The sequence below is a fragment of the Lissotriton helveticus genome, chromosome 10 (assembly GCF_964261635.1).
Source record: "Lissotriton helveticus chromosome 10, aLisHel1.1, whole genome shotgun sequence".
Taxonomy (NCBI): Eukaryota; Metazoa; Chordata; class Amphibia; order Caudata; family Salamandridae; genus Lissotriton; species Lissotriton helveticus.
In genome coordinates this window covers 460,049,013-460,193,191 of record NC_136071.1, presented here as the reverse complement: position 1 = coordinate 460,193,191, position 144,179 = coordinate 460,049,013, and positions in this window count along the sequence as shown.

The following is a 144,179-nucleotide window of genomic DNA, read 5'->3' as shown; positions in this document are numbered from 1 at the left end:
GAAATGATGTTAAGGTTGTGTTGACGCGCGATGGAAGCGAGTGGACTCATGTAAACGTTGAAGAGGGTGGGACTGAGTGAAGATCCTTGTGGTACACCGCAGATGACTTCTGTGGCTTCTGATTTGAATGGGGAAAGTCAGACTTTCTGAGTTCATCCAGCTAGGAACGAGATGATCCAGTCCAAGGCTTTCCCTTTTATGCCGATGTTGCTGAGGCGTTGTATGAGGGTGTTGTGACAGACAGTGTCGAAGGCGGCGGAGAGGTCGAGTAGAATGAGGGCCACTGTTTCTCCGTTGTCCAGTAGTGTTCGGATGTCGTCTGTAGCTGCGATGAGGGCCGTTTCGGTGCTGTGTTTGGCTCGAAATCCGGACTGTGAGGGATCGAGGGAGTTGTTGGATTCGAGGAAAGCGGCGAGTTGTCTATTGACGGCTTTCTCAATAACTTTGGCCGGGAAAGGGAGGAGGGATATGGGGCGGTAGTTTTTAAGTTCAGAGGGGTCTGCTGTGGGTTTCTTCAGGAGGGCGCTGACTTCGGCATGTTTCCAGCTTTCTGGGAAGGTAGCAGAGATGAAGGAGCCGTTGATGACATCACGGAGATGAGTTGCGATGATGGAGTCTGCTTTGTTGAAGATGTGGTGAGGACATGGGTCGGTTGGTGAGCCAGAATGGATGGAATTCATTAGGCGGATGGTGTCTTCAGTGGTGATTGGGTTCCAGGCGCTGAGGTTGTTAGAGGGCGGTTTAGGTTCTGAGGGGGGTGGAGAGGATTGTTCGTTGGAGCTGTTTTCGAAGCTGTTATGTATGTCGGCAATTTTGTTGTAGAAGAAGGAGGATAACGAATCGCAGAGGTCTTGGGAGGGAGTAATGTCGTTTGAGGCTGCGGTGGGGTTGGTGAATTCTTTGACGATGTTGAATAGTTCCTTGCTGGTATGGGCGTTGTTGTCGAGTCGAGTCTTGAATGCTGATTTCTTGGTGAATCGGATCAGCTGGTGGTGTTTGCAGGTGGCTGCCTTGAAGGTGGTCATGTTGTCGGTGGTTGGGTTTTTTCTCCATGTTTTCTCGAGAGTACGGCATAGCTTTTTGGATTTCTTAAGGTCATCGTTGAACCAGGGGGCCTTTTTGCTGTCTTGTTTGGTGTGATGGTTTTTCAAGGGTGCTAATTCGTCGGCGCTGTGAGTGATCCATTGTTTGAATTTGATGGCAGCTTGGTTTGGGTCCGATGAGAGGGCGGGTGGGTTTTGGTTGAGCGATGAGAGGAGTTGGTCGGTGGTGATTTTGTTCCATTTTCTTCGGGGGATAGGTTGTGGGGGGTTGTAGGTCGAGTTTGTTTTGTAGCTGAAGTGAACACAACTGTGGTCCGTCCAATGGAGAGCTGTGGTGCGATCGAAGGAGATGTGTTTGCTGGAGGTGAAGATAGGGTCGAGCGTGTGTCTGGCAGCATGGGTGGGGGTGTCAACAAGTTGTTTGAGCCCGAGATTGGCTAGGTTGTCAAGAAGGGTGGTGGTGTTGCAGTTGTTTTTCTTTTCCAGGTGGAAGTTGAGGTCTCCTAGTAGCATGTAGTTTTCGGAGGCGAGGGCATGTGGGCTGATGAAGTCAGTGATGGCTTCGCTGAATTGTTTACGGGTTCCTGGAGGCCTGTAGATGAGGGTGCCTCTGAGTGTGGTCCTAGGGTCGGTGTGGATCTGGAAGTGGAGGTGTTCAGCGGTTGTAAGGTTATCGTTGGAGTTGGTCGTGATTTTGATGGTGTTCTTATGGACGATGGCGATGCCTCCACCTGTTTGGACGGTGCGGTCTTTTCGGATGATCTTGTAATTGTCCGGGATGGCTATGGCAATGTCGGGTGTTGAAGAAGCGTTCATCTATGTTTCAGTTAGGAAGGCGATGTCCGGTGATGTAGTGTTGAGTAGATCCCAGAGTTCGGTGGCGTGTCTGTGGATCGAGCGGGTGTTCAGCAGGATGCACTTCAGGTGGTTGGAGTCGGAGCTGTGTTTGGGGTTAGTGATAGTGGAATGGGTCTTGATGCTGGTAAATTTGCAGGATTGGCAGGCGAAAGGACCGTGGGAACGTCCCGGGGCAGCTTCGTAGCATTGAGGTGTGCGTCCGGGGATAAGGGCTAGGAGGGTGGCGGCGTCATACGTTATGCTGGAGGAGTGCGGTTTGCGGGGGCCAGGGGGTATGACGCTGGGCGCGGTCCTGGCGCGGACGGGCATAGACGGGCTTACCTTTGGCGCACCTTCGGCGCGCATGGGGCGCGTCCGCTGCGCGTCAACGCTGCGCGCAAAAGCATCTGTCATAAATGGATAGTGGGGGGGAGGGGCGAGGGAGGGTCAGCTGGGAGGCGGGTGCGTGGTGGAGGGGACGGGCTCCGAGGCACAATAACACCAAATGGCTAAAGAAGCGAAACCGGAACCGGTTGGGGCCAACAAGAGTGGAAGCTTCATGAGCAGAGGCACAATAACAGTAATATAATCAAATAATGTTACAACTACACAATTCTGGCAAGCGTTATGCGAGGCTACTAATTTTAAACTGTAATGAGGCAATGCAGGCGCTACTGATTGAGAACAATGCTAGCACGAGCAGCGCGCTCCAAAATGCAGGCAGCAGTACGATACCAAATGCAGCAGCGCGCTTCGATATGCAGGCAGCAATCCGATTCCAAAATGCAGTCAGCGGTGAGAGGAGCAAACTTGGGTAATGGCGCTCTGTGGTCAGCAAAGTGATCGTAGCAAGGGCCAGTGGCTGCGGGGAGCGACCGCTTCTGACGGCGTCAGGACGGTCACCATAAATCAAGGCTAACTTCAATGTTGTCCGTAGTGTAGATGCAAATCTGAATTCAAGTTGTGAACCCTGCTGTCCTCAGTGTAGATCAAAGGTAGTAGTCAATACAGACATAAGTCTGCTGAGCTGTGGTGCTGAGTTCGCAATGGGCCTGTACCGAGGAGGCATGTGGTCATGGCGGCAGCCACGTGGCAGGGTGAGGACCTTCGCTGTGGCAGAGTCTCTTTTCTTTGCAGAATTGAACCACATCCAAGGTGTAGGCTAAATATTTATAGTCTTACGCTGACGTTGTGCATGTTGGACCAGCCTACTCCGCTTCTGCTTCAAGGGAGGAAGACAACACAGCTACATGACCAAAATATTCCCCAGTGTCTAAGATAATATGGTTGCGTCTACTATGCAGTACACTTCACATATCAATAGTATATCGACACACGGTACATTTTTACTTTGTGTAGTGAGTTGTGTATAGCATATCACCGGTAGTGTTAGCATTGTGTACATTATTGTTGATGTGCTACTTCCTTCCCTTACACATAGTTGGTTGCCACATCTCTGAACATTGAGCTAGTGTGCTGTTGAGGGGATATATTATTTTGGGAAGCTCCATTGTCCTGTTTTGCGCTGCCTCTGAGATAGTAGAGGGGGAGGGTTCAGGAGGGGTGGTTGTACCGGTGGTGGCGCTGGGTATTGTGAATTTGTTGGGTGTCGGAAGTGTATAATTAGTACGTCTATCACATATTCCTCTTTAAATATGGGTGTGAGTTGGATGTAATTCACGCAGTACATAGTCGACGTCCTTACAATAGTTAAAAAATGTTAATTTGTTAGTGGTAAGTGGAACTATTGCCTTTTTTTAAGAAGCATTGCAGATTTGGCATCTTGGTGAAAATTTGGGGAAGTGGTGAACATTATAATTAGGAATTGTCATTTAAAAAACCTTTGAAATTCACTGAAAAAAACATAAGTTTCAGGCAAGTTATAGTTAGGAATTATCATTTAAAAAACCTTTGAAATTCACTGAAAAAACCATTGGTTTCAAGCAGGTTAGAGTTAGGAATTATCCTTTAAAAAATCTTAGGAATTCATTGAAAAACTCATAGGATTCAGGGGCGTTATAGTTAGTTAGACATTTCACTCATACAAAATCATTGAAATTCCTCAGTTATAATTAGTAGTACTAACTGTAACTCTCGCGCATACATTCCACTGGTGATGATGTCACATATTACATCATTCATGACATGGTCAGTGACATATGTTTTTTTCAGTGAATACATATAGATATATAACCTACTGGCGGTCGCCTGTAGGTAGTTATAGTTAGGACCTAGTTATCATAGGAAAATGGCAACATTCTATTTCCTTTAACTTTAGCGACTATTGACGAATCTTCACAAAATTTTCAAAACTAATTCTTTGTTGAGATCAGCTCCTGTGTTGAAAGTTTGGGGGTGATTCGTCAAAGGGGGCAGAGAAAAAAGGGGGTCCCAAAAAAACTTGCCGTCTCCATGTTAATTTCCATAGGAAACTTTAGACAAGGCTACAGGTCATACCGGTGAACGGAATTACTCCAAATTTGGCAGGGAGAAGGGTCTTGGTCTAGAAAGCACTCTTTTGTTTATTTGGTGTATATTCGTGCAGTAGTCTTTGAGAAATATCAGAATTTTACAGATATCGATATTTGGGAATTCTGCCATCTGATTGGCTGAGGCATTACGAGCATGAGCTTGTTGCTGATTGGCTGCGAGCGGTTGCAACTAGGAACTGTTGGCCGCAACTTTGTGATTCTGTTGAAGCGAGTAAGGTGAAAAAAGGGGGTAAAAAGGGGAAAAAAGGGGGAAATAGGAGGGTAGGGGCAATGTCACCTCTGTGAGCTGGTGTGGGACTCTGGGATTAAAGCGTGAGACCAAATTGTGTGTCTTATGCTGTGAAGTCATGTGCTGTGGCCGCTGCACCACAGTTGTAGAAATAGTGTCCGGATGTGTTTATAACTACCAGGACGAACTACTGACCCGTACTGGTATGAAAGTCCTGGGGTACAGAATATATGTGAGGTCTTGTCTAGAGTCTTATGCTGCTAAGCTGAGCTGCTGCTGGAGTTGGGGATTAAAGCGTGAGCCCAAACTGTATGTCTTATGCTGTGAAGTCGTGTGCTCTGGCCATTGTACCACATCTGTGCAAGTAGTGTCAGCATGTAGTTATAGCTACTTGGATGAACTTTTGTTTAGAACATTGTAGCTTTTGTATGGTGCTTAGGTGGTGTTGTATAGTGAGCGCAAAGGTAATTCAATATGGTATTTTTAAAGCGCAAACTACTCACCCCTATGGGTGAGTAGAGCTGGGGATCAAAGCGAGATGTCTGTGCTGCAAAGTGAGATGGTCTGGTCACTGCACCACAGCTGTGAGAAGTGACTCAGGGATTAAACCGTCAGCCTAAATTGTGAGCTCATTGCTGTAAAGTGATGTGTTCTAGGCGCTGTAGCATACCTGTGGAAGAAGTGATAGTTTACGTTTATACAATATAGGGAGTGGGAATCGAAAGACTTACCCCTACCACTCTCAAGACTCGGGGATGAAACCATGAGATCATTGCTGTATAGACATGTGCTCTGTGTAGTATTCCATTGTTTGTCATAGAAGAATGTTAGTATGTAATTCTACTATAATCTAAGGGGCAAATTATCAAGGAACGGTGTTAACATTATCGCTGCTGTAGCGGCAGTAAACTGCCGCTAAAACAGCAATAAGGGGCTTGATAATATGCCGTAGAGAATTCCAATAGAAGCCCATGTTAACACCAGAACACGGGCTTCTATTGGAATTCTCTACGGCATGTTATCAAGCACATTATCGCAGTTTCAGCAGCAGTTTCCTGCCGCTAAAGCGGCAATAATTTTCCTGGATAATATGGCCCTCAGTATGTAATTTTAGAATGTAGGGCCGTCATGAGGGGAACCTTGCGGAGTTTGTGCACGGTGCTGGATTAGACGGTTGCTTTGCTGTCTGCTCCTGTTGGTGGTTGTTTCAGGTGTCTTGTTTTCTTGTAATAAATCTACTTATTGGATTCACTGCCGTCTGCCTCTTTACTACATAAATTTGGCGACGAGCGGGAGAAGGCAAAAAGAAGGCACCACTCACCAATATTTCAAAATTGCTTGCGTTGTCCTAAAGACCCGTTTTGTTCATGTAGCTGTTTCTACTCATGCCAGGGTCGTCGGCTCATTGAATTATGTCATCCGATTTCTGGTAGGATTTATATTTTTAGATTTTGCGCTTCTTCTGCTTCTTCACTACATTCTGGTTACTGTACTACACATGTGTAAGTAGTGTTAGTATGCGTTTATACAAACAAATGCATCATGGCGACCTCTCAGGCGCAGCTCATACAATGTCCCAGGGTGTGCATTCGCTGGACATTTGTGTTTGCTATTAGAGGGTGGTGCATGGTTTCCACCCTGTGATAGCAAATACTTGTTCGACTACTCGAAGCTAGAGGAGGAAAACATTGTATCGCTGTAAGAGAGGGAATGCAGATGGTAAAAATTGAGAGAAAAGGACAAAACAAACAAATGAAGTGGGGTCTCACCCGTTCTGTTAAATGAGGCCCCTGGTGGGTAATGTTCCGTCGCCAATCCAATTATTATATTGCGGGTCTCTGTAGGACTGGGGATCTTAATGTCACATGTAAATTTGGCGTGGAAGGGCACAGAGATGTTTTGCAGCCTAGGCGAGCGCCACCTTCCCGGCTATTGTTTGCTAATTGTTCAGGGGGGTCAAGGCCAACTGGAGTCCGGGGATTGCCACACTCCGGGTCTTTATTCAAATATGCAGGGTGGGCCTCGGCAGCCCCTGAAGCCTCGGTGGTCTTAGGCAGTGCCTTATTTGTTCAGTAATCACACGGGCAGTACTTATAGTGTTATAAAGTGATACACTCATAGAACAGCTGTACAATTACCCTGGCTTCATTTGTCTAATAGTCAGTTAGATTATTTTTGGGAGATGCACTCTAATATTAAATAATGTTGTCCTTAAAATCTCCTATAAACAGATGATTTTAACAATATATAATAGACTAATGTTCTCAGAAAAAAAAGACCTGTATACGCATTTATTTATTTGAAAAAAGTAACCTTTATTAAAACAGAAATAAATAGAAATGTTACCTTCATAGATCAGTATTATAAAAAACAATGTGGGTTGGAATCCAGTTGAAGCAACGTAGGAAACCTGCAAGACAAAAATTAAACATAAATATGTATGCTATGTGGAAGAGATAAGGAAAGGTGTTCCGAATGAAAGGACCATAGTGAGAATGGAAGGGAGTGGGAGTGGGTGGAAGAGAGAAGGGGAGGGCCAGTCAAAAAAAGAGAGGGAGGAGAAGACAGAGCGTCGGCCTATTGCACCCAGCCCTTAGTGTTTACCATTTGTCACATAGTAAAATGCTTGTCAATATGATCGAGTTGTGTCTTACCAATAATATATTTATGTTTCAGGATGTTATGTACCAACAATTGAGGGGTGTGGCCATGTGGGCGAGCTTCTCCTCCAGCTTCGCGTGTTTACACATGGGCTGGTGGGAGGAGCAGGTCCTCATGGCAAAACACTCCGACACACTTACCAGGCATGTGAAAAGTTGGTGGATGTACATAGACAACCTTTTCTTGATCTGGCATGGCAGTGAATGCGAGGCAGATGAGTTTATTGCCTCATTGAACCAAAATAACTTAAATCTGAATTTCACTGCCACTATAAGTTGTACCACAGTTACATTCTTGGATGTTGAGATTTACATAGACCAAGGAAGGTTGGAAACTAAATTGCATCGTAAGCCTACGGCAGGTAATGCTATTCTGCACGTCGGTAGTGCCCACCTAACCCACCTCGTACAAAGCATTCCCTACGGCAAGCTTTTGCGCATAAAAAAATTCTGTAGTAATAATGAGATACAAAAGCTCAATGCAAAAATGCAAAAAGCTCAAAGTGATTGTATTTCAAGGTTCAGGGAAAGAGGTTACAGTAACCTCACTAAATGTTACCTGGTTGTTAGGGATATGCTTGTCTCAGTCCAAAAGGTCTCTAGCACCAGAAACGAAACCTCTAACATGTTTAGATTTATATTGGATTACAACAAAGAACATCTAGCCGTGAGAAGGATTATCAAAAGGAATTGGCACTTCATCAAGCAGGACCCCATTATTGGCAAGACAGTTCCAAAAAATCCAATGATAACATACAGAATGGGGGCATCTATGAAAGATGTTTTCATGGATAGTGACCCGTGTGGAACGCAAGCCAAGAGCTCTTGGCTTGCGCAAAGGAAGGTGTTTTACAAGTGTAAAGAGTGTAAAACCTGCCAACATGGAGTAAATGTTACATAATACTCTAAGCCATTTGGGGGACCCAATAGAGTAATCACCAAATCGTAATTGTAAAACGGATCATGTGGTATATGTATTGGAGTGCCAGTGTGGACTGAGATATATAGGTAGGACCCTCCTACCAGGACACAAAAGGGTACTCCAACACATTAGAGCCATCAAAAACCACGATCAGGCATATCCCGTTGCCAGGCATTTCCATGAGCAGCATGATGGCAACCCTAAGGACCTCACTTACGGTCACCCAGGCACTCGTCACCAGCCGACTGGACTACGGAAACACCCTCTACGCCGGAACCACAGCCAAGCTACAGAAAAGACTCCAACGCATCCAGAACGCCTCCGCCCGACTCATCCTGGACATCCCCCGACGCAGCCACATCTCCGGCCACCTGAGGGACCTGCACTGGCTCCCCGTCAGCAAGAGGATCACGTTCAGGCTCCTTACCCACGCACACAAGTCTCTCCACGACCTGGGCCCCAGGTACCTCAACGACTGCCTGACCTTCTACACGCCCACCCGCCAGCTACATTCTACAAGCCTCGCCCAAGCCGCCGTTCCACGCATCCGAAGAGCCACCGCCGGAGGAAGATCTTTCTCCTACCTGGCAGCCAAGACATGGAACTCCCTCCCCATCCATCTTCGGCTGACCCAGGACCATCTCGCCTTCAGGAGACAACTCAAGACCTTGCTGTTCGAGCAGTAGCGGACCCCTTCCCCCAAGCGCCTTGAGACCCGCCCGGGTGAGTAGCGCGCTATACAAATGTTATGATTGATTGATTGATTGACTTATTTTCTTATTGACTCTGTCCTCAGGAAAACGAGGAGGTGACAGGGAGAGGAGCCTTAGATTGTTAGAGATGCACTAAATTTTAAGTCTTGACAGTAAGCATCCCAATGGCCTCAACAGTTCAGAGGAACTCCATGCTAGCTTATAATTACTGGGGCTCACAGTCCAATCAATATAGGATGGGTAAAATATGATCTTAACCACTTGACAGATTGGATTTGTATTTAATACTAGGCTCTGTGGGTTGTTTTGACACACCCCTTTGATTGAATTGTAAATTCAGGAATTTATTTCTGCTCTTAAAAATTGTTCTGATTAATTTTTATCCTTACACTTCCTGCTGATTCCCTTTATTCTTTTAACCATCTTAGCCCTTTTATAAGACAAATTGAGCACTTTTTATATTTCTTGCATTTTTTAATAAAAAAATCTTAAAAATATCTAAAAAATTACTATTTGCACATTCCCCTTTTTTTGCACAGATATATCCAGTCTTTACAAACAGCCATTAGGCAATATGTTTGTGTATCATAATTTACTATTTTAGGACCAGATTATGTATAGTAGGGATTTTTCCCTTTCTTCCTTATCTTTAGTCCTTTGTTCGATGTTCAGTATTTGAGGAAGAATTAGCCAATGAAATGTATTGTTACTGAGTGACAGGAAATACATGCAATATTATACACAATACTAGTAGGTATTGTGCTGGAACTGGACAGATGTCGGTTGTTACATGGAATATATATATATACAGATATTCACTGATTTTAACAGTATGAATTCTAAATATGTGTGGTCTGAGATGCTCACTATTTAATGTATGTATATTTATTTATCTATTTATTCCATGAGGATTTATACCTTATATGTTTTAAAGTATTGTGTATATCTATGTGGTTATGCATTTATGTATCTATTTATTTATTTAGATATTTAAAATCTATTTATTCATATTTATACAGGTGGATTGACTTATGACCAGCCAGCACAATATTAAAATTTATCTGTAACAAAGGATAGAACAGTGCATTAATGCTAATTCTATTGGAAATGATTGTGTTTCTTGCTGCTAAAAAATCCTTTTCACAAGTTTAGGTAAACTGGACAAATGTGTGTATCATAATTGTGAGAATGTAACAATCTGATCAGGTTTTCCTCCCACTTGATAGTTACAAAGTTACTGGATAAAACTGAGCACTATTTTTTGCACTCTATACCATGTGGTAGGTTCACAACAAATGAAAACACCTGTCTTTAAAATGCAAAAAAGACAAAAGTGTGTAACTGTTAAAAAAGGAATGCCATTGGTAGTTTGGGGTCATGTGATCAAGTCCCCAGGTAGGGATGAAATGCGTCATGGCTGCCTACACTGTTTGTACGTTGTAAAGAATAAAACAGAAGGTATTTCAAGATTCATGCGGTCCGTGCTATTCATTTGCACCCTGCGAAGGAATTGTGGAGACGAAGAGTATTCTTCGATATATACATATATATATATATATTCACTGAAAAAACCATAGGTTATAGACCATATATAGTTAGGAATTAGCATTTACAAAACCTTGAAAATTCACTGAAAAACCCATAGGTTATAGACCATATATAGTTAGGAATTAGCATTTAAAAAACCTTATTTTACTCACACAAAACCATTGAAATTCCATATATAGTTAGTTGTACTAACTATATATCGCGCACCCGCAATCCACTGCTGATCATGTCACATATTACATCATTCATGACATGGTCAGTGACATCACTGATGACATCACTGATGACATCTCAAATGACATCACTGATGACATCACTGATGACATCTCAAATGACATCACTGATGACATCACTGATGACATCATCCAGTGACTGTGTGTTTCTGTAAAGTTTAAATATGTTTTACATATTGAAGAATGAGTAGATGTAGAAGTGTCTGGATGAAGGATTTAGTAGGTGCGTGACTGACTGTATGAGTGAGTGATTAAATGTGTCTCACTGAATGCATGGGTTAGTGACTAAACTGTCTTAATTTGTGCATCATTATGTCTGTTGTTCTGTAAACTGCTGCATGTGTTGATCAGTAGCTATATGAGTAACTATATGGGTTATTGATTGGTTGCCCAAGCATTTGTATGGGAGACTGAGTGTGTGTGTGGGTGGCTGGGAGGTGTATGACTCTGTGCATATATGTGTGAGCAGTTGATTCACTAGATGTATGGGTTCAAAAGTGCATGTGGAAACAGCTGTATGGGCGGTTGACTGTGTGCATGAGTGTATTGGTGAGTGAATGGATATCTCAGTGCTACATGTCAAAGTAAGTACATATGTAAAATACAGTACATGTGAGAGTTGACATATATAAATAACTGTGCATAGGAGCCAGTGAAAGTGTGAGTGGCTGTATGCATCATTGTGTACTTGTATCCAGGATTGTATAAGAGAGTAAATATGTTTTAGTATATGTTTGAATAAGTAAGGTGTGTATAACTGTATAGTTGAGAAAATGGAGGTGTGATTGATTCTTTGCATGACTGACTAGGTGTCTGAGTAACTCCATGGATGAGTGACAGTCTGTGAGTGTATGTTTACACTGAGTGTATCTAAGGTTATATTAGAGTCTGAAGAGGTTCATTGTATTATCACATGAATGATGTCATCAGTGATGTGATCAGTAATGTCAAATGAGATGTCATCAGTGATGTCATCAGTGATGTCATTTGAGATGTCATCAGTGATGTCATCAGTGATGTCATTTGAGATGTCATCAGTGATGTCATCAGTGATGTCATTTGAGATGTCATCAGTGATGTCATCAGTGATGTCACTGACCATGTCATGAATGATGTAATATGTGACATGATCAGTACAACTAACTATATATGGAATTTCAATGGTTTTGTGTGAGTAAAATAAGGTTTTTTAAATGCTAATTCCTAACTATATATGGTCTATAACCTATGGTTTTTTCAGTGAATTTTCAAGGTTTTGTAAATGCTAATTCCTAACTATATATGGTCTATAACCTATGGTTTTTTCAGTGAATTTCATTGGTTTTTTAAAAGCTAATATCTATAGCTGTAAAATGTATTCTTCTTTAAATCCAAAAATATATTTTATATGTTTATTAATAATTTTTTTTTAAAATATTTTTTTGTTTCGCTCCCGGTTCGCGAACCGGGAAGCTTTCCGTTAGCTCAATTTGATGCCGCGACCCGGTCCGCTAACCGGTAAACGTTCCGTTAGCGCAACTGCCGCGTTAGAAATCAACATCGTGACGCGTCGCGGAAGCGCGACGTATCACGTTGTCGCGTAATGCGTCTTATGACGCGCTGCGTTAGCGCACCCGGAAGTGCTCCGGTACGCGAACTGAGACGCGAAGCGCAGCTCCCCGGAAGCGATCCGCGGCGCTTCGCGAAAGCGCGACGTATCGCGTTGCCGCGTAATGCGTGTTATGACGCGCCGCGTTAGCGCACCCGGAAGTGCTCCGGAGCGCGAACCGAGGCGCGAAGCGCAGCGACCCGGAAGCGATCCGGGGCGCGTTCCGCAGCGCGTAACATAAGCGTGAGAGGTCATGTGACTTGTTAATAAAACTTTTCATTGGTTCATTTAACTTTTGGTTTCATAATCATGTACGGCTAGGTCAGGTGACCTAAAAATAACACTTTTCATTGGTTTAGAACTATTGTTTTTCCCAAATGATGAAAACCTCTCCTTCTTTCCTCACTCTGACTTTCATCATTGTGAGAGGAAGACCTTCATTCATAGTAGAGCAATGGCTTCAGTAGTTGCTTCAGCTGGTGCACCCCCACCACCACCTCCACCTCCTCATGGGAAGAGAGGACCACCTCCCCAGGTCATCACCAACACAGAGGAGGAAGAGGAAGAACTAGAGAAAGAGGAGAGAGAAGGACCACAGTTCTTGGAAGAGGTGCCCCGGGTTTCCCATAGGAAAGCCAGTTTCATTTGGCAGTTTTTTTCAATCCCTCCAGGGCAGAAGAAAGTAAATGCGAGGTATGTCACCTGCCTCATTTGCAAAGAGAAATTATCAAGAGGGACTGATAAAAAGTATAGCTATGGGAACTATACAATGCATCGGCACATGAACAGGTGGCATCCACTGAATTACAGCCGGGCGGAAATACGTGACATGGAACAAAACCCAACAGCAACTCCTGTGGCCAGGTCAACATCGTTAATATCATTGACAGCAGCAGAGGCACGGGAAACCGTGCCAAACATCCAGGAGAATTTTGGGCATATGAAATATACTTGTCTGCACTGCGGTGCATTGATATCATGTGGTAACATGAGAATTAATTCAATCAATCTAGCTTATAACAATCATAATTGCCCTAACCGCCCCAGACAGTAATTTTTTTTTTGCTCCTGTTGAGCCCTTTTCAATGCCTGTTTTTTGTTGTTTCCCCCCCAAAAAACCCCCAAAAAAATATAAAATTGTTCAAAAAATACAAAAAAAACAAAAAATAAAAAAAAATAAAAAAAAATATAAAACAACAAAAGCATAAAAAAAAAGTTCTTTTCAGAACTACCTCCCCTTTCAAAAAAAATTGCTAGAATGTTTAGCACTCTGGCAAGCTCTTTCTTTTAGTTCGCTTCCCAGTTCGCTTCCCGGTTCGCGAACCAAAAAATTCAAAAAAAAAAAAAAAAGAAGAGTAAGTATAAGGAAAGTAAACAGAGAGTGATGTTAAAAGAAAGACAGCTATAGGGAGTAAACCAGAGATACTGTTTAATAGATCTATTTACCGAAGAAAAGACGGAAGAGGGTATAATTGTGGAAAACAAAATAGATAAGGAAGTGAAAGAAAAAAAAGAGAGTAGAACAATAACAAAGAAGAGTTTCTTGGAGAATGTGAGTGAATGTTCAAGATAAGATTAAAACATGGGGAATAACAGAGAGAAAAAATAGAAAACAGAAAACAAAAAATAACAGAAAAAGATTAATTGAAACAGCAAAGAAATGTAAATAACATAGAGCCATATCATCAACATAGGCAATAAAAGTTTTGCAGCTTTTATCGGCAGAAATATGTCACCAAAGCCGCTTTTGCGGCAGAAAACTGCCGCTAAAACCACTTTTGCACCAGTTTTATGCCAATAAAAACAGCAATAATTTTATTGGCTGTGTTCATAATATGCCCCTTAGTGTGCTTCAACTACACAGAGAAAGCATTATGAACAAGTAGTGAAAAAGTGATCAGTCAAAGACACTAAGAGTAATAGAGACCGAGTGAGTGAACAAGAGTGAGGAACTATGAGAAGAGAGGGACTGAGAAAAAGAGTGGAAGGAGTTGAGTAAGTAGGTAATAGAGAAAGGAATGAGGAAAGTAGCAAAGGCAGGAAACTGAGGGTTAAAGAAATGAAGCTGTGGAACTAATAGTAGGTGAATGTGATAGAAATGTAACGAAAAGAATACAAAACATTAACCTTATAATTGTCGTTAAATTACTCACTTTTTGTTTTTATACTTTCAATCTGTGAAAGAGAGAACAAACATTTGAAAAATATTAAAACATGTATTTAAAAATTACAAAAGACAAGGGAAAAGATTGAAGGACAAACAGTTTTTCAACAACTTTGACACTGACAGAAGCTTCTGCTTCTCCAGGCCCCCTACACAGTCCTAAATATATACATTTTAAACTAACAGTATCTTGATGCAGATGAAGTGAGGCCTATCCTAAAACATGGTGCATCTTTTGCACTGCTGTTGTCTCAGAAAAGTGTCGCAAGACACTAACATTTTAAATGATTGCTTCAGGATGCCAATAAGATGTGTCCTATCCAGAGGTTTGTTTGAGGTGAGACCTACTCAGGGTTCCAAATGAAATTTCGAGTTGTTTGAAGAGAACAGAGGACATAATACATGTGAAGGCCTACCAATGAAGTAAGTCATGTCCACTTCACTCTTGAACAAAGGCCAGACCTCTTCTGTGTCCGTGGACAGACCTAAACTTCATCTGCACAATGTCATTCATAAACTTAGGAAACACAGGTGATGTAATTGAAAAATGTGGAGTTTCTTTTCCACATTTCACAATCACATCACCTGTGTTGCCTTTGCTTAGGTATCTCATAGTGCAGATGTAGTCCAGCATATTAAACAGTACCTAGAAGTGCAGCACTGCATGCAATAACTTTGACACTTATAAAAGCTTTTGCTTCTGCATGCCCCCTACACAATGCTAATTATATACATTTTAAACTGATGGTATCTTGCTGGAGATGAACTGAAACCTATCTTGCAACATGGTGCATCTTTTACACAAAAGTGACCCACAATGGAGCAAAAGAGGCGCACGGCCACCATAAATCTGACCCTAACATTTTAAATGATTGTTTCAAGATGCCAATAAGGTGTAACCTATCCACAGATTTGTTTCAGGTAAGTCCTACTCAGGGTTGCAGATGGAATTTAGGTTTGTTGAAGAATACAGAGAAGATAATACATGTGGAGGCCTACCAACGAAGTGAGTAATGTCCACTGCACTCTTGAACAAATGTCAGACCTCCTCTGTCTCCAGGAACAGGCCTAAACCTCATCTACACAATGTGGTGTGTAATGTTAGGAAACACAGGTAATATAATTGAAAAACATGCACATTTTTTTGCTCATTCCACAATCATATGACCTGTGTTTCCTTTGCTTAGGTATCTCATTGTGGAAATGTAGTCTATCATATGAAAGACTACGTAGAATATGAGCACTGTATGCAAGAACTTTGACACTTACAGAAGCCTCTCCTTCTCCATGCCTCCTACACAGTTCTAAATGTACATCATAAATGGAAACAGTACAGAATTAATTATACATGTTAAATGGTTTATTTTTGCTGTTCTCAGAATGTATCAAATTTCACTAAAAACAGTGACTTGAAGGTATTCATCATATAACAGCGGGGGAAAAAAAACACAATCAAAATGATTGTGTTTAAAAAACCCATACAACATAACAAATCAGAATTCAGAACTCCTTAAAGTTAACTTACTTTCCATGACGTCAAAGGATGTCCTATGAACAGCTTACACTCTGTTGTGCTGTTATTACTTTCAGCCCGCCACTTTCTGAAAAAAAACCTCCATCGTTTTGAAAAACATGTTACATACAATAAATGACTTCTTGCTCTCTACCACAAGTTTCCACAAGGCCAAATCTTGTCAGAGCCATTTATAACTCTTGGATTTCTTGTAAGCCAATCCCGTCATTTGGCATTTCCGCAACTTTCAGAATTAAAATGTTGAAGATCATTTTCACAATCCTGGACTAGTAATATCTTCCCCTTCTTCCTCAGTCATGTTCTACATTTCCTATGACACTGATACTGCTTACTATGAAGCAGACTTACACTACCTCTATGACTACTACAAATATTTAATTCTCTACATCACTTTTAATCACAAAGCAATGTAAAACAGTAGACAGCATTGCAGACTTACATTCCCTCTACTCTATGTTTTGATTGGCTGCTTCAATTAGCTTATAAAAAGAAATAGTTTTTCTGAACTCATTCAAAGTGCACTTATTTCTCCATGACGTCCAGTCTTATGGTTAGAAGTTATGTCTCTGAACTACACTTATCCTCAAGGCCAAATCGTGTAGGAGCCATTAGAACTTCTTGAAATTCCTCAGAGCACATCCCGAGATTCTTTCCCTAAAATTTTGGTTTTAAAAACACCAGGTAAGAGTTTTTAAGGTCATACGGCAATTTTTTTGTGAAAATTAAAACAGAATCATTGCAGAATGACCAGCCATTTCTAGACTTTAAATAAGCTGTGTAATGTCCTGATGTTGTTGAAGGACCGTCATGATATATAATTGCTGCAGTTACAAAAGTCCTTCCTGATATTGACAACTGCGAAGCCACAACATTTTTAATTAAAGTTGTCAATTTTGTTCCATCAGGCCTACATCGTTGGAACATTAAAATGACATACTGGCCATATGTTCGTATAAATAATGTGGACATCATTTCAGATTTACATTGGCTACACTCCATGTTGTGATCAGCTGCTTTTATTAGCTTATTAAAGGAGACTGATTTACAGTCTGGCAAAGTTAAATATATAAATCTTTCTGAGTCTACACTAGTAGTACTTGATACCCTACAGTTCTCGCAGTCATGCTGCCATTGATAAGAATATTTACAACAAGGGGTGGTGATGGACAGAGTCTCTGAATTAAGCAGAATACTCTCACCCAGTCAAGAGATCAGGGCTAGATCCAACACCGTTTTTTAGCTCATTGCACCATCCCAGTTTCAGAACCTGGCTGTATGCAAATTAGTCTGTCCCTGGCCCAGTGCATCATGGGAACAGGGCAGACCAGACTACAAAAGCCAATTCTTACACTGGGAAGGAAACAAGCTTCCGGGGACCGGTTTCTGGCATTTCAGCCGTCTTCGGCCCGGCTTGCTTGAATCCTGATGGTGCAATGAGCAAGGGACTCACATCTGAGTATACCCTTCCACGCTTAGGGTGGACAAAAAATATTTACAACAAGGGGTGGTGATGGACAGAGTCTCTGAATTAAGCAGAATACTCTCACCCAGTCAAGAGATCAGGGCTAGATCCAACACCGTTTTTTAGCTCATTGCACCATCCCAGTTTCAGAACCTGGCTGTATGCAAATTAGTCTGTCCCTGGCCCAGTGCATCATGGGAACAGGGCAGACCAGACTACAAAAGCCAATTCTTACACTGGGAAGGAAACAAGCTTCCGGGGACCGGTTTCTGCCATTTCAGGCGTCTTCGGCCCGGCTTGCTTGAATCCTGATTGGAATTGGCTTGGTAGTTTGGTTTGCCCTGTTCCCATCATGCACTGGGACAGGAACAGACTAATTTGCATACAGCCAGGTTCTGAAACTGGGATGGTGCAATGAGCTAAAAAACGGTGTTGGATCTAGCCCTGATCTCTTGACTGGGTGAGAGTATTCTGCTTAATTCAGAGACTCTGTCCCTCACCACCCTTTGTTGTAAATAAAGCCATTGATAAGAAAGCCCAAACAGCTGATCTACATCTACACCTTCAGCATGCAATACATCAAGCATATACATTAAAAACTCCAAACAATCTTGCTGAATATTTTGAGAGAATTGTGTTTGGCCTGAACATCTGTCTAACAGATTTCGAATTTCAGACACACTTTCTATGTTTGTTCCGTCAGTGCTACATTTTTCTAAGACAGAATTTAACAAACTGCAAAATCTTTGATCAGAATTGACCACAATCTCTTCTTTTACATTTTCTAGAGAAAACAAAACATTAACCACTACATTAGCATAGCAGTTGACACCAGAACTGTTTTCAAATTGAAAACCAACAACATCTTCAACAGAATCCTTTTTGTTTCTGCTTATAATTTCAGGTTCATCGACTTTTCGTCTTTTTGCTACAACCTCCCCAGTATTGGTCACATTTCTTCGTTTCCGGCCTACCACACGTTTCTCAAACAAAGGATATTGAGGCAAATGTGGCGCATACTCTCTTCTTAACCTATTGTATTCCTTAACACAATCTAGATCCGCACAAATGCTTGTGACATCACACTCAATCAAGTACAATCCCGATAAAGTTCTAACTCGTGACAATGCCACATATGCCATACCCTCCTTGAACACAGAACTGCCAATATTCACCAATGCACTGTCTACACTTAAACCTTGCGATTTATGGATTGTCACCGCATATGCCAAGCAAACAGGAAACTGCTTACGGCGAACATATAAGTCTTTTACAAGCAAAAATCTAGCAGAACAACGACCAATTAGCTGTACTTCCTCAATGCCATCAAATTTAATTTTTAAAAATTCAATTCCATCTCTATTTCTGTATTTTACAAAATCAACAACATTACCCATTGATCCATTTACCAGACCTCTTTCAACATGTAAATTCCTTCTTAAAATTATACGGCAGTTCAAGCACACATTCAGAGTCTTTTCAAAACCTGCAGTTTTAGATATACTCTTCTCTAATGAATCCAATTTTGTTTTCAGATTCTCAGACAAAATAATTGTTGATCCCATATGCTCTACTCTGTCAATAGCTTCCAGTTTCACAATCTCTTGCTTTTCTAAATGCAACATTTCGTTGTTGAATTTGGCACATTCTGCAAGAGTTGGCATCAAACATATTCCAGATTTCTTCTCAGTAATTTTCTGAAAAATATTCTCAGGCACAACATCTTGTTCTGGATATAAATTTGACAGTAATCGTGCATGTAAAGCTTCTTTCCCATGCTCGGTCACTTTTCCAATTCTAACATCTTGTAGAATAGTCTTTTAAACTTCATCCTTCGCCTGACGCATATTTTCATGCAGTTCAGCATAATTGAAGTTTAACCATATATTGACGTTGCCAATGCTGCCTAGGCACTTCCTGGTATCTTCATGCGTGAGCATTTTGAACACAGGTTGCCCTTTCACTGGTGTCAGCTGCAGAAGATCTCCGAAAACAATGATGTGTTTGCCACCAAATAACACATCATACTCTGTTTTGAGAACTTCTTGCATTCTCAAATGCACAAAGGCAAGCATGACATTGGAAACCATGCTTACTTCGTCAATGATAAGAACTTTCATTTTCCTCAAGATTCTTGAAACTTCAAAACAAGCATCTCCAGATAGCTTGTGATATTGTAATTTGTTGTCATGCTCCACTGGCAGCATCAGTAAACGATGTAAAGTAATCCCTTTAATGTTATGTGCTGCCAGTCCAGTTGGAGCGGTGACAACACAAGACAGCGATGACTCTGTCCTTTCCTGCAAATAACATGAAATTGCTTTAATAAGGAAACTTTTTCCAGTTCCCGCTTCTCCACTCACGTACAGTCGGACAGGCTTCAACGACGTACATGAGCACTCTTTCTTGTCATGACTTAATCCATGATCAATTTGCATGGTAACTTCGTCATATATTTTCCTCTGCTCAACGTTGAGTTGTCTTTCCAACTCTTCTAAGTTAACCGCATCCTCCTGAGCATGTGCCATGGCTCTTTCCACTTCATTCATAGCAGTGGCAGCTTCATTTTCGATAACAGGTCCTCCTAGTGGATCCTGACTCAATGAAGCAGAACTCTGACTGTCCTGAGAACTGTCTCTGGCAATCTCGGCTGCAATCATTGCTTCCTGCTCAATTTCCGCATTCAACATTTCTACATATTTGGGAAAAGCAGGACATTCTATGGTCTCCTTGGCGGCATTGAAAGAGTCTTCGTAACAGAGAAAATCTCCAAGCAGTTCCTCTTCTGCACGCCAAGGCTTGAAAAGTTGCAAAAGTGCTAAATAGAAAAACTCCTTTTTTTCAGGAGATTCGCCACTCAATTTTCGATGGATTACCAAGTGGCATTTTCTTTGCTTGACCAGACATCCCTCACTTCCTATTACAGCATACACTCCTTTCTCAGTATCTTCTTTAATGTTCCTCTTGAATATGTAATTTTGAAGAACCTCATACAGACAAACATTCTCGAGGTGAATGCTTCGATTTGGATAATATGTATCCAACATGTTGGTCTTCAAAATGTCGGTACTGTTTGGCTCCTTTTCCGCCAAATACTCAATTTCCCGCACAGGTTTGAGAACTCGATTACGCGTTGCAGCAAGACCAAGACTCGCCCAAACGATACTCCTGGACTTGGCATAGAGACTTGCTGAAGACAACCGGTCAGAACATTCGTACGCTCCAATTTCTCGATGCGACAACATCTTCAGACTGAAACTGTACAACTTCTTGCTGAGGCTCTTTTCATGGGAAATGTCCTCCCACATATCCTTCAATTCTGTCTTCTCTTTTTTGGTGATGTAAGACGTCACATACCGAGCCACAGCCATACAGTTATCAGCCACAAACTGTATATCCATGTTAGCATTCCACATGGACAAAATCACCGGGTTGTAGTCGTTGATGTACTTGGACTCTTTGTTCCTCTTCAAATTGTATGTGTTTTTAGGTGATTTCTTCATCACATTATGTCGCAGCGAAGACATCAAACTGTTTACTCTTCCTTTAGAAATCACCGGTCGTGGAAAGCCGAAACGACATTTGGTGTAGAACTTGTCCTTGTTTCGGAATTTACGACGACAGTACTTTCCACATCGATGGCTTTGGAAACGCAGAACTTTTTCATTTAGGCTTTTCTTCTCCTTTGCGTTTGGAACAGCACACGTAGAATACTGTTGTATAAAACTCATCACTGAGTCTTCAGGATCCGTTCCAAATTTAGGTGCATCCTTGATCCACAGCAACATATGTATATGAGGAGCACCTCTTGCTTGGTACTCCTTTCTCCAGAAGAAATCCAACACCTCTCCAAGAGGTGGATTCTTCTTATTCATGATGAAAGACATCATAGCTTCAAATCTATGATTGAAGTACCTACATACATTCACTGGATCCAAAGAGCACAGTTCTCCGGGTGTCTTGAATTCGATGTTTTCTACGTTAGCATTTGCCTCTCGTAGAAATTCAAGTAAGTCTTCCCAGCCATACTCGGCACAGCTCAGAGTGAGGAACCATGTGGGAGTTCCTAAGTACCTCAGCATACATTTTAAATCACCATGACGACGGTACCAGTACTCATTAGTACCACGCTGACACGCCATGAGATTAATCAGGTGAGAATCCAAAATACTGTCTTGGACATTGACTTTATCCATAAAGTCACTTGCCGAGATGTTTTGCATGTGTATACCACTTTTCAAGATGTGGTTCACTGCATATGACAGTCCAGACAGATCGCTTTCAAACAGGAGATGAAACAAATAAGGAATGCATTGTCGAAACCTAGCATCTCCTGCATACAATCGCAAAGTCCGGTATTCAGAAGCAGGAATTTGATGAGGTCGCTCATCATATCTTCCTCCCTGACCTGTTGGAAAAAGCTGTGGGAAACACCGAGCTTCCAAACTTTCCTCCCAAAACACTAATGGGACTCCCTTTGGCTTGTTTCATTTGAAACAACTCAATAGCATTCCCCATGACTTCCTTGGAATGCAAAGGATGAACACTATAATGTTCATATATTTCTTCACTAGTAGAGGGTTCTACTTTCTCAATTTGACCAGCACACAAATCGCTATCCTCTTCCTCACTTACTTCCTCTTCTGCAACATATACATTCTTATAGTATTTATTATTTTTTTTCAAATACAATGTTGCCTTTTTAACTTTCCTAACATCCACTAAATCTTGCCATATTTTCTTATTCTTTGTCGGAACCCCATTAACTAAGATAACCAGAGGTTCCTCTTCCACTTTTTCTACTCCAATTGTGTTAATGTTTTTCTTCAAATCTAGAGGCAAATAAACAACTCTTCCCTTTAATCCTCTCTGTAAATCTGATGGAGGCAATTTCCCTGTCTTTGGCTCCATTCTTACCATAGCCTGAAAGGGATGGATACTTTGAATCAAAATAGATTCATAAGTATTTAAATCCTTCAATTCAGAAGGAATCTCAACCAATTCCAGATTATTATTAACTGCTCTAGCAGGCATCTGGTTTTGATTTAACCCCTTTAGTGCTTCTGTCGGCCAATGGCCGTCAGAAGCACTACCTCCCTGGTGCTGCGCACGTCCATTGGACGTCACCAGGGAGGGTTGTAATTAATTATTTCCTGCCTCGCACCTGTTTTTTTTTTTATCATTTCTTTCCGTGGGGGAGACGTGGAAGGCTTTTAGCTTCATCGCCCGCCCCCCCTCCCGCCCATCTGTGACGTCAGCGCGCCACGAGGCGCTCTGACGTCACTGAGTTCCCCACCGGAGCCGAGGACAGCAGCAGGTAAGGCCGCGCTCGACTCCGAGGGGGAGATCTTTGTGAAAACAGCCTCCCCAGCTTTCAGGGAGGCCTCGTTTGAAAGGGGAGAATCTCCCCTTTCAAACGAGGCCTTCCTGAGAGGGTTTCCTGGCCGTGGATCGCAGCAGCGCTGCGATACACGACCAGGAAACCCCACTAGACACCAGGGATGTCTTTGGGGGGGTCGGCCTTTGTGGTGACGGGTCGTCCCCCCCCCTGGGGGCACATTTTTTAATTATTTGTCTTTGCTTTCCCTGGGGGGGTGCGATCGACCCCCCAAAATGTTGATAATACGCAGTAAATAAAAAAAAAAAAATGGCGGCGATATTTACAGGGGGTCGGTCCTTTTGATCAGTGGCCGACCCCCTCTGGGGGACATTTATTTTTTGTATGTATATTTATGAAGCCCAGACTTTACCCAAAGGTCTCTGAGCGCCTGACATTACATTACATGAGGCAAACGTGCCAATTGTGAGCAAACAAATACAAGAGGTAGCACACAGTACATTGCAGGAGGAAAAGGTGATGTGTGTGCAGGTTACAGAAGCATACAAAGTACAAGTTGAGTATCTGCCATTGCAGTGTTATACCTGTAACTCAAGATCAAACGTTACGTAGGCAATGGTGGCACTTGTGCAAGTATCAAAAGCAATCAAAATGTAAGATTTGAAAAAAAATGACGTGTGCATGTTACAAAAGTCAAGAGCGCTTCGCAATAGGATCAGTACTGATACATGATGTGAAAATTGTAACTGATCAATTTACAAAACATTAGGGTACATGAGGCATAAGTGACAATTGTGAGCAAACACATGCAAGAGGTAGCAAACAGTTTATTACAGGATGGAAAAGGTGATATGTGTGCAGGTTACAGAAGCATACAAAGTACAAGTAGAGGTATAATACTGCAATAAATGGCAGATTTTCAAACACAAGATCAAACGTTACGTAGGCCATGGTGGCACTTGTGTAAGTATCTAAAGCAAACAAAATGTAAGAGTAGAAAACTGTGTAATAGAAAAGTGACGTGTGCATGTTACAAAAGAGTACCAAAGACAAGTAGAAGGATAATCCTGCAATAAATGGCAGACACTCAAACCACAAGAATACACAGGAGGCACTTACATAGTCATGGAGAATAGAATTTTCTATAATGCAAGGGGTTCCTTCAGATAAAAGAGAGGGCGTGAATTGAATTTGGAAGTGTCTTTGAAGGAGGAGAATTTTGAGGTCAGATTTGAGTGCCTGGGAGGAGGTGGTGGTCTGGCGCTGAGGCGGAAGTGACTTCCCGATTCTCAATTTTTTTTGAAAGTAAATGAAAAATGGTACTGATATTGACAGGGGGTTGGTCCTTCTGATCAGTGGCCGACCCCCTGTGGGGGACTGCAATCAAGTATGGGGGCATACTTGATCATTTATGTGCCTGGATTTAACTGGGGGCGAGATCGCCCTTCAAATATTGAAAGAAAAATGTAATGAAAAATGGTAGTGATATTGGCAGGGGGTTGGTCCTTCTGCTCAGTGGCTGACCCCCTGTGGGGGCAATGCTGAAAATCTATATATATCGGAAAATATTGGAATTTCTGTTGGGTTCACCATTGGCTTCCAGGAGAGCCATAGGCATGCACATAGCAAAGTGCATATGTGAAGAGGTTAGTGGGTTACTGCTTTTGTGCCCTTTTGTTTTTCGTGCTTTCCCAGTATAAGGACTCAAACTATATTGCCTACCAGTATAGATGGCATGTTACTGCTAGACTACATCATGTCCTGTATGATGTAGCATTTCCTATAAAGTGATGTGCAAATGTCTCTGTGCAATGTGTGTGTTGTAAAGTGCTCTGACACGGTACACTGGTGTGAGTGTTATTATAAAAGTGAAAGAATCTGAGACACAGTTGTTATTGAAATTTGAGGGGCACTATGGAGCTTGTGAGGGAATCCATGGCAGAGGTGGTCATTGGTGGGCTTCCTTTGAGTTATAATATAGCTTGATTTTCATTTGGAATAGTAAAGCGGTGATATTGCAACAAAACACTGGTCCACCTGGAAGGGCGCCTTTTCTTGTAATTATTTATGTGGATATATATATATAGGTATATATAAATTCAGAAACACAAAGGATGCTGCACTCCAGAGATTGGTTTCTGCGTTGTTTTATTTTCACCACAACAGGTGGTGGTGAAAATAAAGCAACTATGAAACCTGTAGTGCGGCATCCTTTGTGTTTCAGAATTTCAATCTTGGGTAAGGTTTCTACCCGTTGCTGCCTGCACCAGGTATTGAGCATGCTGACATTTTGAATTGTTATATTTATATATATATATATTTACTGAGATATTTCTTAGTGCTGAAGATCTGTATTATGTAGTCAGGTAGGTGGATTAGTAAAGCCACACAGTAGAAACACTTTGTAACAGATTAAGTGTATGTGAGAGAGGGGCTATGGAGAGATGAGGGGCACGTTTGCAAGAATGGTAGTGGGCGCATCAAAGGTGGTCATAATGTGCAATTGTAAAGCACACGTTCCTCCGTAGGCATCTTGGTGCCAAAATGATGGTCGCACTGGCTCCCACCAGCGCTAAAAGGCTGCGATGATGGGTATGTGGCAAGGTAAAGTAATACTGCGTTTTTGTTTCTTTCTTTCTTAGTCTTTTTGGAGAGCGTACTGATTTTGCAAAGGTAAGGTGACTTCGTCATTATTGATTGAAACACTTTACTCTCGCACACACCCACTTACACTTTAAAACCAACAATCTATCTGCCTTCTACATAGGTTAGTGTTTTAAAAGGATAGTTTAGGCACTAAAAGAGATGGCCCATCGTTGGATGAATGCCACCCAGGCCCTAAATCTGGTTCTGGAGTCCAGCTCTGAGGCAGGATCAGAGACTGAAACAGCAGATACTGAAACAGCATCTGAGGGAGAGGACAACGGAGCCGAATCTGGGAGTGAATTTTCAGTCGGCGCAGTTCAATCCGATGACTCATCGTCCAGCGATTCTGAAGGAGACGATGTCAGTGGTGCTGTCCCTTTGCCAGCACAGTCTGTGCAGCAGGACACCCGTAACCGGTTACCTCAACCCAGAGTGCAGGCACGTGCGGCTGCACGCACAGACGGTGTGCTGTCTTGGCAGCCTCCCAATTTAGTTCAGCCCCAAATTCCGCCTTTCACTGGCGATGCTGGATGTAAAGTTGATACTGCAAATTTTTTGCCAATCGACTACTTCCTTCTCTTTTTTGTGGTTGACTTTCTAGACAAAATTGTGGAGCAAACAAATTTGCGTGCCGAACAATTTCTGAGGGAGCAAGGAGGCACTCTAGGGCCTCATTCTAGGGTGCGCAAGTGGACTCCCACTTCTGTGGAGGAGTTGAAGATATTTTTAGGCCTCACGCTTAAAATGGGGATAGTGCATAAACCAACCTTGGTATCCTACTGGTCTACTCGCACGGTTTGGTTAACCCCCATCTTCGCTGCATACATGAGCAGAGATCGTTTTTTGCTTTTGCAGCGCATGCTGCATTTCAATGACAATTCTGCTGCATTGCCCCGGAACCATCCAGACCATGACAGGTTGTTCAAAATTCGGCCTGTTGTGGATCATTTGTCTGCCAGGTTTCCAGAGGTTTGTACTCCTGGAAAGAATATAGCCATCGATGAGTCCTTGATCTTGTATAAAGGGCGGCTGCTGTTTAGGCAGTACATTCCGAGCAAACGTGCTCGCTATGGCATCAAGCTGTACATGCTGTGTGAGAGCACGACTGGCTATGTGTATAGCTTGAGAGTGTATACAGGGAAGGACACATCTCTTAACCCTGTAGGTTGCCCTCCTATGCTAGGGGTCACAGGAAAGATCGTATGGGAGCTTGTCCAGCCACTCCTTCACAAAGGTTATAACCTTTATGTGGACAATTTCTATACAGGAGTAGAGCTGTTCAGTGAGCTCTACAAAGCTGGCACCGTGGCTTGCGGTACAGTTCGTTGTCACCGCAAAGGATTTCCGCAGGAGCTTGTTTGCAAGAAGCTCCAGAAATGCCAGAGCCTTGCGTTGCGTTCCAAAGAACTGCTCGCAGTCAAGTTCTCAGATAGGCGTGACGTGTATCTGCTCACTACAATTCATGATGAGAGCACTTCCCCTGTCACGGTTTGGGGTCAAATGGCCGAAGTCCACAAGCCCACCTGTATACTTGATTACAACAAGTACATGGGCGGAGTGGACAAGAACGACCAGGTTCTTCAGCCATACAATGCGAGTCGTAAAACTCGCACTTGGTATAAGAAACTGTTTACGCACCTGATGCAGATGTCAACATACAATGCGTATGTTGTTTATCGTCAGACCACCGCAGGAATTCTCATGTCTTTCCTTGACTTTCAGTTGTCCGTGATTGAAAGTCTTACTGCAACAGAAGCAGAGGCCTCTACTTCATGTGTTCTGGAGGACGTGGCAAGGCTGCAGGAGCGACACTTTGCCGATAAACTTCCTGCAACAGCCAAAAAGGAGCGACCATGTCGTCGTTGTAAAGTGTGCTCAATGCAGGGAAAAAGGCAGGAGAGTCGTGTTTACTGTCCTCAGTGCCCAAGTACGCCCAGCTTATGTTTTCCTACTTGCTTTATGTTGTATCACACTAAAGCAAAATACTGGGAAATTGACTGAGGTGGAGCTGACAATAGGTTAACCGTTCAGTTGGTGTGAATGGATACCTACTGTCTGTGGGCCACACCTTTATCTGTTTTCAAAACTTGGTAGTTGTTCTGTTCGCCAATTGACAAGTGCATTATAGTTCCCATGCTGCTCATACTGGTGGACAGAACATATGCCACGTTGTCATGGAGTTTCCCATTCCACCGTTCATCGTAGTTTATGATGTTCTCTTTAGGAAGTTTTTGAAAATTCCAGCATGTTTGTCTTAGTTTCAAAGGTAGATATGCTTGTTCAGCTCGAGATATGGCCTTGCGGCATACTCGGGCACCCCCCAACTTGCATCCACACACTGGAAGGAGTTGGATAGAGCATTGTGAGAGCATTGATTGCTCGTGGCAGAAATGATCACTCAAGCTTCAAGTTGCTAGTGATTGAAGGCATTAGTATAGAGGTTCTTAACAATTTGATAGGGTTAGTGTGGACTCTGAGGACAGACACACAAACGGGTTAGAACACCTTACGGTATGTATGCTTTCCAATGGATATTGCAACGGTAGAAGGCAGATAGTAAAGGTAGTATAGATACACGTTCTGTCTTTTTTCTTCCCCATGGATTGAAATCCATTGCTGCCACATTCACACTGAATTTCCTGTAGCACTTATGGGTCAATGCTGCTTGCCATGTTCATCCTCCGTTAGAACTTAGTAGATGGTCAGTTTGCTGTATGATAAGTGCATTACAGTCACTGCACATAACGGTTTATTGCACATATGCTACGTTGTCACGGACTACCCTTGGTTCACATTACTCCGTTCATAGTTTATATCGTTATTTTTTGAACATTTCCAGCATGTTTGTCTTAGTTTCAAAGGTAGATATGCTTGCTCAGCTCGAGATATGGCCTTGCGGAATACTCGAGCACCCCCCAACTTGCAACCACACACTGGAAGGAGTTGGATTTAGCATAGTGAGTGCACTAACGGTGCATGAAAGACATGTCTTCCTGAGCCTCATGTGGCTGTCATGGAAGCCATTAGTATAGGTTCACTGGGCATGCGTTTGGTAACGTTCTGGAAGGTGGGGGTAGAGACTTGACAGGTTGGTAAAAAGTCATTATGTCTTGTGGCATATGACTTATGATATGTTTTGAACATTTTCAGCATGTTTGCCTTAGTTTCAAAGGTAGATATGCTTGCTCAGCTCGAGATATGTCCTTGCGGAATACTCGAGCGCCCCCAACTTGCATCCACAAACTGGAAGGAGTTGGATTTAGCATAGTGAGTGCACTAAAGGTGCATGAAAGTCATGTCTTCCTGAGCCTTGTGTGGCTGTCATGAAAGCCATTAGTATCGGTTCACTGGGCATGTGTTTGGGAACATTTCTGTAGAAGGACGTTGAGACTTAACAGGTTTGTAAAATACAGTCAAAGTCATTATGTCTTGTGGCATATGAATGTGATGGGCCCTTGCATGGCGGCAGTATTTTTCTGTGAGTGCAAGTGAAATGGTTGTTTGGGCCCGTGGCTGGCGGTATGGAAGTCTTGTGTGTGGTGTGTGAATGGCGTGTGAATGGACCATAAAGTGGTTGGTGCCGTGACGTGGCTTTATGGCTCCCCTTCAGAAGGCTTGGCTTTAATATTTTAATATTTTACGTATTTGTCCTTTGAAGCCATCGTTTCTGGAGGTGCTAAAACCAATCTGTGTAAGTGGTGGATTTGCTTTATCAAATTAGTGTTAGATTTATATTTGTGTTGGTTTAATGGTCTTTTGTGAGTTTTTTTTTTTTTGTTAAAATGGGTAGCAGGGGACTTTCCGCCCCACCTCAATCCTCACATAGGCAAACTTTTACATTTTTGAGTAGTAGGAAAACCATTGTCAAAACCACCAGCTTTTGCAAGAGGGGTTACCTGGGTTTTTGGCCCCGTGCTAGACGGCCATCTAGGGAAACCTAGCAAACCCACACATTTCTGAAAAGTAGACACCCGGGGGCTTCCAAGGAGGTATGGCTTACGTGGATCCTCCAACGTTCCTTTACCCAGAATCCCTTGCAAACCTCATTTTTTGCATGCAAAAAATCAGTTTTTTCACACGTTTTAGTGTGGGAAAGCGTGGCATCACTGGGCTCACACAAATTACCTCCCACCCAGCGTTCCCCAAGGTCTCCCGATAAAAATGGTACCTCACTTGCGTGGGTAGGCATAGCGGCTGCTTTAGGAAAAGGCCCAATTCATACTGTGGAGACGAAAACATTACCTTTAGCCAAATAATCTTATTTTTTGAGGGGGTCACCTGAGCTTTTGGCCCGGGGCTTGGCAGGCATCTTTGGAAACTACCAAACCCAAACAGTTCTGAGAACTAGACACCCGGGGGAGTCCAGGGTGGTATGGCATGCGTGGGTCCCCAATGTTTTCCTACCCAGAAACCCCTGCAAACCTGAAATTTTGGTCAAAAAACCCACTTTTCCATACTTTTTTGGGTGGGATCTCGCTGCCGGAACAAATGTCCTACCACCCAGCGTTTCCCTTGTTCTCCCGAGTAAAATGATACCTCACTTGTGTCGGTGGGCCAAAGGCATGTGACTTAGGCTGGGGTGCTTAATTTGTAAAACGTGAATATGAGTAAAAACTACTTTTTTCAAAATTCATTTTTGGCGTGTTCTGCTTTGGGGCACCCACACAAGTGAGGTATCCTTTTACTCGGGAGAACAAGGGGAATGCAGGGTGGTACGACTTTTTTGCCGGCACGGCGATCCCACGCCAAAAAGTTTGGAAAAGTGCAATTTTTACCTAATTTTAAGGTTTGCAGGGAGTTCTGGGTAGGAAAACATTGGGGGACCCATGCATGCCATACCTCCCTGGACTCCCCCGGGTGTCTAGTTTTCAGAACTGTTTGGGTTTGCTACTTTGCAAAGAATACCACCGAGCCCCGGGCCACAAATTCAGTTGCCCCCCCCCAAAATCAAGGTAGTTTTGCAATAAGGTAATGTAAATTCACCACCGTACGATTTGAACCGTTTCCTGTTGCAGCCACTATGTCTACCCACGCAAGTGAGGTACCGTTTTTATCGGGAGACCTGGGGGAATGCTGGGTGGGAGGTAATTTGTGTGAGCCCAGTGATGCCACGCTTTCCCAGACTAGAACGTGTGAAAAAATTGATTTTTTTCTGCTAAAATTGAGGTTTGCAAGGGATTCTGGGTAAAGGAACGTTGGCGGATCCACGCAAGCCATACCTCCTTGGAAGCCCCCGGGTGTCTACTTTTCAGAAATGTGTGGGTTTGGTAGGTTTCCATAGATGGCTGTCTCGCACGGGGCCAGAAACCCAGGTAACCCCTCTTGCAAAAGCTGGTGAATGTAACAATGGTGAAAATCTTAAGTCCACCAGGTTTTGCAAGAGGGGTTACCTGGGTTTTTGGCCCCGTGCGAGACAGCCATCTAGGGAAACCTACCAATCCCACACATTTCTGAAAAGTAGACACCCGGGGGCTTCTAAGGAGGTATGGCTTGCGTGGATCCTCCAACGTTCCTTTACCCAGAATCCCTTGCAAACCTCATTTTTTGCATGCAAAAAAATCAGTTTTTTCACATGTTTTAGTGTGGGAAAGCGTGGCATCACTGGGCTCACACAAATTACCTCCCACCCAGCGTTCCCCAAGGTCTCCTGATAAAAATGGTACCTCACTTGCGTGGGTAGGCATAGCGGCTGCTTTAGGAAAAGGCCCAATTCATACTGTGGAGACGAAAACATTACCTTTAGCCAAATAATCTTATTTTTTGAGGGGGTCACCTGAGCTTTTGGCCCGGGGCTTGGCAGGCATCTTTGGAAACTACCAAACCCAAACAGTTCTGAGAACTAGACACCCGGGGGAGTCCAGGGTGGTATGGCATGCGTGGGTCCCCCAATGTTTTCCTACCCAGAAACCCCTGCAAACCTGAAATTTTGGTCAAAAAACCCACTTTTCCATACTTTTTTGGGTGGGATCTCGCTGCCGGAACAAATGTCCTACCACCCAGCGTTTCCCTTGTTCTCCCGAGTAAAATGATACCTCACTTGTGTCGGTGGGCCAAAGGCATGTGACTTAGGCTGGGGTGCTTAATTTGTAAAACGTGAATATGAGTAAAAACTACTTTTTTCAAAATTCATTTTTGGCGTGTTCTGCTTTGGGGCACCCACACAAGTGAGGTATCCTTTTACTCGGGAGAACAAGGGGAATGCAGGGTGGTACGACTTTTTTGCCGGCACGGCGATCCCACGCCAAAAAGTTTGGAAAAGTGCAATTTTTACCTAATTTTAAGGTTTGCAGGGAGTTCTGGGTAGGAAAACATTGGGGGACCCATGCATGCCATACCTCCCTGGACTCCCCCGGGTGTCTAGTTTTCAGAACTGTTTGGGTTTGCTACTTTGCAAAGAATACCACCGAGCCCCGGGCCACAAATTCAGATGCCCCCCCCCAAAATCAAGGTAGGTTTGCAATAAGGTAATGTAAATTCACCACCGTACGATTTGAACCGTTTCCTGTTGCAGCCACTATGTCTACCCACGCAAGTGAGGTACCGTTTTTATCGGGAGACCTGGGGGAACGCTGGGTGGGAGGTAATTTGTGTGAGCCCAGTGATGCCACGCTTTCCCAGACTAGAACGTGTGAAAAAATTGATTTTTGTCTGCTAAAATTGAGGTTTGCAAGGGATTCTGGGTAAAGGAACGTTGGCGGATCCACGCAAGCCATACCTCCTTGGAAGCCCCCGGGTGTCTACTTTTCAGAAATGTGTGGGTTTGGTAGGTTTCCATAGATGGCTGTCTCGCACGGGGCCAGAAACCCAGGTAACCCCTCTTGCAAAAGCTGGTGAATGTAACAATGGTGAAAATCTTAAGTCCACCAGGTTTTGCAAGAGGGGTTACCTGGGTTTTTGGCCCCGTGCGAGACAGCCATCTAGGGAAACCTACCAATCCCACACATTTCTGAAAAGTAGACACCCGGGGGCTTCTAAGGAGGTATGGCTTGCGTGGATCCTCCAACGTTCCTTTACCCAGAATCCCTTGCAAACCTCATTTTTTGCATGCAAAAAATCAGTTTTTTCACACGTTTTAGTGTGGGAAAGCGTGGCATCACTGGGCTCACACAAATTACCTCCCACCCAGCGTTCCCCAAGGTCTCCCGATAAAAATGGTACCTCACTTGCGTGGGTAGGCATAGCGGCTGCTTTAGGAAAAGGCCCAATTCATACTGTGGAGACGAAAACATTACCTTTAGCCAAATAATCTTATTTTTTGAGGGGGTCACCTGAGCTTTTGGCCCGGGGCTTGGCAGGCATCTTTGGAAACTACCAAACCCAAACAGTTCTGAGAACTAGACACCCGGGGGAGTCCAGGGTGGTATGGCATGCGTGGGTCCCCCAATGTTTTCCTACCCAGAAACCCCTGCAAACCTGAAATTTTGGTCAAAAAACCCACTTTTCCATACTTTTTTGGGTGGGATCTCGCTGCCGGAACAAATGTCCTACCACCCAGCGTTTCCCTTGTTCTCCCGAGTAAAATGATACCTCACTTGTGTCGGTGGGCCAAAGGCATGTGACTTAGGCTGGGGTGCTTAATTTGTAAAACGTGAATATGAGTAAAAACTACTTTTTTCAAAATTCATTTTTGGCGTGTTCTGCTTTGGGGCACCCACACAAGTGAGGTATCCTTTTACTCGGGAGAACAAGGGGAATGCAGGGTGGTACGACTTTTTTGCCGGCACGGCGATCCCACGCCAAAAAGTTTGGAAAAGTGCAATTTTTACCTAATTTTAAGGTTTGCAGGGAGTTCTGGGTAGGAAAACATTGGGGGACCCATGCATGCCATACCTCCCTGGACTCCCCCGGGTGTCTAGTTTTCAGAACTGTTTGGGTTTGCTACTTTGCAAAGAATACCACCGAGCCCCGGGCCACAAATTCAGATGCCCCCCCCCAAAATCAAGGTAGGTTTGCAATAAGGTAATGTAAATTCACCACCGTACGATTTGAACCGTTTCCTGTTGCAGCCACTATGTCTACCCACGCAAGTGAGGTACCGTTTTTATCGGGAGACCTGGGGGAACGCTGGGTGGGAGGTAATTTGTGTGAGCCCAGTGATGCCACGCTTTCCCAGACTAGAACGTGTGAAAAAATTTATTTTTGTCTGCTAAAATTGAGGTTTGCAAGGGATTCTGGGTAAAGGAACGTTGGCGGATCCACGCAAGCCATACCTCCTTGGAAGCCCCCGGGTGTCTACTTTTCAGAAATGTGTGGGTTTGGTAGGTTTCCATAGATGGCTGTCTCGCACGGGGCCAGAAACCCAGGTAACCCCTCTTGCAAAAGCTGGTGAATGTAACAATGGTGAAAATCTTAAGTCCACCAGGTTTTGCAAGAGGGGTTACCTGGGTTTTTGGCCCCGTGCGAGACAGCCATCTAGGGAAACCTACCAATCCCACACATTTCTGAAAAGTAGACACCCGGGGGCTTCTAAGGAGGTATGGCTTGCGTGGATCCTCCAACGTTCCTTTACCCAGAATCCCTTGCAAACCTCATTTTTTGCATGCAAAAAATCAGTTTTTCCACAAGTTTTAGTGTGGGAAAGCGTGGCATCACTGGGCTCACACAAATTACCTCCCACCCAGCGTTCCCCAAGGTCTCCCAATAAAAATGGTACCTCACTTGCGTGGGTAGGCATAGCGGCTGCTTTAGGAAAAGGCCCAATTCATACTGTGGAGACGAAAACATTACCTTTAGCCAAATAATCTTATTTTTTGAGGGGGTCACCTGAGCTTTTGGCCCGGGGCTTGGCAGGCATCTTTGGAAACTACCAAACCCAAACAGTTCTGAGAACTAGACACCCGGGGGAGTCCAGGGTGGTATGGCATGCGTGGGTCCCCCAATGTTTTCCTACCCAGAAACCCCTGCAAACCTGAAATTTTGGTCAAAAAACCCACTTTTCCATACTTTTTTGGGTGGGATCTCGCTGCCGGAACAAATGTCCTACCACCCAGCGTTTCCCTTGTTCTCCCGAGTAAAATGATACCTCACTTGTGTCGGTGGGCCAAAGGCATGTGACTTAGGCTGGGGTGCTTAATTTGTAAAACGTGAATATGAGTAAAAACTACTTTTTTCAAAATTCATTTTTGGCGTGTTCTGCTTTGGGGCACCCACACAAGTGAGGTATCCTTTTACTCGGGAGAACAAGGGGAATGCAGGGTGGTACGACTTTTTTGCCGGCACGGCGATCCCACGCCAAAAAGTTTGGAAAAGTGCAATTTTTACCTAATTTTAAGGTTTGCAGGGAGTTCTGGGTAGGAAAACATTGGGGGACCCATGCATGCCATACCTCCCTGGACTCCCCCGGGTGTCTAGTTTTCAGAACTGTTTGGGTTTGCTACTTTGCAAAGAATACCACCGAGCCCCGGGCCACAAATTCAGATGCCCCCCCCCAAAATCAAGGTAGGTTTGCAATAAGGTAATGTAAATTCACCACCGTACGATTTGAACCGTTTCCTGTTGCAGCCACTATGTCTACCCACGCAAGTGAGGTACCGTTTTTATCGGGAGACCTGGGGGAACGCTGGGTGGGAGGTAATTTGTGTGAGCCCAGTGATGCCACGCTTTCCCAGACTAGAACGTGTGAAAAAATTGATTTTTTTCTGCTAAAATTGAGGTTTGCAAGGGATTCTGGGTAAAGAAACGTTGGCGGATCCACGCAAGCCATACCTCCTTGGAAGCCCCCGGGTGTCTACTTTTCAGAAATGTGTGGGTTTGGTAGGTTTCCATAGATGGCTGTCTCGCACGGGGCCAGAAACCCAGGTAACCCCTCTTGCAAAAGCTGGTGAATGTAACAATGGTGAAAATCTTAAGTCCACCAGGTTTTGCAAGAGGGGTTACCTGGGTTTTTGGCCCCGTGCGAGACAGCCATCTAGGGAAACCTACCAATCCCACACATTTCTGAAAAGTAGACACCCGGGGGCTTCTAAGGAGGTATGGCTTGCGTGGATCCTCCAACGTTCCTTTACCCAGAATCCCTTGTAAACCTCATTTTTTGCATGCAAAAAATCAGTTTTTTCACACGTTTTAGTGTGGGAAAGCGTGGCATCACTGGGCTCACACAAATTACCTCCCACCCAGCGTTCCCCAAGGTCTCCCGATAAAAATGGTACCTCACTTGCGTGGGTAGGCATAGCGGCTGCTTTAGGAAAAGGCCCAATTCATACTGTGGAGACGAAAACATTACCTTTAGCCAAATAATCTTATTTTTTGAGGGGGTCACCTGAGCTTTTGGCCCGGGGCTTGGCAGGCATCTTTGGAAACTACCAAACCCAAACAGTTCTGAGAACTAGACACCCGGGGGAGTCCAGGGTGGTATGGCATGCGTGGGTCCCCCAATGTTTTCCTACCCAGAAACCCCTGCAAACCTGAAATTTTGGTCAAAAAACCCACTTTTCCATACTTTTTTGGGTGGGATCTCGCTGCCGGAACAAATGTCCTACCACCCAGCGTTTCCCTTGTTCTCCCGAGTAAAATGATACCTCACTTGTGTCGGTGGGCCAAAGGCATGTGACTTAGGCTGGGGTGCTTAATTTGTAAAACGTGAATATGAGTAAAAACTACTTTTTTCAAAATTCATTTTTGGCGTGTTCTGCTTTGGGGCACCCACACAAGTGAGGTATCCTTTTACTCGGGAGAACAAGGGGAATGCAGGGTGGTACGACTTTTTTGCCGGCACGGCGATCCCACGCCAAAAAGTTTGGAAAAGTGCAATTTTTACCTAATTTTAAGGTTTGCAGGGAGTTCTGGGTAGGAAAACATTGGGGGACCCATGCATGCCATACCTCCCTGGACTCCCCCGGGTGTCTAGTTTTCAGAACTGTTTGGGTTTGCTACTTTGCAAAGAATACCACCGAGCCCCGGGCCACAAATTCAGATGCCCCCCCCCCCCCAAAATCAAGGTAGTTTTGCAATAAGGTAATGTAAATTCACCACCGTACGATTTGAACCGTTTCCTGTTGCAGCCACTATGTCTACCCACGCAAGTGAGGTACCGTTTTTATCGGGAGACCTGGGGGCACGCTGGGTGAGTGGAAATTTGTTGATCCACGCAGATTCCAGAACTTTCCACCACAGAAATGTGAGGAAAATGTGTTTTTTTTGGTCACATTTTTATGTTTTCAAGGGATTCTGGGTAACAAAACCTGGGGGTAGGCAGGCGAGTCACCCCATCCTGAATTGCCCTGGGTGTCTAGTTTTCACAAATGTATAGGTTTGCTAGGTTTCCCTAGGTGCTGGCAGAGCTACGGCGCAAAAACAAAAGGTAGTCTTTTTGTCCGAATCGTGCTAAATTTCACTGGGAAATTGAGGTGCGACCATGCTGCGTTTTGCGCTGTTTCATGTCGCAGCCACTATGCCTACCCACGCAAGTGAGGTACCATTTTTTTCGGGAGACCTGGGGGCACGCTGGGTGAGTGGAAATTTGTTGATCCACGCAGATTCCAGAACTTTCCACCACAGAAATGTGAGGAAAATGTGTTTTTTTGGTCAAATTTTTATGTTTTCAAGGGATTCTGGGTAACAAAACCTGAGGGTAGGCAGGCAAGTCACCCCATCCTGAATTGCCCTGGGTGTCTAGTTTTCAAAAATGTATAGGTTTGCTAGGTTTCCCTAGGTGCTGGCAGAGCTACGGCGCAAAAACAAAAGGTAGTCTTTTTGTCCGAATCGTGCTAAATTTCACTGGGAAATTGAGGTGCGACCATGCTGCGTTTTGCGCTGTTTCATGTCGCAGCCACTATGCCTACCCACGCAAGTGAGGTACCATTTTTTTCGGGAGACCTGGGGGCACGCTGGGTGAGTGGAAATTTGTTGATCCACGCAGATTCCAGAACTTTCCACCACAGAAATGTGAGGAAAATGTGTTTTTTTGGTCAAATTTTTATGTTTTCAAGGGATTCTGGGTAACAAAACCTGGGGGTAGGCAGGCAAGTCACCCCATCCTGAATTGCCCTGGGTGTCTAGTTTTCAAAAATGTATAGGTTTGCTAGGTTTCCCTAGGTGCTGGCAGAGCTACGGCGCAAAAACAAAAGGTAGTCTTTTTGTCCGAATCGTGCTAAATTTCACTGGGAAATTGAGGTGCGACCATGCTGCGTTTTGCGCTGTTTCATGTCGCAGCCACTATGCCTACCCACGCAAGTGAGGTACCATTTTTTTCGGGAGACCTGGGGGCACGCTGGGTGAGTGGAAATTTGTTGATCCACGCAGATTCCAGAACTTTCCACCACAGAAATGTGAGGAAAATGTGTTTTTTTGGTTAAATTTTTATGTTTTCAAGGGATTCTGGGTAACAAAACCTGGGGGTAGGCAGGCGAGTCACCCCATCCTGAATTGCCCTGGGTGTCTAGTTTTCAAAAATGTATAGGTTTGCTAGGTTTCCCTAGATTCTGGCAGAGCTACGGCGCAAAAACAAAAGGTAGTCTTTTTGTCCGAATCGTGCTAAATTTCACTGGGAAATTGAGGTGCGACCATGCTGCGTTTTGCGCTGTTTCATGTCGCAGCCACTATGCCTACCCACGCAAGTGAGGTACCATTTTTTTCGGGAGACCTGGGGGCACGCTGGGTGAGTGGAAATTTGTTGATCCACGCAAATTCCAGAACTTTCCACCACAGAAATGTGAGGAAAATGTGTTTTTTTGGTCAAATGTTTATGTTTTCAAGGGATTCTGGGTAACAAAACCTGGGGGTAGGCAGGCGAGTCACCCCATCCTGAATTGCCCTGGGTGTCTAGTTTTCAAAAATGTATAGGTTTGCTAGGTTTCCCTAGGTGCTGGCAGAGCTACGGCGCAAAAACAAAAGGTAGTCTTTTTGTCCGAATCGTGCTAAATTTCACTGGGAAATTGAGGTGCGACCATGCTGCGTTTTGCGCTGTTTCATGTCGCAGCCACTATGCCTACCCACGCAAGTGAGGTACCATTTTTTTCGGGAGACCTGGGGGCACGCTGGGTGAGTGGAAATTTGTTGATCCACGCAGATTCCAGAACTTTCCACCACAGAAATGTGAGGAAAATGTGTTTTTTTGGTCAAATTTTTATGTTTTCAAGGGATTCTGGGTAACAAAACCTGGGGGTAGGCAGGCAAGTCACCCCATCCTGAATTGCCCTGGGTGTCTAGTTTTCAAAAATGTATAGGTTTGCTAGGTTTCCCTAGGTGCTGGCAGAGCTACGGCGCAAAAACAAAAGGTAGTCTTTTTGTCCGAATCGTGCTAAATTTCACTGGGAAATTGAGGTGCGACCATGCTGCGTTTTGCGCTGTTTCATGTCGCAGCCACTATGCCTACCCACGCAAGTGAGGTACCATTTTTTTCGGGAGACCTGGGGGCACGCTGGGTGAGTGGAAATTTGTTGATCCACGCAGATTCCAGAACTTTCCACCACAGAAATGTGAGGAAAATGTGTTTTTTTGGTTAAATTTTTATGTTTTCAAGGGATTCTGGGTAACAAAACCTGGGGGTAGGCAGGCGAGTCACCCCATCCTGAATTGCCCTGCGTGTCTAGTTTTCAAAAATGTATAGGTTTGCTAGGTTTCCCTAGGTTCTGGCAGAGCTACGGCGCAAAAACAAAAGGTAGTCTTTTTGTCCGAATCGTGCTAAATTTCACTGGGAAATTGAGGTGCGACCATGCTGCGTTTTGCGCTGTTTCATGTCGCAGCCACTATGCCTACCCACGCAAGTGAGGTACCATTTTTTTCGGGAGACCTGGGGGCACGCTGGGTGAGTGGAAATTTGTTGATCCACGCAGATTCCAGAACTTTCCACCACAGAAATGTGAGGAAAATGTGTTTTTTTGGTCAAATTTTTATGTTTTCAAGGGATTCTGGGTAACAAAACCTGGGGGTAGGCAGGCGAGTCACCCCATCCTGAATTGCCCTGGGTGTCTAGTTTTCAAAAATGTATAGGTTTGCTAGGTTTCCCTAGGTGCTGGCAGAGCTACGGCGCAAAAACAAAAGGTAGTCTTTTTGTCCGAATCGTGCTAAATTTCACTGGGAAATTGAGGTGCGACCATGCTGCGTTTTGCGCTGTTTCATGTCGCAGCCACTATGCCTACCCACGCAAGTGAGGTACCATTTTTTTTGGGAGACCTGGGGGCACGCTGGGTGAGTGGAAATTTGTTGATCCACGCAGATTCCAGAACTTTCCACCACAGAAATGTGAGGAACATGTGTTTTTTTGGTCAAATTTTTATGTTTTCAAGGGATTCTGGGTAACAAAACCTGGGGGTAGGCAGGCAAGTCACCCCATCCTGAATTGCCCTGGGTGTCTAGTTTTCAAAAATGTATAGGTTTGCTAGGTTTCCCTAGGTGCTGGCAGAGCTACGGCGCAAAAACAAAAGGTAGTCTTTTTGTCCGAATCGTGCTAAATTTCACTGGGAAATTGAGGTGCGACCATGCTGCGTTTTGCGCTGTTTCATGTCGCAGCCACTATGCCTACCCACGCAAGTGAGGTACCATTTTTTTCGGGAGACCTGGGGGCACGCTGGGTGAGTGGAAATTTGTTGATCCACGCAGATTCCAGAACTTTCCACCACAGAAATGTGAGGAAAATGTGTTTTTTTGGTTAAATTTTTATGTTTTCAAGGGATTCTGGGTAACAAAACCTGGGGGTAGGCAGGCGAGTCACCCCATCCTGAATTGCCCTGGGTGTCTAGTTTTCAAAAATGTATAGGTTTGCTAGGTTTCCCTAGGTTCTGGCAGAGCTACGGCGCAAAAACAAAAGGTAGTCTTTTTGTCCGAATCGTGCTAAATTTCACTGGGAAATTGAGGTGCGACCATGCTGCGTTTTGCGCTGTTTCATGTCGCAGCCACTATGCCTACCCACGCAAGTGAGGTACCATTTTTTTCGGGAAACCTGGGGGCACGCTGGGTGAGTGGAAATTTGTTGATCCACGCAGATTCCAGAACTTTCCACCACAGAAATGTGAGGAAAATGTGTTTTTTTGGTCAAATTTTTATGTTTTCAAGGGATTCTGGGTAACAAAACCTGGGGGTAGGCAGGCGAGTCACCCCATCCTGAATTGCCCTGGGTGTCTACTTTTCAAAAAAGTATAGGTTTGCTAGGTTTCCCTAGGTGCTGGCAGAGCTAGGGTGCAAAAAGGAAAGGTAGTCTTTTTGTCCAAAAAGTGCAAAATTTCACTTGGAAATTGAGGTGCGACCATGTTGCGTTTTGCGCTGTTTCATGTCGCAGCCACTAAGCCTACCCACGCAAGTGAGGTACCTTTTTTTTCGGGAGACCTTGGGGAACGCTGGGTGGGTGGAAATTTGTTGATCCACGCAGATTCCAGAACTTTCCACCACAGAAATGTGAGGAAAATTTGTTTTTTTTGTCAAATTCTTAACTTTGCAAGGGATTCTGGGTAACAAAACCTGGGGGTAGGCAGTCGAGTCACCCCATCCTGAATTCCCCTGGGTGTCTAGTTTTCAAAAATGTATAGGTTTGCTAGGTTTCCCTAGGTGCTGGCAGAGCTAGGGCGCAAAAACAAAAGGTAGTCTCTTTGTCCAGAAAGCGCAAAATTTCACTGGGAAATTGAGGTGCAACCATGTTGTGTTTTGCGCTGTTTCATGTCGCAGCCACTATGCCTACCCACGCAAGTAAGGTACCTTTTTTTTCGGGAGACCTGGGGGAACGCTGGGTGGGTGGAAATTTGCTGATCCACGCAGATTCCAGAACTTTCCACCACAGAAATGTGAAGAAAATGTGTTTTTTTTGTCAAATTCTTAGCTTTGCAAGGGATTCTGGGTAACAAAAACTGGTGGTAGGCAGTCGAGTCACCCCATCCTGAATTCCCCTGGGTGTCTACTTTTCAAAAATGTATAGGTTTGCTAGGTTTCCCTAGGTGCTGGCAGAGCTAGGGCTCAAAAACAAAAGGTAGTATCTTTGTCCAAAGAGCGCAAGATTTCACTGGGAAATTGAGGTGCTACCACGTTGCGTTTTGCGCTGTTTCGTGTCGCAGCCACTATGCCTACCCACGCAAGTAAGGTACCTTTTTTTTCGGGAGACCTGGGGGAACGCTGGGTGGGTGGAAATTTGCTGATCCACGCAGATTCCAGAACTTTCCACCACAGAAATGTGAAGAAAATGTGTTTTTTTTGTCAAATTCTTAGCTTTGCAAGGGATTCTGGGTAACAAAACCTGGTGGTAGGCAGTCGAGTCACCCCATCCTGAATTCCCCTGGGTGTCTACTTTTCAAAAATGTATAGGTTTGCTAGGTTTCCCTAGGTGCCGGCAGAGCTAGGGTGCAAAAACTACAGGTAGGCACTTTGCCAAAAAAGGGTCAATTTGTAACTGCAAAATTTAGGTGTGACCACGTTGCATTTTGCACTGTTTCCTGTCACAGGCACAAGGCCGACCCACACAAGTGAGGTACCGTTTTTATCGGGAGACTTGGGGTAATTCAGATTTGTAAATCAACTGTTATTACCAATTGAGCTTTCATGCATTTCTCCCTTTCAATGAAAGACATTGTGTAAAAAAAAAATATTTTTGAAAAATGACCAATAATTCTCATGCTAGTATGAGTATTCCCAATTTTGAAAATTAGCAATTATATACTGTTTCTGAACTCTATAATTTGTACCCAATTCAGAAATACATAGGTGTCTTTCATACAGATTTTTCCATGTATACATTTTCCAAGACAAAGTGCTCTATACCCAGTAAATAAAAAAATACCATTGCAAGTTGCTGCTCAGTTTTTGGATCTGGGTTCGTCGGGTTCTTGGTGAAACTACAAGTCCTATATATCCCCACAACCAGGAAGGTCTAACGGATGTAACAGTATATGGCTTTCCAAGAGCTGTCAAAATTAGAAAAAGTTATAGGTGAAAACGTCGTGACAAAAGGCTGTTTTTTTCAACAAATTTTCAATTATTCCAATATTTACCTGTTAGTTTCTGTAAAGAAACCTTCATGGATTTAGACAAATGACCCCTTTCTGAATTCAGAATTTTGTCTACTTTTCGAAAATGTACAGCTTTCCAGGATCCATTATTGCTTTTGAACTCATTTCTACCATTAACTGGAAGGAGGTGGAAAGCTCTAAAAATAGCAAAAATAGGCTATGTCCCAGAAAAATGCCAAAACTGTGTGAAAAATGTCGGTTCTCTGACAAAAGACTGTCATTCCCTAAAAGCTGAGAAAATGGAGATTTCAGCCCCACAACCCCTTTTTTGATAACTTTTTCAGGGAAAACCCCAGAGGCTTTCATTTGCAGCCCGTTTTTCCCATTTTTCTGAAAAAAACTAAAAAATCACTATATTTTGGTTAATTTCTGGGACCCCTCCAAGGGAATCCACAAACCCTGGGTACCTTTAGAATCCCCATGATGTTGGAAGAAAAGGACGCAAAAATGACATGGATCCCTTATGTGGTCAAAAAGTTACAGAGGCCTAATCGCGAACTACTACAAATAGCCAAAAAAGGGCTCAGCACTGGGGGGGAAAAGGCCCAGCAGTTAAGGGGTTAATTTGCAACAACAATAAGTACACACACGTTGATCCAATCCCAAATCAAAACAATTTTTTGCCATCAAGTATGTTGCGAAATCCTTCCATTCACTATTATTTTCCCTTTCACTTTTTGCATATAAATCCACTAACTTAGTCTGATTCTTATAATAAGTGCGTCGACAACACACACAAGTGAAATTTGGCCTCTCACTTGATTTGACCTGAAACGTCGCAATTTCCCTCTGGAAATTATCTGTACTGGAAACCTGTACACTATCTTCCACATTACCCGCTTCTTCTTGGTCAATTTCAACATTCTCCTCTTTACTTCCAAAGTAACAAAACTCAATTTCTTCACATATATTCTTCACATCTATTTCAGAACCATGCAAAAGAGCAGCGCATAATTGTTTAAGCATAATTGCTGGACTCTTAGCATAATACAACATTCTAACTAATTTCCTCACTTTATTATGATGCACTGCTAGCATCCTGAAATGATGAAAAACACTCTGGCATACTCTCCTGGAAAGACAAGCCAGTGAATGACCATGCAAACCTGTCACTTCTCTCACTCTGCAAGGATCTAATTCTTGCAACAACCTCATTTTCTGCTTCAAACAAATGACCGTACAAAATCACAAAGCAAATTGATGGAATCCTGTCGCACACTGCAAATACTACTACACTTCCAGGTGTACACAGGACCCTTAGCACGTCTTCCTAAAACCTCATTACCTAACACCTCTTCTGCCTCTGTTGTCACAAGTTTTTCTTTTTCAACTGGACAACCATCTTTCACTTCATAAGCAAGACCACTGGTGTCAACTGCATGCACCAAATCATTATCCTGGAAATAACTCTCCTCATTAAAAAATGCCTCACAGCTTGAACTATGCATCCATTCTCCAGAAAAAACTTCACTAAAATTACTACGATTAACTATTCTCTTCCATCTACTATTTCTTTTGAAATCATAAATTGCCTTGTTTAGCTTCCTAATTCTATTGATTATCAAAATAAATAACTTACGTTTAATTTCAAATGCCTGATCAATAAATTTCTCAACTTTTTTTTCTCTTATAAAAAACCACTTTCTGTTGACCTTTCTTAATATTTTTTAACAAATTGCCAATTATCCTGTTGCGGAACATTCGTTTACGAATGTCCCTAAACTGTTGTTTCCTTCTACTATCATGCACAGAGTTATCTCTTGCTCTAGCAGTAACATTTTTCATTGGCCTTTCCTTTCCGTTTGAATTGCTTCTCTTTTTCTGGACTGAAACATTTTCTGTAGTAATATTTTTTTTACTACAGATATTTCTTATGAATGTTTTTGTACTCTTACCCGGTGCTTTCTTGGTGACTTGACAAATCTTTTTGTTAGAGGACTGCTGCTTTTTTTCATTAACCTGCTGTCTTTGACGTTTTGCAGCCTTTCTCACTCTTTCTTTGGTTGGCATGCTGAAATCTTGAAATGATCTGCAGTTGAATCTGTGGTAAAATATAATAAAAAATGTTATTAACCACTATTACCCAACAGTAAATCAATAACAGTAATCAAAAACTTAAAACACTACTTGACATTTTTACATAGAAGATTTTTTAGTGCTTGGCAAATTTAGAATACAGAAATAGCAAAAAAGAAATGGAATTTATATTCATGTTACCTGTGCTATTTTATATGTGAATCTGATCTAATTTTGTGAGCATATTTTAATATTTTATTGAAGACACTACACATAACCTGTTTTTGAAGGTGTCTTTATTTTTAAATTAAACGGTTTACATTTTTACTTTTTATTTATTATAAATTTTTTAAATAAATGTTTATAGTTCCATAGGCTCAAGCACGTCAGCTTCCCATCCTATGTCATATAATTCGGACAAATCTGCATCCTCATCACGTTCTTCTTCATCCTCAGGATTTAAATCATCCAAGGGATCAACATCCACTGATGTTTCAATTACGAGTTCAATGATGAGGTCAAAATCAACTGATTGCTGATTGTCGCTCATGTTGATGTTGTCTTTATCTTTAAAGAAAGATAACAACAATGAGATGTTGCAGAGTAAGAGACAAATCTCAGAGATTATAATAGTAAAATTGTTTAACAAGAGTAACATTTTGCAGCTATTATATAGCCATGTCCAACGATGCTGAGCAGGTGAAGCCTATGTCTAATTTTTCAGTGAACAGGACTCATCTCTTCTTAACCTTGGATAAGCCTCACCGACTCTGTGTCCCCTGCACATACTTAAATGTAAAGGGGCAGATTTATGTTAAATGGCACATCCCCAGGCATGCACCAGTTAACGTGCACCGCTGCTCTGCCACTCATGGTGTGCCGCATTTACAATCAGATAGGAGAAAGCTAAGTCAAAACCCTGCGCCTGCTTGAAGCAGGCATAGGTCTTGACGCAACATTGTGGAGATGGGGCACCCCTGAGCCTTGCTGGAGCTGCATCACACTTGCGATACAACTCCAGCAATGCGCCACCTTTACAGCACAGATGCGTCACGCATCTGTGCCATTTTTGCCCCATGCTGCGCCGCATTGTAAATGCAGCACACCATGGGTGGCGGAACAGCAGCGCAGGATGACTGGCACATCCCTGGTGATGCGCCAGTCATCATAAATCTATCCCTAAGCTTCTTATCTTGTTAGAGATGAACCGCCATATGTATCATCAAACTATTTTGCATTTCCTAAATAGCGAATTTTAAGGGATAAATAGCAATTCTTTACCATTCCTAATTTGCGATGAGCAAATTGCTAATTGCAAATTACCCATTCATTTCCATGGGCCAGGAGGCCCATAGGAATGAAGGTGCAATTTGCGATTAGCAATTAGCTCATCGCAAATTAGGAATTTTTCCAAAGGTGCAGGGGTGTCTCAAGAACACCCTGCTGCACCCCTGAAAAAGAAATTTGGGGGCATATGGCGCACATACATGCCCTAAGGGCATGTATGGGCGTCATATGGCACCTTTTGTTTTTTGGAAAAAAAGCTTTTTGAAAAGAATTCGCAAATTACCACCAACTAGAAGTTGGTGGTAGTTTGCAAATCCTTAATGGCATTTTTTGCATATTTTTTGTTTGATACATTGCATTTAAGGAATCGCAAAATTTGCAAATCCTTCAGTGCAATCGCAAAATAAGGAATAGCAAATTTTGCTATTCCTTATTTTGCATCAAACTTGTTTGATACATACCATTTGTCTAATTAGCATTCGCAAAGGCCGAAATTCGCAGAATTTTGACCTTTGCGAATGCTAATTAGCTTGATACATATGGCCCCAAGTGAGGCCTGTCTTGCAACATGGTGCATCTTTTGCATCACTGCTGCATCGGTTTCATGTGGCACGTTTTTTTTACACCATGACACATCTGCCTAAATGCATCAATTTGTAATTTTGTCGCCTCATAGCAAATCTTTTGCACCGCCGCTGCATCAGAAAAGTGACGCACAGTGGCGCAAAAGAGGCATACACCTATCATAAATCTGTCCCTAGCATTTTAAATGATTAATTCAGGATGACGATAAGGTGTGGCCTATCCAGAGGTTTGTTTAAGGTGAGGCCTACTCAGGATTGCAGATTAAAGTTACGCTTGATGAAGAATACAGAGGAGATAATACATGTAAAGGCCTACCAATGAAGTAAGTAATGTCCACTTTATTGCCCCAGTCATCATAAATGTATCCCTAAGCTTCTTCTCTTGTTACAGATGAACCGCCATATGTATCATCAAACTATTTTGCATTTCCTAAATAGCGAATTTTAAGGAATAAATAGCGATTCTTTACCATTCCTAATTTGCAATGAGCAAATTGCTAATTGCAAATTACCCATTCATTTCCATGGGCCAGGAGGCCCATAGGAATGAAGGTGCAATTTGCGATTAGCAATTAGCTCATCGCAAATTAGGAATTTTTCCAAGGGTGCAGGGGTGTCTCAAGAACACCCTGCTGCACCCCCTGAAAAAGAAATTTGGGGGCATATTGCGCACATACCTGCCCTAAGGGCATGTATGGGCGTCATATGGCACCTTTTGTTTTTTGGAAAAAAAGATTTTTGAAAAGAATTCGCAAATTACCACCAACTAGAAGTTGGTGGTAATTTGCAAATCCTTAATGGCATTTTTTGCATATTTTTTGTTTGATACATTGGATTTAAGGAATCGCAAAATTTGCAAATCCTTCATGGCAATCGCAAAATAAGGAATAGCAAATTTTGCTATTCCTTATTTTGCATCAAACTTGTTTGATACATACCATTTGTCTAATTAGCATTCGCAAAGGCTGAAATTCACAGAATTTTGGCCTTTGCGAATGCTAATTAGCTTGATACATATGGCCCCAAGTGAGGCCTGTCTTGCAACATGGTGCATCTTTTGCATCACTGCTGCATCGGTTTCATGTGGCACGGTTTTTTTACACCATGACACATCTGCCTAAATGCATCAATTTGTAATTTTGTCGCATCATAGCAAATCTTTTGCACCGCCGCTGCATCAGAAAAGTGACGCACAGTGGCGCAAAAGAGGCATACACCTATCATAAATCTGTCCCTAGCATTTTAAATGATTAATTCAGGATGACGATAAGGTGTGGCCTATCCAGAGGTTTGTTTAAGGTGAGGCCTACTCAGGATTGCAGATCAAAGTTACACTTGATGAACAATACAGAGGAGATAATACATGTAAAGGCCTACCAATGAAGTAAGTTAGGCCACTTCATTGTGCCAGTCATCATAAATCTATCCCTATGCTTCTTATCTTGTTAGAGATGAACTGCCATATGTATCATCAAACTATTTTGCATTTCCTAAATAGCGAATTTTAAGGAATAAATAGCGATTCTTTACCATTCCTAATTTGCAATGAACAAATTGCTAATTGCAAATTACTCATTCATTTCCATGGGCCAGGAGGCCCATAGGAATGAAGGTGCACTTTGCGATTAGCAATTAGCTCATCGCAAATTAGGAATTTTTCCAAGGGTGCATGGGTGTCTCAAGAACACCCTGCTGCACCCCCTGAAAAAGAAATTTGGGGGCATATGGCGCACATACATGCCCTAAGGGCATGTATGGGCGTCATATGTCACCTTTTGTTTTTTGGAAAAAAAGCTTTTTGAAAAGAATTCGCAAATTACCACCAACTAGAAGTTGGTGGTAATTTGCAAATCCTTAATGGCATTTTTTGCATATTTTTTGTTTGATACATTGCATTTAAGAAATCACAAAATTTGCAAATCCTTCAGTGCAATCGCAAAATAAAGAATAGCAAATTTTGCTATTCCTTATTTTGCATCAAACTTGTTTGATACATACCATTTGTCTAATTAGCATTCGCAAAGGCCGAAATTCACAGAACTTCGGCCTTTGCAAATGCTAATTAGCTTCATACATATGGCCCCAAGTGAGGCCTGTCTTGCAACATGGTGCATCTTTTGCATCACTGCTGCATCAGTTTCATGTGGCACGGTGTTTTTTACACCATGACACATCTGCCTAAATGCATCAATTTGTAATTTTGTCGCCTCATAGCAAATCTTTTGCACCGCCGCTGCATCACAAAAGTGTCGCACAGTGGCGCAAAAGAGGCATACACCTATCATAAATCTGTCCCTAGCATTTTAAATGATTAATTCAGGATGACGATAAGGTGTGCCCTATCCAGAGGTTTGTTTAAGGTGAGGCCTACTCAGGATTGCAGATGAAAGTTACGCTTGATGAAGAATACAGAGGAGATAATACATGTAAAGCTCTACCAATGAAGTAAGTGATGTCCACTTCATTGCGCCAGTCATCATAAATGTATCCCTAAGCTTCTTATCTTGTTAGAGATGAACCGCCATATGTATCATCAAACTATTTTGCATTTCCAAAATAGCGAATTTTAAGGAATAAATAGCGATTCTTTACCATTCCTAATTTGCGATGAGCAAATTGCTAATTGCAAATTACCCATTCATTTCCATGGGCCAGGAGGCCCATAGGAATGAAGGTGCAATTTGCGATTAGCAATAAGCTCATCGCAAATTAGGAATTTTTCCAAAGGTGCAGGGGTGTCTCAAGAACACCCTGCTGCACCCCTGAAAAAGAAATTTGGGGGCATATGGCACACATAAATTTTAACAACATTCCTTTACCTCAAAAACGATTTTCAAGTCATAATTTGAAAACACTGCCCACGGGGAAATGACTTAAAATGTCCTTAAGACACATGAAAGTGTTTTTTTAAAGCCTTTGCAAGTTTCTGGGTCACTTTTAACATGGCTATGTAACTCAAACAGTCAAAATCTAAATTTACCATGCACAGGTGGGACCATATTTACAAGGAATGTGCCCCACGGGGAAAGGTCTTTTAATGTAATATGGGAAAAATGACATCAGAGACACTGAAATGCCTTATAAAGAAGCATACACCATTATGTCCTTGTCATAAATTTAAAAACCATTCCTTTTCCCTAAAAACGATTTTCAAATCATAATTTCAAAACACTGCACATGGAGAAATGACTTAAAATGTCCTTAAGACACATAAAAGCGTTTTTTGATTGCCTTTGCAGCATGTTTGTGTCACTTTTAACATGGCTATGTAACGCAAACATTCAAAATCTAAATTTGCCATGCACAGGTGGGAGCATATTTACAAGCAATTTGCTCCACAGAGAAAGGTCTTACATTAAAATGGGAAAAATAACATCAGAGACACTCAATTGCCTTATAATGAAGCATACACCATTATGTCCTTGTCATAAATATTATAACCATTCATTTTCCTCAAAAACGATTTTCAAGTCATAATTTGAAAAGACTCCACAGCTCCTATGCACAATAACACCCTGTCAGTACTAATACTTCACATTTTCTCCAATTACATTTTCTCAAAGAAACAAAATCTATTTGTAAAACACTTGAGACAAAGCAACATTTGAAAAACACAACTTTCTTATTAATTTTCTCCTTAAAGCACACTATTCTCTATCTAAATTAAAGAAATCTTTTCTCACCTTAGCAAATACTTTGAGTTTCAAAACAGTCTCAGAAACACACCAATTTGTCTTCAGCTGAGCAAAAGGTATGCACTCCAGAGTCTGCAGCTATCAAAAGCACAGAAATGGTGTAATTCTTCACACATATCTCTCATGTCACCCAATCAAAACTCTTCCCTCACTTTTTTTCAAATGAAAACCCTTCCCCCCTCTGCCCTTTCTGCCTTTTTTGCATGGCAACCACGTCTTGGAAGACCTCTGGTGTTTGCAAGTTCACACAACAATGTTGCAATTGAACTCTGAACTCTCAGTGCACCTCATATCCAGTGCATTCTTTCATTTAATGATTTTTTCTTGACCACTCAAAATACATCTTTCAAACAACTCATCCATGCACCCTAACTTTCTGTTTTCAGCAATCAAAATCCACCAATCACTGTTACTGCTTCATTAACACAGAAACTCCACAGTTTTTTTCATTTTAAACTCTTATTTTTTCAACTGCCATTTCATTGCCACACTTCATCTGACTGCAGGAGAACCTTCTCTCACCATGTTTTCTGTCTGGATTGTTGGACATAGTTACATCTATTGGGCTCAGAGGTATGCTGAGAACAGGAATTTACCTAACCTCAATTTACAAGATGTGGAAATTAAGTGGTTTGGCCACAGAGGATTAAAATGTCACCAATTGATACCATTGGTGAAAACCTTTATGCATTTGCCAAAACCTGACCTGTTAATTGTGCACTGTGGAGGTAATGATTTGGGCACTTTGACTGGGGTAGGTCTGGAAATGCTTTTAAAGGACACCTTTGAGCAATTGATGGCGCTTTTTCCTCAGACTGCCTTGGTATATTCAAATATATGCCAAAGACAGAAATGGAGGTGGTCAAACCAATTTTGTCCACAAATTGAGAAGTCGAGGAAGCATGTAAACAAATCTGTTTCAGCTTACATGAGAGACCATGGAATGGGCACCCTGTACAACAATAACTTGCGTTACTACATGCAAGATATCTACAGAGGAGATGGAGTTCACTTCTCAGATGAGGGCAACAGAATTTTCATTCTGAATTTAAGACTGTGCATTGGTACCTACTTATAAGTACCTAAATGTACCATAAACCCAAAAGCTCTTCTCAGAGCTACCCTACATCTGATCACTCACAATTATTATTTTACTCTAACATTTTTCACTAATTTTCAACAAAGTACGCTCCCTGGGGCGCTACCCGGTACGCGAACCGGGAGCTAACCTCGCTAAATTTTAAAAAAAATGTTTTTTTTTCGCACATATGGGCCTCCTCAGCCACCCTCAGAAAACCTAGGGGGTCAAGATAAGTCTACCGTGCCCCCTTCTACCCATTCTGAACATTATTTGCCCTCCATCTTGTATCTTAATTCGACCGAAACACAAAATGGTGGACTCCCGTAACGCTTAAGGTTCGCGAACCGGGGCGCTCGCCAGTTCGCGTACCGGGTCGCTCCCTGGGAAGCGCACCATCAAAAAAGGTGGGAAAGTAGTTTACAGAAAAGCGACTGGAGACAATTTCACCAAATATAGATTAGCTCATACTACATACCAATGCCTACCATTTTCACAAATTTGATTGAAATTCCATTTAACCATTTAGCCTGTAGACCTCTCTAAATACCCTGAGGTAAATTACTTCACAAAACACATCTGAAGTGTTGGAATTGACAACCAATTAAAATGTTACTTTCATTTTCTACTTTTTTTACCTGACATTTGATTGGCTATGTACCTGAATATATATAAAGGAAGAGAGAGAAACACAGCCATTTTGACTACTACTTCCTGAACTACATTGCAAGATCATTTTCACTCACAACTTAAACTTGTTTTTAGAAGGTGAGATATTATTTTATAAATTTGAAAACATTTTCAGATAGTTATATACTATCCCTCTGTAAGAGTTAGACATTGAGAAAGGCTTCTTTATTATAATTATGGATTGATTTAGGTTTCTGTGGTATAATTATGAATTTACTTAGGCTTCTTCACAGGCACTTTTTAATAGTACTACTTCACGCCTGAAACCATACAGTGCCCATAGATTACTTCTCTGTTATAAACTCACAAGTACCTGTCTGAACTTAAACCCAACAGTGCCCTATCTCTACTGATATATTTATTTTTTATGCAAATTACAGCAATAAAATGGAAGGTGAGCAGAATGTTTCCTTCGAAATTGTTCTGGAGAACAACACAGAAAAAGATATTGAGGACAATGATGACTCAGATTTCATGGATGAATCACGGGACCATGAATTAGTTCAATGTGTAGAATCTGTGGATCATTTACTTCATTATGATGACGGTCAAATGTGGGAACTTATGTTCACTCAACAAGAGGACATATCGGACAGTCAAATGCTAGACGTTCTATTAAATTTTGAAAAACAATCCGAAAAATAAAATTGTATGTAATATTAAAAAATTGTTTGAGTCTTTAATCATTTTTATATGTAATTCATAAACTAGTTAAATGTTAGAAATGTTATTAAATTTTCAAACACAATCACAATAATAAATAAATGCTTAAAAAATTAAAAAATTAAAAAATAATCAACAAAACCAACAATCAATTAACATACAGTATTTGAAAAGTCTATCATTCTTTTTTCCTTATAGTACGCTGCCCAGAACGCTTCCCGGTTCGCGAACCGGGCGCTACCCACGCAAAAAAACAAAAAAAAAATTTTTTTTTTTTTGCCCCGCGGGGCCCTTTTAAAGCCTCCACATTAAACCTAGGGGGTCAGGGAGGATCTACTATGCCCCCTTATGGTCATTTCCCCCTTTGTTTTGGCCTCCTCTTGTCTCTCAATCCTACCGAGAGACAAGATGGCGGCCGCTCCGGACTGTTTAGAATGTTGACAGACACCGGAGAGCCAATCAGCTTCGCTACGCGAAGTTCCGTTACGCGTAAAGTCCGCGAACCGGAGCGCTGCCCGGTCCGCTGTTACAGATATATATCTTTTTTTGAACGTTAATTTCTCAAAATCCACTGAAGCACATATATTGAGACCTAGCAAAGGCACATCGGGCTACCAGTCCCTACAATTTTGCCAAGTTTTGTGGAAATCCATTCAGCCGTTCGGGCTAAAAGTGAGGCCAACCGCCCTATGGAAAACTCAATGTTAAAAACACGTTTTGGGACCCCCCTTTTTTTTCGGCCCCCCCTTGACGACCCCCCCAAATTTCCAGGGGCTGCTCAGAAACAAAATGTTCCATTTTCCAGAAAATTTCAGCCAATTCCGTCCACAAACGCCAAAGTTATTAGACATAGAATTTTCAAAAATCCCATAGGGAAAAAATCCTAACTATATATACCTACTGGCGACCGCCAGTAGGTAATATATATATTACCTACTGGCGGTCGCCAGTAGGTATATATAGTTAGGATTTTTTCTCTATGGGTTTTTTGAAAATTCTATGTCTAATAACTTTGGCGTTTGTGGACGGAATTGGCTGAAATTTTCAGGAAAATGGCACATTTTATTTCTGAGCAGCCCTTGAAAATTTGGGGGGGGTTCGTCCAGTGGGGGCCGAGAAAAAAGGGGGGTCCCAAAACGTGTTTTTAACATTGAGTTTTCCATAGGGCGGTTGGCCTCACTTTTAGCCCGAACGGCTGAATGGATTTGCACGAAACTTGGCAAAATTGTAGGGACTGGTAGCCCGATGTGCCTTTTGTAGGTCTCAATATATGTGCTCCAGTGGATTTTGAGAAATTAACGTTTAAAAAAAGATATATATCTGTAACAGCGGACCGGGCAGCGGCCCAGGACGCGTACTTTTCGCGCAACGGAGCTTTGTGAAGCGAAGCTGATTGGTTCTCTGGCGTCTGTCAACATTCCAAACAGTCCGTAGCGGCCGCCATCTTGTCTCTCGGTAGGATCGAGAGACAAGAGGAGGCCAAAGCGAAGGGGCAAATGACCATAAGGGGGAATAGTAGATCCTCGCTGACCCCCTAGGTTTGATGTGGAGGTTTTAAAAGGGCCCCGCGGGGCAAAAAAAAAAAATAATAATAATAATCGAACGGCTGAATGGATTTGCACGAAACTTGGCAAAATTGTAGGGACTGGTAGCCCGATGTGCCTTTGCTAGGTCTCAATATATGTGCTTCAGTGGATTTTGAGAAATTAACGTTCAAAAAAAGATATATATCTGTAACAGCGCACCGCTTCGCGTACTTTTCGCGTTACGGAGCTTTGCGAAGCGAAGCTGATTGGCTCTCCGGTGTCTGTAAACATTCCAAACAGTACGTAGCGGCCGCCATCTTGTCTCTCGGTAGGATCGAGAGACAATAGGAGGCCAAAGCGAAGGGGCAAATGACCATAAGGGGGCATAGTAGATCCTCGCTGACCCCCTAGGTTTGATGTGGAGGTTTTAAAAGGGCCCCGCGGGGCAAAAAAAATAAATAATAATAATAATCGAACGGCTGAATGGATTTGCACGAAACTTGGTAAAATATTAGGGACTGGTAGCCCGATGTGCCTTTGCTATGTCTCAATATATGTGCTTCAGTGCATTTTGAGAAATTAACGTTCAAAAACAAGATATATATCTGTAACAGCGCTCCGCTTCGCGGAGATAAAATTATATCTGTATTACCTAGCTGTTGCTAACACCAGTTAGCGACGGCTAGTAGGAGATAGCGACCATCTTGGGTCCCACTTTGCATGTGAGTGATATTTATCACTAATGACATGCAAAGTGGGCATGCCAAGATGTTAGCGACTGGAAACAGTCGCTAACATCGCTATCTCCTAGGGACTGGTAGCCCGATGTGCCTTTGCTATGTCTCAATATATGTGCTTCAGTGCATTTTGAGAAATTAACGTTCAAAAACAAGATATATATCTGTAACAGCGCTCCGCTTCGCGGAGATAAAATTATATCTGTATTACCTAGCTGTTGCTAACACCAGTTAGCGACGGCTAGTAGGAGATAGCGACCATCTTGGGTCCCACTTTGCATGTGAGTGATATTTATCACTAATGACATGCAAAGTGGGCATGCCAAGATGTTAGCGACTGGAAACAGTCGCTAACATCGCTATCTCCTATTATCAACTTTTGGAAATATTCGAGATAAGCGCGAATATCTCCAAAAAGTAACAGCTGCCCTGAGCAGTTCTTAGCCATGTTATCCAATGGGAGGTGGATAACAAGGCTAAGAGCATTAGCTCGGTAATGCATGAATATCGCTGAGTTTTCAGCGATATTAATGCATTGCGGTCGTTTTTTATCGTATTTGCGATAAACCTTGATAATAGCAAGGTTTATCTGCGATAATTTCTGACGGTAAAAAAATCTTTGCAATGCATCGTTAGGGATAAATATCGCTTAACTTTGGTAATATGCCCCGTCTGTTAACGTTCGATTCGAAGGAAATCAGGAATTGTTGAAAAACATTGTGTGCGCCATCTTGTCTTTTTTCAAATGCCACACTTTTGTCGTGCACGGCAGCCATTTTAGATGCCTTGACCAGACCCACTCTGTGCACGCTGTCGATCCTTAGCATGGCTCCCCACCCTCGCAAGCATCTCACCCAGGCAGTGGTCACCCCCGCTCTCTGTCTTATGCATGGGTAATAAACCTGCCCCCATCTGCGCTGCTCTTCCCTGAGAATCACACCCTGTGCCCGCCCGACACCTCCCTTTCGCCCTATTCACTACCGCACCCTCTGACACTCCTTTTCCTCTGTGTCCGATTGTCCAGGCCGGTCCTAGGCTATCAGCTAGCCCTGCAGATGTAGTTTATGGCCACAGCTGTAAAGAATCACCCCTCTTCAAAGGAGTTATAGTAGATCAAGGCCCACACTCGATGAGATCCGTCACAGCAGAAGCGTTGCTATTATCTGAAAACCATCCTGTATTGTGATTGGGGAGGGGACCGAGCGTGAAGCGGAAGATTCCAGGGATGACTCTTTGTGCATCAAAGTTTTTACAATTATGTGTCACATTAAAAATATATAGCACTCCGACAAAGTAGTAAGATTATAAAACTTTAATAATTTATAAATATATACAAGAAAACAAAAATAGTAATAACATATAAACATTTTTAGGGAAAAACAACGAAGTAGCGGTCGGCTGTGCGAATAGTCCCAACGCAGCACAACGTCCAGATTTCCGGCGTGGGGCGTCGCGGGGGGTGGGTCATCAGTAGCAAACTGTTGTGCGAATAGTTCCAAGGCAGCAGAACGCGCCGAAATCTAGATGACACGAAAGTGATGTCTAGTAAGTTGCCACCCAGCAAATAACGGCGTGGGGCGTCGCGGGGGGTGGGTCATCAGTAGCAAACTGTTGTGCGAATAGTTCCAAGGCAGCAGAACGATGGCACCAAGGTGATGTCCAGTAAGTTGCCGCACTGGTTTTGGTATCCTACAATGCTGCTCCGAATAACGGCGTGGGGCGCCCCGGGGGAGGCGGCGTGAACGGGCCTCTCCAGGTGGAGTCTCATCTGTTTTAGTGGGGCGCCCCTTTACCGTTTCAGTTGCCATTCCGTCCGCTTTTGGTCCACTGTGTCAAAATCCGCCATTCAGCTGAGTTGCGCCCACTCTTGCGGTGCAGCGATAGGCGGCTGCCACAGGACTCTCAAAATGGCGGCAGGCTCTTTCCTTTTTGGGCGTGGTCCACTGAAATGGCCCTGGGACACCTTGGAAATCGGACGCTTGTCTGCTAGGTCTTGGACCCCGTTCTCGAAAGCGTCCCCTCCGCCTTGAGAATTCATCAAAAGTTTTGGGGGCCCCGACTCCTGCAGGCTTCTGGTGGGGAGCGGCTGCCATGATTGCTCGCGGAATGACCACGACGGAGCTACGAGATGGTGGTGCTCTCATGCTGACGCCAGTTTAGTCTGAAACATCCAGAAACAAGGTGGGGCTTTCATCGTTTGGGGGAAAAAAAAAGTTTTCATCCAATGAAAAGTGTTGTTTTTAGGTCATATGATCAAGCCTTCCATCATTAGGAAACCAAAAGTAAAATGAACCAATGAAAAGTTTTATAAACAAGTCACATGACCTGTTATGCGGCATAGGGTATAAAATGCGGAGAAAATACGTTGGCACGTGAGGCGGCGTCAGTAGCGGACCGATGTGCGAATAGGCCGAAGGCAATACAACGCGCCAAGATCCGGATGGCACCGAGGTGGTGTCCAGCAAGTTGCAGCACTGGTGTGGCCATCCTACAATGCTGAAAGTCGGCGTGGGGCGCCCCGTTGGCCTGTGAGTTTGCGTCAGTAGCGGACCGATGTGCGAATAGGCCGAAGGCAGCACAACGCGCCAAGATCCGGATGGCACCGAGGTGGTGTCTAGTAAGTTGTCGCACTTCTGTGGCCATCCTACAATGTTGAAAGTCGGCGTGGGGTGCCCCGTTGGCCTGTGAGATGGCGTCAGTAGCGGACCGATGTGCGAATGGGGCCAAAGGCAGCGCAACAATATTTTCTGACTGACACCACAAGGCGCTGAGATGCCAAGATCCGGATGGCACCGAGGTGATGTCTAAGTTGCGGACTGATGTGCGAATGGGGCCAAAGGCAGCGTAACAATATTTTTTGTATGGAAGATACCACTAGGCGTTGAGATGCCAAGATTCGGATGGCACTGAGGTGATGTCTAGCAAGTTGCTGTATTGGTGTGGTCATCCTACAATGCTGAAACTCGGCGTGGGTCGCCCCATTAGCCTGTGAGATGGCGTCAGTAGCGGACCGATGTGCGAATAGGCCGAAGGCAGCACAACGCGCCAAGATCCGGATGTCACCGTGGTGGTTTCATAGTTGAGAGGCACTTCATCTGCAGTGGGGCGCCGAGATCCGGATGGCACCGAGGTGATGTCTAGCAAGTTGCTGTACTGGTGTGGTCATCCTACAATGCTGAAACTCGGCGTGGGTCGCCCCATTAGCCTGTGAGATGGCGTCAGTAGCGGACCGATGTGCGAATAGGCCGAAGGCAGCACAACGCGCCAAGATCCGGATGTCACCGTGGTGGTTTCATAGTTGAGAGGCACTTCATCTGCAGTGGGGCGCCGAGATCCGGATGGCACCGAGGTGGTGTCTAGTAAGTTGTCGCACTTCTGTGGCCATCCTACAATGTTGAAACTCGGCGTGGGGCGCCCCATTAGCCTGTGAGATGGCGTCAGTAGCGGACCGAAGTGCGAATGGGGCCAAAGGCAGCGCAACAATATTTTCTGAAGAGAAGACACCAAAAGGTGCTGACATTCCAAGATCCGGATGGCACCGAGGTGGTGTCTAGCAAGCTATGCAGTTGAGTTGTGTGCGCACTTGCGGCGAATAGGTCGAAGGCAGCATAACAATGTTTTCTGAATAGGAGACACCACAAGGCGTTGAGATTCGGTTACCACCGAGGTGATGTCTAGCAAGTTGCCGCACTGGTGTGGCCATCTTACAATACTGCTCCGAATAACGGCGTGGGGTGCCCGAAGGGGGGGGGAGCCGGCGTGAATGGGCCTTCCTAGGTGGAGGCTCGTCTGCTGTAGTGGGGCGCCCCTTTACCGTTTCAGTTGCCATTCAGCTGAGTTTCGGCTGCTCTTGATGCTACAGCGACAGGCGGCTGCAAGAGGACTCTCAAAATGGCGGCCTGTTCTTTGGATTTGGGCCTGGTCCACTAAAATGGCCCTGGGACACCTTAGAACTCGGACGCTCGATTTTTTTTTCCTTTCCTGTACATGCAAAAAAAGGTAAATGCCCGGTACGTTACACGCTTCATCTGCCACGATGAACTCTCCAGAGGAACCGAAAAAAAATATAGTTGTGGTAACTATACCATGCATCGTCATATGGAGAGGTGGCACCAATTAATTATAGTGCTGCATAAAAGAGAGATTTGGAGGAGAACCCCTGACCTGCCAGTACATTCATCAAAGAAGTGGCACTGAGAGCTTCAGAGGCAAGGGAAACGGTCCCAAATATTTAGAAGAACTTTGGAAAGATTAAAATGACATGTTTAGATTGTGGCAAATTAATTTCATGTGGACAGATGAGTGTTACTCTAATAAATACAGCATATGAACATCATCATAGTCGATGGTTGGTAGAGACATTTTGACTATATCCTGGACCTGCCTGTCCTCGCCCAAAATGGCGCCGGAATAAATGGGACTCGTAACTCCTTGTTGTGTACTGGTTGCAGAACCTTGAAATCACGAGATACGTATGCAGTTTTGAAGCACATGGCGGGCGGGGACGAGAATTGATTGAATATTTCGACATCCCTATTGATATTAAGTTCTGATGTGTTATTGATTACTGTACTGTTGAAAGTTCGAATTAACGTCACCCATGGTACTTGCCCGCAAATGTATATCTAGATAATTTTATTGTAACTGGCCCTGTCGTATTTTAATTATAAAATGTACGTCCACCGATTCCGTAACTGTTAGACACCTTAGTTCTTGCAACCTAATGGCCCGCCCGTTACGTTCCTCTACAGTGTAAATGTCTATTCATCATATACGATTACAGTTTGCTCTGTGGCAGGCCCACGTGGTTATAGGCTCGTATTTGTATAATGAAATTTTCACAATAAAGGTTTTTAAAAGAAAACATGGTAGTAGTATATACATTGGTAAAGTTTTTAATAATAGTGACTGTTTTAGAATCATTAAAAGGCAAGTGAAATAAAGCAGACCAATTACATGAAGGGTAAAAGGTATAATACGAAGGAACGCAGTAAAGATAAATGGTCAAGGGCTGTTGTGTTTTCTATTCCTGCAACATAAAGTGATCGATAAGAATCTCATATTCAGGCGTATCGGCGACTAAGACAGCAGGTCGACCCTCTTTTGCTCAACGGCTCCGTCATGGGACGAAGAAACGCTCTTTTTCTCGAAAAAAGAATATATTTTACTTGCAGGACAGTTGTAAAATTTCTGGGAAAGTACATTAGCCTGGAACATTATAACATATATTTAAGAAAAAATAATGTTCGGAAGTAATGAAAAGCGTAATTTTTAGGTCATATGACCAAGCCTTTCATCATTACAATAAGAAAAGTAAAATGAACCAATGAAAAGTTTTATTAACAAGTCACATGACTTGTTATGCTTACGTTACGCGCTGCGCGCCCCGGATGACTTCCGGATGCGCTAACGCGGCGCGTCATATGACGCATTACGCGACAACGCAGGTACAGAATATAGTCAAAATGTCTCCACCAACCAGCGGTCGGAACACAACCCCTTTCAGCAGGCTAAATAGTTCTGTTAAATGACAACAGAAGGGACAGGCAACAAGAACCATCAGTCAAAGAGGGGAGGGCTAGTTCTTCTCTACCGGGTTACATTGGGGCGCTACCGGAACTGATCGAATTGGTAGTCTACAGTGTTTCTGGATGTTTCAGACTGAAGCTGGGGTTAGCATGAGAGCAGCACCATTTCGTAGCTCCATCGTGGTCATTCCGCAACCAATCATGGCAGCCGTTCTTTATCGTTATTTTGGGCGGGGTGGGTGGCGGAGCCGAGCTGTTTTGCAGCCATCATTGTGTGGAGTTCAGTTCATCTCACTAGTTTTGTATTTGTCATGAGGGGTTGTTCCTAATGTTTCTATTTTAGCGAGGTCAAAAAGAGATCCCATTAGTGGCCTACTGATTTTGCTCGATTCCTTTTCTTTTTTTTTACACGATTTTTCGTTATCTGCAAAGACTAAACAGAGTATTGCGACTCTGTGTTTGTTTGTAAATAGAGAATGAACCAAAGAGAACTAATTCTAAAACAGTAAATACTTGGATAACAATCAATCAAATGGAGAGAGAAGCAGGCACGACGGATTACAATGGGGGCAAAGGCCTGCGTTAACTACCTTTCACTATCTGCAAAGAGAGAGTACTCCTAATAGAAATGAGGGGGGGGGGGGCACCATTCAAAGCAGATCAGTGTGCATAAACACGAAAATGTTTTCACTTACCACGTACTTGACATTCGACAGCTTATGATATTTGCTATTAAAAAACCATTGAAATTCACTGAAAAAACCATAGGTTATAGACCATATATAGTTAGGAATTAGCATTTACAAAACCTTGAAAATTCACTGAAAAAACCATAGGTTATAGACCATATATAGTTAGGAATTAGCATTTAAAAAACCTTATTTTACTCACACAAAACCATTGAAATTCCATATATAGTTAGTTGCACTAACTATATATCGCGCACCCGCAATCCACTGCTGATCATGTCACATATTACATCATTCATGACATGGTCAGTGACATCACTGATGACATCACTGATGACATCTCAAATGACATCACTGATGACATCACTGATGACATCTCATTTGACATCATTCTTGTGCTAATACGATAAACCTCTTCAGACTCTAATATAACCTTAGATACACTCAGTGTATACAGACACTCACACACTGCCACTCATCCATGGAGTTACTCACACACCCAGTCAGTCATGCAAAGAAACAATCTCACCTCCATTTCTTCAACTATACAGTTAAACACACCTTACTTATTGAAACATATACTAACACATATTTACTCTCTTATACAATCCCTGATACAAGTTCACAATGATCGATACAACTACTCACTCATTCAGTGGCTCTCATGCACAGTTATTTATATATGCCAACTCTCACATGTACTGTGTTTTACATATGTACTTACTATGACATGTAGCATTGAGATATCCATTCACTCATCAATACACTCATGCACACAGTCAACTGCCCATGTAGCTGTTTCCACATGCACTCTTGAACTCATACACCTAGTGAATAAACTGCTCACACATCTATGCATAGAGTCACACACCTTCCAGCCACCCCTACACAAACTCAATCTCCCATAGAAATACTTGGGCAACCAATTAATAACACATATAGCCTCTCGTATAGCTAATGATCAACACATGCAGCAGTTTACAGAACAACAGACATAATGATGCACAAATTAAGACAGTTTAGTCACTAACCCATGCATTCAGTGAGACACATTTAATCACTCACTCATACAGTCAGTCACGCACCTACTAAATCCTTCATCCAGACACTTATACATCCACTCATTCTTCAATATGTAAAACATATTTAAACTTTACAAAAACACACAGACACTAGATGATGTCATCAGTGATGTCATTTGAGATGTCATCAGTGATGTCATTTGAGATGTCATCAGTGATGTCATCAGTGATGTCACTGACCATGTCATGAATGATGTAATATGTGACATGATCAGCAGTGGATTGCGGGTGCGCGATATATAGTTAGTGCAACTAACTATATATGGAATTTCAATGGTTTTGTGTGAGTAAAATAAGGTTTTTTAAATGCTAATTCCTAACTATATATGGTCTATAACCTATGGTTTTTTCAGTGAATATATATATATATATATATATATATATATATATATATATATTTATCGAGGAGCTAGACTCACACGCACCCCCCCCCCACCTACAAAGGAGATGCCACGAGCGCGAAAAGGAATTGGGCGCGTGGAAGGGATTCAGACAGGAGTCCTGTCCCCGGGTGCAAGTCGGGACTGACCTGAGTCTGCTAATCGCAGTGGGGGAATTCATTTACTGGGAGACTGTGGCTGATGACGATTGGGCCCTGTGGCCTTTACATATTGTGAACACTGCTACTCTCCATCGCTCCATTGACTTTTGAATGCTGCCGGCTGCGGTGCGGCCTCCCTGGTCAGTGGCTTGGTGTGTATTGGCTAACATATCACAGAGTGGAGTGCCTTTACTGGACAGTGGTGCTATCTCTAGCTTTCCGGCCTGCATGAATGTGAGCAATCTTCCCTGTGCTCGGGGGAGGGACGACGCAGCTTGGAGATTTGGGCTGTCAGTTGCCTTGCTGTGATTCCCGCATATCTGGCTCTGCCCACATCAGGCGTGTGGGGTGGCAGATTGACTTTGTGAAATTGACTGGCGCTTTTTGCACTATTGTTGGGGGCGAGGACCAGATGAACAGACCTACCTGATTACCACGCCAGCAGGTTCCTTTGACCTCCCTCCCGCCGCCGCGGTATTACATTCCGCGACCGCTGTGTGGAGGGGGGACTACAACCCCCAGAGGCATTAGCGGCGGAAGCCGCCACCGACGTTTCCGCACCCGGAGGCGCTTGATAAGGAGATGAAAGCCCCACCGTCGCAGGAGCGTGCGGGCAGTGCCGGGCTAAGCCCGGGCAAAGGGCGGGCCGTCTGTGGCCATCAGAGGCTGGAATAGTCTGGACTGGGCCACTCCCTTGACATTTCGAACCCGTGAGACTGTATACTATTGTGTTTAATTGTAGTTTCATTCATAGTTGTATTTTATGTTTTTGTTTTAAATTGACTCTTCCTAACTGTTCCCTAATACTCGAACCAAGCATAGGATCCTGTGAACGACAATGACATAAAAAAACGCTAAGGGGAACAAGCCTGGAAACAAGGCGATGGGGGTAACTGGTACTCTTGACGCATTTATTACCAGGGCTGCGTCTCTATTAGAAAAGGAGATTGCTCAAACTGAACGGCGTATATCCTCCGACTTTATGTCTCTGAGAAGATCCTCCCTGGGAGGGATAGCTTTAGTACCTTCTCCTGAAAAACCAATAACCTTAACCTCACAGATTGTAACAACTACCCAGCAACAACAAGACTTATTTGTAATCTTATACACTAGTGGTTCTGACTTAAGTATAGAATCATTCATGGTCTTACCCAGAACATCCATAGCCCCGAGTGATAATATACAAACAGTTTATACACCACCTTCGGATTTTAATCCCCAAATACAAGCACAGGCGCTAGGTACTAATCAGAAACAGAAACGGGACGATAATACACAGAAGGGCGGATATTCCAAGAAGGCCAAAGTTTCGCAACTTGACGCGACTGATAGGTCAAACACAGAGAGGTTCAACAGACTTAAACAAGCAGGGAACACTAACATTAATTCAAGTAGTCCTCCCGTAGTCATAGAGGATACATTACTGAGTGAACGGAGCGACAAAGATTGTTCCTTAGAAAATATTGAACACCTAGTAAGATCGCTAATCTTGCCATTAATGGAACGCACAAAAAGGATTAGCGACCAATTAGGGGTACTCGAAAAGATAACTCAGGCCACCTCAGCGATGCTGAAAAAGATGGCGGAGGTTAAAACACAGATACAAAATACTGGGGAGATACTTCCCGCTAAACAGGTAATAGTCCTGAAAGGGAAACCAAGGCAAGTAAGGAGCTACAAACCTAAGTTAGACTGTGGAAACACTGCACACATGGTCCCAACAGTAATTATAAATGAAGTAAATGAAGATAAACAAGGTGTACCGAAAAATGGAGTTGTTAATATTACTGGGACCGCAGAAATTATGTCGAGGACAAACAAAGTAGCAATCAATAATCAAATTGGGCCCAGGATCAGAGTTGATCTTCCCCCAGCTTCATACCCATACGTTATTGTTTTGGCGGGTGTCCCAGAATGGACGCAAGACAGGGTTGAATCTTTCCACGAGTTAAAAAACACGGTCATGTTTTGGCTAGCACACAACAGACCTCTTAGACCGGATTTGCTAGGGGAAATCCTAAATGTACGTAGAGTGATTGGGTGGGACATAAAGTTAAGGACATTAATGGTGACTGCGTCATAGTCAACTTTAGAGATCCCAGAGTAGTATAGCTCATTAGTACTTTCCCCAATTATGAGAATCCGGGTAGCATTTTTTCATTTGATCTGAGCTACTTTTATCCGACAACTCTAGGAGACATTAGTGGAATATGGCCATCCAATCGACATTATACTAGGGTAAATTCCCGTCGAGGTCATCAACTCCAGGCTCCATCAGTATTGACAAGACATACAGGAATTGCTCCACATGATTCCTATCAAAGCGGAAATTATCCTCGAGGTAGGGATTACTTTAATGTTCATACTAGTAACCGGTTCAAACCTCTATCTGGGCTTGGGGAGGTGGACTGACCAATAGCTGAGACTTTAAAGGTTAGTTACAATGTGGAATTGACCTCTACTGAAGATGAGGTTACACAGGAGTTACTGCATCCCTCGGATCCATTCGATAAAGAACCTGGGAGCAAAGTGACCTCATGTTACGATATGATTACTATGCCTGATGAAAGTCAGTCTGATGATATAAAATCCGTACAGTAAGAAAACGCTGTGATTATTAATGATGGGGGCAGCAGTAAGAAAAGGATACAGTGGTCCTTCATCTCATGGAATATAGCCGGTCTCAGATCTAAACTGGATAACCCCTTATGGGTAAAAATGACTAATGACTATGATATCATATGCTTACAAGAGACATGGGCAATGGAAGAGTATCATTTAAATGGTTTTAAGACAATATTTACTTCTGCCATCGGTTCATCACATGGCAGAGCCCAGGGTGGGCTCTGCACATATGTCTCAAACTTCTTTCAATGTAAAAGTATGGAGATCTTTTATAATAACTGTTTTTATCATATAGTAGGGATACATCTAAATAATACTATTTGTCTTCTGAACATGTATAACAATGTCCCTTCAGTAAACAAACTTGGTGTTTTTAAAGCCCTGAAACACGAACTTAGTAATATAATTGGTAACAATAGCAAAGAGTTTCTAATTATATGGAGGGGCGATTTCAACGTTGGCCTCTGTAATAGAACAGTTAAGGGGAACTGTGGACTGACAGTAGATAGAGATTTTTCATTTGCCCATTTTGAACACACAGCAACGGGGGATATTCTGAATGAAATAATGTTCATGAATGACCTTGGTTTTGCTAACATTTTGTTTCAACCAGAGGTTCCCTTTTCTGCTACTTTTATGGGTAGAGGGTTATCTTCAGTATTCGATTATATTTTGATATGTACATGTTACAAAGACAATGTTATGCATTTTTCATTGCTGGATTTTACCCTAAGTGATCACTACCCTATAAGGGTGGATATAACAGATCTGCGCATCGATTCTGGCGCAATTGAAAAGGTATCTAGATTATATTCAAGTCATATCGACATTTCGAGGCAAAATGGATATGCACTTAAGTGGACTAAGGTGGTGCCTGAAGAATTTCTGAGTAAAATTATAAGAGCTTGTAAAGAGAGCTTTAAGACCTGCCTGGATATGGGCGCTGATAATACAGAAATAATTTCATGTTTTAGGAAAATAACAACATGTATTAGAAATAATTCATGGGTAGAATTAAATAACCCAAAAAGCAAACCTAAGGGCTGGTTTGACCCAGTATGCACTAAGGCACATTCTAACTTTAAGAGGGCCCTGAAATGCAGACCGAGGGATCAGAACCTGATTCGGGACCTTCGTGGAATCTATAAAACTGCAATAAAAAACAGAAGGGATAAGATGAAAAAGGAAGCGTGGGGGGCATTAGTTGATGCCTCCCAGCTGAAAGATATGACAGCCTTTTGGAAGGCTGTCAATGCACCTTATTTTAAAGATAACACTAAGGCAAGGTTAGAAATTGCCATCTCAGAGGATGAGTGGGTAAATTATTTTAATACCCTTTATGATTCCCCATGTATAATAGCCCACCATCGAGTAAGATGTTAGCATTGGACAAGGATTTGACCCTTGTGAATAAAAATAAAGAGGAGTTGAAATTCACTTTAGCAGAGGTTACTAAAGGGATACATTCCAGTCTTGATGGTAAGGCACCCGAACCTGATGGTGTCCCTGTGGATGTTTTTAAGAATAATATAGCTTTATGGGCACCTCTACTTACCATATTATTTAATGCAGCAGATAAGGTGGGATTAGTTAGCACATGGTCTGAATCAATGATCCTCCCTATTTTTAAAAAGGGGGACAGGGCTAGATGTGCATCCTACCGTCCAATATCTCTGCTTGATTCAACAATCAAAATAATTGGACGGGTCATACTAAACAGGCTGCAGTTATGGGCTGAGGAGAATAAGGTTATTAGTGACCTCCAATATGGTTTTAGAGAAGGGATAGGGACAGTTGATCAATGCCTCAATCTATTCATTATCCAAGAGAAGTATACTAAGGTGAAAGAAGGCAGGTTATACTTAACATTTGTGGACCTAACATCCGCCTTCGACTGTGCAACACACAGTAAATTATGGCTGATTTTGATTCGGCTGGGTGTGGACAATAATATCATCCAATTCCTTAGAGAACTATATAACGGCGCAAGGGCCACGATTAGATATGGCAAAAGAGGGGAGTGTACTAGAATGTTTAATATAGCAAGGGGTGTGAGGCAAGGATGCGTTCTCGCACCTTTTTTATTTTCTATATATATTAACGAGCCAGAGAACGTCCTGCTTCAAGACTGTCATGATATGCCCACGGCACAAAAGCGTTCAATACCTGCACTCATCTATGCAGATGATGCAGTTTTAATGGCAAGGACCCCTCTGCCATGCAATTGATGATATCATTATTCAGTACCTTTATGACTAAATTGGATTTGAAGGTTAACTATACAAAAACTTTTAGTATGAATTGTGGTCGAGGAACTAATTCGAAACAAAGAACAATGTTTATTGATTCTAAACCATTAGACCACGTTCAAACCTTCCCATATTTAGGCATTCTTTTTGGCCGTACTGGACAGTGGGGTAGTCCAGTCAAAAGTAGGAACCTGTTATTTGCCAGATCCATTATGGCCCTCAAACTGTTTAGTAAAAAGCTAGGGAGCAAGCCCGTGAAAGAGCTCCTCTATATATATAAATCTAGCTGTATAGCCGTTGCTACGTATGGAGCGGGAATCTGGGGGGAAGCTAATGTCTTTGCTCTTCAGTTAACTGAAAATGGCTTTATTAGATACCTTTTATCTCTACCTGAAAGTACCTCCACCTATAATTGCCATATTGAATTAGGCTTACCCTACCTAGAGGATACTATTAAAGTTCAGCCAGTTCTTCTTTGGCATAGGGTGTGGACAACAAAAGAATGTAAACTAAACCGTCTCATTTTGGAAGATATACTGAAAATGGACTGTGTTCACCGAGTGATACATAAAGTCATTTCTTATTAACATTGATCACCAAGAGTATTACGATGAGCCCCTATCAATGGATCAGATTCCAAGAAAAGTATTATAAAAGCTATGCTTAAATTACTTGGAACAATGCAGGGAGAAAAATGAGCTTACCAAGAAAACTGTGATCTCTCACCAATTGACACTTATTTCGCAGGATATCCAACCATACTTAACCCTGCAGATGAGAGATCATGAAAGATTTTTGATTATTCGTTTCAGATTTGGTATCCTTTTTAGACTCCTGAGCTTACCTTTTACTAATAATTGGAGTAGTAATATATGTAATTGTCCCTGCGATAACTTGTCTACACAATCAGACATTCATATTTTATTTTTTTGTAAATTTTATTCTAAACCGAGGAAAAGGTGGATTTTGCCAATATTAAGGTACCTAGAGCTTAGACAATGTCAACCTGCATTTTTAGCAATAATGAAATTAGATGATATCTTTACTGTAGCATCAGTCTCTGCTTATCTCAAAAGAGTTTTTTATTTCCGGAAATCAATTCTTACATGATTTTACATGTAACTGAACTGTGGCATTTTAAATATGAATATTGTATGTTTTTTAGCTTTATGAATTATGTGATTTAATTGTTATTATATAAATAGTGATTATGTGTAAACTTTTATGGTTATTTACTAATGTAACCGAATAAAGTCTCTTGAATTGAGTCCTCCTGTCATGATCGTGCCGTGAAGGCTGCCTTTTCTCAGTTTTAAAAAATCCCGTGAATACTGCGGTAAGGGCAGAACTCACCTGACTGATGATGTATTGAGTTCCATGACAACAACAAGACTTGTGCCTGAACAGCAATACCACTATGGAGTCAGCATTAGTGAATGTGCAGCACGCAATGTAACAATTGGCACAATGTATTGTGGGATGAGTAGTTCAGAGATTACAGTCACGTGATCAATTGTTTAAAATCACCCCCTGCGCACCTGGGCGCTTTCTCCGGTCTGTGATCAAGGCAACCAGCCGAAACGTTAGACAAACGGACGCAAGCGCTGCAGCATAACTTTGAAAATAAAGCTACCTTCACGTTATTGGGCCTCATTTTGCTTTACTGTCCTGTGTGGTTGAGTGGGGTGCTCCATGCCCATTGTGAGGTCGCCCTGCAGAGTCTGGAGCTCCGGAAACGGGGGAAAGCTTTTCGCTTCTTTTGGATGGTTATCGAGGAGCTTGACTCACACGCGCCCCCCACCTACAAAGGAGATGCCACAAGCGCGAAAAGGAATGGGGCGCGTGGAAGGGATTCAGACAGGATTCCTCCTGTCATGATCGTGCCGTGAAGGCTGCCTCTTCTCAGTTTTAAAAAACCCCATGAATACTGTGGTAAGGGCAGAACTCACCTGACTGATGATGTATTGAGTTCCATGACAACAAGAAGACTTGTGCCTGAACAGCAATACCACTATGGAGTCAACATTAGTGGATGTCCAGCACGCAATGTAACAATTGGCACAATGTACTGTGGGATGAGTAGTTCAGAGATTACAGTCACATGATCTATTGTTTAAAATCACCCCCTGCGCACCTGGGCGCTTTCTCCGGTCTGTGATCAAGGCAACCAGCCGAAACGTTAGACAAACGGACGCAATCGCTGCAGCATAACTTTGAAAATAAAGCTACCGTCACGTTATTGGGCCTCACGTTGCTTTACTGTCCTGTGTGGTTAAGTGGGCTGCTCCGTGCCCATTGTGAGGTCGCCCTGCAGAGTCTGGAGCTCCGGAAACGGGGGAAAGCTTTTTGCTTCTTTTGGATGTTTATCGAGGAGCTTGCCTCACACGCGCCCCCCCACCTACATAGGAGATGCCACAAGCGCGAAAAGGAATTGGGCGTGTGGAAGGGATTCAGACAGGAGTCCTCCTTTCATGATCGTGACGTGAAGGCTGCCTCTTCTCAGAGTCTGGAGCTCCGGAAACGGGGGAAAGCTTGGTAGTAGGAGGCAAACTGTTCTGCTACGTCTTGTGGGTGAGAGGATTCCACCCCATCGTCCCCCAAAACATACCTTAACCTCTGGCTTGCTTTTTTATCAGCTATCTGATGTGCCAGGAGTCAACCAAATCTCTCACCTTACTCATATTGAAATGCTGTATTTGCTGATAGCTAGCGGCCACTCTCTCGTTTATCCCTCTGTTAATCATTTGTCATTTCTCATTCAAACTCAGAAGTAAGATTTGTGTCCAGTTGCCTGCAGATAAGATTGCCTGTGCGTGCTGTAGATCTAAGTTCATACAATTCTGCAGAAGTTGAGCCATTTGAAATTGCCTATGTTTGTTTTGTTTAATAATGAACTGCAGAGTCACTCCCTTATGCCTTCATACAATCCCACACAATAGCTGCAGTAAAAGTACCCTTTTTCAGTCATATATATTCTGTCAATAAATGTTTTAAGTAACCCTGGTACTCCAGATCCACAAGGAGATATTGTGGGAATGTAAAAAAACTGTACCTTTCCCCCACTCCTTGCTGATTCTGCATGAACAATATGTCGGCATTATGATCCAAATTAACTTTAGGGTATATCTCCATTTTTGCCTCTGCTGCTCCTTGACAAGTATCAAGTTAATTCAGGAGTACTGCGGGGGCCTACGTGCGGAGGACCACATCTGCCTCAAAGCCACTCTATAAAGACACTCACAGAGCCATACACGACCAGCTAAGCAGAGATGCCTGTGATCCCGAGGAGGTGCATGCTGCCCTGCATTTACTGTGGGGAATTGTGATGAGGCACATGCTGCTTATATATTGAGAGAATTTGCTGTATGAAAACCCTCATCTGCCAGAAAGCTAAGCAGATCGAGACAATAAATCCTATTAGACAAAGGCAGGGGGGTCAAATTATGATGATTAATGAAGAGTGTGTAAACTAAAATTTGGATGTCAATAGTTTTGGAAGGATAGCTTTCAGAGGAAGTTATAAAATTCTTCATGTTCTTAATGGCATTTTCTAAGTCCATAGCTAACCTATCTGTCTGGGCAATGACTCTTTCTAACTCCTTATTCAAAGGAGGAGATAGATGAGGATTTTGTAGCATGATATCTGAACTGTGGAACTGTAAGCTGGTTGTTTCAGGATCAACAGGCTTGTGGATAACATGAGTTCTTTCTGTTGTTTTTTTTTTTAGACTGAAGGGCTAGCCCTGAATTATTAAAGGTACTGCTGTTTATCCTCCTAGGGTTCTGGTCAATGGATGCTCCATCCCCAAGATCAGTTGTTTGAACAATTGTAAGGGTGTTTATTCCCAGCGTGTAAAGAAGGGACGGCACTCTAGAATAAGCTTGGTTTGATTTTAGAGTAGTAGTACTAACTGTTTTGTGGATACCCTGTAGTGGATTTGTAGCTATGTGTCCTGGCCTTGAATTGTGACTTGTACTGGGGGTAGATGGGTGCTGCCAAGGTTGCTGACTCTCCTGATCACTAGTACTTGGGGTTGATGTAAGCTGACTATCCAGATAGGTAACAGTTTCACTTATATTCAGAGCACTCCAAGGGGAGTGGGTCTTAGTGTTTGGCGGAGAGTAGGGTGTAAAAACTACCTTGGGTGTGCAGCAGTTGGTGTTATTATCCTGGGCATTATTCCCTTCCCTTAACATAAAGCACAGCAGCCTTTAAATAAGCATCAAATCATTAAACAAACCTCCCTAATTTACTCGAGAATTGTACTCAATATGTGTTCCTTTTTTTTATGTATTTGCATCATATTTCCCTACTGACACTATTCATTTGAGTTTATTTAATCTAATTATATAGTTCAATCAACTAGCGATGCTCTTCATAAATTCTCTATTTAATTATTTATGTGTCGGAATATTTATACTGGATCATTCTAACTATCTTCGAAGCCCTAGCACCTAATCTATTTCTATCCAAGGTTTGGAAAAAATGGGTCTTTTGTCTGTTTCCTTTGTTTCCTGTCCTCTTTCCTTTTCTCTTCACCTACCTCCCATAAAACGTAGTCCTCTTTCGATTTCTATCACCCAACCTCAAAATACACTTAGTCTTCTGTCTGTGTCTATTGCAAGGGGGGCCTATTCGGATAATACCCTTGACTGGTCCTTATTCTTGTTTCAATTGTCTTGTTGGTGCAAATGAAAAGATGCCCCTAGAGCACACCTGACCAAAATGTCTATGGTTAAGATCAATACCGAGGCTCCTAAATTATCCAGCAACCACCAAAGTACGATCCTCCGGTTCCCAAGCGCTACCGTGGGTAGGCTCGCCAACACAGCCACTCAGACAGAGTGGTGACTCTTGCCCTCCTGATATGACCTCGATGCCATGCACCGCTGCACCTCTTCTGGTCCTCCTTCCCACACTTTTTCAGGCCAGAGCCGAGCAATGGCAACCACTTTCTCCAAGCGAGAAGGGTAAATCAGCACCTTTTCCCCATTCAGTTTGTGCGTTGGGTGAGGGGGAGAGCCACCATCCGCTCCTCACAATACCCACTGCGAACTCACACTTAGGATCTTGGCGATGAGCTTTCCCCTTTTTATTTATACTTTTCTTGCAATCCGTTACACAATTAAAATCCCCCATGTCAATAAGATCTCCTGGCCAGGCTAGCAATCCCATAGTTAAATAATCGAAAATGGCTGGATCATCAGTATTAGAACCATTAATCAAATTTTTTGTATATTTATGGCAATTTATTATTAAGTGGGCAATAGCCCACCTCCCCTGCCATCTGTAATAGTTTTGATATCTTTAACTACAGAGTTTCTGGCCACCCCACGTATAAAAAGATGATTGTGATGTACAAATAATACTTTCATATCTTGTGTGCTTTAAGAGTTGCCTGTCTTTATATGTGGTTTGTAAACAATTAATTCCTCCTGTAGTAAATGCTGCGTTCTGACTTGGTTTAACCCAGTGACATTCCATCACAAAGCTCTCAAACTAACCATCCTGTTTCCATTCAGTCACAGGTATCTTCCCTATCCTTACTGTAAAATCTTTCCCTTGCTTCCCTTCCTCTAAATCCATGCTGTAACCTATAAACTGTTTCCACATAGTCTTGCTTGTTTGACCCTACCCGAAATAAAGAGGATCGGTGTGATCTCCCGTACCTAATCCCCCCACCCCTTACCTAGAAAAAGAATCATCCACCCAGCTTTGCTGTCAGCTGGTTTGACAGCTCCGTGTGAGCACACTGTGTAACCACTTCATCCCTTTACCCAATACCCCAAGCGCGAGTTGCTAAATCAACATGCATATTCTGTGATTATTATCTAGTACATTTCTGCTGTCCAATTTCTATCTTGTCTATCTTGACATTGACTCTGTGATGTAGGACATTATTGAGAAATGCCAGTGCCGTAGACAAAGTCTGTATGCGCCACTGATTCCCCGAAGGCCTTGAGCGAGCTGATTAGCTGACAAAGTTTCCAGTGTTTGTCCATTGTGCCCTTACATAAATCTTATCACACAGAAATAGATAGAGAGTCCGCCTTTACTGCTGCGGTTGAGCAGGCTTTGAAATATATGGCCTGTGTCAACAAGAACTTGCTATTATAAATAAGGAGGAGTTGAGGATGTGGATATTTGACCAGAGTAGATTGAATTACTGCTATAGGCAGTCACTTAGCTCGCTGGATCTGGGAATACATATCCAAGTCTGATAGTTCTGGACATATTTTACAGAACAGGCTGACCATGAAAGTTCTGAGATCACTTCCTTCATTCCCCTCAGGTATGCCAAAAAGCCTTAGGTTTTTAAGCCTTTGTGGGTCTCCAAGTCCTCAATTTTACTCTGAATGGAGGCCAAGAGACCCCCCTGCTCCTTGATTGTCTTGACTGCTGCAGTTCCAACTTCCTCCGTCCCCGCTATTCATTGCCGGACCTCTGCAATGTCAGATGATAGCGAGACATCCTTCCTTGTAACTTTAGCTAAAGCTTGATGGATTACTAGGTTGTCTGCCTAAAAAAAAGGAAGATGGCAGGCTAAGCATGCCACGGTGAGCAAACAGTAGTGACAGTACTACTCCCACAGCCTCTCCCTCACCTTCTCATGGTCCGTGACCGGTGCAGCGCCCCGCAGCAGAATCTTTGGGCGTCACAGGGATCCAGCTGATGTGCCCCTGATGCAGTGGCTGTGTCTTTCGTCCTTGAAAGGCGTCTTATAGAAGGTGCGTGTGGGTCAGTGTCAGAGTCAGCAGTTCTGCTTCGAGCAGCATTAAAAACCCAAGATGGCCCACCACGGATGAATGCCTAAAAGGGAAGGCAGGAAGGTCATACTGCAGAGGCAGCAATTGTGGCTGTGACCTGTGAGCCTGCAGACACAGCATCAATGTCAGCCACGACATCAGCCACAGGAACTACTGTGTAGGCAGCAGGAGGATTAGAAGGCTGTCAATCCAGTAAGGGTAAAGAGAAAGTAACTAATTCAAGAGCCAGTCGACCCATTCGCACATTTCTACAATCTTGCAGTGAAACTGGACTACTACAAGCCTGCAGTGAGGATGGAACAGACTCCTTGTTGCAATATTAAGCACACTGCAAGGCGCTGGGGACTTCCAGGAACATAATTTTTCAGTGCACTGAACACCGCAGAAGGTCGGGACCAAATAAAAGGTAATAGTCACAACCACACTGACTTACTCAAGGCAAAACCAGATAATATGTATAAGGGACTTCATGAAAATGCTCCATCATACCCACTTGGGCTTCCGCCTTCTATGCTAAACCCTGGTACTGATTTTTCCAGGGGGGGATCTTGACTCTGCAGGTTCTAGGCTATGTCCGGGCCCTGCTCTAAAAGGTCCTTGCAATATAGAAATTATCAAGCAAGCAAAAGGAAAAATTGAAGGACTAAAGGACAATGTTTCAAATACCTACTTGTGTAATGACCTAGTGGATGAAGAACTAGTTATTATACAGTCTGATGGCCCCCTGGCTGCATCTGGAATGCCACTGCTGACTGAACAGGGATTAAAGAATGAGATCCCTCCAGTCAGCTCATGTTCTAGGGTCTTCTCTGCGGAAAAAGGGGCAAATATAGGCAAAAACATACGAAGTCCACAAAGGGCCACAGTTGTTTAAAGAAAGCTTAAGTTTGCTACACTAAAGAACAAACCACCGCTATAATCATAATAGGATCTGAGGAGGGTCTAAGAATAGCCCTCTCCGCAAATGGGTTACCTCCAAAGGAGAGGTCAAGGCCTTGGCCTCAAGGCTCAGAAGTAAGGATCCTGCCTTGTTATTCCACTCCCTAAATGCAGGGGACAATATCCAGGACTCAAGTATCAGCAGTCCCATTGAGAATGCCTTTTCGAGTCCAGAGCCTTGGTCAGACAGAGATACAGACATGCCCACTAATCCATCTACTTGGATGACTGCAGACGCCACCGATAACTCGAACACTACTCCTTCGGATCAGAATCGATACCCTGATGCACTAGGCAGAGAGCCTTCACTTACTACAATCCTTCAGTACTTGCAGATTCAACGGTCAGAAGCACTTGATCACTATGTGCAAGATAAGGCAGACAACCAAGTAAAAATATCTATTTCTATGTATATTGAAACCACAAACATCAAAAACTAAAATATCATTACCAATAAATATATATATATGAAGTAAAAAATATTGAAATACACTATAATAGTTACAATAATATCACAAAGAACAAACCCAATTAATAAACAATAATATAACACATCTATTTTCATTGAGACAGCAAATAAAATTAAACTCTACATAACCAACAAATCATTTTACTATATTATTTACATTTTATAAAACGAAAAAAAACTGAAAATGCATATTACAAAAGTACATTTTAAAACACTACATGATTAACAAAGAAAAAATATTTTTACCAATGAATGTATTATAAAGAATTAACATTCATAAATAGGAATAAACATTAAAAATACAAACAAAGTAAATACATAAATATATATTTCACACTAACCCAAAAGAAACTGCAAAGTGAACTAACCAATAAAAATAGGAAAATAATTTTAAAAATACAATTCAAAAGAAACATACATTTTTAACACTTACCACAGCAAGAACACTAAGGGGCTTACCATGATGTCAGTTGGAAAGGTTCCGAATGGCATTCGGATTTTCCTAACCCGCGTAGGAACCTATGTTTCCAACCGACTAGGAAACATTTCTGAGGACCCATTTATGATTGAAAGAAACCGTCCGGTCTGTCTGTCTCAGTACTGACCAACATTCGGCGACGCTGAGTCAGTCGGAGCCAAATGGTACAGCTCTATGGACTGCGTTTCCAACCTACGTATTATGATTTTGGATTTGGACAGCCTTTCCAAATCGGTTTGTCAGATACGGAGCGGCTGTCATAAACTGACTTTTAGGGCCAGTAGCAAGCCCCCTTTCAATCAGAGGTCTCTGGCTGGGACCCGTGGGGGTACCCATGGGACCCCACTTTGCAACCATGCACAGTGTGGCAGGCACCAGGGTGTGCCCGCCACAGGGTTCAAAGTTTTCTGCAATCATCCCTTTCTTCTATGGGAGCCACTTTTGTCGGTCGGAACACAGGCTGCCATTGAAGTCAGACCAAAGGGTGTTTGGAACAATCGTAATCAGTCAGTCTAACTCCCTAAACTCGAGTCGGACAGAAACGATTCCAACAAGGAGACAACTGCATTTTGCTGGATTTCCAATAGAAAAGAAAAAAGAAAACTATCTTCACAAGTGACACATTTATTTTAACATAGTTGAAAGTAACTTGTTTAAAAAAACTTAAAAGTACAGATAACCGACCAAACTCCTTATTTTTTATATATCGACTAAAATAGACTTACAGACCCACCAATACAATTCAACAACAGCACACCCAGAAAAAAGGGCTTTAAAATGAAGTAAAATCAAACTACTTCTAATATTAGCTAAACCTTAAAAGTAAAAACAAAATGACAAGCACTTAACCTGTACAAACTACCCACAAATAAACATTAAATGCCATATTTATGAATTAGCTGAGTTCCCTTGCACCATGCAATGGAGTGCAAGAGAACACAACTCATAATGAGCTAGATTTATCAAGCCACTCAAGGCCACCTTTTGGGGACCTGAGTGGCTTGATAAATCTGGAGTAATTCCACGCTGTGATAATCACAGCATTGTGTTACTCAGACCCAGAGAGGCATTCAATGTGTGTTACGTGGATGTTCCCAGGGAATACCAATGGAATTTGGCAGATTCCCAGACATACCATTACTGGCAGACCTGGGAATCAGTCAGAATTGCTATGCATCCCAAGGGGAGGTGTAACAAAGATAATTATCTTTTTTTATACTCATTGTTTCCTATTGCTATGTGTTCTGCATTGTGCAGCTCATGTAGAAAGAGGAAAATGCCTCAGGCAATTGTTTTTGTGCAGGCAGGTGTCCCTTCCTGCACAAAACAATCCTGCTTCCAACACAGGAACACTTACAACATGGTGCCAGGTTGCCCGCATTGGCGCTACGCAGCATATTGTGCACCAGCGCTGGGAGAAGACAGGAATGCACTATAATATGTTAAATGTGGCACATTCCTGTCCTTTTCATGTCATGCAGTGCAGGACAGAAAAAGTTGCTTGCTGCACTAGGTGACGTTTGATAAATATGTCCCTCAAGATATAACCAATACAACTTTTTTCTCCCAACTGAAAATAAGCTACTTGATCCACATAAGAGCACCTTCAAGTGAAAACTGAAAAATGAACAGCAATTATAATCAACACATACGTAAGTATAAAATTCTAAATGGTTGTCACAATATGTTATGTACATTTGCAAAGCACAACTAAAATGATAGCAATGTATTTAAGTGTACTAATAAGCTATTTTCAGACATCACAATGAAAGAACAATATATATCACCTTAGAGAAAGTCAAACAATTACTCTCACACATGGGCTACACTTACAGCAAAGAAAGCACAAGCACACAGAATATTAACTGGAAATGTACAAACTTATACTTCAATGCATGTTATAGGAGTGCTACTATGAAACATGATGTTTTTATTAACGTGCGAGAACACAACCACTCCCAAATGTCCCTGCAATACAAGAAAAACAAGTGATTCAAGATTTAAAAGTGGGATTAACTAGTTCCCAAAGCCCACTATTAACATTCTAAAAGATCTACTCCCTGAAGTACCTGAACACATCATAGGACAGCTACCAGCAATACACACCTTAAAACATTTAATAGTAAGAACTAAGAAAGCCACCAGTGATACTCCTGCTGCTCCTTAAAGATACAAAGACATCCAAATTCCTGAACATTTAGCCACCACATATACTGTTGAATCCTTCCTCTTATAGGACAGCCTAATTAATGGCAAACACATTATTATATTTCCTAAAGCAGATTATTTATTAAGACTAAGTCAATGGCATCCTTGGATGATGGGCAGCACTTTCAAAATATGCCCTAAACTATCCACTTAGACATTCACCATACATGGTGACTATTAGAATACTAATTCACTCCTCATATATGCCTTGCTACTTAATAAGAAAAGTAGCACTTACTAAGAACTAAGCCACATTAAAACATACAACTTTTCCCTGTACATAAAAATCAACTTTGAACCAGCCATGATACAAATAAAACAAAAATTCTACTCACACACATCCACTAAAGGCCATTACTACTACTCTAATCAAAGCATTTGGAGACATCTTCAGCAATCTGCACTAAGGGCCTCATTACGATGTCAGTCAGTAACCAAACAGCCCGAATCCTTGTCGGATTTGGTTCCGATCGACCCACGGTTGGCGGTTCAGACTATCCGATTATGATGCGTTAGGACTACCATTGACTTCAATGGGAGCCTGTGGTCCAACCGACAACACAGGCTCCTATTGGAAAAATGGCTGTCTGCGAAAAATCTTGCACCATGTGGCATGCACCCCATGGTGCCCTCTACACTGTGCATGGTTTTACAGGGGGGACATGGGGTACCCACTCAACCCCAAACTGGAGGTGTCAGGATTAAGCAAGTATGCTAGGGGCCCCCAAATTCAGTTTCAAACAGCCTTTTCGTGTCGGAAAGACTGAGTCAGAAAAGCTGTTGGAATCTGACATTGTAATCAGTCGGTCGGAAACGTGCTCCATAGAGCTGTAGGGATCGGGTGAGACCAATTCGAACTCTCCGAATGCTGGTCAGAACTCAATTCAATTTCAAAGCTTTATTCGACATCAGTCATAAAAGCATTTCCTCCTAACTCTATACAATAAATACTAGATCTAATACACAGAATTTAAAATAAATATTAAACAAGAAATCCGTCGAATACATTAAGCTGTTATAACATTTTTAAGAACCACCTTGACTCTTGCTCACAAGTTAAAGCATTAAAAACATAGTAACCGAGATACCTCACAACATTTTTCCTAGTAGGGTGCTTGTTCGAATCACCCAGGCCCAGGCCAAAAACTTTGCAACAGCAATTACGAACTGCGGAGAACAGTCAGTTTCCAGAATTCTGAGTGCTGTAGCTTGGCTACGCGTCCCCAAGTTCAGACAAACGGGTCTTATCCATTTGTGACGAGGATTGACATATAAAGGGCAGCAAAACAATACATGGGAGACATGCTCAACTTGGTCCTTACAATGGTAACAATGCTCGTCCCAAGATGTGGACCATTTCTTTTTAAACACATTTACCGGGAGTGATCCAACTCTAAATTGAAAGTACAACTTCCTGTCATACGGCTTCTCAATCAAATCCCAGTACGCTTCATACGAGGGAGCCATTTTTAAGTCCAGGAAGCGTCTCGTCAGCGTGGAGTTGGTCCCATTGGCAAAAGTTCTAAAGTTCACCATCTCCCAGTACATTTGTTTCAGCCTGATCTTTGAGGGGAAACAGGACACATCAGTATTACCCCATAGGTGATCTAATTTTAGCTCTGACAATACCCCCCGTAATTCTTTCAACCAGGCAATTTTATGGAAGCGATCAAGTAGAACAATGTCAGTCAATGCTAAAGCATAGTGGGATAACTCTGGGGTCACCATTAGACGTCTCCAATACTGCAGTGGACGCAGCCTCGCTAGATCCGCAATGTTTTTCCTGCCAAGATCTAATTTCAAAGGGACGGTGGGTGTACTTTGTGGCACCCCTGCCAGCCCCCGAAGAAACTTATTTTCTGCAATAGTCAGGTTTGCTAGGTCACTGAGGCCCCATAACTCTGAACCGTATAAGCTAGCGCTAATAACTTTCATGTGATAGATCTCAAGAACACAGTTTACTGGTTTGGTAAGCGAAGCTCTATGTTTTAATGATAATGCTCCTGCTAGTTGTCTAAACTTTAATACAGCAGTATCTATGTGTGTGTTCCATTTCAAGTTCCCCTGTAATGTTATTCCAAGGTAGGTGAAAGCATATACCTGCTCAAGGGGGGTACCTTTGAAAGTGATAACACCTTTAAACAATGAACGACGGTTCATACAAATAAACTTTGTCTTACTGGTATTCAGTTCTAAACCTCGAGAATCACAGAACTCGCCAAATGCGTTGACCGCCTTTTGGAGACCGCTTGGTGTAAGCGATAATATAAGCGTATCGTCCGCAAACATTAGTACGGGAACATATGAACCAGCTATTTTGGGGGCATCGGAAGGGGACCTCTTCAGGAATTCTACTATACCATTTATGTATATCGAGAACAGTGTTGGTGCTAGAACGCAACCTTGCCTCACCCCACGCTCTACGGGGAAAGGCTCAGTTACTTCTCCCTGTGAGCCCCATCTAATTTTGGCGAAATTATTTTCATGCAGTCGTACAAGGAGAGTGAGAAGTTCTTGGCTTATCCCTGCGTCAGCTAGGACCCTCCAAAGCTTGTCCCTGGGAACCAAGTCAAAAGCTGACTTTAGGTCCACAAAGACAGCATATAGAGGGCCGTTATTTAGGATGACGTTCCTCCAGTACAGGGCAATGAAGTAGAAAACCTGGTCGATGGAACTTGTCAGGGGACGGAACCCCGCTTGATATGGTGACAAGATGTTATTTTCCCCTATCCATACTTGGAGCTTATTCTGCACCATTCGTCCCATCAGTTTCTGAGCTGAACCTATAAGACTGATGGGTCTATAATTGCTGGGGAGGGATTTGTCACCTTTTTTATAAACTGGGATAATTTCCGCTCCTTTCCAGGACAAAGGTACTTCACCACCCATCGCCACTGCGTTTGCAAGCCAAGCAAAATATGTACACCATGTATTCCGATCACTTAGGTAGACGTCTGCTGGTATTCCGTCCATACCTGGCGCTCTTCCCCTCGTTACACAGTCAAGGGCTGCATTTACATAATTTTCATTAAACACATTACACTTGAAGAAAACAGCCGATGGCAGAGTAACACAGGTTTGCGACTGATTTCGAGCATATTGAGGTTCGAAGAATTCTACCCAGTTATTAATGGCAACATTGTTTTGAGGGGGGGCAGCCAACCCTCCTCGGTCCCACTTCACTATGGACCAGAATAACTTCGAATCTTTCGCGGCACATGCAGTTTTAAGCTCACCCCATAATTCATCGTCCCATAACCTCTTCGCCTGCTTTTGTGTGCGTCTATAAGTATCCCTTGCTTTCCTGACTGTATCGGCGTTCCCCGATTGGAGCTCTCTACTAAGGTTCTGGCGTGCCATTCTACAGCTTTTACCGTACCATCCCTGTCTACTTTGGTGTTTTTTGCCTTTATTATGGCCTACTGGTTTTAGGAAAAATGTTTGCAGTCTACAAAAAAGTTTTTTATGAGCCTCCATTAAAATATCTCGGAAGTTAGAGTTGCTTGTGAGTAGTTTTATGTTATTTACTTCCTCTCTTACTACTCTCTTGAGTTCATCTAACTTCCCCTCATCCTCTACTAGCTTCCCCCATTTTAGTCGCCGCTGGTTGTTTGTACATACTAAATCCAAGGTCACCCTCTCTTCCTCTAAGCTTATCACCCTTTCCTCTAGATAGGACTTGAAGGCCATACACAATGGGTTATGATCGCTTCCATTCTTTTTACTACGGTCATGTCAATCAATTTGTTCCAGACCCTGGTATCTACCAGAAAATAGTCTATTCTACAAGATGCCCGACCGTTATCAAATGTACAGTTCCCATCACGGTCTGAAAATGTGCGACAATTTGCAGCTCTGAGGCCTCTAGCTAAACGAAGGCTCTTCATTTGGATAGCCACCGTACTCCATCTTTTAACTGCAGCTATCTCAAGCTGTGGGATTCCCCATTTACTATCCTCTTCCTCGGCCACGAATTTATCCTCTTGACCCAGGGGTTCAAAAGTAATATTTAGGTCCCCCCCGACAATAATAAATTGTTCTAGGGACAATGATTCTAGCTCTTGTTCGAGGACCGTTATTACATCTGAGGTTTTTCCCCCTCTAACTCCCCTAGCATATATATTAAAAAGGGCTAACTCTTCACCATTGTCCCATCTAATATTAACTGATAGTATATCCCCAGTAGGGAGGGATCTTTGCTGAATTATACAATTCAGCGACTGGTGAACCCAAATCAGCAAACCTCCTGATGGGCGGCCTTTGCCGCTTGTCACTGCAGAAATAAAAAAGTTAAGGTACCCCACCCGATATACAGGGCTTTGCGACCATGTTTCTTGGAATAATATAATATCGTGTAAGTCGATAAAAGCACACCATTCAGGGGATGTTATTTTGTTCGCTATCCCAGCAAGATTCCAAGAAATAAAGTTCAATGATGGTTTAGCTATGGCAAGCCCTGACTGGCCTAATTTTGGGAGGCTTCTTATATTTATATTCTGCTGTGTGGTTTTTATTACTAAAGATTTTGGAGAGATGCCAATGGGATCATATAGGTAAGTCTCAGATACTGGCTCACTGTCATTGCACCAAACTAAACTACTATAACACTCCAAGGTATCGGGCCCCCCCTCCCTGTTATTACTATTGGGAGCTTCCTTACGGTTGGCTATATGGGTCGGGGCTTGGTATACGAGTCAATCGCAATCATTTAGATTAGATAATGCTGCAAATCTATTTTCTAAATTAACACCCCTCTCACAACTTTGGACACCCCCACCCCCACCCCTTCTATTAGACACTGTGGTCCATTTGGTCCTCAAAACACTTGGTTTAGCAATAAAGCCTCTTCTACTGTAAAAGAAGTCGAGTGTGAGAGGAATAATTTCTGCTGTTCTGCGTTGAGGGGGCAGAAGATTAGGTAGAATATCGGGTAATACTTCTGGCCCCTTAAAATTAAGTACCACACAGTCACCTTCAAATCTTTTAGGGCTACTGCCTATCCATTTCACTCAGTTAGTAATTCCTCTGCAAGTTTATGTTTACCCCAATGGGTGATGTGCATATTATTGGTTAGCCAGTGTAAAGCTTTACTTAAGAGTGATTGGGAGGACTCTGTCTGGCCAAGTTTCAGGGTTGGTACATTAGCTAGAACCAGGATCAGTGGGGATGCTTCTACAATTAACTCCATTGGACCTGGTTCCAGAAAAGAATCTTCCCTAGACCCGTTAGTTATTAGCGGGTGTGATGTGCAATGGGAGTTTGCTGTTAAGCATGGGGTGGGGATAGGTGGATGGGTCGGAACCACCGACTCCCCATCTTCTCCAGTTCCACCTACCCTATGTTTAGTTTGCTCAATTTTATCCACCACCTGGTTAGGTATTTCTCCCATGTTTTCATTTGTGTTCAACAAAAGACCCTCAAGTTTGTGAACTTTATCAGTAAGTTGGTCAATCTCAGATAGCAAAGGCTTAATTATACCCCTCATTTTTTGATCAAACATTCCCATGAGTTTCTTGATGTTAACCTCATCCCATAACATACTGCCCTCGTCCTCAGCCTCTACATCCTCTGTTTTAATCTTCCTAGGTGGAGTTGCTGGTCTTTTTCTACTAGAGCGTAATCCGGTATGCCTAGGTTGTCCCTTTGTATCCCCTCTAGTCACCCTAGGTGCAGGAACAGGCGCAGATTTGGGGGAGCTATCCTCCACGATTTCTAAGTCCAAATCTGTGACTTCATGATCAACCTCGTTTATTTTACTCAATGTAGCGGGTGACGATGCATCATATGCGGGGATATCAGTATTATTCTGAGCAAGCACCCCTTCCTCACTGAAATCTTCTACTTCCTGTAGATTAACTCAGGTTTACTCAATATAGGAGGTAACGATGCATTAAGAGCGGGGCTATCCGTACTAATCTGGGAAAACACCCCCGCTTCACTGGAGTTGTCTAAATCCTGTAAATTAACTCGGGGGGAATCAATTAAGATTTTGGTTGGTGTTGGACTCAAACCCAGGGAAGACCTTCTATCATTGTTTATCTTTGCGACCAATTGGAATAAATAGTTGTCCATGGTGTTTGAAGGAGCAGTACATTGTTTTTGTTTAGACATACCTATAACAACACTCCACAATCACAGTGACCCAAATTAGATATCAAGCCTGTTTACTAGAAGCCACTACTTACAAGAACTTTTTTAGACCTCCCCTTATTATTATTATTATTATTATTATTTAATTTTATAAAGCGCGTAGTCACCCGTAGGTATCCCAGCGCTATAAGGTATCCCTTATGTTCGTTGATAAGGGCTATAGTACTTCGTAGTTATCACGAGAAGTTGTAATCACTCACGAAGATAAAAGGACAGTATTCCTGGCCCAGTCCAGTCTCTGCCAGTCGCGGACTGTCGCAGACTGTCCCGCCCTTGTCCCTGGCTTCTCCCGGGACGCTCCCGTGCGCTCCCGGGCAGCGGGGAAAGCTAATCCAATTATAGGAATGAGGTGTTCGGGGGGCGGGGCAAACAGGGAGAGCGTCCAGGTGCAGGTGATGACAGCGCAGGGGCTCCTGGGCAATGGAGTCCCTGTCCCTCACCTGTCGCTCGTAGCCCTGGTAGTCTTCTCACAGCCCTGGTCTCTTGTCCAAAGTTCGAGCCCCAGCAAAAACGAAGTGCCCAGAAAGGCGGGCGATGCGGGACCCGCGCAGCGGGTTCCGCGAGGTTCCTTTGTGGCAAAAGAAATCAGGAGCAGAGGCAAAAGCAGCAAACAAACGGTTCTCCTACTATCTGACGGTGAGGCGTCTCCCAACGATTGCAGGGGGAGGCAGGCACCTTTCACTCGGTGCTCGGGGGCGGGGCAAACAGGGAAAGCGTCCAGGTGCAGGTGATGACAGCGCAGGGGCTCCTGGGCAATGGAGTCCCTGTCCCTCACCTGTCGCTCGCAGCCCTGGTAGTCTTCTCACAGCCCTGGTCTCTTGTCCAAAGTTCGCGCCCCAACAACAACGAAGCACCCAGACAGGCGGGCGATGGGGGACCCGCGCAGCGGGTTCCGCAAGGTTCCTTTGTGGCAAAAGAAATCAGGAGCAGAGGCAAAAGCAGCAAACAAACGGTTCTCCTACTATCTGACGGTGAGGCGTCTCCCAACGATTGCAGGGGGAGGCAGGCACCTTTCACTCGGTGCTCGGGGGGCGGGGCAAACAGGGAGAGCGTCCAGGTGCAGGTGATGACAGTGCAGGGGCTCCTGGGCAATGGAGTCCCTGTCCCTCACCTGTGGCTCGCAGCCCTGGTAGTCTTCTCACAGCCCTGGTCTCTTGTCCAAAGTTCGAGCCCCAGCAAAAACGAAGCGCCCAGACAGGCGGGCGATGCGGGACCCGCGCAGCGGGTTCCGCGAGGTTCCTTTGTGGCAAAAGAAATCAGGAGCAGAGGCAAAAGCAGCAAACAAACGGTTCTCCTACTATCTGACGGTGAGGTGTCTCCCAACGATTGCAGGGGGAGGCAGGCACCTTTCACTCGGTGCTCGGGGGGCGGGGCAAACAGGGAGAGCGTCTAGGTGCAGGTGATGACAGCGCAGGGGCTCCTGGGCAATGGAGTCCCTGTCCCTCACCTGTCGCTCGCAGCCCTGGTAGTCTTCTCACAGCCCTGTTCTCTTGTCCAAAGTTCGAGCCCCAGCAAAAACGAAGCGCCCAGACAGGCTGGCGATGCGGGACCCACGCAGCGGGTTCCGCGAGGTTCCTTTGTGGCAAAAGGAATCAGGAGCAGAGGCAAAAGCAGCAAACAAACGGTTATCCTACTATCTGACGGTGAGGCGTCTCCCAACGATTGCAGGGGGAGGCAGGCACCTTTCACTCAGTGCTCGGGGGGCGGGGCAAACAGGGAGGGCGTCCATGTGCAGGTGATGACAGCGCAGGGGCTCCTGGGCAATGGAGTCCCTGTCCCTCACCTGTCGCTCGCAGCCCTGGTAGTCTTCTCACAGCCCTGGTCTCTTGTCCAAAGTTCGAGCCCCAGCAAAAACGAAGCGCCCAGACAGGCGGGCGATGCGGGACCCGCACAGCGGGTTCCGCGAGATTCCTTTGTGGCAAAAGAAATCAGGAGCAGAGGCAAAGCAGCAAACAAACGGTTCTCCTACTATCTGACGGTGAGGCGTCTCCCAACGATTGCAGGGGGAGGCAGGCACCTTTCACTCGGTGCTCGGGGGGCGGGGCAAACAGGGAGAGCGTCCAGGTGCAGGTGATGACAGCGCAGGGGCTCCTGGGCAATGGAGTCCCTGTCCCTCACCTGTCGCTCGCAGCCCTGGTAGTCTTCTCACAGCCCTGGTCTCTTGTCCAAAGTTCGAGCCCCAGCAAAAACGAAGCGCCCAGACAGGCTGGCGATGCGGGACCCGCGCAGCGGGTTCCGCGAGGTTCCTTTGTGGCAAAAGGAATCAGGAGCAGAGGCAAAAGCAGCAAACAAACGGTTCTCCTACTATCTGACGGTGAGGCGTCTCCCAACGATTGCAGGGGGAGGCAGGCACCTTTCACTCAGTGCTCGGGGGGCGGGGCAAACAGGGAGAGCGTCCAGGTGCAGGTGATGACAGCGCAGGGGCTCCTGGGCAATGGAGTCCCTGTCCCTCACCTGTCGCTCGCAGCCCTGGGAGTCTTCTCACAGCCCTGGTCTCTTGTCCAAAGTTTGAGCCCCAGCAAAAACGAAGCGCCCAGACAGGCGGGCGATGCGGGACCCGCGCAGCGGGTTCCGCGAGGTTCCTTTGTGGCAAAAGAAATCAGGAGCAGAGCGAAAAAGTGAGGTTCCTTTGTGGCAAAAGAAATCAGGAGCAGAGGCAAAAGCAGCAAACAAACGGTTCTCCTACTATCTGACGGTCAGAACTGATTCGGAATGGCCAAATGGTTCCCCTGCATTGTAATCGGTCAGTCAGAATTGTTTCTGACTGAGTTGAGGGGATGAATTCCAAGGCGGTCTAGGAGACTCCGACTGTCGGTCGGAGGTTTTCTGATCAACATCATAATGAAGCCCTAAGTGTAGATTATGGAACAAACAGCCAGTTTACCTAGTTTTTAAAAATGTATAGGTTTGCTAGTTTTCCTTAAGTTCCGGCAGAGCTAGGGTTTAAAATCTACTGCAAGGCATTTAGCAAAAAAATGGTCAGTTTTTACTAGCCATGGGCGGAGAGCTCTACTCCGCCCACTGAATTTGTGGAATTTTGCCTACTCCGCATTTTGCTGACTAGGCGGAGGAAGCAGCACCCCACACACTCCACAGCAGAGTGGAGTTGCCACCAGCCCACGCCTCCCTCCGCCCTATTAACAATCAAATAAGAGATGTAAAAAAAATGTATAAGTAAGGGAAACGTCTTGCCTGAGATGCGGCGTCCCGGGGCTCCGCCTTCTGCCTTCATCGCGACTGCTTAGGAAAACAACAACGGCTCCTGTGGATAGATACATATTATTTTCTGATAAGTGTAAGGCACAATGGCAATATTTGGGTGGTAAGTGGGATGTCCAAGAAGGAAGCTGTATACACACTTAGAGAATATGATTTTCAATTTGTATCTTTTATGTACGCATACATAAACATATTGTACAAAGTATCTGTAACAATAAGTACATGCACATAATAACAAAGTGATACGGTGTCCCAAGTGAGTAAAGGCAAATCTATACTACTAAAGTGAGAAGTAAAAGTGTGAAAAAGCAGGAGGTTTCTAGTTTACAATGGGTTTCAAAGAGGTGACCTAGTTCAGTATCAAGAAACAATAAACAACAGTTGGAAAGTATAAGCAACTATTGCGTATGGTCTGGCTCTTTTAAATTGTCGACGACGTTTCAACCCGTTTTGGATGTTGGGTCTCCTCAGGACTGGTGAGTATGTGGGCACCTGTAAAGCGCAAGCGCTGCTTAATTTAAAAAATAAGTGGCACTGTGAAGTAGTAGTGATAGCCAATTTAAAACTTACAGGGATCCCGTCCGGGACCCCTGATCAGGGTGAAGTAAGCAGGCAACCGTGTAATAATAGTCTGTCCATGGGATCCGGAATATTTTCAAAAGGGATAATGGCAGGAGAGGCACGAGACACAATGCGCACAAGGGCGCTCTTTGTATGGATCAATGTACTGTGGATCGAAGGATTTTTCTTAGTATCAGCGTTTCATCTCAGACGATGCTGGCGCTTTATTTTGGCGCGCTACTCGTTAACAGTCTCTTCGCCATGTCCTCTCCTATTGGTGCGACGACTGCAGCATCAAATTGTTTTTACACCTCCGATTTAATTGTTAATAGGGAGGGAGGGAGGGAGGCGGGTGGTGCGTAGTGGGACAACGTGGAGTGTGCAGAGATTGTCCCCCCTCGGTGGCACTCCGCATAGCCCCACTACACACACTACACCCACCCTTAGTTTTCACTTTGAAAATGTGTTTTGTCAACGTTGCGTTTGAGCCGTTTCCTGTTGCAGGCACTAGGCCTACCCACACAAGTGAGGTTCCATTTTTCTCCTAAGACATTGGGGAACGCCGAATAGGTGGAATTTTGTGGATCTATGCAGATTCCAGATCTTTCCTTCACAGAAATGTGAGGAAAATGTGTTTTTTTTGGGACAATATTTTAGGTTTGCAAGGGATTCGGTGTAACAGAACATAGTGAGAGCCAGTCAAGTCACCTCATGCTAGATTTCCCTTGATGTCTAGTTTTGAAAAATGTATAGGTTTGCTAGGTTTCCCTAGGGACAGGCAGAGTTAGAGTTCAAAATCTACAGCTAGGCACTTTGCTAAAAAAGGGGCAGGTTTCACTGTGAAAATGTGGTGTGTCCATGTTTTTTTTTGGGCCATTTCCTGTCGCGGGTACTAGGCCTACCCACACAAGTTAGGTACCATTTTTCTCTGAAGATTTTTGGGAATGCATGGGTAGAATTTTGTGGATTCACGCAGATTCTAGAGCTTTCCACCACAGAAATGTGAGGATAATGTGTTTTTGGGACACATTTTTAGGTTTGCAAGGGATTCTGCAAATCAAGTCACCCCCTCCTGGGTGTGTAGTTTTCAAAAATGTATAGGTTTGCTAGGTTTCCCTAGGTGCCGGCAGACTTAGTGTTCAAAATCTACAGCTAGGTACTTTGCAAAAAAAGGGTCAGTTTTCACTCTGGAAATGTGGTGTGTCCATGTTGTGTTTTGGGCTATTTCCTGTCGCTGGTACTAGGCCTACCCACACAAGTGAGACACCATTTTTCTCGGAAGACTTTGAGGAATGCGGGGTGGGGGGAATGGATCCACGCAGATTCCAGAACTTTATACCACAGAAATTTGAGGAAAATGTGGGATTTTCACAAATGTTTAGGTTTGCAAGGGATTCTGGGTAATAGAACCTGGTGAGAGCCAGTCAAGTCACCCCATCCTGGATTTCCCTGGGTGTCTAGTTTTTAAACATGTATAGGTTTGCTAGGTTTACCTAGGTGCCGGCAGACTTACTGTTCAAAATCTACAGCTAGGCACTTTGCAAAAAAAGGGTCAGTTTTCACTGTGGAAATGTGGTGTGTCCATGTTGTGTTTTGGGCTATTTCCTGTCGCTGGTACTGGGCCTATCCACACAAGTGAGACACCATTTTGCTCGGAAGACTTTGGGGAATGGGGGGTGTGTTGAATTTTGTGGAACTACGCAGATTCCAGAACTGTCCACCACAGGTAAGAGAGGAAAATGTATTTTTTTCAGACAAATGTTTAGGTTTGCAAGGGATTCTGGGTAACAGAACATAGTGAGAGCCAGTCATATCACCCCATGCTGGATTCCCCTGGGTGTCTTGTTTTCAAAAATGTATAGGTTTTCTAGGTTTCCCTAGAGACAGGTAGAGTTAGGCTTCAAAATCAACAGCTAGGCACTTTGCAAAATGGGTCCGTTTTCACTGTGAAAATGTGGTGTGTCCATGTTGTGTTTTGGGCCATGTCACGTAAATGTGAGGAAAATGTGTTTTTTTCAGACAAATTGTTAGGTTTGCAAGGGAATCTGCGTAACAGAACCTGGTGAGAGCAAGTCAAGTCACCCCCTCTTGGATTTCCGTGGGTGTCTAGTTTTCAAAAATGTATAGGTTTGCTAGGTTTCCCTTTGCACTTTGCAAAAAAAGGGTCAGTTTTCACTGTGACAATGAGGTGTGTCCATGTTGTGTTTTGTGCTATTTCCTGACACAGGCACTAAGCCTAACCACACAAGTGAGGTATCATTTCTCTCGGAAGACATTGGGGAACGCGGGGCGAGGAGAATTTTGGGGATCCACGCAAATTCCAGAACTTTCCACCACAGAAATTTGAAGAAAATGTGGGGTTTTTTTTACAAAAGTTTAGGTTTGCAAGGGATTCTGGGTAATAGAATCTGGTGAGAGCCAGTCAAGTCACCCATCCTGGATTCCCCTGGGTGTCTAGTTTTCAAACGTGTATGTTTGCTACGTTTCCCTAGGTGCCAGCAGACTTAGGGTTCAAAATGTATAGCTAGGCACTTTAAAAAAGAAAAAGGGTCAGATTTCACTGTAAAAATATTGTGTGTCCATATTGGCCTACCCACACAAGTGAGGTACCATTTTTATTGTGAGACTTAGGGTAACACAGAATTGTAGAGCAACTGGTATTACCCATTGACTTTCGATGTATTTCTGCCTTCCAATTCAAAGACAATGTGGAAAAAAATGTTGGGGAAAAATTACCTATAATTCTCATGCTGGTATGGGTACTCACAATATGGGAAATGTGAGAATATCTACTGTTTCTAAACTATATATTTTGTTCCAATTTTAGAAATACATTGGTGTCTTTAATACCGATTTTTCCATGTGCATATTTTCTCAAATGAATTGCTATATACCCGGTACATAATAAAAAACCATTGCAAGACGCTGCTCACTTATTGGCTCTGGGTTCATCGTGTTCTTGGTGAACCTAGAAGTTATATATATATTCCCACAACCAGAAACGTCCAGCGGATATAAAAGTATATTGCTTTTAAACACCTGTCATAATTAGAAGAAGTTATAGGTGAAAACGTTGACACAAATGGCTCTTTTTTTTCAACTAATTTTCAATTTATCCTATATTCAATGGTTTCTATAAAGAAATCTTGAAGGATCTACACAAATGACCCCTAGATGAATTCAGAATTGTGTCTAATTTCCTAAAGTGTATAGTTTTCCAGGATCCATTATTGCTTTCATACCCATTTCTACCATTAACTGGAAAGAGGTTGAGAGCACAAAAAATAGTAAAAATAAGTTATGTCTCAGAAAAATGCCAACATTCTGTAAAACGTTCTGGTTTTATGACAAAAGTCTGCTTGTCCCTGAAAGCTGGGAAGATGGTGATTTCAGCACCACAACCCCTTTTTGTATACCATTTCTAGGAAACAACACATCTGTAGCCCTTTTTTCCCATTTAAATGGCTAATTTCTGGGTCCCTTCCGGGGGAATCAACAACTCCTGAGTACCTTTAGAATTCCCATGATGTTGGAAAAAAAGGACGCAATTTTGGCATGGATACCTTATGTGGTCAAAAAGTTACAGGGGCCTGAGCACGAACTACCCCAAATAGGCAAAAAAGGCTTAGCACGGGGGGGGGAGAGAAAGGCCTAGCAGCGAAGGGGTTAAACATAAGACCAGTAAACAAACCAGTCCAATGTACAACACGCTACATTGTAAAGCTAGAATAATTATAAAAAACTAAGCAATACCCTTCTTAGGATCAATCGCAAAATCACTAATATAAAATTCCTACCTAGTTACACACTAACAAACCTTAACAAAGGTACACACCACAACCTGATGATTTTAATCTACAAAATAAACAATCCATTTTAAATATCAGTCGAAAATATAAAATAACATAAAAAAGAAAACTGATAAATACAAAGAATGAATATTAATTATTTAAAAATCAGCATATCAGCAATCAAGGAGCTCATTTAGAAATAAATGCAAAAAAAGCCAAGTAAATCCAACAGATAGAAATGTAAAATAATATACTGGGATTACAGTAAATACACATACATAATTAAATATAATATTTCAAACTCACAAATGTTGTTACAAATATTAAACTTACAGTTCTAGAGCTGTAAATCACCATCCATATTCATGTTAGCAAAATATAATCTGCAAAAATGTAAAAGTGTAGGCCTAAAATCAGAAAAATTTTAAAGTCCACTGTAAATTCATTGAAGTAATCCGAAGTCATGAGTTGCCATTAAAACATTAAAAAAATGAAAAATCGAAAACACAGAAGTTCTCAAGGAAACCAGAAAACTCTAATGGAATTAAAATTAATAAAACTGGTTTATTTGAAATCAAATTAATGCTTTATAAAAAACCACAAAAAATGCAGGTACCCGGGATGACGTCTAATCCATGAACCTTTAATCCCCACAAAATACATGTTACTACTGTAATAAACACCTATTATAACTTGACAATAGGGAGCTCTTTTTTGGATGTACCTGTTGTTGCTTGCCGCGCACCTGTGCCCACCAGTGCCAGAATCTGGTTTCCCCTACTGCTTGGGAGTTGCGAGTGGAGCGGACGCCATTTCTCGGCAGCCTTAGAGGTACGCAGATTGCACCGGTCACCAGTCGTGCCAGGAGGCACTTAAAACAATGCCAGCACTCCCGTAGCGCAGTACAGGGCGTTTCCGGGATGCGCCCGGCCAAAGCCTGGGCCAAGGGCAGGCCAGTCTACGCCCGTATTAGACCGAATGAAACCGAGCTGGGCCTATTCCCTAAAAACTTTGCTTCCGGGACAATCTACAACGTCATGGTGAAGTATTATTCCTAATTTTTTTTCCCCCTGTTACTGCTGTATATTTTTGTATTGCTGTCATGAGTAAGCATAAACTATGTGTAGGACAGGGTGTAGCAGGGACACTTGATGCTTTTTTACTGAGGGCCGAGTCAGCACTTCCACAAGATAAAACTTACGGAACGCAGACTATCTCTAGAGCCCTTGCCCTCTCAGTTGAGACCTGCCCCTGCTGAACCGCTTATGCTAAGTAGACATGAAATGTCCTCTCCCCAAATTAGTTTGATACATCACTCAGAGTCTGAGACAGAAATAGTCTCCCCTAAACCCCTGAACTGGAACGTGGATCTGCTAGGCCTAACTTAATTACCAGAGGATAGAAAGCTACATTGAGCACTGGAACTATCAATAAACCCCAAGCCAAAAAAATGAAGTGTCGAGGATCTCAGAAACAGCCTAAATCTGGCCTGAAACCATCTGGGAGTGAGCCTAGACCCTCTAGCATTGAGAAGGGCTCTTCATAAAGGGCCCCCAGCATCTGCTGCACACGCTGTAATGGAGAGGACACCTGATTGTGGACAAGAGGAAGACTATTTTAGTAAACTAGAGACTCCGGTGTCAATATTATTGGACCCGATATTGCAAAAAATAATTTTGGTAGATTAACAAATGTAGAGGAACTGGTTACTAGTAAACTTGCAACCCATTCAGCCTCTTGTCAAAATGTAGGATCAGATACTATACATAACAGCGGAATGGATAATAGGCCCAATCAAGCTGGAAGTAGCTTTACCAACGGGCAGGTTCAAACCTTAACTACTAATTTAACTACTCTAACTACCACTACTCCGAGTATAGTTAAATCCCCCACTCGGGCTGGACATCCACCCCTTAAAGTAGGACATCCCCTAGTAGATCCTCAAGGCCACTTACAAGGTAGAGCTGACCATAATATGCCCAGTGTCAACGGAGCAGAAGTCACATGAGGTAATACAAAAAACACTACATATGGGGACGGAGGGAAAGGCTAAAATATCCAAGAGCATCAGAAATCCACTTATGGTAAATTCGCTAATTTACACCTGCTGCCAGAAGCAACCCCCTACATGGTTGTCCTGGCAAAAGTTCCATCTCTTCCACATAATGCTTTTGAGACCCGGTCCACTTTAAGGAACAAGTTGTTGCACTTTCTAAGCACAAGGACTGGTATAAACAATACTCTTTTTTCTGAATTCAAAATGGCCAGGAGAATAGGGTGGGTAAGCAACTCAGAAAAAACTCTAGGGGAGGGGACTGTGTAGTGTAAACCTTTAGCTCACCATTTTTAGTGCAGACAATCTTCGATAAGGGAAGTAATCGGTTTGTCAGCGCTCATGACATAAACATATTACCACTAGGCTTCTTTTATCAAGCACCTAGACCTTGCTGGTATTCACCTGCGGAGGCAAACTATTCAGGGAGTAGGCTGCCTAGATATTTTGTCTCAGTGAGTAACCGATTCAACATTCTGAACCCACTTGAAGAGATAGACTGACTGACCACTGGGTTTGTTGGTCAGCCCACTCTTAATTTTGGCCTGCATGGCGAAAGGGGCGGCAATGCCAGTTTACAGTACAGTAATTCTGGCCTGGCTCACATCGAGAGAGATAATTGCTTGTCCTCCCCTGCTTTAAGGGAGTTGAGGGAAGCAGGTTCAAGCATTACTAATTTGATCTCGGATGCCCCAATTGAACCCCTAGCACTTCTAGGTATAGATCACGCAAGCAATAATATAGATGGGGTGCCACCTAGGAATGTAGCCCTAACTAATGCTGTACCTACTAGTAATACAGCATTCTGTAAAATTGTCTCATGGAATATCTCTAAAATACATTCCAAGCTGAATGACTCTATTTAGTGGGATTTGATATGACAATTTTAGGTAATATGGGGCCGATTAGGATAGCGGACGGATTGCCCCCACCGGGCTGGCAGTAGCCACCGCCGGCCCGGCGGGGGCAATTCGCCTGCCACCCTCACTGAAATTACCCCCTGCCACATTAGGATGGCTGGGGGGTCAGCAGCGGACGTGAAGACCATCAGCCGCTTTTCCGCCGGTCGCCTTTGCGAAGGCATTGAGTCTCCTAGCCGCGCCTGGATGCACGAGGGGAGGCCCTGATCCAGGTGGCCGACGGGGGTGGGTGCTCAGGCCCTCCGCCTGGCAAGATCTGCCTCCATCAAGACCACTGTGGGCGCAGAAAGTTGTGGGGGTACCCGTGTGTGTCCCTACCCACCTGGATGCACGAGGGGAGGCCCTGATGAAGGTGGCCGATGGGGGTGGGTGCTCAGGCCCTCTGCCTGGCAAGATCTGCCTCCATCAAGACCACTGTGGGCGCAGAAAGTTGTGGGGGTTCCCGTGTGTGTCCCTACCCACCAGAGAAATGAACACCGAGCAGGTTGGAGCTTCACATCAGCGGACACAGCCTTTTTGGTAATAAAATATCACAAACAAATGGGAAACCCAATTAACCCTTGACGGCTTGGGCAATTCAATATTGGCAGGTAAGTGCACCTTCAAGGATTTATTAAACTATGTATTTGCATCAATTGGAATATATATTTTCTCAAGCTGTATCACATAACTCGTAATTCAATTTCTGTAAGAACAATTCAGATTGTTTACATATGAACAAATCTTTCAAACACAATTAAAAACATGGATGTATGTATTCAAAATGATTTTATATAGATAAAAGTTTTGAATTATAGAGCGTACAAAATCATAAAATGCACAAAGTAACCAGAAGTAACAATCATAAGAAATTAAATATCCTTCTTAGTTACAATTGTGAGCACCTTTTCAGACATAATTTCTGCACATATTCAGAATTTCTGCACCTATTTCCTGTTCTATTGTATCAAAGGCAAAGCATTTTGTTTAACTTGTTCAGATTACCTAGAAATTATGTGTGAAAAGGTGCTCACAATTGTAACTAAGAGACCCACTGTAGTCACACTTATTCCAAGGGTGATGCTCCGCCTTGACCTCTTGTGTCCGGCTCGCCATGAAGAGACGAGCCTGAGACAAGAGGTCGAGGCTGGGCACCACCCTTGGAGTAAGTGTAACTACAGGGAGTCTCCTCCTCTTACTCACCGGTTTAAGCATGATTTATTTGAAACTCGATTATCTGGAGTGAGTTACTGAATGGGTCCCTCCCTCTGAGAACAACTAGTTACGGAGACTCCAAACTCAGGGTATTGAAGGATTTGTTAGATACTGGGATCGGGAAGGTCCTGATGAATGCTGTGGTGACCTGAAATTGTAGGCAAAGTCAGGCAGCTGAAACATGTCGACAACCTGGCAGCAAAAGTGGTGAAGGAACTCCTAATACATTCCTGTCACCACCATCCTTCACATTTTTAATCATATAATCCTATTCAGTGGATCTAGGAATACATTACTTACAAAAGCTACCACTGAACTAGTTTTAATCTTAAATGCACTTTTTTCTTTCGGGGATACAAGGATCCATTAATTGTATCACTATCTTTATATGTTTGTATTGTCTTCCCCTCCCTTTTGCTCCACCCTGGGCATTGTTCTGGGCAGGGGTGTATTGAAGCAACAAAGTAAATACGGCCAAAGAAAAAAAACTGCAGCAGCTAAACCTGTGTTAGGCTGGAAAGGAATCCCATCAGCCCACCAAATGCCAGAACTTCATCATCTGGGATTTGTGAGACTGGTATATGATAGGCATCTCACCTTATACAATCGTGAGCTGTCCTAACACAAAACCACCAATGATGGAACTAGCCATGAATGTAAGCTCTGTGGTGCTGAAAAACTAATTTTGCAGTGATACTAAATGTGAGAAAAAATCATAAGTGCAGATTAAAATTGACTAATATGATAACAAAGATATAATTATTGAAGTCTTATCATAGTGTCAAAACTAAAAACAGCGTGTGGATAGTTTGTCAAAATAACTATCATCAGTTGACTAAAGAGGTCTACATGTTTCAGCCATTACAGGTCAAAGTGACCCACTGGCTTTCTTCAGGACCAAAAACTACACTACTGCAAAAGTGTCTAAAAATGAAAATTAAAAAGTAATACGATACATCCTACAATTCATATTGCTCCAATGTGTAGGACGAGTATTCAAGAAATGGACTCTTTCCTGGAAAAATACACAGGAAAAGCTGATAACACTGAACTACAGATACACATGTCTTAGGCGTATATACAACTTAAATTTTATATATCAGTAATCACATAAGGATTCACTTTAGTCAATGCTTATAACAATTGAATTTCCATTAACTCACCCAATATCTCTTGGGAGTAAACCTCACCTCTCCTGGCGTCTGCTCAGGTGATGAGGCCCGCTCTGTAAGTGGATACAAATGGCAGAGGACTGTTACAGTATCCCTCCCTCACTTTTCACCAGTTTCGAACAAAGGAAGAAACTAAAACCTTGGTACTACGATCAGAACAAAAGATAGCAGCTCAGAACAGACTCTCTTAATGACACGATGCGCCAGTGACTGCACACTTGCACAGTTTTCTTGGTAAAATATGGTAAAGGACTGTGTGGGTAAAGTGTATGTTACTGAGCCTCCTAGGATCAATGAAGCCCTAGTTAACACACTGACTGGTCTTTATCATTATATTGATGTCCTGATATATTTCAATTACATCATTCATTGATTTGGAACTCACCCTGCCGGCATAGATGTTAACCCTTAATATATGCCTAGGAGTGAGTAACATGGTATTTTGATGGAAGCCAGACACTATATCAGCTTAGCCCCTACAGCCAAAGCATGCAACCAAGAGGTATCTACATCAGGCGTACGATGTATAAGCTTAAGATAAAGGACTATGCGCTTCCAGCCTCATGTAAACTAAAAAGTACACAAAAGGTGCGTGAAAATTGCAGAAACCGCCGACGTGTGCCACCGCCCTACCTGTCCGTATCCCAAGCTGCTCCTGAGACGAGGGGGAGGTACCTAACCGGAACAGGAGGGGCAAATTTATGCACGCCAGCCTGGAATCACGGCTGGCGTGATTCCAGGCTGGTGTGGGACCACTCGCGACCGGAAACGCTCTACAAGCATAGACGCAAGCGCAGTTCTCAAGCGGCCCTGAGAGGAAGCCGCGGAACAGGTTGCAAGAGGTCTATTGGGGCCTGATTGCGCATGTGTGGATAGTAGGCAAAACGTCCCGTAAACACCCCGTGTTACTTCCTTTTTCCAAACACACTTGCTCAGCGCAAGCCACGGGTCAGTTTGTAAGAAGTCTATTTGGATCTTATTGCGCATGATTGAAAAATAGGCAGAACTACGTATTGCTTTCTTCTTCAAAACACACTCGCTCAGCGCAGGCGTGATCCTAGAGCGGACCTAAGGAGATCTCCTCGAGTCTAGTGACCTGGATAGCATCACACCAGTGAATTTCATAATGGAGTGTGCCAGGTTAGCGATGACCGAAAATTTCTTTAAATTCGAGGAGTTCATCTTCCGTAAATATCAGGAACCTCGATGGGCAGCGTATTTGCGCCTAGTTTGGCCAACCTGTATGTCCACCTTTTTGAGACAGGTTGCGTTCTTAACCACAGCAACCAATTTTTCCACCAGGTGTTGCTGTGGAAAAGATATATTGATGATATTCTTGTCATCTGGCGTGGAGACGCACAGGCCATACTTGATTTTCAGATCTGGCTTAATACCAAGAATCAATTTTTGAAATTTACGGTAGAATATAGTCAATCTGAGCTCCCCTTTCTGGATATTTTGATCTTCCCAACGGAAGGCAGATTGGGCAGAAAACTATACAGGAAACAAATGGCAAGGAACTCACTCTTAACCTTTAACAGCCACCACCCGAAGTCTCTTCGGGAGAATCTTCCGGGTAGACAGTTTTTGCGTGTCCGTCGCAACTGTTCTGACAAACAGGATTTTGACATATATGCCATAGATCTGTCTATAAAAATGAGACAACGTGATTATCCTAAACGCTTAGTGCGGAGAGCTATCAAGAAAGCCTCGAATAATCACCTTGATGCTCTTTTGGGCCCTCCAGTAGAGAAACCTCCCTTGGACAGACTAACATTTGTAACCACCTTTAGTACCTTATCCAACCAGGTACAAAAGTCTGTTCGTAAAAATTGGCGAATTCTGAATGTGGCTGGGACAACTATCCCGACACCACTCTTTTCCTTTAAAAGGGGGCCGAGTTTGCGGGATAGTCTGGTTCATACAAGACCTAGTCAGCAAAGTCAAGTACCAACCAATACTCTCTGGAACCTTCCTGCCGTCCAAAGGCACTCCCCATGTGGCTCTTGCACGGCATGCCCCCAGACACAAAAAACTCTTGCAATTGATATAGGGACCGGAAGACCGTGCACCTTGAGAAAACATACCAACTGTAACAGCGAAACGGTCATCTACATGGTCACATGCCCATGCTCCCTGCAGTATGTTGGCATGACGACCAGAAAGGTTAAACTGAGAATTAATGAGCATAAGAGAACTATAAGGTGTAACGAACAAGCGACATGCCTAACTAGCCATTTCTTAAACATGAAACACAAAGCAGAGGAGATGAAATGGGTGGTTTTGGAACAGCCCTTTATTCCACAACATATCAGTGATGTCACACGCTACCTCTTTCTTAAAGAACAAAAATGCATTTACAAGCTTAAATGTCACACAGAGGGCTTGAATGATGACATTCCGTGGGTTATGATATGATCCACACACAGTAAACAGCTTGCTTTTTGTCCCGGTGGCCCCCTTAATCTATTGACTCTGTCTTACTCCGTATAGCAGGAACACGGATGACCAAAGATATTGCGGCCTTTAAGCTCTAGCAACCAATCAAGACCTAGTGTGCCAGCCCAGAATAAACAGAGCTCAATGGGGCGGCAAATCCTTCACCCATCAAGCGGCAAAATTGTGGAATTCATTGCCCCCCCTGTTGCACGCACAAAAATCTAAAATGAGCTTTAGAAAGTCCTTAAAAACCTGGCTCTTCACCCAGTCCTAATTCTGCCCCATTTTGCTTCTTAGTACTCCCAGCGCCAAGATGCCGCGGCATTCGTGCGCTCTATAAGAATTTCAGTCAGTCAGTCAGTCAGGTTGGCCTTGGCATGGGGCTGATATATATACTGTGTCAAGCATTTTATGGCTCATAATGCAACTTATGGCCTAAACGTAGAAATGATTTACAGGGTGGCATGGCCCAGTAACACATATCAATGATATCTATTATTACAGGGTAGCTTTTAGAACAATAACTAAGTGTACAGTTACTACCTCTCAGGTTTAGCATGTAGTATACGAGCATAGTGGGAGACTGACTACGTTATATATGAGCACCCTTATTTTTGGAATATTTTCAGAGTATTGTTGTTCCTTAGTCTACACTGATATTTATATAGTAATGCCGCTACACTGCAGTTTACATCTAGTGATGCACAGTTCTTATTAAGCACTGTATGGTATCGTCGAAGGATGTACATCCACATATGTAAATTTTGGCCACTTAACTTCAATCTGTGTTTCCATGTCGAAATAGTGACGGAAATATATATATTTTTCGTGGCCGTCCCGCCATGATCTAAGCAAGCGTATTTAATAAAACAACTAATACGGAGTGACCCGCAGATGTGTAATTGCTTATGTGTGGATCAGCTTCGTCAAACAAGAAAAGCTGAGTAAGTGTTTTATATAACAAGCCAGCAACATGTAGGGTTCCGGGAAGTCCTACTTTATTCACTTATTTAATGTATATGTGCCACTGGGCTTAAAATAAACCCTGTTCTTTGTTCTGTGGTTCCCTCTTAAGTCCGCTCTAGGATCACGCCTACGCTGAGCGAGTGTGTTTTGAAGAAGGAAGCAATACGTAGTTCTGCCTATTTTTCATACATGCGCAATAAGGTCCAAATAGACTTCTTACAAACTGACCCGCGGCTCCCTCTTAGGTCCGCTCTTGAACTGCACTTGCGCTGAGCAAGTGTGTTTGGAAAAAGGAAGTAACACGGAGCGTTTGCGGGACATTTTGCCTACTATCCACACATGCGCAATCAGGCCCCAATAGACCTCTTGCAACCTGTTCTGCGGCTTCCTCTCAGGGCCGCTTTAGAACTGCCCTTGCGGCTACGCTTATAGAGTGTTTCCGGTCGCGAGTGGTCCCCTCTGTGGTCCGCTGTGATTCCAGGCTGGCGTGTATAAATTTGCACAAACACTCTGGAGCAAAGAGGGAAGAAGAACCCTGGTGGCCCTCCACTCAAATCATTAATCCACAAAAAGACCAGGGTCCAAGGACCACGGAGATCTTAGTATATCGTATCTCCTCATTATAGTCCTGTTAGGAGGTTTATAGTTTTCTACATAACACTCCGTGTACTCTATTTCGTAGTATTCATATATGTGTAATTCTTAAAAACCTACTCTCACACTTTTGTTGACAGTTTTTCAGTATATGATGGGATAATGAGTTGCATAATCTCAACTATTGCGGTCCCAATCATACAACCCTCAAAGTGGAAAAAGTGAAACGAGCGTAATGACACCTCACGGACGTACCACCATGCGGACCACTGATAGGTACTCACCAGTTAAGTCCATTCTTGTCATCATTGGCATTCATTCTGCTCTAGACAGAAAAAGTGTCCAAAAGAAAAGGAGTAAAGTAACAGTAGAGGTTCAAAATGTGAAGTGCAGGAATGTATCACACCTCACAATGTGGTGAAAAATGAAGTAAAATTGACAGGATTCACACAATTCGTAACAAATTGATTCTTTCGCTCAGTGGATCCAGTCAAAGTAAAAAACCATAGTAGGTTGCTATTTATGCATACCACTGTTGGATGCCAACATTTTTCTCTGCCTCAAGACTTTATGCAGATTCATCAGGGCTACATTATATTTGCCACTGCACCATGTGTTGCACACATCAATCTGAAAGACTGTCAACAAAAGATAAAATCGAAAAAGCACATAGTTACAGTGTGTTATTGTTTTTTACAGCGTGGGTCTATGTGTGATTTCAACAAGATAAACTAACACTCTTATTGTCATATTTACCCTCAGCGAGCCATACTGTGGCCTACCAGCTGCGAGGTTCATAAGCAAGTTTCTTTGGTAAAACTCTTAATCCTGGGGTAAACAGTGTTCCTATCGTTATTCTTATCTATGGATAAAAGGACCGTAAATTAGCCATACTGTTCATCAACCCTCATTTCGCAATCCTGTCTGTAAGGTTTCTACTTGGCACCAATGTCAAAACATGCATTCAGTTAAAAAACGTGCACTCGAAAAGTCGGAGTAACATAGCTATCCTTAGTCAGCGCAATCTCTGCGATTTCGATACTCAAGGTGCACGCAGAGTCTCAAAAGGAAGTATTCAAAATTGCAAAGCGGAGACACATAGCAAGCCCAAATTCTCCAGTTTCGATATAAAAGTTGTACACAGCGTCTCTTAGTCCATTCCATACTTCGAAACGCCTGTACACAAAGTGCTTCCGTATTACCGGGGTACCCCCCTCCTTACCGCCCAGGCGACGCGGAGCGTGTTCTCTCTCTCTGCATGTTGGTTCCTTTCACTTCCTGCATTTATCTGGCTATTACCGCTGCTACTCGCGTAGTGTCGCGAGATCGTATCCGCCATATTGGATTGGGCGAAACCCATAGCAAAATGCTAATTCTGGTATCGGCGACCACCATCTCCATTTGGGATTGTTTATCGGGAGATTTAAAAAAAAAACACACACAGGCCCTCTCGAAAGTGTTAAGCCTATAACTTTATCAAAAACGTTCGTGGTTGCAATTATTTGGTTATGTCGCCCCAGACAGCACTCTAGAGTGGGCAAAGATGTTCCTTGTGATACTCCTCCTTTTGCGTCCCTTGTTTACAGAAAAAAGGTGGCTAGCGCCAAGACGCCTTCGGGCAATCGCGCGCTTTATAAGTGGATAAATCAAATCAAATCAAATCAGCTTTGTGATTATTCTAAAATTCCCTTTTTGTACCCCAATATACTTCTATTTCCCAGTGTTTCGATTGTGGGTGAATTCATCGGGTATTCATATGTTTATACAGGACGTTACTGGCTAAGGATGAACCAACTCAGAGTCTATACAATCAGATGCTCATGTCATATTCATTACTGGGCTAAGGGGCTGGCTAATTCACCTTGTTCCATTCAATACAGTTGTTCAGCCCCACTTGTTCAGTTTTTTCATTAAAAATCCAACGGGCTTCCTTCGAGAACAAGGTTTGCTCAGCATTAAAGCCTTTCACAGTTTCAAGCACTACCCATGTAAAGTCATGTTTTGTACTATGGCAATGTTGCACTAATTTAGTTGTTAATTTCTCTGCTCTGATGGTGCTCAAATGATCTTGGATTCTTGTTTTTATCTTCCTGGTTGTGAGGCCTATATATGTATACATTTGCCCCTCTTGTTCCGGTTAGGTACCTCCGCCTCGGCTCAGGAGCAGCTCGGGGTACCGACGGACAGGTAGGGCGGTGGCATACGTCGGCGGTTTCTGCAGTTTTTGCGCACCTTTTGTGTACTTTTTAGTTTACATGAAGCTGGAAGCGCATAGTCCTTTATCTTAAGCTTATACATCGGCTGGCGCATCGTGTCATTAGGAGAGTCTGTTCTGAGCTGCTATCTTTTGTGCTGATCGTAGTAACAAGGTTTTAGTTTCTTCCTTTGTTCTAAACTGGTGGAAAGTGAGGGAGGGATATTGTAACAGTCCTCTGCCATTTGTATCCACTTACAGAGCGGGGCTTCATCACCTGAGCAGTCGCCAGGAGAGGTGAGGTTCACTAGTTAATAGAAATTCAATTGTTATATTGACTAAAGTGAATGCTTATGTGATTACTGATATATAAACTTGAAATTGTATATACGGCTAAGACATGTGTATCTGTAGTTCAGTGTTATCAGCTTTTCCTGTGTATTTTTCTAGGAAAGAATCCATTTCTTGAATACTCGTCCTACACATTGGAGCAATATGGATGGTAGGATGTATCGTATTACTTATTAATTTTCATTTTTAGACACTTTTGCAGTAGTGTAGTCTTTGGTCCTGAAGAAAGCCAGTGGGTCACTTTGACCTGTAATGGCTGAAACATGTAGACCTCTTTAGTCCTCTTTAGTCAACTGATGATAGTTATTTTGACAAACTATCCACAGGCTGTTTTTAGTTTTGACACTATGATAAGACTTCAATAATTTTATCTTTGTTATCATAATAGTCAATTTTAATCTGCACTTATGATTTTTTCTCACATTTAGTATCACTGCAAAATTAGTTTTTCAGCACCACAGAGCTTACATTCATGGCTAGTTCCATCACAGGTGGTTTTGTGTTAGGACAGGTCACAATTGTATAAGGTGAGATGCCTATCATATACCAGTCTCACAAATCCCAGATGATGAAGTTCCGCCATTTGGTGGGCTGATGGGATTCCTTTCCAGCCTAACACAAGTTTAGCTGCTACAATTTCTTTTCTTTGGCTGTATTTACTTTTTTGTCACACCACTAGTATCCGTTTTGTTTTGGCATACAGTGGATGGGGGATAAAATACTACTTGGTCTTTAAGTGCATTTTCCCTTGGACCCCTTATTAATTGTGTATTCTGTGTATTGAAGCAAGTCAGATGATGAAGCATGTCACAATGTTGTGAGTGAGGGCAATATTTGTTCACAGAACACGTACCACCTCTCTTGAACAGATTCATACACACTACTCCTCTCTGTGTGTGCGGAAATCTACTATTCCCATTCCAATGTATGCCATTTAGGAGAAAGTGTTGGACACTAAAGTGTTCATATTTGCAGTTCCCACTCTCATCAATGCCATTTGCAGAAGTTTGTTGGGCAATAAATAAACCACATTTTATGAATTCCACTCCAATCTACGACACTTGGGGAAGGCTTTAGACACTATAGCAGTGACATTTGCTATTCTCAATCCAATCAAAGCCACTAAGAAGATTGTGTTCAACTATATACAGGTCAAATTTATTATTCCCACTACAATCTAAGCCACTTGGAGGAATCTGTTGGACGCTAAAGGGGTGAGATTCAGTATTGCCACTCTAATCTAAACCATTTGGTGGAACGCTTGCACACTAATAGGGGACTCTGTTGGACACCAACGTGGTCATATTTACTATTCCCACTCCAATCTAAACTATTTAGTAGAACATGCTGGACAGTAAAGGGATGACATTTACTATTTCTACTTAAACCTAAACCATTTAGTGGAAGGTTCTGGATGTTAAAAAAGTGATATGTACAAATACCACTTCAATCTAAACCAATTGCAAGAAACGTTTTGACAAGAAAGTGGTCAACTTACCTATTTCCATTCCAACGTAACTATTTATTTTTTACCAAATATAACACTTTATATGTTTAACACAAAAAAAACTAAATAATATATTTAATTATATAACATATCATGAATGCCCTATATTTAAAAAATTGATCTTGAAATATAAAATAGAAACGGAAATTAATAACAAATAATATTAAATCATATAGTGAGAATAGTATGTAATAAACATAATTATTACATCATCATTGTGAATAACACATATTTTAATAAAAAATAGTACATTAAAATACACAGGGAATAATGAAATATATAAACAAAATGCAATCAACTTAAGGAAAAAAATGAAAGAAGACAAAAGTATGAATAATCAAAATTATTTTAATACACTATTTAAAAAGTAACATAACATTACATTACTCCCCCCAAAATATATAACGACTCTATTTTCCTACAACACAATTGCAAGCAACATTACTCAAAAACAAATAGTTTGTCATGTCTTTAACAAAACATAAAGCACTACATTTAAAACTTAGGGCCTGACTTCTTGGAGAATCTGGTCCCAATGCCACTTTTTCAGCGGTTTCACTGGCCGCCTACTTGGCAGTTTTTGCAGCTCTATTTAGATGTATGTGGGTCTATGGACGAAAGACTGTCTGAGTGCTGCTGACTTCACCAGGGTTTTTCATCCTCGTTGATGGCATCATACGCAGAAGTGGCTGTTGTTGGAAGTACGGCCAAGATTACCTGCAGGCCATCACGGGGTGCCTTTCTGTCAAAGAAACAGTGGCGGGATGACCTCCTAATTTGAGTTGACAAAATCAAAGGAAATGAGGTAGAAATGTACCTTTTCTTGTTTCTCACTTCAGTTTCCATGTTCAACCCCATTGTCCAGGTTCTTCCTTTGCTGCTTCTACTTGACCACAATGCTAATGAACTCCGTTGTTGCCAGGATCTCAGGTAAGCTTGAATGCAATTTATTTCTAATATATAACGCAGTAGTGTTCATTTTATGACTTACCATGGTAAAATGGACACACCTGTATTGACACCTAAAAAAATAGTTTATTGTTTGCGGTTGTGGGTTTTGTGCTGTGGTGCCTGTGGGGGCACATTCAATAGTGTGTGTATGTCCTGTGTGTGCTGTCTCTATCTACATATATTTTTGAAGCTCCCATAACATTTATGTGTAGTATCATGTTAATAGGTAGTATTTACCTGTCTCCATTCCACCAGGGACTCACTCCATTAGGAATCTGCCACTAGGACAAAACCAACTTAATGGCTAAATCTAAATTGGCTTGACGCGAACCTACCAGCATGACAGCGACAGAGTTCTGTTAGCCAGCAGAGGAGTCTTCCATGTTGACGGAGGTGATGTGGACAGCCGTTCGGCCAGCCCACATATAAACACGTCAGGCGGGTCCCAAGAAGACCGCTGCCTCGGCAGTCTCCCACCCACCATATTCCGATATTCCCGGTGGGCTGGTAGTCTCTTGGTAGTGGTGCCCGACTGAATGACGTTTCACTGCAGGAGAGATAGGTAAGTACAACATGTGTCTATCTGAAACACATATATGTTGTGTATGTGTCGTAATGTACATGTAGGTCATGTGTACTGTATGTTTTGTTGCATTTTAAATATAGAAAACTTTTACAATGCACTACATATAAGGAGTAATGACAGTGAAGCCTACCTTTGCATTTGGCAACAACAGAGTGGCAGAGCATCATGATCTGGTGGCAGCAGCACAAGAGAGCCTGGAAAATGGCATCTGACACAGATTCCAAAGTGGGACAGACAAAAATTGTGAGTTTTCATCTCTTTTTGTGCTTTTCAGCTGACTTGCGTGTAGCCATTTCTCTGCCAAGAAAAGGTCAATGGAAAGGCAGATCTTAGTCTGGTCAGCGGGAGCTTAATGGGACAGACCCCAAGTCCTGCCTCTGGCTTCCCCACTGTCTATGCCGCACAGGAGTCTCCACGGTGGTGGCAGTCATTGGTGGTCTTGTAGCCGAGTTCCTGCCAGAATTGTAATTGGGTGGTCGGCCCACCAAGGCAGCGGGCAGGAAGAGTGCCAAAAAAGCGACAGCAGTGCCTTTCAGCCAAACTCATAATGAGGCCCTAAGATTTCCTAGGTTCAGGCCATGTCTATGGGTTATTCAGAACAAATCTATTAGTCACATAATAGTCACTTCCTGCCATCTAGGGTTTGGTTCAAAAAGGTTTAAATAGTTGTTCTGAGACTTATGCGTTGAGGTTGTGCAAGTGCCAGAATAACTGTAACACTTCATTTCTTTCACTAGTTCATGTCGTTGTTCAGAAGTGCCACAGAACTTTCAAATTACATTATGGTAGGGATGTTTTGTCAGTTCTCCTGGGCTATGGAAAGTAACACAGCCTGCCTAGTGTTCCACCATCCTCTGAAACCAAAATCTACTGTAAACTCATTGAAGCCAATTTCCTCCATTTTCAAGATTTGACTTTTAAATAGTAGTGAGTTTGTACAGATAAGGCTTATTCCTGAAGGTTAGTTGTTTGATAAACCCCAGCTAAAGTCAACTCTTACATAATATTTTGCCCCCCAGTTCAAATAACTTTGAAAGCAATATGGATTTAAATCTCGGTGCTTTCAATAACCAAGTCAATGAATAGGTAAACAACTAGAAACAATGATATCCTGGATCAAGGGAGCCACTGGTCTGCTACTTATTGCAACAACTTTTTTTACACGGCATTGGCATTTCATTGTGCAACAAAACATGTTATAGATAAGATATGGAGTTGTATGTTCTTAAATATATTTGTGCTATTTGAAGATGCTGGGATTTGGGGCAGAACCACACAACTGTCACAAAGTAAAATAGGTGAATATATAACATTCCAACGCATGCAATTAAAATGCGTGCTTTTACAACACAGTCTTTACATCGCAACTACCATTACATTCCATGATTTCACAACGTGCCATTAGAACGCATTTTTTAAAACTACCATTACAATGCATTACATTACAATGCATACCATTACAATGCATAATAATTTTAGGACAACAGTAGAGAAAATGTTGGATAGTGTAGGGGTAAAAATTACTATTCCCATGGACCTCAAAACCCATACCCACCCTAATACTAAAAAATCTCCATTACTTACCTTATAATGCGTTGTAATGGCATGCGTTGTAATGGCATGCATTGTAATGGCATGCTATGTAAAGCTAGTTGCACTGTAACAGTTGTGTTGTAAAGGTAGATCGTTATAATGACTGCATTGTAATGGATGTTTCCCAAAATTGGCATGTGCTTTTTTTTAAAGAGTTTTTTATAGTGCAAATTTGAACCTAATCGGGTATCAGAGCGCTTTGCATAGCACCAGTTGCATTACACTGAGGACGCATTCATTTTTGTTAGGCACGGGGAGATTAAGTGATTTCCCCAGAATTGCAGGATGTTCAGCGTCATTGCTGAGACTCGAACCCAGTTCCCCATATTCCAGGTCAACCGCCCAGCCGTTATGCCAACTCCTCTCCCCAGTCATTGGAGACTGTCAGCTTTTGCAGGATTTTGTAGTCAGCGCACGCAGGTTACCATCTTTGGGACATAGTTATATGTCCATTGCGGCACAATTCTGCCTCCAGAGTGCCACTTTTGTGACTCTCCGAAGGTGTAGTGTGCGGACCCATACCTTTGATCCCATGCAAAGCCACCCTATATGGCTTTGCATGGCCTCTTACATATTGAGTAAGTCAAACCAGTGCAAATTGCTGCCTTGCCTGACCCTGAGTCAAAAAGGCATTCAATGGGTGTTGCAGTGGGCGTTCACATGTAATGCCCTTGGGTTGTGACACAAAATCTGGGAATGTGTCAAAAAGTCTTGCTATGTGTTCTTTTTTCCTCTTTCTATGTGTGCAACTTTTTCACAGTGGTGTGCTCTAAACCATCCTTCAGGGTTAGTGTTTTTAGGTTGCTGGGTTGGTGAGCATTTGGGAAGTCAATGACTTACCTGCTACACTTACAACAAAGGAAAGGACTGACAATGACCGGGGAAAGAAAGGCGTCTCCGAAACACCCTCCAAAAGGTATTAGTCATGGGCTTTTACAGTTCATCATTTCTAATTGTGTAGATACTTTTATACACTGGTAGTCTGACTAAAAGGGAATAATTAGAGAGAGCAGGAAAAACTACAAAATGATCTTTGGTGTCAAATAAGGAAATTTCAGTGCAAATTTAGCGAAGGGATATCCCAAGAGTACTAAGGGTCTCATTTACAAAGAATTGGCGTAGGGCAGTAACACAAATTGTTTTGCTGCACTGCCTTCAACCAGTTCAAAAGGGCAGGAATGCACCATATTTACAAGATAAGGTGCATTATTGTCCTTTCAGCCAGTGCTGGTGCACAATTTGCATTCCAGCGCCAAAGTAGGGCACCCTTGCACCATAGTGCCAGTTTGCTAGGATGTTTGTGTTGTTGAAATTATTGTTTTTGTGCAGGAATGGGCACCTTCCCGCACAAAAACAATCATGAGATAGGTTTTTCTCATTCTATGTGTGATGCAGAAAGTAGCACATGTGTAAAAAGGAAAAAACAAGGAGAAATTTAAATATTTCTCCTTGTTACACCTGCCCTAGAATGGTGTATGCTTTTGGCACTGCCCCAGGTTTACGTGATGTTGTAAATCTGTGGCAGTGTCAAAATCCATGGGTGTTGAGTGGTAACACCCACAACAATGCCCATGAAATGCCTACTTGATGTAGAGTAGGGCAAGGCAGTACTTTGTGTTGCCTTGCCGAACTTCATATCTATTAGGCCATGCAAAGAAATGCTGGGTGGATTTGCTTCCCCACAAGTGCATGATTAAGAGGACAGCACCACCAGATTCTCATAAAAAACTGACACTCAGGTGGTGCAGGCCTCTTGTGTAAATGATGGCCTATGTTCTCAGTGACAGATCTGCAAGCGGACATCACACTAGTGCAGGGTTTTTCTGAGATGGACATGCAGCCTTCTTTCTTTTTCTCAGGTGTTAGACTTCTCTTCCTATGTCGTGTAGTTTCACCACGACTCCTAAAGAAGGATAGGTAACGCTTGTTCCCCCGGTTTAATCCTTTATGATGTATTGAGCCATTATTTGAACCAAAATGTTACCCATAGTACCTGGCTCACAGGGCAAGTGTCTATTTCCTTGTAGTGGCAACTTGGATCAGATCAACAAGTTGTTCAAGATGGTTGCAGCACTTGTAGTTTTGATGGAATGACCTGAAGTGTTTTGCAGCTTTAAGGAAACATTTTGCCAGGTGAAATGCTGTTGATATTTGAAAAATAAACCCATTCTGAGTGAAGGAAGTAAACCGTTTAGGGCCACCCGGGTCCCTAATGACCGCCTCTCAGCCTTCCGTACTGAATGAAGAGTCGGTCAGACAGTAGAGAATACAAACCAAAATTTGTTTATTCATTCACACTCAGAATGGAGCCCTTCTTACCCAGTTGCTAGGAGTGCTACGGAGGGAACGGAAATTGACAAGCATAAAGATACATTATGTACTTTCATAGTCAAGCAAAAACATGCTCACAGTGGAATTTTCCAAGCAGGTGCAGTTAAACAGTGAAATACAAAAACATTAAGGTTTCAACATCTCGTATCTGACAGAAACTAACATAATCCAAGGCTTTTCCATCCTGGGCCCGACACCAGACAAGTGGGAGAGGGTCTCTATCTAGTGGGAAAGGTATGTGCTAATATGAACAGTGCATTGATCACTGAAACAAAACCTAAGTGAAGAAACGAAACTCAGAGTTTAGCATTTCTCAGAATTGGATGAAATCAGTTTCAAGCAGCCTAGAATGACGCCTTTAAAGAAAATGGCGCAGCGAATGCTAACTTACATGGAGAACTGTGTGAGCATAAACCGTTTCTATTCTAACAGACCCTCCCTTTAACATTTTCCAATGGCAACAAAAGGAAACAAAACTAAGAACAATAATAAAAAATCACATTATTAAACAGTTAATACCACTCCATACCATCAGCATCAGAAAGTGAAACATCAAGGAAGGAGGAATTCTTGCATATTCCCTCATCGATATTCATCAGACCCTCAAAATCCTTTTGAATCATTATAGCAGTATTTGTGTCATTAATTGATATCTTCGAATGAACATGGTGGACGCGTCTATGTAGAGCTCCACTGTTCGCTCCTTCCAGAGACAACATCCGTGGCATATCCTGGTCCCTGATACCCATCTCTGTGAAGCACTGTGGGTGCGGATGGGCGGAGAACGCGTTGGTGTGCCCTGGAGGCGGACAGGGGGCCCGCTGTGGCTGCCGTGCCAGAGGATTGCCGGATCGGCTGTAATCGAGGCTGCCTTGCGGGTGGCGGCGGCCGAGCTGTGGAGGCCGCACGTCCTGGGTAGGCATAGTCAGATCGGCCACCTCCTTGCCAGGGCCCCTCCCCAGCTGTTGCAGATTGGAGCCCGGTTCCGGGAGGTGGCGTATACCGCATCAACACCGTGACACCCCTTCCCCTGAATTACCTGCAGCCGGAGCCTGCTGGTGCGGCCTTGGGCCTAGTGAGCCCTATCCTGGGCCTGGCGGTCCTCCTGCAAGTGACTGGTCAGGGCCAGCCCCGGGGATGGTGAGGAGTGCATCTCTGTCGTAGCACCCCCTTCCCCGGCTGTGACTACATCTGGATCCCGGACCGGGGTGACCGGGGCTGCCCTTTACTGGTGGTGCAGCTGGTGCTGATGCCTCCCCTTGCCGCGGCTGGTCTGAGCTGGATCCAGGGAGGAGGTGAGACACGCCCTTACCTGCTTGGACTGCTGTTTTTGCTGTTTGTACCCTCCCAGCCCGGGGACTTATTGGGGAAGTCGCGCTATTGTTGCACTTCATGGCACTCCTGACCGTGGACCGCAGACTGCCCGGAACTTCATCCCCCAGAAGGCAGTGCGGTCCCATGAGAGGAACTGCGAGACCCAGCCAGCCAGGACATAAATTTGCCAGAGAGCTCCCGCGGCGCGGGACACCCTTACCTGCTTGGACCGCTGTTTTTGCTGTTTGTGCCCTCCCAGTCCGGGGACTGTATTGGGGAAGTCGCGCTTTTGTTGCCACTCCACAGCGCTCCTGACCGTGGACCGCAGACTGCCCGGAAATTCATCCCCCGCGAGAGGAGCTGCGAGAGCCAGTCAGCCGGGATATAAATTCAACAGAGGGCTCCCGCGGCGCGTCCTTGCTCGTCACAGCCAGGAAGAGGCTGGCCTGGGCCATGTCCCTTAGCTTAGCTTCAGGTCTTCAGGTCCCAACATCAACTAGATGCTACGACCTGCCGTAAAGACTCCATTGACTTTTTGTCTTGTAATTGTATGGTTTCTCGTGCTTGTGACAGGGTTCCCGGTTACGCTAAAAGAATGGGGAAAAGGAAGTTACACAATTCAAACATGGGTCAACAGACAAATAAACCCAAAGCAAACAATATGTCTTTAATGAACTACCTGACAGGGGCAGTGGGGGCCATTGAGAAACAGATCTCAAGTGTAGAGGAGACCCTCAAGAAGGATATGGAGTCACTGGCATCAGCCGAAAGGTTTTATCCTCTCCCTGTAAAATGCTTGATTGGGCAAATAATACCTCTAAGGTGTTTACTGATTTAACAAACGTCTGTGTCCTTGTTGGAGGCGATGAGATTTTGTCTGATGATCCAGAAACCGCTACACTCCCACCTCCCAAAAGAGCTTGTACTAAGAAGAAAAAAGCTCGCCCCACTAGCCTTTTACCTTTGATCCACAACACTGCTATATCCCCTAATAGTCCTGCCCCTACATCCAAAATGGGCCGAAGCAAGGACAACCTAGGGCCTAATAAAGCAAAAAAACGGGGTAACTATGCAAAAAGTATTAGTACCTCTAAGGGTCAATACAATAATCCTCCCTCGGAAATTAAGAGCATGGTTACAGAATTAACTACTATCATTAAGGCCTCAATTGGTTCCCTAGAGAAGAGATTAGATCATATTGAAGCAGGCCAAGCCTTAATTATGGGAAAAATAGCTGAAGTTACCTCTAGATCGTCCGGGTTAGGTGGAGATGAGGGTGGTGATAAAACCCATAGGCATATCCCCTGTCTTGATATCCAGGCTTGTAGCAAACAAAGTAATTGTAAGGTAAATACAAATAGAGCGAAAAGTCCTTCTTTGAAGGGCCAAGGGCAGAGGGGAGGAAGAATGTGCAGGTAAAGAATGCCGGGGGGTGGCACCTCGTCTGAATGCCCATCCCCAGCAAGGGCCTCTAGAACTTCCTACGCAAGAGGCCTGTCAGACCTCATTAGTCTAAACCTCCCACCCACCGCTGCCCCTTATACCATAGTTCTTGCTAACGTCCCTCCGATAATCGAGCGAGACAATGAATCTTGGGCCACACTGCGGAACAAAAGCATACACCACCTGGGTCCTAAGTCGGGCTTGGTGAAGGAGATGTTTGACACATTTAAGATGGTGAGACGAGTTTCATGGGTTGGTACCAGCAGGAAAGCCTTAGATGGGGATTGTTGTGTTCTGTCCCTGAGTTCCCCGGCTCTAGTTCGTGAAATTTTAAATCGCACTGGTTCTAAAGAACTGAGAGTTGATGGAACTAATGTTCTCCCCCTGGGTTTCTTTTATCTGCCAAGTATGCCAGGAAAGCGCACTCCTCTGTATCGTAACACCTTCCCTAATAATAATTATTTTTATAATCTGGAGACAAAAAATAGGTTTGGCCCCTTGCAATATCTTGAGGACGTGGACTGATATCATGGTAATCATCACACCATGGGTAGCTCTTAATTGTACGGTCCATGGAGGATGGAAAAAGGGTATCAAAGTACAACTGCAGGGCACATGTCAGTATACTCACTAAGGTCCCCTTTTAGGATCCCGGTGAATCAATCAATGAAATTTTAAATACCGTCTAAAACAACCTGTAATCAGCACAATTATAATGTGCCCCTAGAACCCCAGAGTAAGGGTGACCTATCCCCAATAGTAATTCCAATAACTACCGTGCTTGAACAAGATTGCTGTGCTCTTAGTGAACTTCCTATTCCCTCTATTGAAGCTGAAAATGTTATGAACTCCCCATCACAGCTTGTAGAATCTAAGAGTCAGGGAGAAAAAATATATGGCCTAGAAGCTCAAGAAGTTCCAACATTTGGGGTAGCCAGAGTAGTCTTCTGGAACATTTGCGGCCTTGAAACGAAGGTTACAAACGAAGTTTGGGCTGATTTTATTCATAATTTTGACATTCTTTGTCTTCAGGAGACATGGCTAATAAATGAGATACACTTGGATGGCTACAAGACATTTCATGTACCTGCATTGCGGTCAGCACATGGGAGACATGAAGGGGGAATTTGTGTATATATTTCTAACATGGTGAGGGTTCAGAACATCAAATAGCTAAAATGTACTGCTTATTATCAAATTGTCACTATTTATCTGCCTTCACATGTTAAGGTGCTGGTTGTAAATTTCTATAATAATATAGAGAAAACTAAATTTGCAGATGTTATAAATAGCCTCACCGTTATTTAAGTAGCCAGGCTACCTTTAAAGGGAGGGATGTGATTATGATATGGGGTGGGGATTTTAACACTAGCATCTGTACTCTGAATGACTGTGGGATTGGGGACCGTGGGCTAGGGGACAATGATTTAGAGGGTTTTTTTTCAGTTTTAAAATCACGTTTATTTGGACCATTGGTCCACAAACAAAACATATACTATTACATTTTTCTCTTAAAATGACACTACATTAACACACTAAAACATATCATAAAACATATTCAATATAAAACCCTCCAGTAACTCTGATTGGAGCTACATTATTACTAAAACTCATTAAAAAAGGTAAAAAGGAATGCCTTCACTCTTTGCATAAATTTCCCAATAGCAACAGCAATATCTAGATGGGTCATTTCAGTCATTAAAGTTACAGCCTGGGCCCTAGATTTAATTTCATATTTCTTAAAAATCGGTTTTAAAAACATAATTCGTAAGTCAAGAAACTTCTGATAATCAAGTAAAATATGTAACAGGTCACAAGAGGTGCCCAAGGTGCAAGTGCATCTTCCTGTCTTATCGATCATTAAATTTTTTGCCACATTATTCATATAACACGGGTTCACCCCAATTCTTACCCTGAGAACCTCACTTCGTAGTCGGCAGTCTGGTAGCCTATCAATATAGGGAAAGCTTTGCTCATTTTTCCATGTATCTAACATAAAATTCACTGAGATTTTATTTGCAAGGTAATTTTGGTCCTGTGCATGGGATAATTCCTTCCCCAAAGTCTTTAGTATCTTCTTGTCAATATTAATCATAAGGGTCATAGGGCACAATTTAACCTCCATCATGTGACATAGCTTCATCATAATCGCCCTAGTCTCTCTTCCCCATTTTAATTTGCTATTCCGTATTTCGTTTTTACACCATTGTGAAACTTTGGTGTCTTCGTCTACTCCTAGACGTTGCCAGAATCGAAGTAGGGCCATACCAGCTAGAATGCCCCATGAAGTAAGTCCTAATTCTAGTCTTACAGCTTGAACCATGGCTGACAAGGGCAGTATAAATAGATTTTTTAAGTTTTTACCTTCCTCAACATCCCAGCTCTCTTTACCGCTCAGGTATAGCAATTCTGCGCCATACAGAAATTGCGGAGGTACCATGGCCGAGTAAGCTTTTAGCACAGGTCTATCTGACATCCCACCATAGGCTTTGTTAAACAATTTCAAGCCACTTATTGATGCGAAAGTTCTTACTTGTGATGCCTCTAGATGGGTGGACCATTTCATACTTTTTTCAAACCATAGCCCCAGGTACCTATATTCAGTAACCGATTCTAATTTATCTTTCCCCAGCCACCATGTGAACCCGGCCTTCCTTCTACCAAAGCTCAGGGTTTTAGTCTTATCCATATTGATTATAAGTTTTTTCCTGGAGCAGTAATCATTAAATATATTCAATTTCCTTTGCAGGCCAACTTCTGTCTGATCCATGATCACAACATCGTCGGCATAAAGCAAACATGCAATGTGCCTACCATCTTGTTTCGGGTTTGCTCCAATCACATTCCCCAAAATTTTTGGCAGATCTGCTAAGAACAAGGAAAACAGCAGAGGTGCCAATACACATCCCTGCCGCAGCCCGTTTCCAATCTCAATTCTCCCAGTTAAACTACCGTCTATATCTATAATTATCTGGGCCCAGTTCTTAGAGTGGAGCAATTGAATCAGGCATAGCAGATCTTTAGGAATACCAAAGCTAGTTAGGGCCTCCCACAACAGTTCCCGATCCACCAGATCGAAAGCTGCTCGGAAGTCTACGAAGCAGCAGAACAAACTTCCCCGTACTTCCGTCGACTTCCGCGCTATTGCCCAGAGGGCAAAACAATGGTCGATTGTTGAGTGCCCTGCTTTAAACCCTCCCTGTTCCGGGGGTATAATCTGATTTTCCTCTGCCCAGTCTTTTAATAAACCCAATATGGCTTTGGCAAAGACCTTTTCCCCTACATCAAGGAGATTTATCAACCTATAATTTTTCGGTATTTTGTAGTCGCCCTTCTTATGTATTGATCTTATGATTGCACCCTTTCAACTTTCTGGAATAATACCAGTTTCCAAGACTACCTGAAACATCTTTGCAAATAACTCAGCCCACCAATCTGGCCTAGTTTTTATTATCACTGCCGGAAGGTTATCTGGGCCTGCAGCACGGGTAAGATTCATACTTGTTATAATTTTCTTTATATAGCTTGTGGTGAAGCATTCTTTTATGTCATCCCTCACCTGTGGCCAAACTGGAATCCTGGGCTCTTCTTGCAGTAAATGATTTAGAGGAAAACGGCCATATTAATCAATTTGTACATACAGATAGGGGTGAAAAGCTTAACGATATTATGGCCATGTTTGACCTCGGGTTCGCCAATATGATGTTTCCCCAACGGTGGATTTTGGCCTCACATACATAGGGCGGGCTTTTAAGTCAGTGTTCGACTTTATTATTACTCCTATTCGATATGCTGACTGGTTGTCGAAATGTGTGATTCATACAAATGGCCTTAGTAACCACCTGCCTTTAAGTATGAACTTAATGCTACCTGATAACAGTGCCCCCCCACTGAAGAATGTTTGGCGTGGTTCCAAGATATTGCGTTGGCCCGCAAAAATGGATACTCTTTGAGGTGGGGAAAGAAAGACCCAGCGGAGATGAACTAAAAAATTATCTCAAAGGCCATTGACCCGATCCTTGTATGTTTAAAATATGATACTCCCCATGTTGACATTCTAAATGCATTTATGCATATTGCACAGGTTATTCAAAATATTCTGTGTAAGCCCAGCAAGATACCGCCAAAAAGGAGTAATGGCTGGTTTGATAGTCAGTGCACAAAATCGTATTCCCAGCTTAAGGCCGCACTTTGTAACCCAGAGAGGGACGGTGAGAAAATTAGAGTCTGCAGAAAGGCCTATATTCTTGCCAGGAAAAGACGAAAAAAAGAAATTAAGGAGCAGGGGTGGGATAATCTTTATGAGGCCTCACAGTGTAGAGACTGCCACTCTTTCTGGCAGGCAGTTAAGGCCCCCTTTGTCGTTAAATGTGATAGCGCGAGGTTAGAAGTCGCAATTGATGAAAACTTATGGATTCATTTATTTTCCAACATATATAGTCACAAGGCTGACGACCCATTAAGTCATCTCGACACGCTAGCCATTCAGGGGCCTCACCTGGCCTTTCTTCCGATTGAAATTGAGGTTTCCCACAGGGAAGTGTTGATGGCCATAAATGTGAGCAAGGGAAGCAAAGCTCCAGGACCCAAAGGGATCCTCGTCGACCTATATAAATATACTACTGATCTCTGGGCCCCTCTTTTAACATGAGTTCTAGAGGCATGCTGTGCGTAGTGCTTTATAAAATCCTGGCCCTAATCAATTATTATTCCTATTTTTAAAAAGGGGACCGGGAGAACCCAGAGTGCTATAGGCCAATATCGCTCCTAGATTCGCTTATGAAAATCCCCGTAAGGGTAGTGCCATATACACTCCAGACATGGGCAGAAGATAATATTATTTTGAGCCCGGTCCAGTACGGATTTAGGGAAGGGATGGGCACTATCTAACAGGTTTTAAATTTTACTTCAATTCAAGGGAAGTATACTCAAGCGAAGACAGGGTGGTTGTATGCAGTTTTCGTCGACCTTACTGCCACCTTTGAGTGCGTGGACCATAGCAAGCTATGGAAAATCCTAGAGGATATTAGGGTAGAACCGTCAATTGTGCAATTCCTGCAACAACTATATGTGAGGGCATCGGCAAAGGTGAGACATGGCCTCAAGGGAGAGTGTACCAAGTCATTCCGCGTGGAGAGGGGTGTTGGGCAAGGCTGCGTATTGGCCCCGTTCCTCTTCTCCATATATACCAACGCTTTGGAGGAGGAACTGAGGGCCAATGTAAGAGACTCACACCGAGATGTAACAACAAGCAGATTGTCTCCCTTCTCTATGCGGATGACGCGGTGCTAATGGCTAGAGCCAAGAAAGGCCTACAGAGAGCATTCTCCACTTACATTGAGTTTATGGCCAAAAGGGGTCTAAAACTCAACGCAAAGAAAACCTTTGTGATGATGTGCGGAAAGGGGGTTACTAAATGTAGAAGCCTAGTGGTGGGTATCGATAGAATTGAATCTACCAGAACATTCTCGTACCTTGGTCTACTACTTGAGGACACAGGCTCTTGGGGTCCAGCGGTTAAGAGCAGGACTCTTCTGTTTACGCGCTCGATCGCGGAGGTGATGAACTTCACACCAAACTTTGGAAAAAGGTCCCCGGAGATCCTATTAAAAATGTACCTAGCAAAATGCAGAAGTATTGCAACTTACGGGGCGGGGGTATGGGTTTTTTATAATGTAGCTTCCTTACAAGTTGCAGAAAATGCTTTTTTAAGATTTATTCTAGCTGTTCCCCAGAGTGCTCCTGTTTTTAATTGTCCTAGTGAACTGGGAATTGAGCATATTACTGATGTCATTAAAACACAACCCATTTTACTCTGGCATAGAGTCTGGACCTCGCCTACATTAGGCTTAAATCGTGAAATTATTACGGATATAATGGTCCTGGACCATGCTAGAAATATTCCCTGGTTAAACTATGTCAGAAACTCATTTAATGATCTGAGTAGACCAGATTTTTATGATAAGCCTGAGTCTATTTGTTCTATATCCAGAAAAGATTTGAAAACGCTATGCCTAAACCACTTTGAGCTGCTCAGATTGACAGTGGAGATTAACAAAAAATCTGTGCTTCGGCACCAAATGACCTTGGCCTGTTATTCTATCCAACCTTACCTGATCTATTGTTAGATAGATATGTTTCGACCAGGTTTAGTTTCGAGAGATTTCATTGCCTGGTAACTTTTCCAACCATAAATAATTGGTCTAGGGATCTTGTCCTCTGCCCATGTGATATTTTATCTTTGCAAGCAACTATGCACGTGGTCCTATTTTGTAAATATTATGCCAGGGAACGTGCAAGATGGATTGCGCCTTATCTGAAGCAGGGTGCATGGCGACAATGCCGTCCAGCATTTTTATTCCCACAGCTACTGGATAATGAATATTGTATAGGCATCCTGATTGGCCTTTTAAAGAGCATTCTGAGGAAGCCGAACACTATAACCTGTTAGCTTTTTTAAGGGGAAAAGGCTTTAAGGGCTTTATCATGATGTAATTTTAGCCTTTTTTTGTATGGAATGTTTTTAAATGTATTTTCATGAATTTGTTTTTTCAAACTGTTGCTTTTATGATTTTAATATTCTGCTAAAATCGAATAAAGCATTTTCTGATCTAATCTGATATCTTCTTTTTAGGTGTGAGAATAGTGGTACAGTAGGAGCAGCAGAAGGGAAGTCACTGAATAAGAGCACAGCAGAGCACCAATATCACAATCAGATAAGTCACTTTTTCAAGAATCCAGCCCCAGCTGCCAAAAAGAGACCAACTCCAGTTCCCACTATCCATTCCTTTGATGTGTTCAGGGATATCTAAAATGTGTTTGTTAATATTCTTTTCCATATTCTTGATCCAACCACACACTGACATCCCACTGCTGTGCATACACCACCACTCTTAGCTAAAATAAAATCAACTGCAAATCTGGTCTGTTCAGAACATAATCGCATACTCTCCAACTGAGTAGTGATGTCACGCAAAGCTGCTACTGTGGTATTAGATCAAATTTGCAGCTTGCATCCAAAATATTCTCTAACCTTTTCATCCCTGGCCATAGAGGTACCACCCAAGGTGAAAATAGAAGAAAGGATGTATCCAAAAGTGATCCCATTACTATAATTATTAACCTCTATATCCGTCACTCACTCAGAAAATGATTTTGTCATAGTCCTTTTAACCCATCGTATTTTACAAGGTACACCGAAGTGTAATACTATTCCAAGAGCTAAATAATCTGTACCATTATAAACATTAGAATACATCCCATTAGACAAAAAAACGAAACCCTGAGTGTGCATAAATCAGTCCCTCATAATCCACTGCTGCATACCTAGTGTTCATTCTGAAAGGACATGGATCCACTTCATTTACCAAAGGGATCTTATTTTTATACAACACAATTCCAGAGCAATTTATATATAGTGAAGTATCAGTGCTTATCTCAATGGGGCAATAAGCAGGATAATAACCGGCCTCTCGGATAACTATCATGCCTTGTAATGCCACCCCACCAATGTGACATTGTGTTTTCATATACAAAGTGCCACAATGTGTATTGTGATACATATTGTGACACTTTTTATATGAAACAACATATTCCCAGTGGCTTTCTATGGTACAGACATTGCCCTGGATAACCAAAACTCAACACACCTTTTACTTCTGTGAACTTAGGTGGCCGAGTATAAGTATCATTTACAAGTGACACTGGATATGCAGTCCACAAACTAGTGACAGATTGGGTCAGGTAACACGCTGTCCCCCTCCCCGAAGAACCTCCTATATGTTTCTCAAATTATAATACTCTGGGCTGTTCTTTTTTTTTTTTCAGGGAAATAACCTTTCTCTTGCTGTGCATAAGACATACTTTGATCATTTTCCAAAGCCCATGACACACCAAACAGTATTATCAGCAATACCAAAAGAACAACACATATTATTATGAGTGTTTGTGTGCACACCACATTATGCTGTGTAACAAGAACCATCGGTTTTTCCTATTCAGCAACCTTCTTACAAATGGGATGCATAATGAATCAAAACAAAAAAGAAAATTCAAGAAAATATACAAATTCCCAGTGTCCGTCAGAGCCTCACTGGTACATGCTCCTATTGTCCATCAATAAGTTGGCGCTCTTGAGCACCGGTGGTGGAGCGTTCTATGTCCTATGCTCTTTTAATCTATCCCACGTCGATAAAGATGGGATACCTCCAAGGTATACTTCTGCTCTCCCTAGCTAATGTTAAAACAATAAAGAAAAAGTGAGCACAACATTTCCACTAATTTCAGTTAATTCCATTGGTACTGTGACTCAGTACTACCTATCTTGCGCAGTCCAGCACTAATCTTTCTTCTCTTTGAATTCAGTATTCCTCACCCGATGGCGTGAATTGTACCTGGTAGTCCCAGGCACTGTGTGATCAATAAGCAAAGGCTCCTGAATAGCTCGTATTTCTGGGGGGACAGACTCATTTAAAACATCATTGTTCTCCTTATCTGTCTGTGACCAAGTCAACTGGGAGTCACTAAAGGGAACAAACCTGGGCACCTGCTAACACTCGGTGTTGCCAACGCCCTCTATGACCCACTGGTCATATGCTAACAGCAAAGGATTCCTCTGACAGTGGGTTGCATGCACCCAGTTCTTTCGACCAGCAACCTTTAGAGCCATCCGTGTCACCAACAGAACCTGCTCAGGACCTTTCCAGCACGGCTCCAAACTTTTCTTCCTCTGAATGTTCCTTACTAGAATGAAATCTCCAGGCTGAATGTTGTGGCAAGGCTCCTCTGGTACCGAAGGTGGAGACTCCTGCACCTGTTGGTGAATAGAACGTAAACTTGGGACACACCATACATTTGCCGGGTGTCCAAACATGACGTCATAAGGTGACAATCCTGTTCTAGAATGAGCTGTGGTTATTGTTGACAGAAGAGCTAATGGTAGAGCATCTGGACATTTTAACCCTGTTGTCTCATGAATTTGGGCAAATTTCAGTCTCAGAATACCATTGTACTTCTCAACCAAACCCACTGACAGTGGATGATTTGCAGCATGAAATTTCTGTTTAACATGCAAACCTTCACACATCAATGTAATCACTTTCCCATTAACAATACTTCCATTATCACTCCAGATAATTCGGGGCACGTCGAAACGAGGAAAGTATTCTTCAAGGAGTACCTTCGCAGTCGAAATGGCCGTATTATCTTTAGTGGGGTAGGCCTCAACCCATTTACTGAACGCACATACAACCACCAAAACATACTTAAAATTATTACATCGCTCTAATTCAATATAGTCCATTTGGAGGACTTCAAAAGGAAAAGTAGGTGGCGCAAAATTGCCAGGTGGTGTAGGGGTACCCTTCCTGAATTATGCATCATACAGACCATGCAGTATTTCACCAAATGTGCAGCTGTCTTGGAGATGTTATCAATATGCCATTAAGGGGCTAACAATGTAAAAATGCCTGGTGCACTAATATGAGCTGGACCATGTGCCGTAGTAACCACAGGAAAAATGTATGCATTCGGCAACATCCATTTTTGTTCTGCAGATTTATCAATCCAATATCCTTCCTCATTCAACTGTGCTGTACTCTCCTGCCATTTTGCTTATTCTTCTATTGTGGCTTAACTTTGTATCTCCTTTACATTTTCAAGGGCATTTTACTTCGGGTCGTTTCCTTCACTACCTGATCTGCAAAAGCATTTCCTCCACCTGCATCATCAATAACCTTTCTATGGATGCTGCACTTGATTATTTCTAACTTCTTAGGGAGTGTTAAAGCAAACAAAAGACACAATATAAGGTGCCCTTGTTTAATCTTGGCACCATGAGAGGTAAGAAACCCTCTCTCTGCCCAGAGTTGCCCAAAATGATGCCCGACCCTGAATATGTACTGGTTGTCAGTACAAATATTGACAACCAGTCCTTCACCCTAATTCACAAGCTCAGATAAGGGCAGCAAGCTCAGCAGCCTGAGCCGACTGATAAGGGTACCGTGATATCTCTATCACCGTCCACAATGTAGGGAAAGCATAAGCTGAAGTAGTAGTGCCATCTGGTAATTTAAAACAAGAGCTATCAGCATATAGTTCCCCTTGAGGGTCAGATAAGGGTGCACTAGTCAGGTCTGCCCATCCTTTCATCTCTTCTTCCATCTGGAAAATACAGTCAAGTTTATAAACTGCATCATTCTCCGAAGGGAGGGGTAGTAACGTGACTGGGTTCAGAGTGGCACATCTTACGATTGTAATATCTTACCAACCAATGTAAAATCATAGGTGCTGTGTCTTTGTCATATTCAAAAGTGTATCCACTGCATGGGGCACCATAACTGTGAGGTCAGTATCAAGTACGAGTACAGCTGACTGTCTAATTGAAGTGGCCACACCTTCAACCGCTCTCAGACAACTCAGGAGGTCTCTTGCGGCTTGCACAGTGGAAAAGTAAGTGCAAGGCCTCTGTTTCTCCCTAAACTTTTGTGTTAAGACAGAAAGTGTGCTACCAGCCATTTCATGAACATAGAGCAGAAACAGTCTGTTATAATTTGGTGTGGCAAGCACCAGAGCTGAACAAAGCACAGTTTTTAATTGCTCAAAAGCCTGCTGGCATTTGGACGTCCAAGGCAAAGGCTCATGCACTGCTTTCATTGTTAGTACAAGCAATAACAAGTAGTTTGGGATTCACTTGCGACAGTAAGAAGTAATACCTATAAAAGCACATACATCTTTCTGAGTTTGTGGAATGGGCATTTTAACAATAGTACTGATCTATTCAGGGGTCAACCTCCTACCCTCCTTCGAAAGTAGGATACCAAGATAGGTGACTTCCTGTCGACAATATTGAAATTTCTAAAGAGAGACCTTATTTCCATGACGTGTCAGATGCAGCAGCAATTTCACTGTACTGTCTTTGCAACCCTGTTAAGTATCAGAAGCAATTAACAAGTCATCGACATACTGCACCAATACATTACCTGGAGAAAGAGATAGTGAATCCAATTGACTTTTTAATGCCTGACTATAAATACTAGGACTCTCCGTGTAGCCTTGAGGAGCATGACAGAATCTAAAGCTTCTGCTGGATAGTGTAAATCCAAACAAATACCTACTGTTTGGGTGGATAGGAATACTAAAAAATTTGATTTTCAAATCAAGGACAGAAAATAACTTAGCAGTAGACAGAATCATCATTAAAAGCGTAGTGATATCAGGAACCGCCAGAAACTGTGGAACTACAATTTTATTAACCTCTCGTAAATCAATCAGGGTAACCAGAAGGTGGCCTCTTAAGGACTGGGAGAATAGGACTATTACAAATGTTGGCAGAAGCTTCTTCTACTAATCACTTTCATATCAAATCCTGAGCAATCTGAAGAAGAGCCCTTTGTCCTGCCTGCAGTATCTTATACTGAGGAATGCGGTGTAGAACAGCATGATCTTTAACTTGTATAGAAACTGGTGGTATATGCAACAGACCCACATCTGTATCACCTGTGGCCCATAGTGTGGGTTGTACCTGAGCAAATTCAGCTGGAAGGGGCGATTCCTGAGACGAACACTGCCTAGTACTCACATCCAGATGCAGAGTAATATAAATTATATAAAATTGATATAAAACATATAAAATGTAATATAAAAATGTATTGCAGGGGAGCAATACATAGTTGCATGCAATTTCTTCAACAAATCCAAAACCATCAGATTTTCACCGCAAATAGATGTTAACAAGAACAGACATTCCACAATGAAAGGACCAACAGTCAATGCAAGGGGTCGTGAAATGGGGCCAACAACTGCTACACCGTCCAAACCTACTGAAACATTATTGTGGCCAGACAGAGCCTCCCCAGGGACCATATGTTGAGAAACAGAACTCTTTGTTGCACATGTGTCAAGCCTTGCAAATCCGCTGTAATTTATGGACCATTATCTGAACTGGTCCCTCACCCTGTCCCTGGCTGTCCTAACTGTAAGACAACCAGTCACATCATCCATATCATATTCATCATGATAATACTGTCCATCTCTCGGGTGATCAAAATAATTATTTTCAGAATGGCCCACCGGAGCTGAAACAGTCTGATTCCTATCTGTCCCAAGGCCTCTCCCACTAGAACCTCGTCCTCTAAGGGACACAGCCTTCTGTAAAAGCACATGCCACTGGCTATGCCAATGTCCTTCCTCCTTACAATACACACACTGATTTCGCCCCAAAGGTGTCATTGAAGGCTACCTAGTACGTGACACTTGTCGAGAAGGACCACTTCGTCCCCGAAATGCATGCTGCAACAACACTCTTGTCTTTAAATCCTTATGTTTCATGTCACTTTTACCTTTTCCTCCTGATCTCGATGTTCATAATTTTGGGCCATATTCAAAATAACAGAAGGGGAAGACGTAGACCAAGTACTGTCAGTTGCCTGCATCAAGCCATTATTTCAGGAAGAAGATTAGTAACAAACCTATCAACAAACAAATGAACTCCTCCCTCAGTGGACATATCCTGTCCACTATGATCCAAAAAAGTGTCTTCAAACCGAGTAAAGAAATCAGACACACTCTCATCCTTCTTCTGTTGACAAGCCGTCAATCTATCCCAACTTACCTTCTTAGGTTGAATAAGTGTGTGCATATATGTAATAATATGACCAGGCAAAGCAAGTATCTCAGCACAGTGTTTATCTCCTGGCTTTCTTTCCTGATCCCATCCTTTAATCACATCCCACGTACCGCCTAATTCTGCAACATGATCTTGAGTATACACCTGTCTCCAAATATCAACCGGAACAAGAAGACCAAAAAATATTTCAATATCAGCAAGAGTCATTACAATAGAAAAGGCAACCTTTGTCAATTCCTTATAATAGGCAGTTTGATTTTTCCTAGGATCTGGCAAAGTTGCCTAAAGGGCTAATACCTCACTTCTTTTCCATGGAATATAAAACCCATTGTTCCTGAAAACGGGCAAATACAGCCAGTCTGGTGACCGCTCCATTCCGATCTGTCAACTCAGGAATTTCCTGATGATAAATTGGGTGGACTTCACGCATAGGAAATTGAGTTATTTGAGTAGGACTCCTATTATACAACCGACCTCTATAAGATACTATAGTAGTAACATTATCGTACACTTGTCCCGGTTCCAAGTCAGTAACATAAACACGAACTCTAATATCAAATAGTATTTGGGAAGCTTCTGACCGAATGTGTTTATGCCACAGATCAATCAATGTAGCAGACATATTTTTAAGAGCATGCTGTTGTAAAAAGGACTCAAATCGAGTATAACTCGCCAAATATCCTCTACACTATAAACTGCATTATGAACTCTCTGCCTGACCTGACTCACTATTGTCCTCTTCTCTTCCTCCCCTATTTCAGACCACTTCAATGGACCCATGCAATCCCTATATCTCACCAAATCCCTGTTGTCAAACCCATGTACAGGAGTATCAGTATCCAAAAACATTGGGGGATGTATAACTGCAGGAGGAGTGGTGATGGGAGTAGTAGGCAGAACTGTAGTCAATGGTGTCACCGGAGGAGAAAGAACAGAGGGCACCAGAGTAGGACAGTGGATGTAATAGAGGTCAAAGTCATCAAGGATGGCAAAGGGAGAGAAAGATAAAAATGCATGGTAACTGGAGCTGTAGGTACAACAATGGTAGATACAGAGGCAACCTCAGCAGACGAGACAGGCTGCTGTGTCTTCAAAGAGACAACAGGAGTATATCATGTGCAGGGCATAAGGAGCTGGGGGTCGAGTATCTAATCACTAACTAGAATTGTCTTTTGTCTTTTACTTATTACCTATATCTAAATATATACAGGATGCTCTTGTGCTGCTCTTGACAAGGTAAGTTTCCAAATATTATTTTTCTATGAACTTATGCAACAGTCTTTCTTTGTTAACCAAAACAATTGTCTTTCACTTAGCTGAATTAAGTCTCATTTCTCTCACTGCCGTCTTTGCTCTTCAGGGGTTAACAGAAGCTGAGAAGCATGAAGCAGGAGTAGTCACGATGTCTCGAAGTCACCAAGAAGAACCGCCTACAAAGTCCTCGGTTCTTCATAACAGCAACACTTCGAACGGGAAGACAAGGTAAGATTTTATACTCTTGCGGGCTCTGGAAAGGATAGGGGAAGTCTCTGGGCAATACTTTTTCTGAATTCAAGAAGGCCTACGGAGCCAAGAAATAACCGGACCTTTTCACAGAATTACTTCAGTGAAGTGCGCACTTGTTAAGGAGCGCGCGCTTCACCACGATTCCACACAGGTGCACCCAAAACAATTAGACCGCTACCACATCAATATAGCGGCGGCCATCTTGGAATTCCGCATTTTCCACAACTTGCCCCAAGTGCGCCTTTGTTGACATTCTCTCCTTCTTTTGCCTAACCAGAACTCGCTAATGTACAAATTGAACCTGCCACATGTGTTGAGACTCCAACGGTCCTGACAAGGGATTGGATACGAACATGGTACTGGCTGGGTGATAGGAGGACTGCATGGGGAGTGACAGGGTGATTGTTGGACTGAATGGGTACTACCTGGGGAATTGAAGGAGCGACTAAGTAGAGTGTAGGTGGTTAGAGGTCTGCATGGATTGTGTATAGGAGATTGTAGCCATGCGTGTGTTAATGCCTGGGTCATTACATGAGTACATGGGTACTGACTGAATCATTAGAGTACAGCAAGAAGAGTGCAAGGTGAATTTATAAGTGCTTGGGTATTGGCAGAGGGATTGGATAAGTACATGGTACTGGCTGAGTGATTGGAGGAGTGCATGGGGAGTGATAGGGTGATTGCTGGACTGCATGGGTAATACATGGGGAATTGAAGGAGAGAATGAGTAGTATGTATGTGATTGCAGAACTGCATGGGTAGTGCACAGGGGATAATAGCAGTGCATGTCTTACTGTCTGGGTAATTACATGAGTACATGGGTACTGGCCAAATGATTAGAGTACTGCAAGGAGAGTGTATGCTGAATTTATAAGTGCTTGGATATTGTCTGAATGATTGGATAAATAATACATGGTACTGGCTGGGTGAATGGAAGAGTGCATGGGGAGTGAGAGGGTGATTGCTGGACTGCATGGGTACTACCTGGGAAATTGAAGGAGCGAATGAGTAATGGATACGTGGTTAGAGGACTGCATGGGTAGTGCACAGAGGTGTGTAGCAGTGCACTTGTTAGTGCCTGGGTCATTGCATGAGTATATGGGTACTGACTAAATTATTAGAGTACTGCAAGGAGTCTACATAGTGAATGTATAGGTGTATAAGTGTTTGGTTTATTGCCTAACTACATGGGTAGTGCTTGGCTGATTGGGAGAGTACATGGGTAGTGCCTGGGTGATTTCATATGTGTTTGGGTAGTGTTGGACTGATTTCATGAGTGCTCGGATACTAACTGGGTGATTGCTGAATATGGAATCAGTCAATCATTACTCATTTACATTTAAAATCACCTAGTCACTACTTTTGCACTCCTCTAATCAGTCAGGCACCTCTCAATAGTTCACTAAGTATACAGATAACTGTATAAATACAATCAGAACACACAGATAACTAATTATATATTATCTAGTTAAGGAGATAAGTACAACATGCCTGCAAGGGTAATATGTGGCTGTTTACATTTGAGCTACATATTGACCATTCTATCTACAAATATGTGACATCATTAAAGTATACCTCTCAAAAGACTTGATAGAGAAGGCTAATTAACAACACCTTTTATGAGCAATTTTAAAACCACACTTTTATTCTACATCTTCAACTTTGTATCTAAAATATATGGCATCATTCAACTATACATTTGTTCAGGCTACAAAAAGAAGCCTAATTAACAGCACCTTATTTCACCATTCAATCTTAAAATATGTTGCATCATTTCACTTTACCTTTGTACAAACTAATAAAAGAAATACAATTATGAACACCTTATATGATCATCTTTCATAGCATAAGTACATGGGTACTGACTGAATGATTTGAGTACTGCAAGGAGAGTGCATGGTGAATTTATAAGTACTTGGGAATTGGAGGAGTGATTGGATAAGTACCTAATACTGGCAATGGTTGATTGCAGGAGTGCATGGGGAGTGACAGAGTGATTGCTGGACTGCATGGGTACTACCTGGGGAATTGAAGAAGTGAGTGAGTAGTGTGTAGTTGGTTAGAGGACTGCATGGGTAGTGTACAGAGGATTGTAGCAGTGCATGTGTTTGTGCTTGGGTCATTACATGAGTACTTGGGTACTGACTGAATGATTAGAGTACTGCAAGGAGAGTGCATAATGAATGTATAAGTGATTGGGAATTGGTGGAGTGATTGGATGAGTACATAGTACTGGCTATACCAAAAAAAGAGAAGAAAATATCGTAAAACAACTCTCCACTGAATGTGCATTAAACATTCAAATTCACACAGATGTTTATGATCATTCAAGTGTAGCAGTATGGATGAATGTAGGGTCCGTGATTCCCCTTACATCCATGTAGCTCATGGTGTGGGACTTGAGTGACAGGGTGCCGCATTATCAATTACGTTCCGAGTGGCGCCAACACTACAACAGAGACACACCCAGTACTTACTTCCTTGTCCACCCAGGACAGAACCACACCCAGTGCCTCAGGGTCATTGTTCATACCCCTACGCTAGACTGGCAAATGCCACGGCAGCCGACTCCGCTTATGATTACAGGGGGGGACCACAACGTTAAATATTCCAGGTCTTCCCTGTAGTGATCTCCAGATCACAGGTCTAGTTGTCAGCATGACATAACTACTCTCTCAAGGCTAGTTTACACCCACACCACATCCATCCAGCACAGGCTTCACAGGACATGTGACCCTGCAATAAAAAGGGCCGGGCGCATGTGCTCCACGCCATTTCCACACTCGATCTGGGTGTGTCCATGTGGTTATTTTTATGCATGTGGGCCAAGAGACCTACCATATTCCCCACTGCCAGGGGTGACATGATGGCATCCGCAGCACGATATTTAATCATAAAGGGCTCATGACTTGCGGTACACAGAGTTGGTGGCAGCCAACACATTTTGGCCGACACGGGCCTCCCGCCACGTGGCGATGACTTGAGGTACACAGAGTTGGTGGCAGCCAAAGCACTTTGGCCGACGCAGCCCTCCCGCCACGTGGCGATGACTTGAGATGCCCAGAGTTAGTGACATCTGAAGCCTTTTGGCTGACACACGCTTCCCACCACGTTGCGATGACTTGAGCTGCAGTAGTTAGTGCCACCAGAGCTGAGCAGGTTTGCAGCCTGCAATGATGCTTTGGCCTCAATACGCCATCCTGGCAATCAAGACCCGATTTGAAATGTAAGCCCAGCTGGACCGCATGTACACCAAAAGCAGCAGACTCTACAGACATGACTCCTCAGCACGGGGCAGCAGGATGTGCTGGGGGCTATGGCGCAGAATTCAGCGATGGCTGAGGAGATTGCCCCGGCATGTGGTGGGCCCTCTTGGAGACAATGCTGGTGGCGCCAGGTAAGCATTGAGGTCTGGGTGTGCAGGGTCGGGCAGTTATCACTGGGTGACAGACCAGTTGGGGGACCAAGGCTGGGGTGCTTGTGGAATATGTAGAAATCATGCACACTGCCTGGGAAGTTTGCGACGACAATAGTGTACAGGCCCCGGTAGTCCAGTTTTGCATGCACATTACTTAAAATTCATGTGGTTTCTGTTGTGTTGATTGTGTGCAGTGTCGGCAGGGGGCACAAGTACTACATGTGTGCAGTCAATTGCCCCCAACACGTGCAGGAAACCTGCAATGGCATAGTTACCCTGCTTGGTCTCCAGCTCTTCCTGTGCAGTATGGGTGAAGTGAAGCTGCAGGTGTATCAAGCTGAAACAAATCGTGATGCTTACAGGTATGATAAATCCTGCATAATGAGACCATAACAAAAGTTCATGTGGTCGAAACCTTCCTTTACTTTCCTACGAAGGTTATGACCACACAAACTTCTGTTACAGTCTTTTTGTACAGGATTGATCATACCTGTAAGCATTCCGGTTTGTCCAAGTGCAACACATTGTACCAGATTACGTTTGTGATCATACTATCTGGGGGCAGGCGAAATTGGCGGAGTTGCCTTTCATAAAATTTCGCAAAACGGCAAGAAATCTCCGCAAGCACGCAAAATTTCGACTGCTCGCTGCACCTGTTATAATCTATGCAGCATCACTCTCAGGGGCAGACAAGCATTGTGCCAGCCAGAATGAATTCTGCCCTGCAAATTTATCCAAGAAGATGCCACCTTTTGGTGCAATTCCTCTACTCAGCTGGTGTACTTTCTACTGGCTAAACAGTATGTGCTACCTCGAATGGTGCAGAGGTCCCTTTATTGAGCTGTCAATCAGAGTTGGCAAATGCTGGGAAGAAGTTGCATACCGCTAGTGTATGTGGGGTGGTGCTGCCTTCAATGCGAGTTCCCATGCCTCTTGTTTATAAAGGGTAGGGAGCGAAAGTATCGCCTGTAAAGTGGCACTACTGTGTTTGCGTGAGAATAAAACCAACCTGGTCACCGTGTCTTGCTTTATTTATTGATTGATTTATTTATTTTATTTTGCCGCTTTGCGGTCAAAGTGCCGTGCTTTATTTATTTTTCAAGTTTTCTTAAACTTTTTTTTTGCCCTTCTCCATCCAGACACTGCACTCAGAAAGAGAAAAATGAAAGAAACAGACTGCTTTTCCAGCAACAGAGTTTCATTCGATTTTGAATCCATTTTGCTGGGGAACAAATGGAGGAAGTTTGCGAGCAAGTCAGTAGGATCGAGATCGAGGTAGAAACAGATGGAAAGAAAGAGAGAGAAGGAGGGAGGGAGGGATGGAGGGAGGGAGGGAGGCAAGCAAAGAATTGGACACTCGGGCTCCTGCAAGTGCTTCCTGGTGAGGTTTAAAAATACCTCATGCCCCCCGAATTCCGTTCCGCCAAAGATCACAGAAGTGTCGACATTTTCGCATTCCGCGCAGAACGCAGAAATGCAAAATTTTGCAAGTTCCGCGAGCGGAACGGAATTTGCCGCCCACCCCTAATACTAATGCTTGACCATTGTCACCATTTATCCAACAGGTTTCTGAATACGAACTTTCGGAATTTTATTGGGATTTCCAGGAAAGTCTTCAGTTATTTGGATCCACAAGTTGCCGTGATGATGTTCCCCATTGGGAATGTCACTTGTTGTTTGATGTTTATGTTTTTGTAATAAAGTATGGTTTTTCCACTACTCTTGACTAATGGATTTCATGACCTGGCGCACGCCCATTTCAGAAACAACATTCTTAGATCTGGACAACAGAGGTGCAAGGCAACGGCTGGGGTTGGAGTTGGTTGTGCAGGAATACTACGAATTGGGAGGAGCGTGTGGTGCGGATACTGGGGCCTGCCGTTGTTTTTGTGGACATGCATCCAAGACATGTGTGAGGAAGTTTAATAGGGCTGTCTGTGACACTCATCCAACTCTGGCAGTTGTTGGTCAGAAAGTACCAGAGGCCAACAGGTGCAGCACAGCAAGCAGCTTTGTCTGTGGGGAGATGCTAGTTGTCTGCTGTGTTGGTACCGTCATCCAGTGGGCAATGTGGCAATGTGCACCAACTTGAGAATAGGGCGATAATTCTTTTGCCACTTTTGCTGCGCTAAAGTGCCGATAACTCTGCGATAAGTTATTGGCACTTTAGCGCTGCAAAAATGGTGAAAGAATTATTGTCCGATTCTCAACCTGGTCAAACTGCCGATATTGCCAGTTTCCAGCGATAGCTTCTGCAAAAAACATTGTCATGGATGAGTGTGACATCTAACACTAATGATATGCAGAGTAGGCGTTCCCGTGCAAAAAAACACAAAAACACCACTTCGCTATATTTTCAGTGACAAGCCAAATCTGCAATGCGATCCAAAAGCAGGTGATAAGGCGCCCGCCCTGCCATAGCAAACAGCAGCGTCCGGGGTGGGTACAATGTTCCTACCCTGCCCCCTAATCTTCTTATTCATACTTTGTTCCACAGTTATCTTCTGACTCGGTAACCGAGTCACAAGATGGCTGCCTGGTTTGGAGTGTTGGCAGCCAATCAGAGTGTAGTTTGTTCCCGGGAGGGTGAGCGAACCCTCCTCAGTGCTCAGATATCGAAACTTTCTTTTTCTAATTTCTCAGCAACTACTGAATGGATTTACACTATTGAACAAAAAGGGCTCTTTCTGAAACATGGGCTGCTACCTTGTACCCGAATTTGGTGTAATTACGTTCAGCAGTTCGGGCAGTAGCTTTGTCTAAAGTTTCCTATGGAGGACAGATATCTAACCCATTCTTTTCCTAATTTCTCAGAAACGTCTGAACGGATTTACACCATTTAAAAGAAGGGCTCTTTCTGAACCAAGACCTACCTTCTTGCCAGATTTGATGTAATTCCGTTCAGCAGTTCGGGCTGTACCTTTGTCTAAATTTTCCTATGGAAATTAAAATGGGAAAAACGTGTTTTGGGCCCCCTTTTTTTCGCAGCTCCTGCTTGACGAATCACCACGAAACTTTTAAGACAGAAGCTGCCTAGAGTTGGCTACTTTTTTTGAACATTTTGCGAAGATTCATCTACTGTCGCCAAAGTAATTGGGAAAAGAAAAAACGCTTTTCCTATAGAAACTAGGTCCTAACTATAACTTCCTAAGTAGTATATATATATATATATATATATATATATATATATATATATATATATATATACACGCACACACACATATGTTACATTACAGTGAACGGAGGTCTGTCACTCTGTCACAAGGATGGTGTCATCAGTGATGTCATGAGTGATGTCACTGACCATGTCATGAGTGATGTAATATGTGACGTCATCAGCAGTGCATTGCACGCGCAAATTATAGTGAGTCCAACTAACTATAACGTGGGGATTTCAATGGTTTTATGCAAGTAAAATTTACAGCTAACTATAACTGGTAATGCACTGCTGATGACGTCACATATTACATCACTCATGAGATGGTCAGTGACATCACTCATGACATCACTGATGACATCTCAAAAACCATCACTGATGACATCATCCAGTGAATGTGTATCTTTCTGAAAAATAAATATTTTTTTATATATGTATATCTAAAGGTTGATGGAAGAATAAATGGGTAAATAAATGTCTAAATGGATGTTTTTTTGTGTCAAATTGATTGGTTAACTGACTTATTAAATGTATCTTAGTGAATACATATATTAGCGAGTAATGTTTAAATATTTAAATATCTGTGTCTCACTTTGTGTATAAGTGGCTGCATCGGTTGGTGAGTAGCTACATGAGTGTGTATATGGGTTATTAGTTGTTTTTTTGAGTATCAGTATCAGTGTCTGTATGGTTCGGTGGGGGATATTACTTAGAGCACAGATGCATGAATGAGTGACTCACTATTTGTATGTATTTTGAAGACAGCATGTGTGCCAGACTGTATGGGTGGATGATTATGTGTATGGGTGGGTTAGTGAGTATCTGTTTTTATAATTGATTGTTTAAGAGAGTAAATATGTTTCCGTTTCTGTAGAAGTATGTGTAGTGGTGTGTATATAGCAGTATAATCAAGTAAATGGTTTTTTGATAGTTTATTTGCATGTGTGAATTTGTGTGTGAGTAACTATATGGATGAGTATTAGTGTGTAACAGGATGTATAGGTGTATGAGTACATATGATGAGTAAGTACATGCATGAGTGACTATATAGAACTGTTGGTGAATGAGTGGATGTGTATGTAGATGTTGGAATTACCTAATAAGTTGTTGTAATTGGTATTGGTTTCTCCTTTTTTAAGAACATGTTAGTTTCTATTTTTGAATGTGTGTGTCAAAGGTTATTTTATGCTGATAGGAGGTCTGCCACTTTGTCACAAGGATGTTGTCATCAGTGATGTCATTTGAGATGTCATCAGTGATGTCATGAGTGATGTCACTGACCATGTCATGAGTGATGTAATATGTGACGTCATCAGCAGTGCATTGCACGCGCAAGTTATAGTGAGTCCAACTAACTATACCGTGGGAATTTCAATGGTTTTATGCGAGTAAAATTTCCACCTAACTATAACTGGTGTGAAACCTATGGTTTTTTCAGTGAATATATATATATATATATTCACTGAAAAAAACATAGGTTTCACACACGTTATTGTTAGGAATTAGCATTTAAAAAACCTTAGAAATTCATAGTGGGACACTATCTTTGCTCTGTGGGATTGGACCCTTGCAGCTGCTTGTGAGCTGCCGCTATCCTGTGCGCTGTTCCTGCATAGCGCTACGCCTTGCCGGACCCGCTTCGCGGGTCCCGCATCGTTGCGCCTGCTGAGACCCAGGAGTTTCGAGTGAAGCGGGCTGGGACCTGTAAGCCCGTTGTGGTTCTATTTTTGAATGTGTGTGTCAAAGGTTATTTTATGCTGATAGGAGGTCTGCCACTTTGTCATAAGGATGTTGTCATCAGTGATGTCATTTGAGATGTCATCAGTGATGTCATGAGTGATGTCACTGACCATGTCATGAGTGATGTAATATGTGACATCATCAGCAGTGCATTGCACGCGCAAGTTATAGTGAGTCCAACTAACTATAACGTGGGAATTTCAATGGTTTTATGCGAGTAAAATTTCCACCTAACTATAACTGGTGTGAAACCTATGGTTTTTCAGTGAATATATATATATATATATTCACTGAAAAAACCATAGGTTTCACACACGTTATAGTTAGGAATTAGCATTTAGAAAACCTTAGAAAGTCATAGTGGGACACTATCTTTGCTCTGTGGGATTGGACCCTTGCAGCTGCTTGTGAGCTGCCGCTATCCTGTGCGCTGTTCCTGCATAGCGCTACGCCTCGCCGGACCCGCTTCGCGGGTCCCGCATCGTTGCGCCTGCTGAGACCCGGGAGTTTGGAGTGAAGCAGGCTGGGACCTGTAAGCCCGTTGTGGGCTGTGTTGAAATCCCTCAGGGCTGCGAGCGAGTGGAACGGGGACTCCATCTCACAGGAGTCCCGGTTGGCCACACCCGAGTCACCTGGGCCGCTCTCCCTGAGGACACGCCCACACCAACGCTGTCAAGAACCGAGGACCTCCATACCAGCGTGGGACACTATCTTTGCTCTGTGGGATTGGACCCTTGCAGCTGCTTGTGAGCTGCCGCTATCCTGTGCGCTGTTCCTGCATAGCGCTACGCCTCGCCGGACCCGCTTTGCGGGTCCCGCATCGTTGCGCCTGCTGAACTGGGACTCCATCTTCCAGGAGTCCCGGTTGGCCACACCCGAGTCACCTGGGCCGCTCTCCCTGAGGACACGCCCACACTAAACACTTCCCTATATTACCAAATCTATCCACCGCTGAGCGGGAGCGCACGGGAGAAGCCCGGGACAAGGGCGGGACCGTCTGTGGTCGTCAGAGGCCGGAAGAGACTGGACTGGGCCAAGGCTCTTGGTTGCCCACAGTTGAAGGTGATTGTGTTTTTTGTTCCGATAATTTTGTATTGCTGAGGTTCATGGAGTGCCGTGAAACCAGAAATATGGTTGCGGCTGGCAGAAAACAATTGACTGGAAAACAATTGACTGGAAATCTAGATGACTTTATTGTCCGTACTAACTCCTTAATTAACCAGGGCATTGTACTTATGGAAAGGAGGGTTTCCCAGGAATTAGCGATAGCTAGAAGATCATCTTTAGGTCCTATCGCCTCCGCCCGCACACCTGATACTACATTACGTATACCTAACCCTGTACAGGTCCTCGCTGATATTCATGATAAGAACTGCAGTCAACAAAGCTCATCAGACCCACTCCCCCTCAATCCTCAGGTTGAGATTCACAACCCAACAGAGACTAGCCTGGAGCATAACCAGTTAAATTCTCAGGTCGATCTTCTGGTAGTGTCTACACATGAACAGGGGAGGGGGCAATCCCTAAACGAAAGCAAACTAATGCTAATATCACCGGAGCTAAGAAAGCTTGCGTTGACACTTCAAGGAATACCAGGAATGATCTTAACGAGAAGGGAGGATCTGTAGAGCCGAGAGTCTCGGGTATTGAACCCATTGGGGCGAAAACTGGGGCGGAGGTAGCACACTTTGAGGCTGCTAGCCTACCCCTTGCTATTATCGATGATACGATCCTTGATGATTCTATGGCGGACATCCTTGAGGATAGTATTGTTGCTGATATGCCAAAGGAGGATGCAATTGGAACGGCCAATGGGGAGGAGGAGCCCATAGGCAGCACTATAACCAAAATCATTAAAACTTTACTTGCCCCTTTAGAAGCTAGGCTCCACGGCATTGAAAAAGTCCTACATGACATACATAAGGACATAAGGTTTCATGATAGTAGCTTTGCTAACAGGGGCTCCAACAACATCGCTCCAATTAGTAAACCTCGACCCGTGTTAAAGCCCTCAGCTGTGGGAAAAAATAAGACGCCAAAGAATCACGCATTAAATCCCCCTAAGCACCCGATTAAAATAGTTAGCTCCCAAACCCAAATAGCAAATAAGCTTAGTGACCAAGTTGACCCAAATAACCCTGCCATTCCGATTTTAAAAATTGCCCCGGCATTATCCCAAAAGAACCTGACACGGAGAAATATCCATCTACCACCAGATGCCTCTTCTTACGTGATTATCCTGACAGGGGTCACAGAACTGGTCCCCCTCAATACAGAAACCTTTCAGGCGCTTAAAAACAAGGTATGCCACTGGTTAACAAACAATCACCCCTTACCACCAAACCTCCGTGGTAATATCCTAATGGTGGAGTGAACTCCCTGGGTAGGACATAACAAGAAAAGAAGTCAGGGAGACTGTATTGTAGTGACCTTTGAGGATCCTCGTGTGGTGGATTACATCTGTCGGGGGAATCCTCGTAATGATAATAAAGGTACTTCGGTTACGGCCAGGTCCCTCTCTTATTTTTACATGTCCAATGAACAGCAGGCTTTGTAGATGAAGTTGGCTTAAAGATTCGAACCACCGTAGGGGTGAAACAAGCCAAGAGGCACCTAGGGATAGGAACACCTATAACTGGGCGAGGGGAGGTGGATCTTAGCCCAGAGACGAGGAGGCAGACATAACTGTGACACTGGTTATCGTGTAGACAGGTTTAGGGGTAGCGGGTTGAATGGTGGTCTCGCTTACAATTATGCCCAAATTCCCCATCCCTTAGATAATCTCTATGACATTCCATTGTCAAACCAGTACGACTGCCTGTCCGACCTGGGCTGGGTTGATTGACAACAGGCGGGAACAGTGCTAGGAACCGGTAAAGGAAATAGGATCACCCCCGTTTCCCCCGCAAATTTAGGTGGGGATATTAGGGTACTGCCTAATATCGTCTGTGAGCTCGGGGATTCTAAAGACTCTAGTCAACCAGTGGGTAGGGATGTCCCTAGAGACAATAGATATATTAAAATAGGTACATGGAACATCGCAGGGTTAAGAAATAAAATAGATGACCCCATTTGGAGGGAATTCTTGGGAACGGCAGATATCATCGCCTTGCAGGAGACATGGGACACAAATAACACACTTACCTTGGATGGATACACCACCTATTATCTCCCAGCGGTCCCTACTACCAGAGGAAGAGCTAGGGGAGGGTTGGTAACTCTAGTGGCAGCTAATATTTTAGGGAAACATATGGTGATTGATTCTGGCTCCCCCTATTGTTTGGTAGTTAGGATCGTCTGTAAAGGGGCTTATAATGTTTTGATCGTCAACTTTTACAACTCATTTGATAGAGCTACCCCGACTAGTAATCTAACAGCTTTACACTCCTTTTTAGCAGACTATACGGAGCAGTCACTCTGAAACTGAAAGCTATATCATACTATTGGGGGACTTTAATACCCATAGATGCCCAGATAAATGCCCGTCCAATGACCCCTTTGCTCCTATCGAACAGGCCGACTCACATTTTGAGCATACGGAGCAGGGGATCTTATTGGAATACATTTTAGCTGAAAGGGGCTTAATGTTACCCATGGGGGATGAGGTGAACATACCAACCTTTAAGGGAAATGGTGGTGGGTCAACTATTGATTTTATTTTTACAAGCCTAACTTTAGGGAACAACCTGGTAGATTATTTTCCTGTCTGGTGCCATTTTAGTGACCATAATCCAGTTTTCTTGCGTGTTGGAGGTATTTTCAGTAGATCCCGGATGCAACTGAATGGGGTTGATAAACAAGAAATTCGGGCCACAGACCAGGCACGGAGAATTAAATGGTGTAAAATCATCCTCGAGGATTTATCTAGGTAACCTCTTAAGCAGTAGGGGGGTGGATTTGCATACATGTATGGACAAGGAAGCAGGGGATAGCGAGGTAGTGGAGGCATTCCAAAAGGTCTGCCAGCAGATATTGTCTGACTTAACGCATCCCGGAAAAGCTAAAGAAGGGCCAGCTGGCTGGTTCGATCATAATTGCTCAGTAGCCAACCGCAAACTGAAGTAGGCCCTAAAATGTAAGCCTGTTGACAGAAAATGTGTGGCGCTTTTAAGGAAAGTAGCAGTTGAACAGAGGAGGCGGGAGATTAGGGAAGATGCTTGGGCAGAACTGACCTCCATTGATGTTATAAAAAATAGTGCTAAATTTTGGGCAGTGATAAATCAACCCTACTTTGCAGAGTCAAGTAATAATGTTTTAGATTGTGGGATACAGGAGGATAAGTGGTTTTCACATTTTAAGTCAGTTTACGAGCATGTGTTCGTAGGGGTTGACAATTTAACCATAGGGGTTACTCGTCAATATACTCTAGTAGTAACTGAGGCTGAGGTTACAGAAGCCATCTGTAAAATGACAAGCAACAAGGCCCCTGGCCCTGATGGCGTTCCAGCCGATCTTTTTAAGTCTAACATTGCAATATGGTCTAAAGTTTTATCTAATGTTTTTAATAGAATTTCAAAAACTGGCATTCCTGCGACTTGGTCACAGTCGGTAATTGTACCGATCTTCAAAAAAGGGAATAGGGGTGAGCCAAGTAATTACCGCCCAATTTCCCTTATAGATTCTACGGTGAAGGTCTTGGGCAGAGTGGTTCTGTGTAAATTATCTGATTGGCTTGAGGACACGAACTCTCTGTCACCTTTACAGTACGGGTTCCGAAAGGGGCGCAGTACTATTGATCAGTGCCTAAACCTACAATTATTGATAGGGAAGTATACCCTAGTGAAGCAAGGCAGCCTGTACATAGCGTTCATGGACCTGTCCTCAGCCTTTGACCGGGTAAACAGGTCCAAGCTATGGGAACTGCTTTTAAAGATGGGCCTTGACGAAAACATAGTATACTTTTTAGCCAATCTTCATAGGGACCTCACAGCCACGGTTAGATATGACCGTAAGGGGAATTGCACGGGGAAAACAGGTATAACTAATGGGGTCAGACAAGGCTGCATTTTAGCTCCCTTATTATTTACACTATATATTAATGAGCTAGCTAGTGTTTTGGGTACCGCCTGTAAGGATATCCCCAAGGCGGGTAAGTTCTGTCTTCCCGCGTTATTATACGCGGATGATGCCGCACTTATAGCGCGTACACATGTAGGCCTACAAAATTTAATAAATGCTTTTTATGAGTTTATGTCCTCCTTGGATCTTAGCCATAATTATACTAAATCCCACGTCATGGCTGTGGGCACAAAGGGTGGGTATAGGAAGCTCATGTCACTCCACTGTAATGGGAATAAGTTAACTAGGGTAGCTAAATTCCCATACCTTGGGGTTGTTTTTGACGAAAGTTCCACCTGGCTCCCTCAACTGTCCGAGAAAAGAAATGCGTTTGCACGGTCCACCTCTGCTGTTTTGGGTTTTTCCCGCAAACTGGGGGTAAAGCCGTTACAAGCGGTGTTAAAAGTTTATGACGCAAAATGTGTGTCCATAGCTATGTATGGCGTAGATCTATGGGGTTTTAAGAACGTTAAGCTGTTGCAGGTTGCAGAGGACAAATTTTTAAAGTCTATCTTATCCGTACCACAATCGACCCCAGGTTTTATAGTTCACCAAGAATGTGGGGTGGGATACTTAGAAGATCGGATTGCTTTAGCGCCCCTTTTAAAGTGGATTATGGTCTGGCTGAATTCAGAAGTGGATGTGAATCATGAGATCCTGGCGGATTGTCTTAAATTAGAACATTGGCAGTCTATGACATCAGTGATGTCATTTGAGATATTATCAGTGATGTCATGAGTGATGTCACTGACCATGTCATGAGTGATGTAATATGTGACATCATCATCAGTGGTTTGTGGGTGCGTGAGTTATAGTGAGTACAACTAACTATAACGGGGGAATTCCAATGGTTTTGTATGAGTGAAATGCCCAGCTAACTATAACTTGTGTGAAACCTATGGTTTTTTCAGTGAATATATATATATATAAAACTCATCATCCATGAAATATATAAACTCCTTCACGGCGTTCAATTTGAAAACACCAAATGCAGTGGCACAGCATGGATTACCGGCATCCGAGATGTATTGCTTGAATTTTTCTTTATTTATTTTTCATGCTAGAACTGCAAGATGTTCACAAAAGCAACTGAACAATTAAAAATAAAGTGTCCGTCTTGTTTCGGCTGACGCCTTCAACAGAGTCTAACAGATTCAGCGGTGCGTAACAAGATATTGCCAGTCCTATTTTACACCATACATACACTTCCACACGTTTGATCTTTTGTTTCACAGTCAATGCTGAAAAAGTCAATATTATAAACATAGTTTGTGTGCTGTTACTTTAGTTTGTATCCCTATCATTTTTTAAACCTTTGCACGGTTCTGACTAAACTAGCAACTCTGCAATTACATGTTTCACTGATAATATAAATAATTTTTCCATGGTCATCGTACATAGGGACCACTTGGGAGGACCCAGCTGGGTCACCTTGGTAATTCGGATATGACATTAGATGTATGCATCTGTAAATAGTAGACTCTATCCAGTTCTAGCATTATTTACCCTTTTATTTGAATGCTTGCCTTTCCATACATCCTATGCTTGTCAATTCTCAACAAGTAATTTAGTTACCTTGGGTCTAAACATTGTCTTTTGGTTCATTTTGCATACCTTTCCTAGGTTCTGTGGCTGTCCTGAAGAAGGCGCTCACACGTAGACAAATAATAAGAACTTGTCCATACCTCTAGCCACGTTTTCCTAATAAGCAACAATATATTCATTTTGACATGTGTATATGTTGTATGTCTGAAAGTTGTATCTTGTGTTTAAAAAAAAAATGCGTTTATGTGTTACATATTTGTTAATATTTTGTCAAATGGAATATGTCGCAATATTTTGGATCAGATTGTGTTTCTATGAATTTATAAGAATATAATGTATATTTTAAGTTAAATGTTTAGTACACTGGGTCACTTCATATATCAATGAACTGAAATAGGTCCTTGCTTGACTAGATAGGTCTTTATTGTCTTCAGTTTAGTTTGTATATTCATATCTAAGTCGATTTCTACTTAAAATATATATATATATATATATATATATATATATATATATATATATATATATATTCACTGAAAAAACCATAGGTTATAGACCATATATAGTTAGGAATTAGCATTTACAAAACCTTATTTTACTCACACAAAACCATTGAAATTCGCATATATAGTTAGTTGCACTAACTATATATCGCGCACCCGCAATCCACTGCTGATCATGTCACATATTACATCATTCATGACATGGTCAGTGACATCACTGATGACATCACTGATGACATCTCAAATGACATCACTGATGACATCTCAAATGATATCACTGATGACATCACTGATGACATCTCAAATGACATCACTAGTGACATCACTGATGACATCTCATTTGACATTACTGATCACATCACTGATGACATCATTCATGTGATAATACGATGAACCTCTTCAGACTCTAATATAACCTTAGATACACTCAGTGTAAACAGACACTCACAGACTGTCACTCATCCATGGAGTTACTCACACACCTAGTCAGTCATGCAAAGAATCAATCACACCTCCATTTCCTCAACTATACAGTTATACACACCTTACTTATTCAAACATATACTAACACATATTTACTCTCTTATACAATCCCTGATACAAGTTCACAATGATCCATACAGCCACTCACACATTCACTGGCTCTTATGCACAGTTATTTATATATGTCAACTCTCACATGTACTGTGTTTTACATATGTACTTACTTTGACATGTAGCACTGAGATATCCATTCACTCACCAATACACTCATGCACACAGTCAACCGCCCATACAGCTGTTTCCACATGCACTTTTGAACCCATAATCTAGTGAATCAACTGTTCACACATCTATGCACAGAGTCATACACCTCCCAGCCACCCACACACACACTCAGTCTCCCATACAAATACTTGGGCAACCAATCAATAACCCATATAGTTACTCATATAGCTACTGATCAACACATGCATCAGTTTACAGAACAACAGACATAATGATGCACAAATTAAAACAGTTTAGTCACTAACCCATGCACTCAGTGAGACACATTTAATCACTCACTCATACAGTCAGTCATGCACCTACTAAATCCTTCATCCAGACACTTATACATCCACTCATTCTTC